At 38.2% G+C, this 135,275-nt stretch overlaps 3 protein-coding genes across 4 annotated transcripts in view; 1 reads left to right on the forward strand and 2 right to left on the reverse strand.

The window, feature by feature from the left end:
- Positions 1-28,421, reverse strand: part of Serinc (serine incorporator TMS1) — a 50,897-nt gene extending 22,476 nt beyond the window's left edge. For both annotated transcript variants that reach the window (XM_083130078.1, XM_083130077.1), the window contains exons 1-6: positions 28,166-28,421; positions 24,696-24,860; positions 19,677-19,861; positions 12,275-12,484; positions 9,826-9,910; positions 8,528-8,711 (exon numbers count right to left, since the gene is read on the reverse strand). In XM_083130078.1, the coding sequence (XP_082986204.1) occupies positions 8,528-8,711; positions 9,826-9,910; positions 12,275-12,484; positions 19,677-19,861; positions 24,696-24,860; positions 28,166-28,201 (865 nt within the window). In that variant the 5' untranslated portion in view covers positions 28,202-28,421. The remainder of the gene's footprint in view (positions 1-8,527; positions 8,712-9,825; positions 9,911-12,274; positions 12,485-19,676; positions 19,862-24,695; positions 24,861-28,165) is intronic.
- Positions 28,422-64,131: 35,710 nt separating this feature from the next.
- LOC145994411 (protein takeout-like) lies at positions 64,132-98,096 on the forward strand. Its single transcript, XM_083130537.1, has 6 exons — positions 64,132-64,320; positions 82,934-83,029; positions 86,434-86,581; positions 87,063-87,196; positions 90,651-90,800; positions 96,642-98,096. The coding sequence occupies exons 1-6, from the start codon at positions 64,191-64,193 to the stop codon at positions 96,809-96,811; spliced, it is 828 nt and encodes a 275-aa protein (XP_082986663.1). The 5' UTR covers positions 64,132-64,190; the 3' UTR covers positions 96,812-98,096.
- Positions 98,097-98,123: 27 nt separating this feature from the next.
- On the reverse strand, positions 98,124-121,310 carry LOC145994412 (gustatory receptor for sugar taste 64f-like). The gene is made up of 6 exons (XM_083130538.1): positions 121,224-121,310; positions 113,926-114,200; positions 108,584-108,738; positions 107,505-107,667; positions 102,452-102,541; positions 98,124-98,887 (listed from the first exon to the last, which is right to left on the reverse strand). The coding sequence occupies exons 1-6, from the start codon at positions 121,297-121,299 to the stop codon at positions 98,819-98,821; spliced, it is 828 nt and encodes a 275-aa protein (XP_082986664.1). The 5' UTR covers positions 121,300-121,310; the 3' UTR covers positions 98,124-98,818.
- Between the last annotated feature and the right edge of the window lie 13,965 nt (positions 121,311-135,275).

Raw genomic sequence — 135,275 nt, forward strand, 5'->3', positions numbered from 1 at the left:
TTTTCATTATCCTGCTGATTCATCGTATTCCAGTAGGGCACTTCTAAATCCTGGTTGTGCTGAACTCCCTGGAAGTGTTCTTTCCATCTATTCATTATTTCTGCTTGTTCAGTTAGGATTTGACCATCTTTGGATTTTAAGTTTCTAGTTCTTGGTTTATACTGTTGTGTTATAACTTTCTGGGTTCGATAGAATTTTCTATATTCTTTTTTGGTGTTTAGTTCTTGTAACATTTCTATTTGTGTTTTTACTGCTTGGCGTTTCTTTTCTCTACACATTTTCTTAGCACGCTTTTTCAGATTTTCATATTTTTCTCTATTTGATCTTGTAGTTCTATTAAGACAACTATTTCTAGCTTCATTTTTTGCTTTAACAGCCTTTTTACATTCTTCATCATACCAATCTTCATTTTTTTCATATGCTTTGGTTCCTAAAACCTGATTAGCAGTACTATCTATGATGTTTCTTAAATTATCCCACTCGACTTCTACATCATCATCTTCTCCTGCTTCATTGAGTTTTGTTTGTATTTCTTGTCTGTATGTATTTTGTATAGAAGATTTTTTTAATTTTTCTATGTTCCATTTCTTAGTTTTCTTGTATATTCCATCATTAACCATGCTAATTCTTTGTCTTATTTTAGTTCTAACAAGATAGTGATCCGTATCACAACTAGGTCCTATATATGTTTTGACATCAATTATTAATGTAGCTCTCCTCTTATTGATCAGTACATGATCAATTTGATTACATCGTTGTTCACCGGGTATTTTCCAAGTCCCTTAGTGGATTTTTTTATGCTTAAATCTGGTGCTACTGATATCAAGGTTTTGTAATTGCTTCAGGAAGTTGAAGAGGAAGGACGTGTTTTCTAGCCGCTCCGTTCTAAGCTCGTGGTAAACAATGGGGATTTCGACCGAGACCTGGCGTTGCCGGATTGGAATGTTCGTGGTGAAATCAGGCCTGAAATGTCAGGTGCCTGCGGAATGTAGCTCTGAATCGAAGCAATGTTATTGTGCATATGGTTTAGTGATTTTAGTGCTACTAGTGATAGGTGGTGTGGAACAAAATCCTGGGCCCAGTGAGGGAATGGGAGAGATCAAAGCAATGCTGCAAGAACTCAAGGCTTCGAACGACTCCTTAGTTTCCGAAGTTCGGCAATTCGGCACCTCACTCAAAACCCTCGTCACTAGAGTGGACGTTCTGCAGAGAGATGTTGGCTCCCTTACGAAACGTGTGGAGGAACTGTCTCAACAAAATAACTGGCTGGAACAAAGACTGGACGACCAAGAAGACAGAAGCCGACGCGATAACTTGGTGTTATACGGTGTTGAAGAAGGGGACTCGGGAGAAGACTGGAGCCAGACGGAGACGAAAGTGCGAACAATAATTAAGGACAAATTAAACATCGATCTGCAAGAGGATTCCATCCAGAGAGCGCATCGGATCAACACAAACAGTAACCGAGGTCCTCGTCCCATCGTCTGTCGCTTTTTGCGATACAAGGAAAAAGAAAAAGTTATTGGATGCCGCAACAAACTGAAGGGAACGAAGATATTTCTGGACCAAGACTTCTGTTATTCCACTCGCAAAGAACGCCAAGGATTACTCGAGCATATGCACCGAGCCCGGAACGCTGGTCACCGTGCGTACATTAGTTATCGCCATCTTGTGGTCGACAACATAAGATATTCCCTGCGCGATCTGCAAGCTGACCCTGGCAACCCTTCTGATGCCCAAAGTGTTGGTCCCCGCCTGGAGCAAAGTGAAAGCGGAGGTCAAGAACCCTCACCCCTCGTTCGTCCAGGAAATCTAGGAATGCAGGATGGAAGGGGGAGCAAGTGGGCAAGAGGTAGCGGTCTCCGAGCTCTTTGAGGACGTCAAGGTAGCCACGCCCAGCGCAACTTGTCAGGTAAGAAGTTTATTTCACCTGTTCGTGTCCCTGCTCTTGTGGAGACGTCAATCAATCTTGCTAGAACTGACCTTTCCAAAACTCTGTGCGACAATGAAAAAAACATAATTAGCATGAACATAATTTATCAGAATCTGAGAGGAGTTCGATCAAAAACCAAACAGTTCTTTTTAAGTGTATTGAGTAACAATTACGACGTGGTCTTGTGCACAGAAACGTGGCTAAATTCTTCAGTTTCAGATTCCGAACTACTCGACGATAGATATAGCGTGTTCAGGTCAGATCGCAACACGTTAGAAACTGGCAAAACACTAGGTGGCGGTGTCCTCATCGCCATAAAGAGAAAATTTAATCCTGTAATGGTCGATGCTCTTTTACACGAACAAAGCATTGGCAGTTTAATTACAAAGTTTAAAACAGAATCTGGTCGCGATTGTTACATGTGTGTAGTGTATATTCAACCTGCATCTCCCGTGGACGTATACGAGAACTTCTTTAGTCATATAACTGCACATTACCCTCTGGGTAGCCCGTTGGTCATTGCCGGTGATTTCAACATCCCTGAAATTAAAAATTCCAACACGGAGTTGCTCACGTTAGGCGCACAATGTCGCGAACTGAAATATTTCCTTGATTTCAACGACCTCAAAAGCAAAAATTCCATCCAGAACGCCAATAGTAGAACTCTCGACCTAGTCTTAACAAATATTGAAAATACTAAAATATTTCGCCAAGAGCCTCTGGTAAGCGAAGATAAACACCATCCGGCTCTAGGAATAACTTTAACACAAACCATGCCTAAACAAAGAGCTTTAAATCCAAACATCCAACGATATAATTTCAAGAAAGCAGATTTCATTAATTTGTATCGGAAACTCGAATTAGCTGACTGGGACCAAATAAAAGAATGCGAAGACGTAGATATTGCCGTTGATAAATTTTATGAAATAATCGAAAGCATTTTTAATGAATGTGTTCCACGCTCTTGCTCCTCTGTAAAAAAATCTTACCCATGTTGGTTCACGCGGGAAATTATTAAAAATCTGAAAGCAAAATCACGTCACCACAAAAAATGGAAACAAAGAATGGGAAATGTAACACATCACGAAATTAAGTATAAAACTTTAAGAACGAAATTAAAATGGGAGATCAGTAAAGCTTACCAAAACTATATTGAAACTTCAGAAATCAATCTTGCTCACGATACTAACCAGTTTTGGTCCTTCATTAAAAATCAAAGAAAAAATCCACCCGTGCAGCCAACTAAGTATAATGATAAAACCATTGACGATAATGAAAATATCCAAGATCTCTTTGCAAAGTATTTTGAATCCGTATATTCCAAAGAACCATCTATCTACAAAGATCCGCATCCTAATGTAAGCATGAACTCACTTCCTAGTATCTTAAATATCTCTGAAATATCACTAAATGAAATTGAGGAAGCCATTAAAAAACTGAAACCTAAAAAATCCGCCGGCCCTGATTCAATCCCCCCTTATGTAATTAAAGGATGTTCGGAAATTCTTAAGTACCCTCTTCACACCCTTTTCAATTTGGCTGTCAGAACTTCGAGATTTCCAGCAATATGGAAAACAACAGAAATCTGTCCGATTCCCAAAGCCGCTGATAAGGCTGACATATGTAACTATAGGCCTATTGCAAAATTGTCAGTACCAGCAAAACTCTTCAAGCAGATAATATACAAACATATATATTTTCATATTAAACCCATTCTTTCCCCCAAACAGCACGGATTTGTCCAAAAACGCTCAACCGTAACCAATCTTGTCGAACTGACAAGCTACATTGCACCCAGTATAGCTAATAAAGGGCAAGTTGACGTTTTATATACAGACTTTTCAAAGGCATTTGATACAGTTCACCACGATATATTAATACAGAAATTTGCCAACAATAGCCTTTCTCCTCCACTTATTACCCTTCTTTCTTCCTATCTGCAGAACCGCCGACAATATGTCGTGTATCAAGGCTGCAGATCAACCGAATACGTGGCCAGTTCGGGAGTCCCACAGGGGTCGAACCTAGGTCCCTTGTTATATTTAATTTTTATAAACGATTTGCCAGAACTACTCACAAAATGTGAGACATTAATCTTTGCTGATGATGTTAAAATATACAAAAATATCGAAAACGCTGATGACTGTACAATATTACATGAAGAGCTGAATAACTTGCTTCAGTGGTGTGAAATTAATAAAGTCAGCCTAAACCTAAAGAAATGTAAACTTGTATCATTCACCCACAACAGACACCCTATTCAACATTCATACACTATTTCTAATGTGTTAGTACAAAGTGAGAATATAGTTACCGACCTAGGGGTCACTTTTGACTAAAAGTTAACATTCCAATCACATATTGCCCGCATTTTAAGCGAAGCTCACAGAAATTTGGGATTTATAATGAGAATGGGTCATCAATTTAGAAAAAAGGAAACATTTCTCTTGCTATATTATACGCTCGTCAGATCTAAACTCGAATATGCTTCTCTTGTTTGGAACTCGCAATTCAAGAAAGATATCGAAAAATTAGAAAAGCTTCAAAATAAATTTCTCAGATATCTACTATTTAAACTTGATGGTACATATCCAAAACTCACTCCTAGCAACATATTACGCGAAATCTTTAATATTCCGTCACTCGACGAAAGGAGGCAAACAAGTCAAATAACTTTTCTCTCCAAGCTTATCAATGGTAAAATAGATTCTTTTAATCTGTTGTCGAATTTAAATTTTTATGTGCCAAACTGTATGTTAAGGCCCAGAACTGATCTCTTTCAAATCCCCCTTGGAAGAACCAAAATGACCGAAGCTGAACCCATGAGGAGAATGTGCAAGTTATTTAATTCAGTTTCTAAGAATAATCCAAGCGTAGACCTATTTAAATGTAATTGTAACATAAGATCTAATCGCTGAATTTCTGTATGTTTTGTTTTGTTTTGTTCATTTAATTTTGGTTTTCACTCAGCTTGTAAGGTTATATCCAACAGTTTAGCTTCATTTATTATTGTATTGTCTCTGTGTTCGCTTTGCTTCTATAATCTAATAATTAATTTCTTCTCACAATTGTTTTTAAATGTAAAATGTATATTGCGTCATTCATATTTCTTGTTAATTTTCTTAGTTATGTTCTTGTTTATGTAATGGTGTCATCCCATATTGAACACTGTAATTGGGCATGCGCCTGTTGTGTTTCAATTAAATAAATAAATAAATAAATAAATAAATTGTGCTAGTTGTATCTGCCTTTCTCCATTGTCACTTGTTTCTTTGTGTAGGGAAAATCTGCCTGATACTCCACTGCTGCTGGATTCATTACCTATTCTTGCATTAAAATCCCCCAGTAGAATTAATGCATCATGTTTTGGTACTCTGTCACATACATCTGACAGTTCACTATAGAAATGTTCAATATCTTCTTTGTTTGTGTCTTCAGTTGGTGCATATATACATATAAAGGTCATATTGTTGAATTTCCCTTTTATTCTTCATTTACATATTCGGTCATTTATTGGTTCAAATCCGAGTATACATTTCCTCGCATTTCCAGTAACTAAAAAACCTGTGCCATTCCTTCCTTTAATTGTTGGATGCCCACTATACATAAGAGAGAATTCTTTCTTTTTGATCCATCCATCCCCATTCCATCTTATCTCTTGTAATGCTGTTATTTGCATGTTATATTTTATTAATTCATCTGCAATTTCATTCATTTTGCCTGGTTGGAGCATGGTACAGACATTCCAGGTTGCCACATTAAAATCCACATTCCTTAGCCTTTTACATTGCGTGGGTCGTCTCTTATAGATCCGTCCGGCTTTGCTTGTCTGAGAGTTCGTAGCGGGAGGTTGTTTTACGGGGTAAGGGTGCTGGCCTTACGCCCAACCCCCAACCTGGAGGACCAGGGATTTGTATTCGAGGTTCCTACCCCTAGGAAGACTGGCTTCACCATGCCTAAGGGCTCTTCCTACCCCTTGGTTTTCTGTCAGGGTTTTCCTTCCCTTAGCCTTTAGAGATCCCTCTCTTACCTGCAAGGCAGCAGAGGCAGTGCTTATTTAATGGCGGCACTTACTCGCCATGTCTCAGTGTCATCGCTGGATTTTTGTGGTTTTTAAATGAGAGTTATCCTGCCAGAAATAACTCTCTCCACATCCTGTTGACACTGACGCTCTTTGTCCGCAACTGCTTATTTGTCGCAGCTAGCCTACATATCTGTAGGCCGTTCTCCTATCCGCAACCTGGGGATGCGCTCGGCAGCTTAGAGCTCTGCTCCTGGGAATGTTGCCCAGTACCGAGCATAAGTTAAACAATTGTAATTAATTTAATGAGGGAAATTCCCAATATTGTTTAACTACAGGAAAGTAAGTTAACAACTCCAAAATAGATGCATAAATTGAACTTAGAACTATAGTCTCCGAAAATATTAATAATAAATTAATAACAAAATAATTACATAATAATAATAATAATAATATATCCTAGTACAATTTAGTTGCATTTAACAAAATTAAAGAGTTTAATCAGCACTTCTTCTGACTGGGAGATTGACAATGTTGCATGTGAGTAAAGAATTTAGGGCTGCTTGAATGTAAAATCATAAGCTTCTATTTATAGAATATATCTACACCAAGATATACAAGTTATTTGTGATTCACTACACAACTCTTCCACCCCCAAAAAGAACATTACCTTACAGTATTCAGTATGCGCCTGATGAAACTACAGATAGGTGATGAAATTAATCACTATAATAATAATAAAAAAATACGCATTCACAATCAAAGAACCGAGCGGAAAAATGAATAATGAACTGATCTGAATAGATTACCTCTCTCCGCGTACCCACAAAATGAATGTCTTTAGATACAATGTATTAAATTAGAGTGCATACACAGAAACAAAATCATCTTACAAAAACTGACGATAAAAATTACAAATCAGGTCAATATACCTTGGCAAATCAATCACCTGGACAGACAGAAATTCCTCATATCTCTAGAAAAGCTGCCACAGCACCACCATCCATTTACGCTACGTATGTTCCTGCACAGAATTACAGAACAAAAATAGGCCAACCTGCAGGGTAAAAAAAAGTGCTCCCTGTGTTTTGCACCATGCCATTAAGGCATATAGAGAGTGTGCTCCACACTTTCTTGATCACGGCAGAAGGTGGGGGTGATGTGATCAGCACCATGCCCCTGGCTGCTTTTACCTCCCAGAGTTTCCTCCAGGTATCCACTTTATACGATTCTGGGTGGGTGCCGGAGCCACGTGAACATGTGGAAAAATCCTGGTTCTTCCCTGCTGTGGATCGAACCCAGGTCTCTCACATGGTAGCCAGATGCCTTAACAACTGAGCTACCATGGCTCAACTTCCAGGGAAGGAGGTGCATAATCTTTCCCCCATGTCCTTAAGAATCACCAGCAGGGTAATATGGTGTGGGACAACTCTAGACCCCAGCAAAAAGAATTCACTTCCTTTCCAGTTATATGGAATCAAAGGAGATCTCATAGCTGTAAATTTCCTATTTCTGTGGCATCTTTCACTGCATATTCTAAAAAGTGGTGAAATTCATGAGAAACACTAAATTTAAGTAATTTCATGAATTTCTATCCATTAAAAAAATGTGTTTGGCACATCAGTCAATCAATTTCTGGCCACAATCTGCATTTTTTGATATCATGAATGCAATATTTCCTCTCTCTACTCTAGCACAGCCTTATAAAATGATGTCCAACAGTTCTGTACATCTTATTAGTCTCAATGTGCAGGTAACCATTAAAAAAACTTCTATCACTGCACAGGTAAAGCACAAGTTTTAAGACATCTTTAGGGACAGTATATAAGTATTGTTTGTAGTTGAATACATAGAAACTCTTTTGTTATGCTCCCAAATCATCATTCATTCATATGTAAGAGCAGACTATGGAGTTTTATGGCAACCAGAAGTTGCTAATTCCATTGATGTTGAACTGATAGGGTAAAGGTAAAGTTCCCCATGCACTTTGCACCATGCCATGAGACATATGAGGGGTTCAGAACACAAGTAGCGTAACTCCATTGAAGACAGTTTTGAGAAAAAAGCACATTTAGAAAACTTAGTACTATGTTTAGATGTTGGAGCACAAACATAGTGGTGCTTCTATGAGCAAGAATTTGCAACTTAGAAGATACTTACTTCTAGCACTGAAATGTTGATACTTCACAGTTCTAAGTTATACATGTAACCTCATTTCAACGGAAAGTGAAGTTATGTCACTTGTGCTCTGAACCCCTTATATGTAGGGGGATGTGAGGCAGGGTCCAATCATTCTTAGATCTTGGGCGATTTGGAGATGATGTGATGAGCACCATGCTCTGACTACCTTTATAGCCCCTCCAACCCATTTATTTGAGGTTTGCTTTATGTGGGGACAAGGTGGGAATCGAACCCAGGCCTTCCACGTGACAGTCAGGCACCCTACTGATCAGACTACCATGGCTCCGGTTGAACTGATAGGCAAACAAAAAACACTCTGCAGAAAGAAATTAAAAATGAAATTCACAGGAACCTGTTTTTATTCAATATAAAAATATTATGTAAATACTTACTGGGAGAGTTGTTCAGAGCAGACCAGGTAAGGTAAATGGCATACAGACTGACAACAGCTGACTGAAGCAGACCAGAATTAGGCTGAGCCTCCTGCACTTGGGGCAGGATGGAGACTGCACTTATGATCACGCAAAGAATCAAGTTGAAGGATATGTAGAACTTATGTAGAGCACAGTCATCTGGCTGCAAGTGAGAGTACATACATTATGAATCCAGTGTTCTAATTATTTCTACGTGTAACATTTAACATACAACTTTGTCAACATAGAATTTTTATACAGCAAATATTATTTGTAACAGACAAGTGATAATTAGATCAGACACTGATTTTAACATTAAACTGCTGCATTCAATAACAGAGCAGGTCTATCAGACCCAGAATGGTAATACTCAATTTTTATTTTTGGAGATCAATTTAGGAACTTGAAGAATTTTTTATAATAATGTTTTTACATTTTTCATTACTGATTTTACCCAAATACACACTATAACGAACCACCAGTTTCGAACTAAAACACCCCAATTTTTAGCATTCAGGACAGTTGGTTTTGATCAAAATCACTTCCATGTGGCAGTAATTAACACATCATATCTTGAAAACTACACATGATACTCAGTTATGTCTTTTCGTTCATTAGTATGCCATTGAATGTATGGCATACTCGAAATACAAAACAATATATCCATTACTACTATTATAACAAGCACAGATTGAAAAAGTCCTTTGTTGCGCCTCATAATATTATGGCAATAATACCATTCTCCTAAACCACTGCTTTTCTTTTTGAAAACTTTAATTTATATGTGTTATAATGAATAAAACACAACACTTTAAGCAATGTGCAACATTAAGGGTCTGGGAGAGGGGAGGGGAGTGGGGGCAAAGGCCTAATTTTTTAAATTTGCCCCAACCTGTGGCAGCAAACAATGCACTATTTCTTGAAAACTACACACGATATTTTGGTTCTGTTTAATTTTATCATTAGCATACCTCTAAACCTAAAGGTATTACATAGTAAAAATAACAGAACAATATGTACATTGTTGCTATTGAAATACTGGAAATTGTTTCCAGGTGAGTTAAAGACCAAAAAGAATCCACAACTGTGCAAGGGGTAGAGGTAAAACTGAGGAAACTTCACAGTTATTTTAATTATGTTTTATCATCATGTTTGTCAAAGGCAAGTGAAAAAGGTGTGCAGGGTCAAATTAGGTTTTGTGAAACAGTAAAAACAGATAGATGCTACGAAGTGTAAGAGGAAAAATTCATATTAAAAGTTGCAGAGGCAAGACTTACCAAAGTGTAGTACACATACAGAAGTGCAACTCCAGTGATGGCTACTGCATACTGCGCAAATGTTGAAACTAAAAGAGCAACATACCTATAAAGAAGGGGAGGAAAAGTTAAAAAGCAGAAAAACACATAGTTATTGTAAAACTGCCTTGCTCACATTCTTTGCTGAACTTAGTAGCAACCCCATTAGTAATTGAAATTGTTCTCTCTCTCTCACCGACACACAAACACCTTACCTTACACATACATGGTTCCATCAAGTAATATTATTTTCCTGTAGTTTACGGTTATTACAAGCATAAGAAAACAGTTTTTCGTTGTGACGTTTCAGGAGAACACACGCTCCCTTCATCAGACATTTATTTTCATTTTGACTAAAGATACAGTTATAACAATGGTTAGCAATTTTTTAAACAAAAATAATCCCTTATATAATGGATGTTGTCAATGTTACATTGTTGTAATAGCAACTTAACTGTGAAAAGAAGCAGTCTGCTTTATTTTTATTTCAGATAAAAAAAATGATCACATTATTTTTTATTTAAAATTATGAATCCCAAATATCATCAGGTAATTCAAAGTCATCATTGTTTTCACAAAGTCTCTTGATGTTTTCTGTTATATTAAATTTTAAAGTTGATTGGCTGATTGGCTTACTCCAGTTGTGAAAAAGAAAACTCCACACTGGATCTATGTTACCATTTTCATTATTTAATTTATTCCAGTGTTCTTCTGCAATGAACGAAGCTTCCAAGACATTCAACTCTATGTTTCCCGTCAATCTTTTTAAAACCCTTCTCTTTTTATTCATTTTATTCAAATGCTTCTCTTCGATGATGTGAGCTGACAAACCTGTTCTTGGGTTTAGCTTTATAATGTAGAAATCATGTTCATGTCATCTTATTGCCATTTTCCTTGGTTTGTTCTACATAATCCTTTGAACATGAACAACTTATATTATATATTCCTGTGGTTTCCACATAGAGTTTTTCTCACTTTGAATTCATTAAATGTACATTGCAAACTTCTTGGTGACCTAAAAACAATTTTGAAATTAAATCTGCTAAAAATAAATGTCTGATTAAGGGAGCGTGTGTTCTGAAACGTCACAACGAAAAACTGTTTTCTTATGCTTGTAATAACCGTAAACTACAGGAAAATAATTTATCTACAGTTTAACTTCTAATAACATTTTTTTCTCAATGAACTCAGAAATGACCAAAATGTCACCACCTTTTACACCCGAGTTCTTCATTTAACTAACTCCCGAGCTCTTCATTTAACTAACTAACTAACTGCCTAGTCTTCTCAAACCCAAAGTTTTATGGCTGCAGCAATACAAGTCTTTCACCTGTTCCTTTCCTGGGCAAGATCAATCCAATATTTTCCATCCTTACCGATTTCCTTTATGTCCATCTCAACGTTATCCCTCAATCTTCATCTTGGCCATCCTACAGGTGTCCCCACAAGAATTCTGTAAACTCTTCTTTCCTCTCCCATTTGTACAACATGGCCTGCCCACCTAAGTCTTCATGATTTAATCATTCTAATAACATCTGGAGATGAATACAAATGAAGTAGTTCTAAATAAAATTATGCAACCTTCTCTACTCACCTGTCTCCTCATCCCTTTTAGATCGGTGTTATTTATTAATTTTCACTTTTCTTTTGTACACTTACTGCCAAATACACCTACAAATTATACCTTCATTGTGCTTTTAAACTAGTATTTTAATTTGTAAATCACATGGCCTATGCCTGTTTGGGAAATAATTTTTGATGACAATATTTCCCATTTCTTGAACCACAAATACTGACGTTAAGCCCCTGTGAGACGGTATATACACACTCTATTTCCACCAAAACCATATCAGTTTGCTTGGTAATGCAAAAGGTTCCTCATGCAAAGAATACAGATGTCATTGCTATGGTGTGATGATAGGTGCACACTCGAGCTCTACTAAAGCCCTGCTGCTTTGTTTGATGATGCAAAAAAATCAGATATAAGGTGAAAAAACATTGGAAACATCATCTACATGTAGTTTCATGTAGCTGTCAAAATTATTCCATGGTAACATGCACCTGTTTTTTTTCTTTTCTTGCTTGTAAAAAAATTGGAAAACTTGCACACACTATGTAAATATGGTACATTTTTTTTGAAGCCTAAAACACATGAAATGTTGAATTTTCACAGTATTTTCTGTTTTTTTTTAATAAATAAAATGTGAAGAAGTTCACAAAATAGACCACAATTTCAAGCTAAATTAGCATTATTTCGTAATTTAGAATGCATGAAAAATGCATTTAGATCATATCACTGCCCATATTTAAATACCTCTACTTTTTTTCTGTGATATGGCATTCACAAAATATAATGGCCCCTAGTCATAACACCACCACAATCAAATATCATGAAGCTTTCAATTCACAAGAAAAAAAAATAGGTACTCACCATCCTTTAGAACCAGATTCCTCATAGTTGCCAACCCAGCTCTCTGCCCAGCCATGGGCAAAATCAACTATCAGTATCAGCTGAACAATGATGAAGAGAAACCCTCCTATCATACCGAAATACATCCATGTTGGACCGAAGGATCCTTCTGGTATGAAGAAAGATCCGATTATACCTCCAATAATCACTAAGAACTTGATGCCCCAGAATCTGTAAAAAAAACAATACCATAGACAGTAACAGAATTAAAATTAATTATTCAACTACAAGGGACATTTTCATAATTGGGAAAAGAGAGACGTGGTAGGATATAAATACAGAGAAACTAGTACTCACTTTTTATTATTTTACTGTACAACAGAACAGCAAGTTCCAACGAGGATGGTGGCAGTGGCCACTGAAATTAATCGAAAAAGAAAAAAAACAGCTTTGTGGATAAAAGTGAGTACTAGTTTCACCATATTTACGAGGGACAGTTGTAAAAAAAAGTTTCTCATATTTGTATTTCCAGAAAGCGTGGATATTTTGGATTGGTAATATGTTGTGGTTATACAGGAATCATCCTTCATTTGTTGTCTGACACACGACCCTTTCCTCATAGAGGACACCAGCATACTGCTCTGTTGAAGACAGGAAGAGTTGATGTTGTTGTTGTTCATTTGGTGTTTAAAGTCCACTTTATGCACAGTAATGATAATCGGGACTGGATGTTGTGTTTCGGGTTCTTTCAGTTCTTCAATTACACAAGAAATGGAGTCAGGAATAAAACAGTATTAGCAACACGAACGTAAATGTATAATTTAGGAACACAGTAACATAATCAGCACAATAACTTACATTGTGATATGAAGATACAAAGTTGCGTCGCACAGGACGGCTATATCGTATTGGACATGTTAGACAGGAAGGACGCACAGACTAAACACCAACAACATTTAATAATCAGGTCTGGCGTTCGAGTTCAATCAGCATACGACACTCTCCCCCCCTTAGGTTGAAGAGACTCCCGTTTCATGTAGTTTGCCCATATCGGTCAGGCGGTCGTCTTGGTCTTTGTGATCTCCTAACCGGTTGATTGTCGCAGGCCGCATTCGCAGGTACCACTGGATCCTGATAAGCAGGCACTGGGAGATAATCTTCCTCTCCAACAAGCACTGGGTTTTTTCGGACAAGGATGTCTTTTCCGACCTTGTCGGGATACTTCTTGATCTTCGAGAGATGAACAACAATCGTGTCATTGTCCACAATCACCTTCGCCATCTTCCGGCCCATCAATTTAACAATTTCTCCGATTTTGTATTTGGATCCATGGCTGAATTGTTTCTTGCGTTGTTCAACAAGCACCTTTTCCCCCGGCATAAACGGAACGGGACTAATAGGCTGATTGTCGAAACCATTTGGTGCGTCAAAAGCGGAAATGTCCGTTCTTGGCCGAAACTTGAGCAAACGTTCTGCTGGACTACATCCGTGCACTGGAGTATTCCTTAATCTGCCTAAAAGCTCAAGAACGAACTTGTCCATCTCTCTCAACGTGATGTATGAACGATTCGAAAAGTTCTTTTGTAGTAAGTTCTTCACCACCCCAACATTCCTTTCAGCTAGACCATTTGATTGAGGGGTGTACGGAGCTGAGTGAAGAAGCTTGATGTTCTTCTTTGAGCAATAAGAATTGAAGTCTGAAGATGCAAATGGTTGGCCATTATCTGTAACATATGTTTTCGGATATCCAAAGCATGAGGAAAATTCCTCTAAGTAACCAATCATGGTGTCAAATCGCATATTATTCACTCTCCACACAGATATCCAATGAGAGTAAGCGTCAACTAGCAACAAGAAATCCATGTCTGAGAAATGGAAGAAATCAAGATGAACACGCTCAAAAGGCTGCGATGCAATAGGCCACGTTTCGAATGCGGTACCTGATACATTGGGCCTGTTATTGTATCGCAAACATGTGTCACACGAAGATGTAACCCTTTCAATATCTTCATTCATCGTGTTCCAGAAGAACGATGAACGAGCTATTTCCTTCATTTTGCATGTTCCCTGGTGGAATTTGTGTAACAGAGACAGGACACTTTGTATACAAGATTCAGGTACAACTAGTCTTTCGCCCACGAAAATACATCCCTTCTGTATGTGGACATCATATCGCCTGTCGAATATTTTCCTGATAGGATGACTTTTTGTTCTCCCTATGGATTGTGGCCATCTCCTTTGAACATATTCGAAGACTTTAGAAAGCTCAGGATCACGTTGTGATTCAAGCGAAATGCGCGTCAACAGCGAAGATTCAATAAGATTAAGGACAACTGGCTCAGCTGTCAACTGACATGCGAAATCATCATGATAATCATGAACTGGATCATCTGCAACACAAATTCTAGATAGAGCATCAGCCAACTCAACATGCGGCGTGTAAACAGTTTTGAAGTCATATTCTTCCAATACTAACTTCCATCTGTTGATTCTGCTGATGGCTAAAGCAGGCAAGTTACTTCTAGGATCCAACAGGTGAGATAAAGGTTTCGAGTCGGTGAACGCGACAAAATGTCGTCCAATAAGATACTTGTGAAAGTATTTGACTCCACGGACTAATGCAAGTGATTCCCTTTCCAATTGAGTGTAGTTCCTTTCCGCAGCGGATAAAGTACCGGCCATACACATGATAGGCTTTAGGACTCCGTTTATCTTGTGCATTATGGCTGCTCCCGTAGCGGTAGGAGATGCATCCGACATGAGGTACAAGTCTTTATCAGGATCATATACTGTGCGTACTAAGTCCTTAGATAGCAGACCCTTGACATCCTGGAATTCCTTCTGATGAACATCTGTCCATGACCAGCGCACCCCATTCTTCAACAAATCATATAAACTGGCAACACAGTCAGCTAGGTTTGGCAAGTACGAAGCGTAATACGTGACCATACCGAGAAATGACTTCAATTCGCCAACATTAGTGGGTGGCTTACATTGAATTATTTTATCAATGTTTTCTTTCAGAGGACGAATTCCCTCCTGTGAAAGAGAATGTCCCAGATACTTCACATTTTGTACAAAGAACACAGACTTTTGTTCATTTATGCGGACGCCATAATCGGAGAAAAGATTTAGCACCTTTCGTGTGTTATCATAGCACTCCTCAAGAGTAACTCCTCCCACTAAAATGTCGTCTTGGAAAATGGAAACCTTGTCTACACCCATCAATATCTGCTCCATCGTGGCTTGGAAAATGGCACTGGCAGAGTTTACTCCGAAGGGAAGCTTCAACTGTCTGAATAACCCGAATTCCGTGTTGAAGACAAGGACCTTCTGAGCCTGAAGAGATAGGCGTAACTGAAGGTAAGCCCTTCGAAGGTCAAATGAAACGAACCAACAGCAACCAACCATCTTGTTGAAAAGATCCTCTATTCTAGGTAACGGATGTCCCATCTTCCTAAGTTGCGGATTTACAGTGTTCTTGTAGGACACACACAGCCTTAATTCACCGTTTTTCTTACGAACAACAACAAGAGGAGAAGCCCACGATGATGATTTGATCGATTCAATGACTCCGTCGCTAACCAACTTCTGTAATTCATCTTTGACTGGCTCCTTTAGCGAGTACGGGACGTCATAATATCTCTTGAATACTGGTGTAGCATCGTCCTTTAATGGCAAATCTATCTCAAAACGCTTGATCGACTTGGACATGTCACCATCAAAAGGTATAGGGAAATCTTTCTTTAGATTCGCAACCAGTTCCTTTATTGATGACGATTCAAGAGTATTTGAAACCGTCTGAAGAGTATGTGAAACAAAGATGTTTCGCCATTCAGGCATGAAAACATCAATCCAAGATAAACCCATAATCGAACGATTCAATTTTGTCTTAACAACAATCATATCTAAGTTATGTTTCATTCCTCGAAATATAACATCAACATTAACTTTTCCTAATACACCAAGATTGTTGCCATTTGCTGCTTTCAAGACGATAGGAAAATTGCATATAGTGCAACCTCGCAATGAAGACTCAAATTGTCTGCTATCAATTAAAGTATAAACAGAACCTGTATCCACTAGGAATGGAATCTTAGAATTGTTGATTTGTAAGTCGATAAACAACGATCCCTGTGTATGCTAAACAGATTCGCTTTCTTTAGTAACGAAAGTAGTGAAAATTTCTGGACACTGAGCGTTACATTGGATACCAGCGGCGCTGTAATCAACAAATTCGTTCTTAGATTTTTCTTCTCGAATATCTGCAAATTTGTAATCTATGGGAATGCACGGCATATTAAAATCTGAAAAATGTGATTGCTTGAAATTGCTGTGATTGTTTGGTACAATCGTAGGTTTTGAATAAGCTGGAACATTGGTAGATCTTTCATTGATACGTGTGTTAAGCACAATGTTTGTGTTAGAAACCAATTTGTTTTTGCTAGAATTGTTATATTCTCTCTTCTTGCAGGCTGTCAAGAAATGATTTTTCTTTTTACAATATCTGCAAGTAGCCCCGAAAGCTGGGCATTTCCCGTTAGGATGAAAAGAATTACAATTACCACACGGTTTACCAGAATCATTGTTTGATTTGTTATCAATATTCCTTGTATCAGCTCTATTTTGTCTGATGTTCATTCGGAATTTGTCCTTGTACCTGCTTTGTATTTGCGAAGTGACTTCAGTTGGAGTTTCAGAATATTCCACAGCATTCTTTGAGCGACTTTGATTAATAATTCCCTCATTTAATTCTAGCTCATCGAGATACATGGCCGTATCTATTGCTTTTTTCAAGGTCAAATCAGGATCTGATAACAGTCTGTTTCTAACGCGCACACTTCTCATACCAAGAATAAATACGTCGCGACACATTGAGTCGATGAGATCACCAAAATCACATTTTGAAGCTTGTTCTTTGATTTGCACAATGAAATCTGGAATGTTCTGATTTTCTTTCTGTTTAATAAGAAAGAACTTATGCCTTTCAAGCACGAGATTTTTCTTGGGCTCATAATGGCGGATCAACATTTGTTGAATTTGGGCAAGACTGAGTTCTGATATAGATTTTGGTTGTATGAGATTATATAAATCAGCATACGTTTTGTGCCCTATTGCTGCTAATAGAATATGCTTAGCCTTTTCATCTGGAATGTCTGAACCTTTGCAGAAATGCTCGAATCTATCGAAGTATTGTTTAATGCTTTCCTGCTCCCTGCAGAATTCAGAAAATTGAGACAGCTTTTGCATTGTGTACAGACAGCTTGAAGAACAATGAAAAGAAATATGTAGACTTACGAGAAATAGGTATCAAATAAAGTTTCCAAGATCCTCGTCGCCATTGTTGAGTTTCGGGTTCTTTCAGTTCTTCAATTACACAAGAAATGGAGTCAGGAATAAAACAGTATTAGCAACACGAACGTAAATGTATAATTTAGGAACACAGTAACATAATCAGCACAATAACTTACATTGTGATATGAAGATACAAAGTTGCGTCGCACAGGACGGCTATATCGTATTGGACATGTTAGACAGGAAGGACGCACAGACTAAACACCAACAACATTTAATAATCAGGTCTGGCGTTCGAGTTCAATCAGCATACGACACTGGACCTACAGTTTAAAGTTGGATCCGAACCACTATGTGCCTCCACCAGGTATCAAACCCGGGACCCCTTGATTACATTTAAAACCTTGCATTTTTTTTTTTGCCTGTCCGAATTAAGCAAGTCCAGCTTATCAAGGTTCAGGTTAATGAGGTTTTACTGTATATACACATACAGATATGTAAGAATTAGGGCTAGGTTGATGACCTAAAAATCTTAAAAATGACCTTCAATTTATTAATAAATGACCTAAAAAAAATTTCACTCTTAAAATGAAAGCTTGATTCTTTCATAAATTACAAAGGAGTAGTTGAATAATTAGAGAAAACCAGTTGTTTGCTAATTACTGAAGCCAAGGGGAAAAAAGGCTACTAAACGCTAATGTAGTTCTTTATTTTTACTACAAGGTTTTTCTGTGTTAAGTCATTCACCCCCTTTCAGAGTGGCCTTTACACGATACAGTAGTCGGTCAGCATCTGACAACACACTTGCGTACATCAGATTGTAATTATTTTTTGTTTTATGACCAAAACTGAAGATTAAAGCAATTACAGTGGCCAGCAAGGGAACCTCAAAGTAGGCTTCGCACAAAGTATTTTAAAAATGTACCACAATCCACTGCCAATTTTCAGTAAAAAAAGATTATTGTGCATTTCCATTGACCGTATGGAGAATTGCTAAAAAGAGCATGTCAGGAAATTAAAATACATAAATTATGCTATCAAATGCATTTAAAATTCAAAAATTCACGTAACAACAGTGGAGAAGAAAAATAAACCTAAAAAATGAAGACTGCAAAAAAATACTAAAAAATGCCCTAAAAGCCAAAAAGGGCGAAACATGCAAAATGAAAACAATATTTTCTGGTTACAACTTATGGGAAATTGACTGATATCATCAGGTTTAGTATTGTTTTCAAGGCTGAGAAAAATATAGTTTCTTATCAACTTCCAAGCCCTAATAATAATGCTTATTGGCTGGCTGTTTATAATTCTGCTGCTGCCCATTGTTCATCATTTGCAATAAAAACAAGTCACTGCAGTCACACAAAATACTTACACACAAGGGTAGGAATCCACAACCCTCCTCCCCACAGTGGCATTCATCCCTTTTGCAACAACAGCATGATAATAACGCAAGTTTTGAAAACGTCCACATTCTTTTCTTACCCCACAAGTTTGCAAGCAAGAATTGGTAATGAATGGTTTCTTATATTTTCACATAGTGTTGACCAACAGGTAGTTCCATGCCTTCAATGTCACGTTTGGGTGCAGCACTTCAGTCCTGCCTTTGACCTTGTCATCTGCTCCCCAGGAGGCTACAGAATTTCTCTGAAATCTACATGGAACTAACTGTGATGGACCCCCAAGTCACACAGAAGGGTAAATTAATGTTTCAAAAGGACAAATCTTCACAAATGAGTTGTTTCTCTTGGCCTCCTCTAGCCACTCAAGATTAACAATATTTATCAAAACCGATCGGCTCAGCTCTATATAAAATAAAACTGCTTCTGAAGAATCAGTTGGTTACCTCTGGAATTACTCTTTGTTCACCACCAAACTTTGTGAAGAACATTCACTGATCAAGTTCAGAAAACATATACATCATATACTATTTTACTCTGATGTTACATTTCATTTTTCCCGTGCAAAATTTTCTTCATGGTTGATTTAGTCACAAGTCTGGTGGCTTCGTACGGTTGTGCGGAAAAAATGAAAAGTAAGCTTATTAGTACATGACCTATCTCCATGTAATCGCCAAACAGATATCTTTAGATACAATTATATACTATGTTCTTTTTTGGGCACATACCCATTCTGAATGCCTCCTCTTGGATCCTTTGACGATTTCGCATTGAGCATAATAACACCCATCAAAACAAAGAAACAGGTAAGTATGAAACATATGCGATACACAGCCAAATATCCAACTGCCTCGCTACAATTAATGGTGACACTGTGAGGTAAAGGTACACTCCCATTCTGGCAAAACGGTACCTGTAAATAGAAAATGCAATCAATACACACACAAATATCAACCTCACTAACACATAGTACACCCTGTACTTTGCAGACTAACGAGGTTCCGACACCTGGACCTGAACCCATGTTGTGCAGTTCATATATATTGCCTCTTTATTCACCTCATCTTATCATCTTCTTCATCCAACGATGCCATGGGTCCCAGGTTAGAATCCCAGCCTGGGCATGTATTTTTGCGAGTGTCCATTAATCAATTTGATCATATCATCACTCAATCCCCATCTTTGCAAATTAGCCAAAAGCACAGAAATCAAAGTAAAATAAAGCAAAACAATCTTTTTAATCAACACGATTAGCCCAAAGAGTCAGGAAAGTGATGTAAAATAAACTAAATCAAGCAAGGAAATGCAGCATATCCACTATGAAATTAGTGCAATTAATTGGCAGTGCAAAATTGTAGCTAGTTTTAGATATGGTCATAGATAGGGTTACCAGACGTCCTGTTTTTCCTGAACATGTCCTACATTTTAGCCTTATGTCCGGCGTCCGGGAGGAATTTGAAAAATATCATAAATGTTCTATATTTTGAACATCACATAATATTAATTAGGAAAATACGTACATGTTTTGTTGAACAAAGGGAAATCATGTCACTTACAAGCCCAAAATGAAAATAAAAGTTTGTCCTGCTAGAGAACAAACAGAAAAACGGAAGCAACTAATGAACAAAGTTTTGGGTCCACATTCTGATGTCACTGTTCAGTGCCTGAACGGAATATTTTGCCTTGGGGTTTATACTGATAGAACAAGGTGTTTCCCATTCTTATTCAATATCTTTCATTGTAAAGCAGGGGTTATAGAGAACAGAGTTTATTCATGGTGTCTACCAGACAAGAAAGTCATGAAAGTCAATATAAACCAGGAAATTATACTTGTGGTCAAGAATTTTTGCTATCACAATTACTGATTGGTTGATTTAGTTTACTTTACTTCACCTGCCCCTTTGGCTAATTGCAAAGATGAGGATGAATGGTGGTAAGATAAGATGGATGAAGAAACAATCACATACACATAGGGATGACAACACAAGCCGTACATAAGATTATACTGGCTGTAAATCCAGATGCCAGAACCTCGCTAGTCTGCCAAATGCAGTCCAGAATTCATTAATAGATGAAGCAAGTCTAATTCTCTTGTTAAATACAGCTTTAGTTTTCATCTTAACTGCCCATTTGGTAGTTTTTTTTTATTAAATATCATAGATATGTATTTTCTTATTTGCTAATTTTTAACTTTACCTAAGTAGGGATCGAATAAATAAAGGTTATCAAAAACGAAAAAAGGGCCGTACCAGTTAAAACATGTAGTAGAAGTGCATTGTTTAGTATATTACAGTACATTGAAGAATTAATTTTCTTAAAACTCAAAAAGTGTCATTTTTAAATTACTTTTTAACGTGTTCTGTATTGCAAATGTTTTGTCTCCTACATTTTGGAACATGTCCTACATTTCCCTTATAGCGATCTGGTAACCCTAGTCATGGACAATTAGTAGAAAATATTTTCTACAAAATACAATTCACATGTTGATTTACGGAGAAATTAATTAATCAAGGTAATCTTACACAACTAGACACTCATATTTTTATGAAGCAAGGTTTGAATACATTAGCACACACGAATGCACAGGTTCACTCTACATGTAAAGATGCCAGGATGTTCACCTGATATTGTTTGTACATAGGGACACATGCTCCCATCGTTATTATGGCAAGGGGTTAGTATTCAAAATTAGTTTCGCTTGTGCAATTGTAATAAGTAAAGTCACACATGCATTTATTGATTACGAAAACATCCAAAACAATAACGTAAGTAACATAAGTATAGAATATTATTTTAGTTTTCAATTTTGTAAATTAAATTTAACATTTAACCCTCCGTTGTTCGCGTGGCATCTATGAGACGCCAGAGAGTCTATAAGTAACGATACCTTCTGAAACAAGTAGCTTGGGTATTCCCCAGCCCGGTACCTTTCTGGTATGAGCAAATGATTATTCAGAACGAGCTAAGACAGTTCAAGTTTGTGCGGTGAGAAGTTATTAGTGATATTGTCTGCACCGACTCTCTCAGACGCCATTAAAGCGAGTATTCGTGTTACAAAATCGTACATATAACATCTGTTATAAAACAAGAGTTCATTTGTGCCCAAAAGAAATAATATGTTTTATCCAAATAAAAATGTAAGTTTTTGTAGTGTATTGCTTGAGTTTTGTATTTTTATTAAATATGTAGGTTTTGCATTTTAGAACACTCAATCAATATTTGTTGCATTTGTGCCCACAACAAATAATATGTTTTATCCAACTAAAAATGTAGGTTTTGTATTTTTTTAATAAATATATTGGTTTGAAAAACAATTCTGTTCACGCTTCGGTTCATCTGAACCACAAGAATCCTAAAAAATATATGTTTTCAATGCAGGTCATCGCGTGAGTCTGTCAGACGCCACGCAAGCATCGGTGTTAAGAAAATTGGTGCGAGCAAGGGAGGGTTAAAGGATACGTTGTGACTTTTTTAAAAACTTTAGTTGAGTAATATAAGAATTGTCAATGTAAAAAAATAATAACTAAAATATTTTGTTCCACTTTACTTTTAGTCATACATTTAATATCTTCAATTTTGTTCTGGAACAATATTTTTTCTTAAAAAAATGTTTTCTAAAGTGAAAAAAGAATTACCAACATCACGAAAACACATGGTAGTATCAATATGATACATATATACATGTATATATATCTTGATTTGAAAATTAATGATGGTTCAAATTAAAAATAATTACATGCAACATTAAAATTAAAAGGTGTTAATAACATTCCTGGAAACTGATCTACGGTTTAAAAAAAAACAAAAAAAACTGAAAAATGCACAAACTTTTTCCTACTTCATTCATATCACTTGGCATAGGTATTTTTTCTTTAGATGAATTGTTTTCAATACATGTCCGCAAGTACATTCTGAAGTTACTACTTGTGCACAAGGGTTCCTCCATCCCTCTTGCAGGGTCACATGAGTAGGTTAGGTAAACCAGCTTTGGTGTTTTTGGCAGTGTAATGGCTCTCCTACATCCTGATAATATTATGATTTATGTTTTGAGTAGGTTAGAATTCTTACAAGCCCCTTCGTCCATTTCATCATTCGTCCTCAGTGCCGTGATTAACCAAACACATAAAAACACTACATAAAATAAACTAAATTGAAAAGTTATTATTAGGGCTCGGATTTTTAGGTAAATAAATATTTTTTTCTGCGAGTAGATATGACCTGGTAAGTGAGTTACAAATTCTGATCATGGTAACTGGAGCCTATATACTACATTTTATTTCGCATAAAAACACATTTCTTAATATTCGCACATAAATGCATGTTTTGTCTCAGAAATTCCACATAAAATTTCATATCTACTTAATTTTTTTTTTTCAAGATTTCCCAGAAAGATTTCAGTTTCCTATGTAATACGATCAAGAAACTAGAAGCAATGGATATTCCTTTGTCAGAAGCATATTAAAGAAGTTCGTGAGGTGGAGAACAAGCTCAATAAACTTAATGGACCAAAGGCGCAGAAAATTCCAGGATGTCATGGGAAAAAATTCTGGCTTTAAAATTTGTAACATTTCACATGTATTGGATGGTGAACAGGAAGAAAACATTGGACATTTAAGTGTGAGTGATATATCATGCCTTAAGTATGCAAGGCTGACTTCGTGTGACGTGGAACGAACATTTTCGCAGTATAAGGGACTGTTTGCGGGGCAATCGTCAGTCCTTTGTGATGAACAATTTAATGATGACAGTCGTGGTGTATTGTAATTCACTCACCATTATTCACCAAAACATGCTAATTTAATCTGGTGAGTAGAGATGTTTTAAGCAGAAATTGTCAACATTCTTAGCACATAAAAATGCATATTTTCCATGTCTAAGTACATAAAATGTACATTTTTAGCTCCTAAAAATCCGAGCCATGGTCATTTTGTTTCATTGCCTTAAAGTTTCTATACTTTCCTTCTTTACCAGCAAGTGTATACAATGCTTTCCGTGTGAAAATAAAAACATTTCACATATCAGTGAGTTACAAGCATGATCATTTGAACAATATATGTTTCATGGTAAAACTTGTTATAAATTAATACTTTACAAGACTTCATAAAAAATTGCAAATCAGTTTCTCCAAATTTACTTCCAGTATGCCTTCTCCTTCCCTTGCATGTTCAAATTGTAAAAATCAATACACAATCGGAACAGAGACCAAATTTGGGTATGACTTGAGATGACCGGACTCCTCTCCGATTTTCTACATATTTGATTAGTCACTAATTGAGGTCCCCTAATCACGAATCTCAAGTAACAATTTGTCGGAAACGTCTAGAAATTGCAAACTATTGACGCTAGCCTCATGAACCATTGGCACGTGGTTAGGTTAGGCAAACATAGTTAAAATTTGGTGTCGTGGTAGTATCAGGAACATATATATTTGCTTGTGAAACAAAAAATTTCACAAAAATCGACGGTTTCCATTCCGAAAACTAACGCCTTATTTTAGCTTATTTTGCAATTTCTAGATGTTTCCGACAAATTTTAACTTCAGATTCGTGATTAGGAGGCCTCAATTAGCGAGTATGCCAAATATGAAGAAAATCTGAGAGGGGTCCGGTCATCTCAAGTCGTTTCCAAATTTGTAGTAATAACACCACAGGATAGAAATAAACAAATTCTAAATCTTTATGACAAAAAGAAAAAGAAAAAATTCATGCATTAGACCCAGCTCAGTTACATTTTTACAAACAACATACCTTCTGTAATGCTTCTTTTAGACCAGGACTTAGCGTAATGCATGCTGCTACCGTTCCAAAGAGCAGCATCAATGCGTACATGAGACGTGTTGATGTTGAATTGCGACATGATGGACAGGAGGAACAACAGAGACTGCAGGCTGTACTACCACAGCAGCACGCAAGCTAGAGAGAAAATTAAATTGCATTATGTACACTTATAAATACAGGGATGATTATGATTGATAGAAAATATTCTAACTGGTGAGGAAAAAATCGCAACTTGTACCAAACTGCAAGTTTCAAGATTTATACACTAAATGACCTCAAATTATCATGTGGTGATTTACTTAGTAGATTTCAAATTTTGATTTTTTTAAATTTATACATTAATAATGTTTCAGCTTTCAACACAAAGTTCCTCAAAAAAAAATTTAAATTACCAACGATCATACCTTTCAATGCTTGCAGACAAAATGGAATATTAAAAGTAAAAAACTTCAAGCCTACTGTCGGATTAAAAATTATGGATACTAGAGTTCCATCAAAATTTAGCTTATTCAGTGCTTCATTATGCAGATAGCTGAGTGTTCAGTTTGCACATGTTCGTGAAGTGTTAAGGTGTTAACAAGTGTTTTGGATTGTCATGTTTTAGTTTATGCATTACTGGTGCTTTTCTGCAGTCTAATAACAACGAATTTTTATGTACGACTCTTATGTCATTACAAATTCTTGTAGGGAAGTTAGAATGTGTTTTGCAGCAGAATTCCCGGATGTTCCCGTTCCAAACAAGAGTATTCAGATACTTGTGAATAAATTTAGGAAAACATGGTCTGTTCCTGGTAAGAAACGACAAGTAAAATGGCATGTTCTTACTGAAGAGAAGTTAGATGACGACATTGTAGTACGATTGAAACATACTCTTCAAAAATTCCTCGGGCACCTTGCACAAGAAACAGACATTTCCAAGTTGTCTGCATGGCGAGCTACCAAGCTTTTAAACCTGAAGCCATACAAGGTCACTGTATTCTAGGAGTTGCTACCACGGGATTATGAGAGTAAAGTGAATTTCTGCAAATTGGATGTTGCAGAATGATACTGAAAATTTCCTAAAAAAGATGCTATAAATGTGTAGATACAGGACAACAACATTTCTAAAACTTCCTGTAACAAGGTAAATCCTCCTTTGAATTGTAACTGTCCACATAATTGTACCAGCTTATTTCATTACATAGCTAGCAGTCCCAGCTATGCGGATGTTGCATTACATTTGCAGGCAGATGCGTTCTTGTTGACCGACATGCTAGCTGCCGCTACATGGCCAAATTTTCCGTGAGACTCACTGTATTTAAAACCTTTCTACTTGCACCATATTTAAAATTCATCATGATACTTTATATTTATAGAATTTTAAAGAGAAGGGTCGTTTGGAAAACATAAAAACCCTCTTTTTTGTTCTCACAACAATAAAAAATTGAAGGGCTACTCACAAAAAATTGTTACCATAGAGTAATGCAGAATTGAATAAGAACTCAATTATCCATAATTTTTAATCCGATAGTAATTGCATTAACAAAAGGAAAGTACTCTTCAATTCAAGAGCATTATTGTATGTCATTAGCATTACATATTATATTTTCTTCGCCTTGATATCTGCATATAGGTAGTAAAATGTATATTATTAAAACCAAGAAATAAAATGGGTAACAGTTTGTTATATCGGAGACACATTAAAATCTGAGGTAAATGTTTACTATCCTTCGGACACCTATAACTTCTGAGTTTCGTCAATTTTTGACATTTGTACTTACCTATCTGCTTCGCGGATCATTTTTTAACGTGTATTCACATTTTTGATCAATTTTTTTTTAAAAAATGTGTTTTTGTAACTGAAGAACGTACGTTTCCGCAAATGGTTTGTGGGGCTATGTGTCAATGGTTCGTGAGGCTATGCGAGAATGGTGTGTGGGGCTACGCATATTTTTTTCGAAACCAATTTTTAACTATTGTAACCTATTGTGACCCTACCTAACCTAACCTTACCGGAAATGGTTCGTGGGGCTATGCGTCAATGGTTGAATTTCCGCTATGAAACATTCCCACATCACACAAAACACCTTCCAGATGTTAGACAATACTACAGGAACTTATTATGGTAAGTAGTTTCTTCTGTAGAAATGAAGAAATCTGTCCGAAGGATAGTAAACTAGTACCAAATCTGATATTTTGTGTTTCGCATGGTTCGTACTTACCAATTGTGTATTGCGGAACATAGTTCAAGGTGCCATTATGCTTTTTACACGAAAACAAACACAATTTTCAAATAGAGAGTAGTTTTTGTTATTCCTTTTTTCGCTTCGGTAACACACAATATGGCGGGCAGAGGTTGACTACCATTGACTGCAGTGTTTCCAACTTTATTCACCGAAAAATACCTACTTTCGTGTTCGTCACGTGTGCAAATTGTACATTATACACTGGTAGCTGACTGATAGCCTCACGAACCATTCACAGATAGCCCCACGAACCATTTACGATAAAGTAAGGTTAGGTTTGGTTAGGCAAGCATAGTTAAAAAAATGGATTGGAAACACTGACAGGGGGTTACGCCATCAAACATATGCAGCATCCGGTTCACGTAGCGAAAGCAATGGCACTTGTGCGTCGGTGAGATATTTCTCTTGAAAAATACATGATTTCCCGGTCAAATAGCTTCCACGATGAAAGAAAATACCTCGACGAAATTTGGAAAGCTTAGAGAAACTCATTTCCGTAAGTAGTAAAATGTTCGCCCAGATCTGAATGTGTACATGAGCAGGTTTTTAATTTTGATTTGTCTTTTTTAACCTTTACAATATATTAAACTGTTTCTTTACCACACACACACAAAACCTTCTGAAAACCATAAACAAGTTTCAATTCTCATGTTTTAACAAATATGAATGTGAAGTTTAGTTTAGTTCATTGCAAAAGAAGTATATCCAAGATATACATCACATAAAGGTATACTACTTTGCCTTCACATCCACATCTTACTTTACATAAGCATTTCAGCTGAAAATAAGTTGCGTAAATATTCATGTGGCTATTAAAACAACCTGACAGTTTTATTGCATTACTTTTATTGTTCGCATAACAACAGGTTGGCTACTAGTATCCATTTGTATAGATTAGCTTCAATTGAATGGTAAAAAAACATTTCATACAGATAGCCGTGAAGTTAGCAAAATAACCCAACGAAGCCAAGTTACATGCACATAATTCTGTTGATCTTATTTGATTCTTTGGTATTTGAAAGAAAAATACCAATGTAACTATGAACTTCCAACTTATTACGTCTCAGGATTACAAATGCTTGTCTCCAAAAACACAAGTGACACATAATAATTGGCCAATTTACACCTGTATGATTATTTCAAAATTCTGAATGCAGACAACAAAAGCTTTCTTCAATCAAATATCAATAAACATTACGAACATAAAATCCTTACCTGTGCAAGTGAACAAGCTCCTAAAACAGCTCCCATCTTGAAAGCCTACTTTCAATTCTTTGTCTCCAATATTATTTCTACTCTTGCACGGTAATCTTCGCAAATCTTAGTCCGTTGACATCAACTTATGCTTAATTACCAATTAAATTAGATTACAAATATTAGTTAATGTAATTGTGAAAATTTATATGACAAATCCTTTTCGGAGAATAATATTTGGTAATTCCAGATGTCCAATGACAACATATGACGTCATTACCAGATGATCAACCGACAGTGCTACCAGGTATGAAATACAAAACAGCGTGTTTGTGGTATTGGTTATTACTGCTAATACAAAGAACAGTTCTCAAATATATGCTGTAAAACAAGTTTCAAATATGATGTCGTGACGGAAAATAGAAATATACCGTCTTCCATTGAGACAAATTGAATGCAGACGCTTGCTAACATGTATTTTATTGATTTCACAACACAGATACTCGCAAATCCGGGAACTTTTCTAACGATGGAAGCGGCCCCGGCTCTCACCCAGCGTCGAATATCATGGGTACCTGGGGGAAACCCTGGGGGGTATGATGCTGATCACATCACCCCCACTCACGACCGGATCAAGAAAGTGTGGGACGTTACCCCCACACCCCCTATACGCCTTCATGGCGTGGTGCTATGCACAGGGGAGCACATTACTTTTTCTTTTTTTTTTTTAGTTACTCGCAAATTCTTCTCACTGCACGTGATTGCTGTGGGGTGTAAGGTCACCCAATCTCACTTCCACAGGCGTGTGTAGACCCCCTGATTATGGGAGGGGGGGCAAAGTTTATGAAAGTTCAGTCGGGGAAAGAAAGCCCTCCTTCCATTTCACTATTCTTTTTGTATTTAAAAAAAGTAACGTGGCCCCCTTGTGCTTTGCACTACGCAATGAAAGCGTATAGGGGTGTGGAGTTAGGGCCCCAATCTTTCTTGATCACGGTCGAAGGTTGGAGGGGCTGATGTGATCAGCACCACGCCTTTACCACCCAGAGTTTCCTCCAGGTACACCCAACGGGGAAAGATACAGTAGACGAATTGTCCACCACCATTTTCATTCGGTCTGTATTACACATTGTGATGAAAATGAATTGAAATGATGACCTCAATAAGCAGAGAACAATGCCTGCTTGGAACCAACATAGTTTCATTCCTTAAAACAACAAAGAATGTAGAATAAAAAAGTAATTAAGATAGCGGTGGACAATTTGCCTATCATTATCTTTGCCGTTGACTTACCCACTTTATACGACGCTGGGTGGGCACCAGAGTCGCTTGAACAGGTGGAAAAAATCCCAGTTCTCACCCGCCGGATCGAAGTCGAGTCTCTCGTATGGTAATTGGGCCTCCCCGATGGCGCAGTGGTAGCGTCCTCGTATTTTAATCAAGAGGTCCCGGGTTCGATACCCGGTGGAGGCACATACTGGTTCGGATCCCACTTTAAAACTGTAGGTCCAGTCCCGATTAGCCTTACTGTGCATAAAGTGGACTTAAAACATCAAATCAATCAATCAATCGCATGGTAGTCAGACGCCTTAACGACTGAGCGGGTAAGAAACAGGATGTGTACAGAGTGTCCGGACCCACCTAATTTTTCGTTAGTGTAATTCTGGGCGGGTGCAGTGGCGGCGATTAGGGTTCGTAAGGGCAGTTGCCCCCACAGTTTTTGCCCACGCACTATCAAAGAGTAAAGACTTTCTTTGTGCCACTATGGCATCTTAATGCTAAGCCTTGTCTACTATGAGAAAATAAACTGTCATTGCTCCGTTAGTTTTGGCACCAGTGCCGGATCTACGTACAAATTTTGGGCCCACCTGCAAATTATTGCCAACCTACCTACCTACCTTTACACAAAGAGAGAGGGCTGAGCCGATACCACAATTTGCCGATACCGATTCCGATACCTTAACCGATTCCAACCGATACCGATACTTGCATAATTTCAGTAAAATAACAAAGGCTAAGTCACAAAACTCATCACACCACATTAGTATTAATGATATCAAATACTCCTAAATTATTCTTGGATGAAACTGGCGAGGGAGGAAAAAGACGTAAAAATATACACAAATACAGATATATATATATATATATATATATATATATATATATATATATATATATATATATTTGTGTGTGTGTGTGTGTGTGTGTGTGTGTGTGTGTGTGTGTGTATGTATGTATGTATGTATGCATTCACATGTAAAATTCCGCAGAAGTACGAATGAGAGAGAGTGAGTGAGGAAGCGATGTAAACAGTTTGATGATTCCAATATTTTCTTTGTTGACACAATATATTCACATTTTTACCGTTCGTCAGTGTTATCATTTGATGCTTTTCAGGTATCTGGTATAATGCTATTAGTGTGTTATTATTGTTCGAGTCTACATATCTAAGGTAAACCAAAAAGTGTAACATTTCAAGGTATTTATCCCCGCCTCGGACTAGTACGACAATAAACGACCGTCTCAGTAACGAACTAAAAAAAACCTGGACCGTAAAGCCCGCATCACACGGAACTGGATTTCCAGTAGGTATGTCCTAGTTGGCGCTGAACTTGCTATCAATTTGCTAGTTTTCGCCTCACACGATACTTATCAGCGTACTTGTCGATAGACTTTTGTTCCCATACGAGGGAAGTTGTAATGGCGGCCGCGTGAGAAGTAAACAATGTATCACTTCACATTTTTAAAAGCCGATAATTATTCATCCGAGAGGAATAATGTTTCGTATAACACGTTATTAAGTACAAAACAATAGCGCTGCTTAAATACATACTTTACAACGCTTACTGTACACGCATGGAAGCATATTTTAGTTGTTTCAAGAGTAAACACCGTGCACTCGACATAGATGGTGTAACTCAACGCGCCTTTCATGCTCTATACGTTATACATTGCTGGAGTAACACTCGGAAACCACAGACAAAAATGCTCCTTTGCACACTCACAGATTATCTTCACATGGCGAAACTTTGCTCTGATTGGCTGTTGCACAGAATCCAGTCGAGGAAAGCAAGTAGCAATTAGAACATGTCCTATTCCTCCAAACCAGTCAAGCAGTCAGACAGGCGGCCATGATTGCTACCTAGAAAGTTAGTTCAGCGCCAACTAGGGCATTCCAACTAGAAATCCAGTTCCATGTGATAGGGGCTTAAGTAAAAGTCACGACCGGTTTCCCGTACCCATAATGACGTCTGGCCCCGTGCCGGGGTATGAATGAAACGTCATTTCGGGGGCCGGGAGTGGACTTATTACAGGGGGTGATCTGATATATGTATATATGACACTGTTTTCTCACACCTGGAAAATTATATATTCATGTATTTGTTGCAATCATGCAGTCGTAACTTTTACCTGATTAAAGATGGGTTGAAGAGACCTTCACCATTGCGAAATTCTAACCTGATTCGATTCTAATCTGACTGCTACGCGGGAAACACGGGGAGGGTGATCTAAGGTCGGAATTTTTCCGGCTTTGTCCACGCATAAAGCGGCTCCAGGGCCCACCCAGCCTGAAATTAAATGGTACCCGGGGGAGGGATGGGGGTAAAGGCGTCCGCAGCGTGGTGCTGATCACATCACCTACAAGATGGCCGACATCTAAAATATGTGGGGTTCACATACCCTGGATGTGCCTTAATGCACGGTGCTATATGCACAGGGAACTTTACCTTTACTTTTACGTGTATATATTGTATTCGTTTCTGTACCCCTGAGTAACTAAGTTTCTTTTTTACATATGCATATACGAACAAACGCTGAAGGCCCCCTAAAAGGCTTAATTGTCTCCGCCCCCCGCACTGAGGGGTTTTGCGGCTTGTAGATCCGGCACTGGCCGTTACTGTCTGTCTGTTTGTCTGTGTGTTGTGTGTTTTATCTCTAATGCAGAAATGGAACTCATATTCACGTATGTTTTGTGGAATGGCTTTAAAATGTTGTTCATTGCCGACAGCAAGTCAATCTGTGTGATGACTAAAGGCCGGACATTAGGCATTAAAAATCATAATAGGCAGGCAAAAAGGCACCGAAATTCTAGAAAATAGGCAGTAAAACTTGCTACGAAATGCAACACATCTTCCAACAATACTTTGTTTAATTAGGACGACATACCTCAGTACACACGTGGACTTATACTTCATATAACGGAACCGAATCCAAATAAAATAATACATGCTTCACGTTCTGGTTAGAGCACTATATATTACTGTCAACACATAATACACCTTGGCAGTCATTCAGAAATATTCTTCAAGCACCGAAAAGTGATTGGCAGCTTAATAGTAATACAGACAACGGAAGGAAAACAATAGTCTATCATGGAAATATTGCAACATAAGTTATTTTTGTACCCAATTGTGCGGAATTATATGGTGAACAATATATTAAAAATCCGCTTTCGAAATGTTTTGGTAAAATCCGCCATCTTGGAAAATGGTGTCAAAATCCTGGTTCTTGAGATATGAGAATTTTGTCAGAAGTTTATTTATTTATTTATTTATTTACATGCATATGTGTGTGTGTTTCTGTATAGCAGAGATCTCTAACTAACATGATTCAAATTGAAACTTTGAAACAATTTTTCTTTCTTCACATGCAATAGTAGTACAGTAAATATGCCTTTGAGATCAACCCTGATTTTTTGACCTCTAAGAAAATCGCACCAAAACCTCAAAAATTCACTTTCTCTCCACGTTCCGCGCCTCATTTATTGCGCTGACGATGTTTCACAGCGAAGAAAAGCAGTGATGAGTAAATGCACTTTCTCATCCTTGAAGGATGAATGCGCCTTATCGTAATTTTCTAAGTCCGGCCATGTTTATATATCGTGACCTTTGTAAACCTCAAAATGCTCGGAACGATGTGATCTTTCTGCCACACACACGCGTGCGCCTCTCATTATTTCTGTATTGTGACGTGTTTTTTTTTTCAAGCAAACAAACAAATAATAATTGTTATTTTTTTTAGGATTCCTGGCCCCTATAACCCCGCCAGGGTGCGTGGTGCCCAACCAAAAAAAAAAGTTCTAACGGCTGCGGTTAGATAACCACACCTCTGTAGAGTTTCACGTGTTTTTTATTCTCAAAGGTCCTATGGGACACCTCTGTTTGTCAAAAATTCGAGATATTTGCAATTTAACGCAGGACTTGGAAAATTTTTGGTTCCATGACGACCTATGTTTATTTTGGTAGGGGAGGACAGAGGACATCGAGACTCGACCGACAAACTAAACCCGACCTTTCTACGACTATTCGTTCAAAAGTTACGAGTGATCAAAGTTTTGGAGGGTGGGTTAACTTCTTACCCCTTGACCCCAGGACCACCAAAACTTGGTACACGTATTCTACACCTCCAAAATCGACAGGGGGTATCTAACGATACCGGATGGGGTTGTTTTTCGATATATTTTTTTCGATAACTCTTACCATTTTCGAGATATTTGTAATTTAAGATTTTTTTAACGCTGTGGACTTAGAAAATTTTCGATTGATGAAAAATTGGTTCCATGACGACATATGTTTATTTTGGTATGGGAGGACAGAGGACACCGAGACTCGACCGACACACTAAACCCGACCTCTCTACGCGTACTCTACGTCACCAAAAAAAAAATCGACAAGGGGAGATTTTTCGATAACTCTCACTGTTTCCAAGGTTTTTGATAGACGACAACGACGGAGTCATCACTATGAAATTGTTAGAAAATTCCCCTTAGCCAAGCAAATCACCAGTTACATGACCCCCCCTCTCTCTCTCTCTTCTCTCTATAAAAAAGAGAAGGTCATGACATATCCAAGCTAGTATTATTGACGTGACATTCTTAACAGGTCGACGTCACATATACACACACGCACGCACACTCGAGGAATGTTTGGAATGCAAAACTATTGATTTTGTCTGAGTAAAAACAACTAGGTTACATGACAATTCTTGCTAACATTTCTGTGTTGCAGAAGTTTCTTTGGAAAAATAATTGCAATTAAGAAATTATTAGCCCTGTCTAGTTCGATACACTTTTAGACATATTGTGGAGTGCAGGTGCATCCCAGCGCCAGGCAAGTGTAGTAGAACTGTGTTTTTTGAACTTCTGTAACTATAAAAGAATTCTTATACAATAAAATTGGAATTTGAACTCTTGCGTAAAACAAATTTTCAGTTTTTATACTTGTAAAATCAGCTAAAATCATGATTTTCAGTTAAATTACACTAAGAGAGCTCACTATGAAATTGTTAGATTTTGGGAGGGGTGTTTACTCATACCCCCTTCTCTGACTACTGAGGAGCACTGGAACAACACATCTGTACTCTTCAACTATTCTCACAATATTAACTGATCTGTAATGCAAGAACTCTTTAAATAGCCTAAGCGCAGATCGCATCTGAAACATTGAGCCAATCAGAAAACACCCATTACATCATAACCAACCAATCAGAAAACAACACACGTCTAATAATTTGTTGCATAATATTGAATAATAATTTGTTGCACAACATGATGCAATAGAAGTAGACCAGAAGTAGACGTGTATGTGTATGTGTGGGTAAATATATATAGGTGTAGGTGTGTGTGGGTGTGGCTCATATGAGCATCTTGGATTAGTTTTAAGTGATGCCAAAACAATATCGAAAAAACAACATATTTTTAACAAATTTATAAACAACAATTTGGCAAATTCAAGTTTAGCCACATCAATCTGAGGGGGGGTCATACTTTCTCGGAAGCTTTTTTTTACAAAAATCGTAGGTTATACACAGTAGCAATGACATTTTGTAGACATTTTGCCTAAGTTTTAAGTATTTCTATACAGTCAAAAATACCTCTTCATTTCTCAAAAACCTCTTCATTTCTCGCACCAGTAGTACCACCAATTACACTACCTAAATGACAATAGTTAAAGACATATTTTAGCGAATTACGCCGGCATAAGCTAAGTACGTGTTGCTAGAAGGCCTTCGTCGTTGCAAGACACCTAACCCATTCACTAAGAAATAAGAAAAAAAATATTGACGTACTAAAAAAAGTTGACTTGTTCACCAAGTTCACAGATGTTTACTCATTGATGACTCCGTCGTTGTCGTCTATCAAAAACCTTGGAAACAGTGAGAGTTATCGAAAAATCTCCCCTTGTCGATTTTTTTTTGTGACGTAGAGTACGCGTAGAGAGGTCGGGTTTAGTGTGTCGGTCGAGTCTCGGTGTCCTCTGTCCTCCCATACCAAAATAAACATATGTCGTCATGGAACCAATTTTTCATCAATCGAAAATTTTCTAAGTCCACAGCGTTAAAAAAATCTTAAATTACAAATATCTCGAAAATGGTAAGAGTTATCGAAAAAAATATATCGAAAAACACCCCTATCCGGTATCGTTAGATACCCCCTGTCGATTTTGGTGGTGTAGAATACGTGTACCAAGTTTTGGTGGTCCTGGGGTCAAGGGGTAAGAAGTTAACCCACCCTCCAAAACTTTGATCACTCGTAACTTTTGAACGAATAGTCGTAGAAAGGTCGGGTTTAGTGCGTTGGTCGAGTCTCGATGTCCTCTGTCCTCCCATACCAAAATAAACATAGGTCGTCATGGAACCAAAAATTTTCCGAAAATTTTCCAAGTCCTGCGTTAAATTGCAAATATCTCGAATTTTTGACAAACAGAGGTGTTCCATAGGATATTTGAGAAAAAAAAACACGTGAAACTCTACAGAGGTGTGGTTATCTAACCGCAGCCGTTAGAACTTTTTTTTTGGTTGGGCACCACGCACCCTGGCGGGGTTATAGGGGCCAGGAATCCTAAAAAAAATAACAATTATTATTTGTTTGTTTGCTTGAAAAAAAAACACGTCACAATACAGAAATAATGAGAGGCGCACGCGTGTGTGTGGCAGAAAGATCACATCGTTCCGAGCATTTTGAGGTTTACAAAGGTCACGATATATAAACATGGCCGGACTTAGAAAATTACGATAAGGCGCATTCATCCTTCAAGGATGAGAAAGTGCATTTACTCATCACTGCTTTTCTTCGCTGTGAAACATCGTCAGCGCAATAAATGAGGCGCGGAACGTAAAGAGAAAGTGAGTTTTTGAGGTTTTGGTGCGATTTTCTTAGAGGTCAAAAAATCAGGGTTGATCTCAAAGGCATATTTACTGTACTACTTGCAATGCTGAAATGACGTAAAGCAAAAGCATGAAACCGTGGCTCCAATGAGCATTGATCAGTTGGCAACCAGTGGGTGGCCTTTCGTTCGGGATTCGACTGCAATGAGAGAAAAATCTTTTCGCGTCAGTGGCGGTGATGAATCAAATATTCCAACCGTGAGTCTGGCTCCAAGTTTGAAGAATAAAGCAAAGTCCAGCTCTTGGGGCAGCACCAGTGATATTGCATGTAGTGTGAATCATCAGTTTAATTTTTACGTAGCGATTTATGGAGAAATGAATTTTTCGTCAATATTTAGCAAAAATCGCGTTTATTATTTTCGCTCCGTAGAGCGAATGTTGCAACGTCCCTCTAGTGCACTTCTTAAAATAAACTTATACCACGGCTACAGATATCTTAATCTCAGGGGATAGGTTCTTTATTCGAGAATTCCAAATAAGAAAGCGTTTTATAGCAAAGAGGATATAGTTATATGCGGATCTATATTCTGAAAACTGTACCCAATACAGAGAAAATATATAGCGAAGCTTGTATATACATTGAAATATATATATATGTGCTGATTCCAAATTTACGTCGGTTATATTATTCTTATAAATATGTATAATTGAAAGGAAATCTTCTTCTTCTTTTCTTGTCACAATTTTGGGGAAAAGGCTTCTTCTTTTCTATCTTTGACTAAACTGACAATAGCGCCACCTCCTATGTAACGACCAAAAGGGGAATAGCCCAGGATCGCTAACAGCAAGCGCTGCCTATGGCCCAGTGCGTCTAATAAAGAGCGCAACCGTAAGTGCTTCGGGGAGTCTAATTGAACACAGCGCCACCGAGGGACGGGCAAATACAAAAGCTGACGATGTTCTCCTCGCCAGAGGTAATAAATCAAATTTTGATCACTAGGATCTAAAAGGAGATATACATTTCTGAATTCATTTGCTCACTTATTAACTTTCCTGATTGTTTCATATACGAGCATATTCTTATTTACCTTAATTGGCTATTTACAACCTTTTATTCACTGCTCCTATAATTTTTATACTCTTCCTCTATGTATTTTGCATTTATTATAATATATATAATCGCTCTTTTCCGATCCTAGTTTCTATAATGAACTCTGCTCTTCTTTATATGGCGTGCTGCCATCTATCGTAGCTCTCGGGAAACATTTCTTCCTTGCATTTTTCATTGCGTCGTCGGAACTGGCACGTGACAATGTTTCAAATGCCACTACTCTTCTATGAGCGACTTCCGTGGCGCTGTGAAGAGCACAGCTCACAGAGCACAGATTAATGGATTTTACTTCGTGTTTGTGCCAGTTTTGGCTAATTGCGAAGATGAGGATGAGTGATGATATGATGAAATTGATGAATGTACACTAACAAACATCCATGCCGAGGCCAGGATTCGAACCCGGGACCCCTGGAGTTGTAGCGCGATGTGCTAACCACTTCGCAGGATGAAAAGTGATAAGATGAAATGAAGTAGTAGATGGGACAAACCCACATGGACAGCACCCGCCCCCCCCCCGTCCCCGCCAGCACAAGCCCCACAGACGATTATATTGGCAATGGATCCAGACGCCAGAGCCTCGTTAGTCTGCAAAATAAAGTCCACGAAGTACTAAGTTGAAGTGAGGTTGACATTTGGTTGGGTGTAGGAAGGTCACCCCTTACACCCCGGAAAAAATAATGTGTTCCTTAGTTTTAGCTACACATCAAATTTGGCGCTGCAGACGAAGTGCCATTTGGTGCTTCCCCGACGGCGTAATGGTAATCGTTTTGTAATCAAAGGGTCCCGGGTTCGACACACTGTGGAGGCACGTTGGACAGTGGTACGGATCCCAATTTAAACTGTAGGTCCAGTCCCGATTAGCCTATCTGTGCATAAAGTGGACTTAAAACAATAATTTAATCAATCAATCGAACTATCATTTGAAAGATTTTCGCTTCCAGTCCAAGGCTTCAAGACTGCACTGCCAGACCATTCTCGGAGGATGTTTGCAGTGATGTGCCGCAGACTATAAGTTTACGTCTACGTGCGTTGTCTACGCGTAATCTACACGAAGAATACATTGACTTATAGTTTACATAGTCTACCGTAGACAATGCAAACAACAGGGGAGAAAGAAATCCAAGTGGTCTTTGAAAGAGAAAGTATTTTTTTCTTCAAACATGCCGATAGTCTGGGCCAACTTAAGACCATCCGACGTAATCAATGTTATGGAATTTTCACTAACGACGGGAAAAGGGACTACCGGAAGAAAAACAAATGACAGCTATAGTGAAAACTGACATTATTTTTTACACGGACAAAAGGGAAGGCTATTTTTTTTTTGGTCTTATTACTGCATGTGTCTCTAAAGCAGATTTTTCCACGTGTGAAATGGTGGAAATAGAAGTAAAACAAATCTTGTCACTCTACGGACATCACATTTTTTTGGGTATGTCGCGACAAGCTCATTTTGCAGTTGAATTAATACCTAGTGAATTGGTTGAACATGCTTAAAACACTTATTTCTGGACAGTGGAATACTTGACGCTATGTCCACCTACTGATGCTGGTTGCTGCTTCCAGAACGATGCGCGTGCCTTGCACGGAGAACGCCGAGCGCCATGTTGTCTAGTTGATTACGTAGATTACATAGTTTACATAGTCTACATTGTCTACACGTAGAATGCAGACAATCGTTGTTTACGCGTAGACGCCCATCACTGGATGTTTGCTTCAAGTACGGTCTTGCCTTGCACCTTTCGGACACGGCCTTAGGCCAGCTTTACACGAAACATTTCGGTTAGATTTTTCGATTACAATGTATAATATATACAGCACGAAAGGTACGTCTATTTACACCATCTATGGTGAGTGCAACGGTGTTTACAATTGAAACAACTAAAATATTCTCCCATACATGTACAGTAAACGCTTTAAAGTATGTATTTAAGCAGCGCCATTGGTTTGTACCTAAAAACCATTTAATACGAAACGTTATTCTACTCGGTTGAATAGTTATCGTCTTTTAAAAATGTGAAGTGATACATTGTTTACATCTCACGCGGCCGCCATTACAACGGCACTCGTGACCTAGAGCTCGCCTCTGATTGGTTACGCTACGAAAAATGATACGGACCGAGCCTATCCTTGAGAAATGCCATGAAATATGCCATGGCATCTGAAATGCCATAAGATTTTTTACTTTACAGGGTGGCATTTTGGTCATGGCATAAATGTTAAGAAAAATGCTAAGGAAAATGCTAAAAGCTAAAAGCGGGCCTAGAACGGCTTAGAACAAGCAGAAACACAAATGATCCCAAAAAGCAGGCATATGCTCTTCAGTAAAATTCGAAGGGTGCGAGCAGGCGTTTCACTTTTGCTGCGTAGATGGTCACGTGATCGAAGGCTCCCCGCGGGCGAGAACGAAACTGAAAGCTGATCCAGAGATGAAGCGTGCAGGCTCCTTGCTCCACTTAATGCATTCCGGCATAAAATAAGCAGCTCTTCTTGTTTACAATACAGCCTTCAGTGCTGTCAAGAGAAATCCGACGCTGGAAAGAATATGCCATTCGTTCACCTTCATTTTTTCCCCCGTGTTGCCATCAACTTTCCTCTGAATCTGCGTAAATGAGACGAGGAATGTAATTTTCGGGAGACAATGAAAGTGAAGAAATGAACGGAAGAAGAGCTCTCAATATATAAAAAAGGAAAGAATTGATGTAGAGAATCTGCGAGAAAAAATGAAACGTTTTTTTCAGGGTCGAATAGTGAGTAGGTTCTGGTCTGCTGGAAATATACGAGGGCTGGGGTATAAGTTATGGCAACTACATTTTCATCTCAAAGTTAAACGATAAACGGTGGTACATACAACAATATAATAGTATGTCCCGGAGAACATGGCACTCGTAGTATGTGGACACGTCACTAGATGGCAGCATGATGAACGGTTATTGTGGTAACGGTTTATTGAGTCAACCACTGTTCAATGGTGTTTACAGCATTCGTGTATCAGAATAGCCGTTGTTGTATGAAAGAATGAGAGAATTATTGCCTGTTTGTTATTTTTTCTATTTAAGTATTTTCCAAGTTGTTCATTATTAAAGTAATTAAAAGTATTAAAAATTCACAAAAGCAATATTAACAAGAAAATAAGATACAATAACGTGATACGCGTTTCATATTTTTATATTCAAAAAATGCCTTTCACATAGTAATATGCCTCTTTTATGAAAATTATGAGTGTATCATCATCATTATCAATATTCTACCATGAAAGGCATTTTTTGTAGAAGTTAAATACTTTGATCCATATATTTAATGGAAATTCAATCCAACGCAATAGAAACATGGTCTCCATTTAGCATTTGACGAAATATATCGAATGCACTGTGAAAATTTTGGGACAACACTGCTCATAACTATCTTGAAAGAGTAGCAATGCACATAAACAATAAAAAAAAAAGTAACCTTTGAAATGTTTAACATAGCTACATCAAGAGAAAAAGTACAATGCTTAATATGTTATTATTTGACATATCTCGATGACAAGAATGTTGAACTCAACATAAAAAGTAGCCAAAAAATACAAGAAAGTGAGCGACCAATTAAATTCATGTATAGTTTAAGGTGACACCAAGTGCCTTATGGACCCACCTGAATGTATTCACCTTGTTAATTTTCAGCAATAAAAGAGACAGAGAGAAGGTTACATTTCTTAACCTTCGAACAGTGATGTGCCGTAGACTATAAGTTTACGTCTACATGCGTTATCTACACGTAATCTACGCTTACATTACATTGGGTTGTAGTTTACATAGACTACGTAGACAATCTAAAGTGCATTAAAATTAATTTTCAAGGATTTCATGAAAGGAAAGTGACATTTTCAACTATATTGGTTCCTAACGAAATGAAAATAATCTTATTTACAACAAAATTTCTCTTCTCTTCTATTATCAACTATGCAAGAAGTTAAATAGTATGCAAAAAACAACAACAGATGGCAGTCGTGAGGCAAGAGTGGTCTTTTCCCCATAAAACACTAGAATATCTCGTATATTAGGTTTCTTCCTACGTGAGAAATTGTTCGAATTTGGAAGAAAGAGAATGAAAAGTTCTCCTCACACAGCAGCAACTGATACGCAGTATAATTTTCTTTTAATTCCACGGCGCCCTTTGTTAAGCCATCACTTTTCGCCATGTTGTTTACATAGATTACGTAATCTATGTGTATAAAATAGTCTACGTGTAGAATGTAGACTATCGTTGTTTACGCGTAGACGCACATCACTGCCTTCGAAATGTTTTACAATCCTTGGCGTGTTACTATTTGTTATTTCTCGATAACAAGAATTGTGAACTCAAAACATAGCGAAAGATAGAAGAAAATGAGTGACCAATTAAATTCATGGAAAGTTTCTGGTGACACGAAGTGGCTGATGGACCTCACCTGAATGTATTCACCTTTAAATTTTCAGCAACAAAAAAAAAAAGAGAGGGAAAGAGAAAGTTCTTGACATGACCGTCAACTACAACCGTGTGATATTTGGGATTGCACGCAGCCCTTGATCATCTTACGAAGACTTATCTGCTTTAACGATTTTGCAAAGAAAGGGTGAAAAAACTGATTGTCGACGTAGGTATGCACGCACTTTCTATCCCATGCTTTCTCGATGAAGCTCTGAAGAAAGACGGAACGTTTGAAAAAAAGATTCTGTAGTGAAAAGAAATTACGAGCTGGAAGAAATTTGTTAGGGAAATCATTTCTCGCGGTTTGCAAAACCTTATGGGCTCTCTGTCGTAAAAAAGGAAAGAGAACAGAAGAAAGTGTGGATCTTTTGCATCTGTAGTGGAAGGATCGTAACAGTGTTGCCACTTGTAATACACATTATTGTAACGTCGTACCTGTGAGCACTGGCGTCTGCAGGGGGAGCTGATGGTGCTCTAGCCCTTCCCAAAATTTTGAGAAAAACAATAATTTCAAACGAGAGCATTAAAAAAAATATCTGGGAAAAACCAAATTGGTAAATGCAAATTCCTCTTAAAATTATTTCCGATTATCATCATTTTGTAACTTTAAGGTTAAAATAGTAATTGCCAAATATTTTATAATGCATCCCCTCATAGAACAATTCCAGCCCGCTCCGAAAAAAAAAAACTGTTCGCTAGTGTCTACGAGTCTATGACAATATTGTGTACTAAATTAAACTTTTTGAAGAAGGTAGTTAAAATAATTCTGAAGGGGGAAATGAACTTGTGCTACCAATTGTACTCATTGCGTGTAAACGATGAAACTGGGTTTACAAACGTTCACAAATAACATAATAATTACTATTGCCATCATCTTGTAGCAAGGATAATGTATACTATTAAGAATTTGTTAATATTTGTATAAATATTTACGCACGTTTCTATTATATTTCTTGTGAGTAGCTATTAAATCGTACATGCGTATTTGCTTCTATTTAACTGCCACTTCTCTTTTTGAAATCTCCAAGTACAAATGGCAGTTACTAGGACTTCAAAATGGCGAAAATCTGCACACTCCATGTGTGAATCTTATAAAAATCGGCTACCTGGATATTAGATATGCTTTTATGTTTCTCATACAGTAAGTACAGAAAGTATTCATATGCTGTGCCATTTTTCATGAAAACCGGCGGAAAAGGTGCTTTTGACATGTAGTGTTGCCCACGAGACGAGACGAGACGAGACTTTGGTCTGTCTCGTCTCGTCTCGTGGAAATGCTGTCTCGTCTCGTGTCTCGTCTCGAAAATATTCGTTTGTCCCGTCTCGTGTCTCGTCTCGTCCCGTCTCGTTTTGTCTCGTCTCGTCTTGTGAAAGTAATGCAGGATATTATGCCAACAAAAGTTATAACTGGGGGACATCACAAATATTATTCTCGAAAATGGGTTAAACCTGTAATCACTTTGCTCATTGTAGCTATAGTGAGAATAAATAAGATTCCTTAATCATAAGAACTTGAGTATATCAAATAAAGTTTGTTGATTATCAATAGCTAGATAATGTATAGAATCTGCCTTGCTTTTCTAGCTCCCATCCACTTTTTATCCATCGTACACGCAGGGAGCTTTCAGACGGAAGGAACACGCGAAAAGTCACACGGGGGTTTACACAGAAGTGACAAGCGACATCCTCTTCCGTTCCGTCTATGATAAAAGTATTCACCGCACGGGCAGTACCAACAGATCGAGGCGATTCTACGCTCGATATTAAGAAAACGACCTAATTTGAGCGACACGCAAGCGACAAGAGACACGTGGTGCTTGGGTTCGGAAGGTTACGTTTACTGAGGGTTCGTATCCAAGCGACACATGTTGCTTGTCGCTTTTCTCCTGTGGCTTGTTCAATGTGACAAGCGACACAGAAGTATCACACTGAAGCAACGAACGACAGGGACACTTCAGTTTATAAGCAAGCATACATCGCGCATAACAATCCTCACGACTATACACGGTATCCAGAAAACGGCCTACGCAGAACAACAAGCAAGCGACAAGCGAGACGTGCAGCTTCGGTTCGAAGAGTTTCCTGTGAGGAAGATTTCTTCACACCAAAGTTCCAGGCGACAAGCGACACGAGTCGCTTGGAAGCGAACTTTCAGTAGTCAATGCAACCTTTCGAACAGAAGACACACGAAAATCTGCATGTGTCTCTTGTCGCTTCGGTCCGTTGTTCACGGATGCGGGGTGAATGCTTTCCTTCAGACTGAAGGGAATTGTGGCGCTTGTCGCTTGGGTTTGAATTATACGTGTCGCTTGTCGCTTCGGTGCGAAATTTCCACAAGATAGCTTTCAGGTTGAAGCGACAGGCGGCAAGCGACACAGGGTTTTCGCACCAAAGCAACAAGCGACACGCTCCTTTAGTGAGATTTCAGACTGGAGCGACAAGCGACACATGTTGCTTTTGAACAAGCCAATCAACAGCAACGTTTCACAGCGTAGGATGGCAGGCCGCACAAACCTGCGTTCGATTGGTGAAATCCTGAAGCGACACGTGTTACGGGTCGCGTGTTGCTTCGATGTGAAATCTCCCTTAGTCTATAAGCAAGCTTTCACTGTGAATTCACTACCAACAGACAGAGGCGACACAATGCACGCTATTAATAAATGGCCCAGTCCGAACGAGACGCAAGCGACAAAGCAACACGTGCCGCTTGCCGGTCTAGTCGCTGCCGTTCATTTCCAAGTGACACAATTGTTGCTGTCGCATATCGCTTATTACTCCTATGACTTCAGGCAATTTTATGTTCGTTACGTCAAAGCAGAGTATCTAATTGCACTAGCTTTTTACTAGGTTTTTAGAGCCGCGGTGGTGTAGTCGTTAGGGCGTCCGATTGCCAGGCGGGCGGGAGACCCGGGTTCGAATCCCGGAGTGGGTGAATAAAGGTCGGAATTATTCCGCATTGTCCCCGCATAAAGCAGCTCCGGGGCTCAACAGTCTCATATCAATGGGTGCATGGGGCAACCTGGAGAGCAAAAGCGGCCGGAGTGTGATGCTGAACACTTCGCCTCCAAAATAACCCACATCCCCCACATCCCGTAAATATGCCTTCATGGCACTGTGTTATATGCACTTGGAACTTTACCTTTACCTAGGTTTTTAGTGCAAAATCTTTGGAGTTTGCAACCAGCACTCGAGGCTGATGTGGATTTTGAGAAGAGGGTTGCAAATGAAAGAAGGGTCTGTTTGGGCGAGAAATGTTATGACGATTGTCGCCAGTATGGCTGGAACAGGGCCGTAGTAAACAATGGCAGTGACTACCTACGGATCGTTTTGCGTAAGGATGAATGGAAGAGAGCTCTTGGGGTAGCAGATAGTTTCCAGATTTAAGGTATTCTGAGGAAATGTCAATAGAAAGATACAGGGAATTTGCAAGTTAAGATAACTGGGACACGAGGCTAAAGTCTCGGCAAATTCGTTACGGACAACGTGTGACGAATTAGGATTTTTCGAGGGGGAATCTTAGAGATCTTTATTCATGTAATAGAAGCTGTTTTGGGTTTCCAAAGAAAATGCTTTATTCCAAATAAATAAATAATTGCAATAATTTAGTTATTTTGTTTATATTTTTTCGATACTTTCGAGACTAGACGAGACTTTTCAGGAGCCGTCTCGTCCCGTCTCGTGTTTCGTCTCGAAAACGAGACGAGACAGGTGGTCAGTCTCGTCCCGTCTCGAATTTTAAAAAGCCTGTCCCGTCTCGTGTCTCATCTCGTTTTCGAAACGAGACACGAGACGAGACGGGACATGTCTCGTCTCGTGGGCAACACTATTGACATGTAAAGATCACCAAACTTCGAGAAGACAATAGAATGCACATCGATTTATCTATCCCGTCGCAAAACGGATCTTAACATTAATACATACGCAAACCATAAGCATAAAATACACGCAAACCGCAAGCGACACGTACAAAAAGGATTCGTACACCGAGGAACTCGCGAAGGAAAAGCTTACTGTAGTGCGGATAGGAGGAAGACTTCTGTGCACACATCACACCAGAGCTGCTAATAGCCAATTGCTGTAGCCAAATGCAACGGGAGAGTGCCAGCGTGCGACACACAGTCAAAATAGGCCACAAAGCGAAAGAGACAACTGAAAGTGAGCGAAAGGTGATTATTAAATTGCATAATGAGTGTAAAAGTATACGGGAAAATCGCACGACTTGTAAACAGACTCCGGTCAACCATTCAGACGATAATTCACCGCTTTGGAAGGGAGTAAAACGGTGAAGAACAAACGCAGAAGTGGGTGACCACAGGTGCTCAGTGAACGACAAGCGTTTCATAGTGCGTAGAATTAAACAAAACCACATAACGACTGCTCTGACAAGAGTTACAGAACTTGGAAACCGAGACGTGAATGTATCTGCAAGCACAGTGAGGACTGTATGCAAAACCGAAGGGTATCATGGTCGAGTATCTCGTAAGAAATTTTAAGCCAATCGAGCTAACAGGAAGAAACACCTGCACTTCGCTGCAAACCATCAAAATAAATCACAATAGTTTTGGAAACTTGGCAGCTCTGGTGTGATGTGGGCACAGAAGTCTTGCTCCTATCCGCACTACAGTAAGCTTTTTCTTCCCGAGTTCCTGGGTGTACGAATCCTTTTCGTACGTGTCGCTTGCGGTTTGCGTATATTTTATGCTTATGGTTTGCGTATGTATTAATGTTAAGATCCGTTTTTCGACGGGATAGATAAATCGATGTGCATTCTATTGTCTTTTCGAAGTTTGGTGATCTTTACATGTCAAAAGCACCTTTTCCGCCGGTTTTCATGAAAAATGGCACAGTATACGAATACTTTCTGTACTCACTGTATATCTTCATTCGACGTCATTTCTTTGTAGCTAATGGTCGCTTAGTACAATTTATTGACTTACCTGTATTATTCCATCCTGAGCAGCAAAGTTTGTGAGGAACTTTCGTGACTTTTGTGCCTCAGGAAATGGCAACACTGGAGAGCCACTGAATTAGGACAATTACTGATTGCACGAGGAGAGATAGGAATAGGCAAGAGGTAGTTTTGTTCCATAGCCCTTTTTCCTCTCCGATTTGCTGACGCCGACTTTCATTTCTTGCCTGTGCTGTGAGTCAGCTCGTAAACCTTACTCTCTGCGAAGTCAAATTGCGTCAAAACAACCACACTGTGTTGCCTTCTGAACTTGAGAGGAGAAAGTGATGAAGCATGACGTTATGTGTCGTCTTTCATTGAATAATTATCTCGACGGAGTTTCGTCACTCTTAGTCTTTCATTGTGAAAAATAATTCATTAACTTCTGCTTCGATTATGTGGATTTTATTATTTTCATATGTAGAGCAGAATGTTGTGCTATATCAATTTCATCCACGAGTTTTGCCAACTTCGTATAATAAAAGGGCTGTAGTTTTTTTTCTTTAATTATATTTTTCGTCAATTTTGCATGTAAAGTTTTCGTAAATGCGAAGCTGAGATTATTTCTGTGTTAGCTATATAATTATAGCGACTTCATTTTATACAATATCTATCTATTAACAGTGACGGCGATTGGGTTCTAAAACGGGGGAGGGAGTGGTCAACGTACGAAAACTAGATGGGGAAAGGACAATTTACTTTCTTTGGTAGTTAAGGTTTAGCATATGGCGGGGCCAAAAGTGGCAACAAGAAGGCTACAGCCCTCCCCCCACGCACCCTAATCGCCGCCACTGTTTATAAATACAAATAAGTAAGTTGTCAATTTCCCTTAATACACATATTGTATATGACATCACAAATGATATACAGGGTGTCCATAAATTATCTTTACAACTTTAGACTGTAATAACTTGAAAACTATACTACATAATGACAAACGGTTTTCAACATTTGACAAGAGAACTCATAAAGTTTTTTTATTTTCCAGGTGACGCAGATTTGACGAAAAATATGGACGCCACAGGAAAAAAGCTGAGTGTGTAGCCTGGTTTATAGAGACGAAGTCCGATACCCAAGTGCCTGAAGCAGCTGCACCTTGTAAGCATACAGACGTAATCTCTTATGCAACACTTTGTGCACTGTTGCTCGTGGTATTGCCAACTCTCTGGCCGCACTGAATTTGTCGGACTCCTTGCAAACGCCTGCCGCACCCTGTCCACGTTGGCGTCTGACACAGATGGCCGACCCGCCCCCTGTTTATGGAGAACACTACCCGTTTCCATGAATAACGTGTGCCAAGCCCGAATGGTGGGTCGGGACCCTTCCATACTGTGTCCGAACGTTTCGTTGCACTTGGGTATCGGACTTCGTCTCTATAAATCAGGCTACACACTCAACTTTTTCCTGTGGCGTCCACATTTTTCGTCAAATCTGCGTCACCTGGAAAAAAAAAAGCTTTATGATTCTTGTCACATGTTGAAAACCGTTTGTCATCATCTAGTATAGTTTTCAAGTTATTACAGTCTAAAGTTGTAAAGATAATTTATGGACACCCTGTATGATAAAAATAGACGCAATATATTACGTATAGAAAATATACCCTGTGGATTATATTTTTAAATACCTATTTATTTTATAATGGAATTTCGATATCTTCCACTTGAAATTTCTTCCCTCTCTGACCATCACTAGCGTTACGGGGGCTGGAATTGAAAAGGTGGATATTGCATAGCTGCTGCGTTCTAGGGGTTGGCAGGATGCACTATAAAATATTTCGTAATTCCCAGTTTTAACCATCGTTTTGTAAATTGTTGAAGAACAGAGCCTAAATGGTAACAGGAGGTCATTTTAAAGGGAGGGTTGTATTCACCATTATGGCTTTTCCAGAGTTTCTTTCTGCTTTCATTTGAAAATTTTGATTTTTCTAAAAATTTCGGGAGGAGCTGAAGCCCCCATCAGCTCCCCCCTGCTTACGCCAATGCTCACTATAGCTTAACTTTCAGGCCGTTATCAAGATTTCTGGTGCCTGAATATTTCAAGAGATTTAGATCCCACATGAAACAGCATGTCCAATCGTGAAATTCAAATACTATTTCTGTACTTTCCTTTTCGACTTTTTGTTCGCAACAAATAAATAAACCAAAGGAACATTTTTAGAGCTAATATCTGAGAGATTCTATTTTTTATTTGAAACTTTTGATCGGAGAGATTTGTTCTTTTCTCATGTTTCCCGAGTTCACGGTTTTATAATTTCTCTTTAGGTCAAGTTTCCTAAAATTGATTTGGGTTTCACTTTTTCTACCACTTTTGGCTAATCGCGAAGATGAGGATGAGTGATGATATTATTAAACTGATGACGCTCACAGAAAACACCTATGCCCAGGTCGGGATTCGAACCCGGGACTCCTGGCGCCGTGGCGCGCTCGCTGTGTACTAACCTCTCACCACGAAGGTCGGCTATTAAAATAAAATAGCATGGAATTGAAGAAAGTATAACAATGACCATAGGCGAATTCAGATTTGTTTCTTGCGAGTGTAAGGGGTGCTTTTTCCATGTAGTGCACCCAATCGTCAACCTCACTTCCACGTAGTACACCCTGGACTGCAGACTAACGAGTCTCTGGCGACTGGCCCCATGGCCAGTATAATTTTGTTTGCGTTGTCCTGTGTTTTGTCCGTATTCGTGCTGAGTGCTCCTTTACAGCCTCAGCTTTTAACGAAAGTCAGAAGATTTTAAAATTTTATTATTTTAGTTATGCAACGTTAGAGTTGTTATGTGTAACGATAAGGGGCTGGACCCCATATAAAGTGACGGGTGCAAAATAGCCTTAGTGCTGTCGCACCCAAAATTTTAAATTCAAATTCAAATTCGAAAGATTTGTTTCTTGGGCGGGAGTGGGGAGGGGCACAGCATTCATATACGTATATACAAACAGAACGTGTGGGGGCTAGAGAGCGCGCCATCACACATCACACGCGAGAATAGGGAGGAGGTGTGTGTACAGGATGTCGCTGTACGTCATCGATAAACTTTCACAGAACTAAGCGAACATGAGGAACAACTTATCTTAATGGCTCACTTCGTGCCTTTCCAATGATAATGATATCACCTTTTTATCAGGGTGGTTCCGGATTCGAATCCCATTTTAAACTGTATGTCTAGTCCCGATTAGCATATCTGAGCATAAAGTGGAATAAAAAACAAACTTTTCGTTCTGTTCATTTCGATTCCACGTATCCTCGAAAAGCGGCAATTTATGTATACAACCACGTGACGAAGTCATAGTTGCCATTGGCATGTATTATTTATTTGTGTTGGAAATCGACAAAATGTGTATTACGATATGGGATAGACTAGGCATCCTGTAAAGTTTTAATATCCATTTCACGTCTTACGAATTCTTTCTTTTATGCAAATACATCAAATATGATCAGCAGCATTGTGGTATCAAATGCACCAGACATAAGCGTATAATGCAGGGGAGGTGGGCTCGTCAAGGGGTTCCCCTTATTTGAACTAGATCCAGTAACGATTACATGCTAATCTTTTGCATTGTATTCTTTGGCAATTTGCAAAAGGACATTATTGAGAAATTTTAAGTTTTGCGAGCTTTTGTTATTCGTTGGAATGTAACGAAATCATAACTTACCATTATACTTTGTTACCGCCTATGAGGGGCACGCGCCCCTGTGTCCCTCTCCCCGCTAAATCCGCCAACAATGACTACTTCCACCCCTTTTCTATAGCCCCCTTCCGATATACCTGAACACGTCACTGATATACAACTTGTCATGTGCTAAGTTTACGTAGAATGAATTCACTGGAATTCTACACATCGTTGCCAGTTCATGTTACGTTCATATCGACAGTGGCGCTATACTGCGGATGATATGAGTAACAGCTACAGCATTCTGTTCTGCTTCCTTATCCACATCTGAGCATTCGTCACAAGTTCAGGTTTCAAGGAAATGTGAATACATGCAGAAGTGCACAGATTAGCTTTGGATGACGAATTCAACTAGATATGCCACCACTTACGTTGCACACGAGTATGGCTCATTCTCAAATCAACGATAAAATACTTAGTCGTTTGTCGTGCAAATACATATATGTCTTTTGCAGTACGTTCAAAAAATTATGAAAGTAAACAACTTGTTAAATGAATTACATGTTTATGCACTACATCATTATCACAAAGCCATCTCAGATGTACGTAGAGGGCAGCCGAGAAGTACAAATATACGCAATTGAAAAATTGACCTTTAACCTTTTTATATATATATATATATATATATATATATATATATATATATATAGTAAAGGTAAAGGTTGGTATTATCGTGATAGTTTTGTATTGACGTATCCTGGTGAACACGTGTGTTTCCGCCTGGCGCCATTTTGCTCACTTACTGGCAGGACCTTTACGAACGGGTTGAACGGTTGAACGGGTCCGTCGACAACCCCTGGAAATTTGCAAAGTTTATCTTACCACCGAAGATCCCGGGTCGTATCCCGGCCTGGACCATGTCCATTATTACAAGGCGACGACGTTACCACTACGCCATCGGGAGGTCGTAAATAATTGGAAATGGATTTATTACTTAATTGTAGTAAATTTTTGTTCCCTCGAGCAAACTTGCAGCAACCATTATTGCTTTAATTTGTGGTTCTAAAGTAAAATTAGTCAAAAAAAAAAGAAAAGAAAAAAAAGGTATAATCTGATGCACGCGAAACAGCTGTATTTTCGGATGCTGACCGACAACTGTAACGTGCAAGGTCAACTCTGAAAGGGTGTGAATGACTCTGCCAGCTGGTCGGCTTAGAACATAGGCACAACATCACAAGATACTTCAGCAGATATACCGGGTGTCCCAAAAGTCGCTTGACTGAGAAATAAATATTTGTATTTTTTGTAATACACCTAATGTTGTTTAAAAAATGTAATATCTGTTATGTTCGTAACACTACTTCTATTGTTTACTTTTTCCAGGTGATTGAGTACTACATTGTTGGGTAATTACGTATTGTTGATCTGTCAATTAATCATGAACCGTAAACTAACAAGTGAAGAACGCGTTTTTCTCTTATAATAAATTCTAATATGTATGAAATAAAAAAAAAATGTATTGTTGACTTAATAACACAAGTATTGTTTTCAAATACAAATATTTATTTCTCGGTCAAGTGACTTTTGGGACACCCGGTAAATAATAAATTGATATAAAGTATGTAAGACGAAAATCGAAATCGGTTCTCAACCTTCTTTGATTTTTTATACATATCGTAAGTATACTTGTCACTTTCTTTCGCATTTTTCTCCTTTCTTATAATTCATTGTTGCACATTCGACTTGATTCAATTACTCATTGTAATTATATAACTTTTAATCTTTGTTTTAATCATCCTTTTCATCTTTCTACTTTGTTAAAATTAGTTTTATCCTTTTTCACCGGTGCTGCCATCTGTTATTGTCTAAGTTAAATATTTTCCTTTAATCGCTCCTATGGACACGTAACAACTCATACAGAAAAACCTTGCTGTGTATATTGTGTAACCTTGATGTAAAATAGAGAAATTCATTAACACTTAATTCGTTTTCCCCCCTTTGCTCCGATATTTTAAATCACGAGACAACTGGTTTTATCGAATTATTCACCAACTCTCTTGTAATATATGAAATAAATCAAGCTTTCGTTTTAAGAGCGTTTCTAAAAATAATTTCAAAGTCATTCTGTAGGTATGCTATTTCAGATATTTTAGGTCATCAACTTCCGATCGCTAGTAATTACGCAATAACAAAATGAGCTACGGGAGTAAGTTCTAAAGTTTATACAGAATGTCGACATTTTTAGAAATCGAATCACGATTCTAGCTTCCTCGAAATACTGCTTCGGTGAGATCATTGCTTACGTGCTAGGAGAGTGCATGTGAAATTTGGAGGGTGTGTGTTCGTGCGTTGGGGGAGGGGGAGAAAGAGGTGGCAACGCTGCGGTGGAGAAAATCCGAAGGGGCGTGACTCCAAGTTGAGTGGAGAAGAGACCTCTTGCGACCAACAGAATCACATTGCAGTGAAATCTTCTGGGAGACCAAGAAGTTGTGGCGCCAAGCTCCCCTCGGACAGTTGATCTGGTGTCTTCCAACCATGTCTCGATCGGCCATCAGGAAGAGCTTCTGTTTGCTGCTCTGGATAGCTCCGATCATCAGCGTCGTCGACTCATCACTGTTCGGTAAGCGTTTGACCCAAGGTTCTTACATACAAGGTGGGTCAATTAGGTGTTTCGTGCTCTGAGAAACTTTGCACGAATAGATGTGTTATCTTGACAAGTATTGAGCGCTGTATTAACACAACATGGACATTCTCGTAAATTTCACGAATAAGAAGCTCTAAGGGACATATCGGGATTGCAAACATTTACCAAGTATAATTTAACGCATAAATATTACCAAGCGAAATTTTATCTGCATTTTTGTTACTTTATGTCGCTTTTCTGCCAATTTTGGCTAGTCGCGACAAGCTGATGAAAGGACACTCACAAAGAAGACTCATGCACAGGCCGGGACTTGAACCCTAGAACTTCTGCGACGAGACGGAAAGTCAATCACTTATTGCGCTCGGCCACGGAGCCGTCAGGCGAATTGTCCATCAGCATGATAATTTACTTTGATTTAAGCATTTGAGGTTAGATAATTCAAACAAAACACAAACGAAGTAATTACGAAACTCTGCACCAGTATCTGTACAGTGGAATCCATAAGTATTACCAAGCAGTGTCCATCATCATGTTTATCCTCTTTGTTTCACGACGCAATGAAACCTTCAAGAATTGAAACAAAAACCCAAATAGGGCTTCTGACAACTTCTGTACAGTGGGATGCATGAGTATTATCTTGCAAATTGTCCATCACCATGTTTGTGCACTTTATTTGATCCAATAAGAGTTTCAAGAATTAAAAAATAAACTCAAAACAAGCTTCTGATAACTTCTGCATCAGCATACATAAAATCCATCGCTTAAAATCTCATTGGATGTAAAAGAAAAATCAATGAAAATAGTCACGGACAATTTGGCGAGCCATATTTGCGCCTCCAGCGCTTCCCTAAAAACGTATAAGCTGTGAGAAAAGTTAATTACAAGAGCAATTTACTTTCTGTTGTGCTGATCAGGTGCTTGATATAAAAGTGATGAAGTGGTAGTAATAACAATAGTATATCAGCAGTAAAAGGGTTATATTTAAAGTTATTACATCCCCGATAAGATTATTCTGTAAGATACATATAGCCTATCTGAAGGAACCGGTTTTCTTTACTTTTCATATTAAAACGATTTTTATTGAGCGATCAAACTAGAGTGCGAAGCAATTTTTATTAAAGTGGAAATATTCTGATTAATTGGAATTCTTTCGAATCCGAAATACGAATACTCTCTATGATTATTCCATAATTAATTTATGAATATTAAATTTGAAGGTACATATTAATTAAGGTATAAAGTTTAAAAAATAGAAAGCTATTTACGAGTCAAATTTGTGGGATCGTGGCATGGGTTTTTAAGAAACTAATTTACCGGATCGTGGACTCACGAAGGTTGAGAACCACTGCTCTGGGCTGGTAAGAGACCCGCTTCGAGATTAGTGCAGGGGAAACCATAGACGGGTGTCTGCAAAATGCCCTAGAATCTCATCGTGTTCGGTGACCTCACGCATGGTGGAATGGTAACGTCGCCTTGTACTCAAGAGGTCCCCGGTTCGATGTACGTTGAGACACACACTGGTTCGGATCTCCCAATTTAAACTTCAGTTTCAGTCCCGATTAGCTAGTAAAGAGGACTTAAACACTCGAACCGATCTTGTTCGAAACTTCCATGAATCAAACTGTAAAGGGTATGAACATTTCGCGTAAATCCAAATTGCTTTGCAAAGCTACGTGCAGGGTGGGAATTTATTCAATTGCCAGAGTTAGGAATACAAGGTTGTCTGAAGAAATCAGTACTTGCAGGTTAAACAGTGTTGGGCCGAGCTTCGTGGCGGAATGGTTAGCACGCCGACGCCAGGAATCCCGGGTTCAAATCTCGGCGTTTGTGAGTGACCCGTCATCGATTTCATCCTTATCTTCGTGATTAGCCAAAGGTGGCACAAATGCGAAGTAAAATAAACCAAATAAATATTTTGTGTTTCATCCTTCATCACTTTAATCATCATTGGTGATGCACTAAAGCCTCGATGAGATTAGAAAAAATATGATAAATTACATTAAGAATACATATAACGCTATTCGCTGCTTAAGTACTGCTCTATTTATTCAATTACATTTAAAAAGGCTAATTCCCAATGTTCCTGTAGGAATAATTTTGAAGCTTGCCCACAGGACAGGGTCATAAAGTTCTAAGTTGATGGGAAGAAGGTTTTACATTTATAAGTGTTGCATTTTAAAATTAAAGTTTTAATATTATAAGAATGGAATTTTAATGAGATCTAGCATCTTGTAGCATTATGCATTACTACATGTATTTAGCTTTTTGTGGTGAAATTTCTTTTTCAAATAGAGAAAATAGTAAATAATAGTACTAGTAAAAATCAGCGGACCAATATGTGGATCTTCTAGTTTTAATTCTTGAAAATAACTAAAGAAACATGTAAAGTTACAGTGACATTGTGAGCATTAACGCATATTTAGTGACTTCAACACAGTCTGCAAGTTCAATACAAATTATTTTAAGTTTCTCTTATACCCTATCAGCGCCCTAGTTTCTAAACATCAGTATTCAAAGCATGTGTGCACTCAATACTATATTTGAATACACTCACTAGTGAATATTTCTTATACGCGAAAAAGTATCGTAGAAATGTAATTTCACTCTAATTTGCCGAGACACATACATTCCTAATTTTATCGCTGATTTAAGCTCGTTAATACAGCTAAAAGTCTGATTTTCAAACTTTAACCTTGTTTATTCAAACGAATTATATGAAACGTTTGATTTTGCTTTACAGAAATTAGTATTGACAAGAATTAAACTTTTTTTTTTAGATTTAAGCTGTGATTATTCCCTTTATATATATACTTGTAAAAATTATATGTTACGAACGTAACTCGGAAAACATAACAAAACACACCTTCAATTAATAATTGTCATATTTCTGTGAGATGAACAGCCAAGCAACACGCACAGGTTCCGATATACTGATCTACATTAATATCTGAACCTCTTACTGCAGTTATTTGGATACTTTATAGTTTCGCTCGAAAACATAGGTTCACAATCTAAACAGCCATGACCCTCACGATAATTTTAATCCAAAAGACCTTGCAAAGTCGTTATATCTTAAGAACAGAATGGACTACAGAACTTAATAAGTCAATAGTGTTTATTCATCAACAGTTTGGAACACATAGCTATAATAGTACCTGAACTCAGCAACTTTGGCTAGAAACTGCAAAAATACGCGGTGTGAGCCAAAAATAATAAAGAAGAAAAATAGGAACAGCCAAGCAAGAAAACTTCAGATTGCTATGCAAACATTGATAAAGAATGATGTAAGCAGGACGGTAAAAATAATCAATTGTTCTTATTTCCTAATTACAAGGTCATTAAAATGATACGGACGTGACATTTTTAAGTCATGGACTAGAGTTGCATGGGACTAATTACGCTTGAACGAACCACGCTCGGAGTGGTAGGTGTTATCGCCACGCGAGAGCTCGTAGCAGCACTGTCAACCTAAAACTCATACATGGAAGGAAACCACTCTATGCAATTACAATTCTAAAGTCCGTTTATTAGATGTAAGAACGAAATACGATATATATATGAGAGTATGCAATATCTAGATCGAAACGTAAAATGGAAGCCCTGGACAGATGCTGACAGATGGGCCAAAGCAATTCAAATTAGGTCGGTTTTGCTGCTACAACTATTTCTCGTCGTCATCTTCTTCTAAGAGAACAACCAAACCCAACAAGCCTAACCTAACCACCGTTGGTGTTTAAGTTGTGTCCGGTAAGATAGGATAGAAACCCACAAAGCTCCCAGCCAATGGCAAAGCTTAAAACAGTTCTAGCGCAGCAATCACTACCTTCAAAATATCGTATCAAAGTGCAACAAATACCTGACGTTGTTCACTACGGAAAAGGATAATCGCAAGGTAACAATATATAAGGTAGCGCCATCCGAAGATTGCCGATCATGCACGAGTGCGTGACGTCGTAGTGGAGGCTCGGGGCCCCTTCGGCTATGCTCGGAGCTTGGCCGAAGCAAACGGCCGCTATCATTCCTATGCGAGGTTCAGAGAGGGAAAGTGTTTTATTACTTTGAGGGGGAAATATTAATTATCATACTTCGGGATAATCGTACTCTGTAAAATTATAAGATCCTACAATCGAACATCATTTATTTTAACGTGGCAATAATCATAGAATCATATATAAAATATGCACCTTGGTAGTTTCAGCCCATAATAATCCATTTAATTTTCATATATCACTGTGTATTGGTATGATAGACTAATGATGGAGATGATGTTCACTTAAGTTTCAATTTCACTGCATTTTTCTCTTCACGATCCATACTTGAGTGCCCGCTACCACAGACAAATTACGGTTATACGTGTACTACTGGGCTTCGAGCGAACACCGCTCGTTTGGCCTGTTCGAGCATTATTCGCTCGAACGAAGAAGTTTTCAATTCCGTACGCTATCTGGCGTCGTCCCTGCGAACATTTGGCGCTCGAGCGAAATCGTCTCTCTGCAACACACTCTAGTTTGGACGTAACTTCCTGCTGACATAATCACAACAGTAAGAACACGTTGCACAAATGCATATCAGATAATGCCATACAAACATTATTTAATCAGTCACAAGCCATTAATTCGGTAGAGGCACGTAGTGGTTCGGATCCCACTTTGAACTGTAGGTCCAGTCTAAATTAGCCTATCAGTACATAGAAGTGGACTTAAAGAATAACAAAAAAAACTCAAGCAAGTCATTAAATCAGTCACCTGACTTAAAATATCTTAGAATTTGAAATTTTGGTTTCACTTTTCATGCACTGTAGTTGAGTTACTTTTCAAATTAGAAACTGTAACTATATAACTCGGTTACGTTTCTAGGAAATAACTCACATTGTGAAAACTGGCATTTTTCGACAAGATTTTGGGCATGTAGACTCTAACTGATCTTGTATTATTGTTCAGGACGTAATACTTGAACCCCTCCCCTCCAACTGTTCGAGTTCTGTTATTTTCCGTTGCTCTACCGAAGGAAAAGTGTTACCAGAACCTGTTTCATGTACGTCACTGCTACCAGGCCGAAAGTTAACGTTGCTTCTTCTTCCGGCAACCTTCCGATGCAACCTTGAACGTCCTCGCTTCCCCTCGAGGCAAAGTGAAAGCCTTTCACTGCTGCACTAGACTACCAGGTAGATTCGTTAAGGTATCAGTGGCGGATTTATTTTGCATCCTGAGGGCGCTGGTTGGAAATTTTAACGCTCTACCTTCCTGTGCTTCATGATTTGGATTCCTATTATTGTTATTTCGCGTCTCCTTTCTGCCTCTGTAGATTAATCGCGACGATGAGGATGCAACATTGGAGGATGATTCCACATGAGCGTAAGGGCAGAGGCCCTCACCCTGGGTGTCATCATAAATGTTTGTATGGGATTGTGGGTTATTGATACAACCTGAATACAGTAAAATTACAAACTAATAAAAATATACAAATTTTATTACCAATTTATTAGAAGTATATTCTTGGGACGACTTTTCCATTCAATTCACCCGATGTGCATGTGTAATTTTTTTACAGAAAGTACTTTACCCTCAAATTTGTCGAATAAATGCATTTTTTTGTTTTGTTATTCTGTTCGAATAATAACTAACTGATGTTTAATTCCGTTATCAACAATAAATATAACAAGCTTTCTGATTCTTTAAACTTGAAACGAACAACGTCAATCTCCAGAGGAAGGTTGAAAGACAGAGATAAACATGTAGAATTGAAATAGAGAGATAAAGAGAAATAGAGAGAGGCAAAGAACAGATAAGGATATAGGGGAACGGAAGAAAGGAAATATATAGAGAAGCAAAGTAAGAAGGGAAGAGACAGAAAACAGGATGAAAGAAAGACAACGAAAAGCAGAGAGATATATGAAGAAAGAGACAGAAGGAAAGAGCAAAGGGAGATAGAGAGAAAGAAACAGAAAAAGAGAGACCCGACACAGAGACACAGAGAGAGACAGAGAGAGAGAGAGAGAGAGAGAGCAATCGAATGAAAGAGGGATGAAGAGACAAACAGAGGAAGGTAAAGAAAGAAAGAAGGAATGAGGAAAACAAGGATGAAAGAACACTCAAAATGCTGACCAAGGCAGAATTTATTGTAAAATTACACACAATAAACATAACCAGTGACAACGCCAAAAAGGGGGCAGGGGCGGGCGGGCGCCTCCCAGGCAGACACTTCGCTCCTTCCCCTTCCGCCCCCAACTGACGTTAATGAAATATCGAATATTAAGAGAGTTAATTTCTTTGACGATTTTTACCTTTTCTAAGTGGTGCTTTCTGCATGATATTACTTTTCCTGCTAATAATGCCAACTAGACTAACAAAAATAATTTTGTTTTAGTATGTCTGACTGTTGTCCAAGACTCCAGCACCGACTTGGCCATATGTGATTTCTCATTTACTTATGTCCTGTACTCGTCGCGATTAACATAAGTTTAAACCAGTTTTAATCATTTTTAAAAATTGGATAGAAGCGTTAAATGTGGATGGTTCTAAAACATCACGAACATTCTGAGGATCAAAAAACATCATCTGTACTGCGGGCAAATTATTGTTAGTGACAACGCTAATTAGTGAAAGACATTCAAAGGTGATTCAAGAAAACCGACACTACATGTCAGTTGTTGGATGCATCGCGGTTTATAACTATTCAGGGACGTGCTTTTCGAGGTGATGTGAGTCTGAGGTAAGCCTTAACAGAGGGTATTTCTTGGAACTCTGGAAGTTAATTTCAAAATGAGGCGATACTATTCGGAATTGTAGGGAACTGTAACATTAAACAGGACTGATATTTGTGTCGTGAATAGGTAGAAGAACGCTTTTTAGGATTTGCCGCCGTTCAATCATTAAATGCAGATTCGCTCCTGCACACATCAAAATCAAAGACCTTATTTTCAAGAACTTCATGGGTGCCTGTAATTGTGTAGCACAAACATACTTTGGAGTGGTAGAGTGAGACGTGCACCAGGGTCAGAATATTCCTTGAATTATGAGATAACTGTAACCTTCTTCAGATTTTTATTCCTGTGATATGATATCCCTGAAAAGTGAAATGCAGATTTTGCCTTAAACTCTTCGGCGTTACGAAGATGGAACGAAAGCAATCCTACTTCTTCGATATCCTAAGAAAATATAAATTGGCATTTCACAAGGTTCACACTCTAGTTGCATTCTCTGTAACAATCCTAGTTTCAAATGCAGCTTGTGAAATAACCTCTTCTTGTTTGGAACCTTTGAAAAGCCTTGCTTGAAACAGGATGCTCATTTTGGCTGTCCTTGCAATTGAGAAGATGTCAAGTCTTGAACGTACCGAAGTTGGGCAATATAGCAGAATTCTCCTGTAGGAGAATTGCATTTCACTAATTGACTTTCCTTGTTTCTAATACTTAAGAAAGTTCATTTCTTCCAACGTCATGTTTATTTTGCAAGAAAATCAAACTGAATTTTTTTTTCGTCATTTATATTAATATCTTATAACTTGAGCATTTATGTCACTCAAGAAAGACGATGAATTATAAAATTATAAATGGGGAAACTATTTTAGACCATTTTCTACCTGTCTTTCAAAACCGAAATAGGCCACTTGAAACAACGCAACTTACGGCAGTTTCCACGAATAAAAAAGGAATTAATGCCTTTATTAAAACTAATCATATGGAGATAAACTCGTAAACAAGAACTAAATTTAGGCAGCAAACGTCCACTTTGAATAAAGGACAAGCACAAAATACCACACATGAATATAATAATAATAATAATAATAATAACAACAACAACAATAAGTATATATATATATGGGTGTGTGTGTGTGTGTGTGTGTGTGTGTGTGTGTGTGTGTGTGTGTGTGTGTGTGTGTGTGTGTAGTGTTTTCGGGCGTTTTAATGTGACTGCCCCCCTACAAAATTTTCTCGCTCCCCCAGTCACTTTCCCTGGCGCCGTCACTAGTTTCCACCCTCTAACACGGTCCTCTTCAGACAAATTTCACATTATTTTTTTTCTTTTTAAGTGAATCTTTGTTAGAGGGTGGAAACGTTACGTTAATTGTGTGTAATTTTACAATGAATTCTGCCTTGGTCAGCATTTGAGTGTTTTATTAAACATGGAAACAAGGCTTAATAGAAATAGTAATAGTGGAAAGTTAAACAGGAGAAATGGAAACAAGGAAGTGATTGAAGACGTAGGTGTAAAGAGAAAGAGAGAGAAGAGACAAAGGAAAACAGAAAGAGAAGGAGAGAGGAATGAGCCTGGAAAAAGAAATGGAGAAACAGAAAAACGAGTCTGACATTGTCGTATACAAAAATGACGGTGGGTATTAACTTACAGCAGTCCAAGAGTCGTACCAAGTTAATGGTTGTCGTTATTTATTAATTATTAAACACTTTTAAATTATCGTGTATCCTCAATGGCGCAGTGGTAGCGTCACCGCCTTGTAATCAAGGGGTCCCGGGTTCGATTCCCGGTAGAGGCACATGTCACAGTGGTTCAGATCCCACTTTAAACTGTAGGTCCTATCCAGATTAGCCTTTCTGTGCATAAAGTGGACTTAATACACCAAATCAATCAACTTTTAAATTATTAATAAAAATGTTTTCACGAAATAATTTGTAGGTAAATATGGACTTAATGTACATAAATTAGGGGAAGGATCCCTAGCCCCGGACGGCACTCAGCCGCGGACACCACGTATTTCTACCTATTCGCGACAGTTGGCAGAAGCTGTCTGTTATCGGCAGTAGCGACTAACAGCGTACACGCCATAGTAAGAAGCATGTGGCTTTCACTCCGAGTGGAGCGTTGCAATAAGTAGGAGTGTGCTTTTTTGCCGAAAGTGGAAAATTTGTTGTGGCGGGAAACGAATTGTCATTGTTCGTAGTGAACTTACTGGTAAGTAATTTACGTTATCATTATGGTAAATAGTAAGGTAGGGATGTGTTGTGTGTTGATGTATGCTGCAAAGGTGAAATTTATTCCTATGGAAACAGTTAGTAGCATTGTTTGTGGGTACATACGTCGCCCCTAGCCCCGGACACACGTTTGGCACCTAGCCCCGGACAGCACTGAATGTTCTTAGAATGGCATTATAGTGTCCTATGTAGGCCTAATTGTTATTGTTTATATAAAACCAAATGAGCATACGAACAAATCGTAAAATAGTTTTAAATTATTTGCTGGTACGATGTCACGAACTACAAACAGAGGTGCCTTGGGCGAGAAGGCTATGAAGAAAGCGCTAACCCCAAAGCTTCCACCTCTCGTGGTCAGACTACCTCCCAAGCTTCCACCTCTGGTGTTCAGACTACCTCCCAAGCTTCCACCTCTGGTGTTCAGCCTGCAGCAGGACGGGATGTGAGGCAAGGCGAATCAACTAAGAATGTTTCGTCTATTCTTCAGAAACTTTCACCACTTCCAGATGCATCGATGCGAAGACTTGTTTCGAGAAATCGTAAATCCCAGAGAAGTGAAGTACTTACTTCCACTCCATATAAAAATCAACTTTTGGACAAACAAAACACGCGCAGGAATTTAGGAAACAAAATACTGCGCTAAATTATAAGGGACGACGTTTAGATTACGAGGAGTGCACAAGTATGGAACAGGCAACTTCAGGCTGTAGGACAACGTGTTTAATCTGTGGAGAGGAATTCGAAGAAGATTGGATTCAGTGTGCCACCTGCAAGGGCTGGGCTCATGAGGCATGTGCAGAAATTCATCCCAGCAACCCCTACTACTATTTTGACGTATGTATTCAGACATGAGGATAGCAACAAACAAACAAATAAACTGTCCGGGGCTACCTCCCCAGTTTCGTATTCGAGACATTACCGAACATCCAATTTCATGTGTGCTGTACCTCTCTGTTCATAGTTTCTGGGTGCACAAGGTAGTATAACTGTGTGGTATACTATTGTCCTTCACTATGTTGTTTATCATCTATTAAAATGTAATGGTTTTCCAGACCAGCTGTTTTTTTCATTAGTGTCCGGGGCTTGGGACCCTTCCCCTATATTATCCATAATAATTTTACTTGTATGTTAACTTCGTTAGAGTTGGGCTTTTATTTTTAAAACACATATTTGTCTGTGTGGGATTTTAATGTACCTTTCAAGACCTTTTCAACTAATGTAGTATTGTGAATAATTTTAACGTTTCTTTTATTATGCAAAAAATGTTTACTAAACCGTTTAAACCCGCCCCTTGCACAGCCAAGGAAAGAAAGGAAGATGTTGAGGAAAGACAGATTAAAAGATGGGAAGAAGGAAAGACAGAATATGAGAGAATGCCACGACCATTTAAAAGTAGAGCCGATCTGAAAATATTTGGTCGACTTTCGATTGATTTGGTTAATTTAACTTCGCTTTTCTACCACTTTTGGCTAATCGCAAAGATGGGGATCAGTGATGATATGATGAAATTGATGGACACTCACAAACACCCATGTCCAGACCGGGATTCGAAACCGGGACCCTTGGCCTCGCAGCGCGATGCGATAACCAGGGTTCTCATAGGTCCAGGAATTTTAAATAAATTCAATTCCCGTCCGGGAGAGAAAATCAGCAAGCGTAAATGGGTTCTGGACCGTAAAGAACCTTTTCATCTGTAAAGTATTTCAATTCGGTCCAGGAACCTTTTTTTCGGATCAATTTAAATACGGTGCAGAAACTTTTTTCCGGATCAATTAAAATCCGGTCCAAGTTTCGTAATGAAATGAAACAATACGCAACTTGGACCGAATTTATATTGTTCGAGAAAAAAGGTTCCGGTCCTGTTGGGGAACCCTATAGAACCCATTGGGTTTTTGGACCTTCAACAACCAGTCCGCCACGTGGCCGACGATCCACTTTCGAGCCCACCCCGAAAAAAAATTAACCACAACGCCACTGGACTTTTGGTCAACACTTCTTCCGCATGTTTCACTACATCTCACAAGGGTGCAACGCTGCATAAATATTCCGATCTGCCACACATAAACAACGCAAAGCTGTGTCATCGTCTTCCGAATTGTCAGCATTCCACCGACTGTTCTGCTCAGCAGTTGTTTTCCTGCGCAACCTCCCCCACGAACGGCATTGTCAGCACATGCACACGGTGCAAGGGGAAGAAAACAGTTCGCGGATTCAGCCAGTGCGTTCTGTTTGCTGTTCTCCGTTTCGTCCAGGTATGATACGTGCTGGAATCTTCCTCGCCTTCTTGGCGATCGAAGCGCTGTGCTTGGCAAGAGCCGAGAACCTCCCGAAGAAGTTGCTGGACGGGAAATATTCGACAAGGAAGGAAGAGTTCCTCGTCTACGGTAAGAAACATGGCTTCTTTACAACCAAGAACCAGTATTGTTGTCACCATGGCTCGGAAGTTGAAGGAAAAATCATCACTTTTTTCTGAGCCTTGAAAACAATGCTAAACCTCACATTAGTACGTATCCCTTCAGTTAGAACCAGAAAACACTGTCCTTATTTTCCATTTTTGGCCTTTTTTTGCTTTTAGGTCATTTTCAAGTATTTTTTGTCGTCTTTATTGCATTTTTATTCATTTTTGAGGTTTATTTTTCCTTCCCCCTCTGTTGTTTCGTAAATTTTAAATGCATTTACTAGCATAACTTTACTATTATTTTAGTCATTCTTTTAACCATTTAGGTCATATTAAATAATTTTAAGATAATTTTATAGATCATTGAGAATTTTTAGATCATCCGAGCTCTTGTAATCAGAAAACGCTACAAATGTACTAAAAATATGAAGTGACGAAAATAAAAAAACTCCGTGTTTGATTCTGAAGTGGGCATGTTGAACAGTGGCTCGGGTTCTACATTAAACTGTACGTCCAGTCACCGCCAGCCTATCTGAGTGAAAAGAGGACTAAAACAAACTTGCATGAACAACATTAACCGTAATGATAGTAATCAAAGTTACTCAGTAAATGAAAATATATATTTAGCGCTAAAATCAATGTTATTTTGTATTATCTTTGCGAATTGTGACATGTAAGCTCTTTATTTGCCATATTTTTAGGCACATTAGCTTTTAGCACATATTTCTATTACTTGTACAATTAATTTCCATATTTTCAAACATTTCCCGGCATATATTCTATATTCACGCTTTTAGCAAATTTTTTTTTCATCTGTATTCTGTGCCTTTTGTACTCTGTTTATTTGAAACCATGGCAACAGACAATGCATCTGTTATTCTAACAGTCTAATCAACAATAGAGAAGAAAATCTTCTTCTTCTTTTACATGACCCTATCAACAATATCCTGTGGACTTTGGTCAGCGTTTCTTTTATTGTTTTCATGTTTTTCTTCTGAAGTTGGTATATAGTCATTCAAGTTTACCAGTATCACAAACATAAACGATTATATGAATAAATCACTTTTTTCCTTGCGTTGTTACTTTATAAAATTACTTTATATTTCAAGCCTACATTTTCGTGTACAGAAACCATATTAGTGGAGGAGATAATTGTGATAAAAGGGAGGGGAAGAGAGTGATATGGGGAATGAAATTTTCGAACGTTGTATACCATTATAGAGTGTGATTCGTTGATGTGACAAAATTGGAAACTCTAATAATAAATGAATAATAATAATAGAGAAGAAAATTCAAGCTTCCACGATTAAATCCATTGCATATTTGAAATATGATCCCACTATTTCTTGCGATATTGAACGCTGTTTCAGTGCATACAAATCTATCTTTAGGGACAACACGAGGATCTTCACGTTTGAGCACTTAAAAGAAAGTTTGCTAATCCATTGTTTTGGTATCAAGAAACAAAGCACACTTTGTGTTTGAATCTTGCATTAAAATTAACATTATATAAGCCTAATGAATTTTATTTAGATAGGTTGCTTGATGAAAAATTACCATTTTTCACAATTATAAGTCCATATTTAATAACTTTGATTAAAATAACTAAACATATAATATTTACATATCTAACACTTTTATTGATTAATTGAAAATTTTTGGGGGTGTCGACACGCATGGCCATTTTGCACCCTTCAGCGTATGCAGGGAAGATCCCCTTATCCACAATTCTTCCGTTCTCTACTCATAATTTACATAGCAAATGCTTTGATTTATTGGGTGTTTTAAGTCCACTTTATGCACAGTAAGGCTAATCGGGACTGGACCTACAGTTTAAAGTGGGATCTGAACCACTATGTGCCTCCACCAGGTATCGAACCCGGGACCCCTTGATTACAAGGCGATGACGCTACCACTGCGCCATCGAGGAGGTCCTACAGCGCAAATGTAAATTGCAATAGGCCTGTACTACACTCAGCATGTATATGGTAGATCGCCTGTGTGTTTTAAAAGAATTATATATTTTTTCTTTACTCAGATTCTTATTAAGATAAGGTAAAGTTCCCTGTGCATATAGCACCATGCCGTGAAGGCACATTTAGGGGATGTGGGGGAAGGGCCCACACATTCTCGATCTCGGCTATTTTGGAGGTGATGTGATCACAACAATGTTCCGGCCACCTTTACCTGCCAAGTACCCATTGATTTGAGACTGGGTGAGCCCCGGAGCGTCTTTATGCGGGGACAAGATCGGTAAAAATTCCGACCTTTGATCATCCAGCCCGGGAATCGAACCTACAGACTAGACTACCACACTCACATTCTTATTAAATCATTATAGTTTATAATCATGTATTCTTTTTTACTCATGGTTAGGGATCGTATCGAGGGTGCGCACGTATCTCTTGCTCTCCAAATGACTTGTTTTTTATACTCGGATGGTATAAGCGGTACTGGACCTACAGTTTAAAGTTGAGTCTGTACTAGACGCCGTTGCCGAGCGCGTTAATTGGTTTACTTTCGATCCCGCCACCGGAGCTGCCGTGCTGTGGACATGAGTGTTCTTTGTGAATGTCACTTCATCAATTTAACCTAATCATCACTCACCTCATTGTTGCGATTGTGGCAGAGATGTGAATTAAAATAATAAAAATACGAACCACGGTGCATCACCTCATCAATCGAGCAAAAGCCACTACACTATCGACGAAACAGACTGTTCTCGGGTGCGTCTCGAATTCCAAATTTCTATCTCGTTTCATTATCCAAACTTCCGCTCTCGGTTTTGAAGCGAAAGAACAAAGGTTCATACGGTTCTGTTGGTAGATTTTTTTACCAGGCGAAATACGATATCGTAAAGCCAGTTTCACACGACAGTTAGGTACGTTCTCACTTCGCCATCGACTTCTAGCTTCCTTACTTAACGATCGTGTGAGAGCTTTCTCTTATTCAGTTCCCGACAGAATTAGAAAGAGTCTCTAAATCCATCGTTAATACCATAGAACTACCAATCAGGACTGAGGAACACATTTGCAGCTGAAGTAGGAAGTAGAAGAAGAAAGGCAATAGGCTGTAGCATTTTTCGTAGCATAACCAATCAGAAGCGACCTCTAGGTCACGAGTGCAGTTGTAATGGCGGCCGCGTGAGATGTAAACAATGTATCACTTCACATTTTTAAAAGCCGATAACTATTGAACCGAGAGGAATAACGTTTCGTGTAAAACGTTATTAGGTACAAAACAATGGCACTGCTTAAATACATACTTTACAACGTTTACTGTACACGTATGAAAGAATACTTTAGTTGTTTCAAATGTAAACACCGTGCATTCACCATAGCTGGTGTAACCCGACGTGCCTTTCATGCTGTATATGTTATACATTGCAATCGCAAAAGCTAGCCGAAATGCTAGTGTGTCCGTAAAGTGGTATATCAACATAAGTTATACACTCACATTCACTGCCACGGGTTACAAGTGCCTACTTTTTTCAACAGTGCCAATGATATTATCTTATTCCTTTAAGAGAAAACATTATTTTCCCAAATCTTCTTCAGTTATTAGCGTCTAAACTTGCGATGTGGTATACCGTGTTTGTACGTACAGTCGCCATTTTTAAAGATGAGATTTTAAGGATCGTGTGAGACCCCTTTTGCTGCCTTCGCGAACTGAAGACGTAAAAAATCTCATGGTAGTTTCGAGTCGGAGGTGGGTAGGGAAGTGGGGACCAACTTAACCACCGTGTGAGACTGGCTTAAGGAAAACGAAGATAGTCGCAATGACGTCAGAATTGATACCGGAAGAACTTCCGTATGCACGTCACACACACACACACACACACACACACACACACACACTAACGATGCGGAGAAAGTATTTTCTCCGTCGTTTCGGAATTCCAATGCATTAAAATTCCACGTTCATCAAATCGCTTGAAAGTGACGTAGCATTACTGCACGTTCCCTTGCAAGCCGTAACACGAATCGTGTTTGTGTGATTTATCGCCAGAGGATGTTCGTGTGTCAGATTGCATACGTATTTCTTTATTTAGAGAGCCTTTCCCTTATCTTTGCATGTACTGAAGATTTGCACTTAAGTCAGGTCATATTCACTGGAAGCATCCGTCATATGTGACATGTTTGACTGAAATGTTACAAAGGACACAAGTGTCGCCAGAGAATGTTATTTGGGAGGACTCAGTGGCAGCGTTGCCAACCGTACTGTCCTGACCATACATATACGATTATTTCATGTCCTACACGGAGAAATTTTAGATAAATGGGGGACCTACATTGATATGTAATATGAAAGTTGAAATTTGAAATTCTGCAACATTGCAATTGCATCCTATAGAAATTATCTGTAGCTCCAAAATATGTCAACAATGAAGATCTTACAAAAATCACACTAACGCCTGGATTAAGAAGAGGTAATCCTGCAAAATATTTTGAAACTTGGTTGCTTCTATAGTGTAAACATGAACTTCAACAATCGGCATAGAACAAAAGCATAAATCAAGTATACAAACCTGGAGACAAAAATACGGCCCATGTCCACACGGTCTTGTGCTCAGAGGTTGGCAACACTACGTGTGATCATGTGTTCTAAGGGTCTGTCTTATCTGTCTCTAATTTCTCTGGTCCCTTGTTCGATACCCGGTGGAGGCACATAGTGGTTCGGATTCCACTTTAAACTGTAGGTCCAGTCACGATTAACCTTACTGTGCACAATGAGGACTTAAAACACCAACGCAAACGAAATCAACTCTTTAATTTTTCTCTATTCCTCTTTGTTTCGCTTTCTTTATGTTTCTCTGTCTCCTCCTTTTCTCTTATTTTGTTCCTCTCTCTTCGCTTCTCTCTTTTTTTTGTTTCTCTATCTCTTTCTATCGTTTCCCTCCTTCGTCTATTTTTAAACTCTTTTTCATATTCTTTCATTTTCTCTCTATCTTCCTGTCTCTTATTCCTCTCTTTGCTGTCTCCTTCCTATTCCTCTCTTCCTATTTCTCTTCAATCCTGTTTCTCTCTCCTTCACTTTCTTTTTACCCTGTTCCTATCTCTTCATTTCTTTTCTTCTTCCTCTCTTTATCTCTTTCTTCCCTTGTTACCTTCTCTACCTCCCTTTCTTTTTCTTACACTTTCTCTATCTCTGTTTGTTTCTGTCTATCTTCCTTTAGTCTTTCTTTATCTCTCTCCTCATTCAGAACAAAAATGTCCAGGACACATCTACAGATCCACCAAGTCATTTGAAACCATGGCATGGAAGCGGTGGCGCTAGTGTCGCTAGATAAAGTCACCGGGAAGCCTGTAGTTCGCATATTTTCCGAGGTTTCAAAATTGTTGTTGCTATTATAAAGAATGCATTTTGAATATTTGTGCTGAACTTCTGGTTATACACGAGAATTATTAAGTATACAAAGGTGCTTAGTGCTTGTTGCTGTTAATCAATTCTTTGAAATCATGGATTATGCATTCAAAATGAATTGTGAACATGACAAACTCATTACCAATTCTTTCCAACAAAACAAAGCAATCATTTTGTGCATTAGTGCGCATAATGACCGAACCAGATTTTTTAAAAGTTCACTGAATTTAGATTTGTGTTTACTTTTTCAAGTTAACTATTCTTCAAGCAAGTACTAATATAGTGTAATAAAAGCTGTCTGTCTTATTGGACGCGAACCATCAGTTCCCATTCATGTAGTCTGGATACAAATTAATCAGTGCATTTTATTGTATGCCTTGTAATCAAACTTGAAGCACTCCCCCTCCAAAAAGATTACAGAATTTATCCACGTGATCACATTTTGAGGATTTTCTCAGTGGTGCCAATTTGTGATTTTATGTTTAAAAAAAAAAAAGGTAAAGTGTTCCCCTGTGCATAGCATCACGCCATGAAGGCGTATAGGGGGTGTGAGGGTAACGCCCCACACTTTCTTGATCCGGTCGTGAGTGGGGTGATGTGATCAGCATCACGCCCCTGACCGCCTTTACCCCCCAGGGTTTCCCCCAGGTACCCATGTTATTCGACGCTGGGTAGGCGCCGGGGCCGCTTCCACCGTTAGAAAAGTTCCCGGATTTGAACCGGCCGGGGATCGAACCCGGGACCTTGAGCATGGTAGTCAGACGCGTTACCGATGTTTACGACGTTTAATTGGTCTTTAAATGGCTTGCGACCCAACAGCGCCCTCTCTTGGTCTAGTGCTTATGTGCAAGATCTTTGGATGTAAGCGAATTTCAACGAGTATAGAATACTGGGTATAGAAATGCGGAAAGTTGGAATCCGACCGTCATTTGTTTGGACAAATTGAAGAGGAAGTCGTTCATACCTATTTGTGCTAATGCAACTGCAAGTACCCCTTCCACTCGAGTATTACTGGAATTCTATTGGTCGCCGTAATGTCGTCATCGGGATGGGAAAACGAAGTAATGTTTGTAATCTTATTTGTAAAAATTAAATAAATAAGAGCCAAAATTTGATTCAAGTCCATTTTATGTACAAATAAGCTAATCGGGATTGGACATATAGTTTAAACTGAGGATCCAACCCGGGACCCATTGATTACTAGGCGACAGCCTTACCATTGTGCCATCGGGGAGGTCCTTTGAAATCCAATTTAAATATGACTAAACATTATACATACACTTTGAACGCACAGCCGATCTCCACAATTACATTATTTTGTTTGTTATTGGCAGGTATTTTCCACAGCAATTTAGGGAGCTTTCAGATCGCAGCGACAAGCGAGAGAAAACAAGCGATAAGTGACAGACAAGTGACATGCGACACGGCCCCCTTCAGTCAAAAGCAAAACTTTCACCGCACATGTGCGAACAACAGACCGAGGCGAAATGCATGCCCATTGGGAAAACTGCCCAGTCCGAGCAACAACCAAGCGACAAGTGCAGCTTGTCGTGTCACTTCGGTTCAGTTATTAATGAGAGTTCGTTTCCAAGCGAAACGTTTTCCTTGTGGCCTGTACTTTCGGAAGCTTTCAGATCCTAAGCTACACGCAACACATGTCACCTGGGAACGAGCCTATCAACAGCAACGTTTCACACTAGCGGCATGACAAGCCGCCCTTCTACAGATGAAATACTCAAGCAACACGTGTCGCCTGTCGGTTCGTTGTGAAATATTCCTAACAAGCGCTCTCTTTTGCGAGCTTTTTTCTGCTAATAAAGATGAGGATGAGTGCTGATATGATGAAATTGATGAAGAACACCCATGCCCAGGCCAGGAATTCGAACCCGGGGCCCCCGGCGTCGTAGTGCGCTGTGTTAATCACTCTGTCATGGAGGTCGGCTCATGCCTTCCTTGAAAATTAGTAAATTAAAAATCTATTCACCATTTTGATTTATTCTCAAATTTACAACGGTTTCTACATGATATTTTTATGGTTGTACACTAGATGGCATTGAGGTCAAGATAAGAATAAAACATTACAGATCAACCGATGAACTAATTTCTTTAAAGCAATCTACAAATATGATTTACAATTAAACGTTTCCAAATTTCTAATCGGAATGATATAGCAAAAATAGTTCAATCTTCTTTGTTATGTTTATTTTATTCTCGCCGCGCTTAGCTTAGTTGCTAAAGAAATTTTAATAGATAATATTAGGAATACTTACTGAAAAAACGGTATAGTTTAACAGCTTTTTCTGGCGATAAATATTTTTTTCTTTCAACTATATTTTTGATTGTAGAAACGAGTAGCTATGTATTTCTCACAGTGACGTAACCTGTCGCACAACAATCTCGCATTGGGTTCGAAGGGCCCGTCATGACTCAATATTACACTGTCGACCCAGCATCGCGAGGACAGATACGTGATATTGGACTTATACAGCTTAAAGTGGGATCCGAACCACTGTGAAATGTGCCTCCACCACTGGGTATCGAACCCGGGAACCTTGATTACAAGACGACAAAGTTACCACAACACCACTGTAGAGGTACAGTAGGGAAACAATTTGGAAATGTGATACATTTTCATAAATAAACTGTAAATTCTCTACATGTTACAGTAATAATAACGCACGGCCAGTCTACAAAACTTCGATATTTTGTTTGTTATTGCAATGATTTCATCAGCAATTTAAACGCAATTTTATGGAGCTTTGGACCTTTTGCCTACTTATTTTTACTGGGAGGGAGCTTCAGTCGCTTCACACGGGAAGCTGTATCGCCACTCTAATGATTTTTTTAATCTTTGGTCAGCGAAATGGACAGGAAGTTGACAATTACAGAAGAATACAAGGAGGTGAAAGAAGAAAATGCTAGATCGTTCAGATAAACCTCGCAGCCACGTGGGGATCGAGCTTTTGCTCCTCATCTGTCAGGGAGAGTGTTCTCTTTCTTCATTTTCTCCGACTTTCACTCTTTCACTCTCGCTCGCTCTCCCTCGCTCTGGCGCCAAAACGGCGGCGCTTGGGTCTCCCGCCTGGAGAGCGTTTACGATGATGTTGTGGGCGTAATAGAAGGCCAGTGTGAATGGCTAAGGTGCTTACCGCACTTGCGAGAGAGGAGAAAATAGATGTTTGACGCTCGGTCGTAAATGCTATGGCCAAACAACTACGCCTGCTTGACTTCTTACTGGTACTGGTTCCAGTGGCGGATCCATGGTACTTGGGAGGGGCTAATTCCATTCTAATCAATATTTATATAGTTTTTATATAAACAATATATGCCACTACTTCCTGGTCTATATGGATTAACGTTCACAGGGTGAAATAGGGATGTTTAAAGAAAGGATGTTTATTATTTCCTTCTATTTAGAGGCGTCTCGTGAACGCATGCGTCAATAGTGGGAAAAAGGACAGCTTGCTCTGTGACGACATTCATGAGCATTTCTACATTCTAATTTCTTAATATTACATTTCTTGGATCTGAAGTGAAAGAAAGTAATAATTATTTTCCCACAATTGATGCATGCGTCACTTCAGATCCAAGAAATGTAATATAAGCTTAGTTCAGCGCTCTCGTGTAAAGTAAATACTTCTTATGTATGAAGAAATTAGAATGTAAAAATGCTCATGAATGTCGTCGCAGAGCAAGCTGTCCTTTTCCCCACAATTGATTCATGCGCAGCATGCACCGCATGCATTCACGAGACGCCTCTGCTGCTATCATTATTATTATCTTTCCGTCGTTGTGATAAACCTAACGATATAAAGATACGACCAATAGTGGGGAAACGAAGAAACAAGGACCTTTTCTCTAGAATCATTGCCCCTGCTGAAGCAGGAAATGTAAAAATATACAGCATTAGGTCGTATTTTTATTTTTTATTTGAAATGCATAGTATTAAAAGACGTGAATACAGAATTATAAACAAATGACAACAGCAATAGGAATAATAATGAATATTCGGTATTACAATATTTACAAAATATCGATAGAGTCTGGTAACCATCCATAATGTTTTAAACACTAAAGGAATGAAATAGAGGATAGCTTACACGTACGATACTGATACTAATAAAATATAGCCTAGATTAAATATAATGTATGATAAAACCAAGTGTAGGCATTTGGGAGGGGTGATCGCGCCTCGCCCTCACCGTAAATCCACGCCTGACTGGTTCTGTAAATTAAACGTCTTATGTCAAGTTTATTTGTTTTATTATATTATTATTTTACTTAGCTCTTCTGGCTCTTTGGGCTATTCGCAAAGTTAGATGAGTGATGATGTGATGAAATTGATGAATGGACACTCACAAAGAACACCCATGCCCAGGCCGGGATTCGAACCCGGTAACTTCTGTGCCGAGATCGAAAGTCGACCACTTAACGCGCTGAGACATCGAGCTAGCACAAATTAGGGAAAAAATCAAAACAGAAAAAATAATAATAGGCATTTCTTCTAGTCGATAACACAAATAAAGTTCAGTTAATTGGTATTCTAGAGCCTTCCCGATGGCATAGTGGTAACGCTTTGTAATCAAGTGGTCTCTGGTTCTACACCGGGTGCGGTTCGGATCCTTTATTAAACTGTAGGTTTAAAATTACATTACTATTTCTACATAAAGTTGACTTAAGAACAAAAGTCATCAGCCAAATTGTCCATTGTCATGTTTATTCTTCTTGTTTTACCCAATGAGAGCTTCAAGAATTGAAAGAAAATAAACAAGCTACTGACAACCGTTGCACTAGCCTACGTAAAAAATCTATTCCATAAAAGCATGCACAATGCAAGAAAAAATGATGAAATTAGTCATGGACAATTTACCGAGCAGTACTTGTGCTTTCCACTGTACCTACACTCAATAAGAGTCTGACTCAACAATCATTTGAAGTAATCAATTGAGGATTTCATTCCCGTTGGAAGCCCATTCTCAAATTTGTGTTCCAAGTACGGTGAATAGAAGCGCTGGGAAGTGAACTTTTTGTCAGTTCTTTCCACGATGAAAGTCAAAGTCCTGCGTAGCTTTATGATATTTTGTGTTCTCTATGGTTAAAGTCGACATAAAAAAGTTATTTCACTTTTCAGTCAGAATGACCTCTTGACAGAAAGAAAAAAACATGGTCGTCAGTGCTTTGAGAAAGCGAAGCGAGATTTGCTGATGTACGCGTTCGTGGAATTGATTTCTTTCTCCTTCGGTCGTGCTTGACGTCAGAACGCAACCTTCACTTTGCTAATCTGTATAGGAGTGCTTCCACAGAGCATACAATACAGATAGATCGACTTCAAGTTTCTATTGAAGCTTACAAGAAAACACTGCCAGCGCCATCTTTCCGAGGAACTGAAAGACAACTAATGAACGTCACGTTAAAATAGCATTTGCTGGGTCTTCAACTTTAGAACTTGTTATTTTCTAGTTTCCGAGATATCGTAGATCGATTATCGATGATTATATCTATGTTCTCTCCCCTCCCCAAAAAGGGGTACACAGCGCGGGGGGGGGGGCTGGCCCAAAATTCAGAAAATCAAAATTTGCAAATGAAAGCAGTTAAGAACTCAGAAAAATGAAAGTGGTAACTGGTAACCACGCTTAAAATGATCCCAGACACCATTTTTTTCCCTTTGAACAACTTTTAAAACCAGGATTAAAAATGACAATTACGAAATATTATATTATGTATCCTGACTCCCTCCTCCACTCCCCCTGGAACGAAGCTATGTAATATGCACCTTTTCAATTCTAGCTCCCTCCGGTGGGCGGGGGGGGGGACCTGCGCACGCTAGTGCCCAAAGTCATCCCAAGTGGACACCACTGCCGTCATGAACAAAGCCAAATACAGACACCTTACGAATAAACAAAATTGTACGATATTATCTCACTTGGAAATTCCACAGACTTATTTCTGCATTCGCACGCACAATGCATGTTTGCATTGTTATGTGTTTGGCTTCATTTATGACTCAACAATCGCAACAAAGCCTGACGCATACTTTATCACTCACTGAAAGCGAGAGGAAGTAGAAACGCGTTGCTTGACAACGTGAACGATTCAATTGTAGTTCAGGAATCCTTGTCTGAAATTTTAGTGTTTGGAAGTAACTGGTTACTTGTAACACAGTAACTGTTACTTTTCTAACTGTAAGTAACTCCTTTCAAAAGTAAGAAGCTGTAACTGTAATAGAGTTACTTCTTACAATAGAAGTAATGATACCAACAGTTACTTTATGACACTGAAATTGTTAACCTGAAAAATTGTAACGTGGGGAAGAGCTAAGTGTGGCGACACTGTTTAGGGTTAAAAAAAAAAAAGAGGACATTTTGAGATGCATCACTTCAAATACAAGTTATGTGCTTACTAGTGTTTTGGTGAGCTTGTAGATCACACACCCCTGTAAAATAAGTTTACACAGTTTCAGTATAATAATAGGCCTCATTACAGGGAAATATCTGAATATTCTAATATTTAGTTACTATGCCGGTAGTATTATAAGTTTGTGAAACTTGGTCTCTAAATTTAAAGGAAGAACATAAATTGAGAGTTTTTGAAAATAATGAACTCAGGACATTATTTGGACCTAAAGAAGATGAAGAAACACGGGAATGGAGAATATTACATAACAATGAACTGCACAAACTATATTCATTCTTTGTTGGAAGAAGGGTTTGTTGTCTTTAAGCTTACAACTGAGTGTGTTATATTCCCTTATTTTGGAATTGAACACGGAAACCATATTAACAATGATTTACAATACAAACTTTTGTTACGGATCTTGAAGTTGAAGCAGTTATCTATACCCACAAAAGAGGACATTTCCCCCATTTTCCCTAAAAACCCACCCGGACCACTTTTAGAACCCGAGAAGAGGACATGTTCGGGTGAAAGAGGACGTCTGGTAACCCAACAGTGTTGCCAACTACTGGGTGTTCCATTTACAACGCAACCCAGAGTTGGGGATAGACAACTTTTGAACCGGAAGTGGTATACATATAATCCTTATACCAAATTGAAGCCTTGTTCATGCATATATGTTTAAACCAGGGAACAATGATTGGATTTCATTAGTGTCCACGCAGTGTTGCCAGATGTAACGGGAAGTGTAAATGATTTTTTTTTTACAAACCATGAAAAATGACACATAACACACATGTACGGACATGCTGTCGGCAATTTTCAGTTTGGTTAGGTGGATTAGCTCGGCATCTATGGCAGTGAAGAAAGAAATGTTCGTTTCTACCGAAAGCCAATCGGATGAGGCGTCTTTTAGGGGGAACTAGGAAAATCGTTGTTTTTAGAAATTAAGACTGTGCATTGGCAACACTGCTGGTATTTCAGTGCCACGAAAGATGTGTTTCGAAACTGTATACATCATGCAATTACTGAAAACAATACAAAAAAAACTTGGAAATTTTCATGAAAATAGTGTTACTCACATGCACCCGGCAACCATGCGATGAGATTACATTTTCCTCCGCTTCGAAAGAAACAGAGGAAAGGCCAGTCGTTTTCCATTCCTGCCAATGCACAGTCTTAATTTCTAAAAACAAAGATTTTCCTAGTTCCTCCTTAAAGACCCCTCATCCGTTTGGCTATCGGTAGAAGTGAACATTTCTTTTTTCACTGTCCTAGATGCCGAGCTAACCCACCTAACCAAACTGAAAATTGCAGACGACATGTCCGTACCATGTGTGTTATGTGCCATTTTTCATGCTTTGTAAAAAAAATCATTTACACCTCCCGTTACATCTGGCAACACTGCGTGGACACTAATGAAATCCAATCATTGTTCCCTGGTTTAAAAGTATATGCATGGACAAGGCTTAATTTTGTTATAAGGATTATATGTGTACCACTTCCGGTTCAAAAGTTGTACTATCCCCAACTCTGGGTTGCGTTGTAAAAGGAACACCCTGTATATGTCTTATCTGGGTGTTAAGGTGAAAGGATTTTCGTGGAATCGCCTAAGGCAACAAAGCTGCATGTTAAATTTAGAACATCTGCACTTTATAGTAATTCGTCATGTAAATATTCAAATCCAATTTATTGAAAACCCATGAGTTAACTTGCAATACGGGCAACAGGTGATTTGCATTAGGTTTTTCACTTCGAAAGTGTACATAGGAATTTCATTATGTACATTTTTATTCTCAGAACGCAAAATAACCCAATTAGAAACATATTGAAAGTTACGATGGGCAAAGTAAAGGTTCTGTGGTGAAAAGAATATTTGAAGTAGCATAGCCGTACCGAATTCCGTGAGATTCTGGTTAGCATATGCATATCTGAAGATAGGGAGTTTAGTTTTAAAGCGTGAGTGAACCATTACTTTAGGATGTATCACTATTCCTTTTCGTTGAACGCTATTCAGCTTCGCAAAAATTACTTGCACCTGCAAACAAAAACACTGGCAACCAAAGCAAAGAATGTTATCTAGGTCAGTTAACCTTGGTAATGGAAAGATGTGGTGCAGTGAAAGGATGGAGGAGAAGCACGATGAATATTCACTCTTCATTGGCTGCTTGCAGGAAATGCCGGAAGCCGCAGTGGTGCCAGATCTTCCCACATTCTTTCGGTTTCGCCGGCGGAGCTCAGCTGATTTGCCTTCCGGTTGAAAACCCTGAACTGCGTGTGCCACTTCCGAAGTGTTTTGTCAGAGGAATCCACTTTTACTATTAGTGATGGTGTTTGGTGTCAATGGCTTTGCTGGATGCCACAGAGAGAGTAAAGAGTTAATTATGTTGCTTGTTGTGTGGACTTGGGAAAAGTTTACGTCAAGTTACAAATTCCCCCTCAAGGTGTTTTGGAAACGACCACATTTCTCCCCAACAATTTTAATCTTCACAGCAGCTGAAGATTCTCACGTATGTCAATCTTATTAGTTTACCGCGTCCGTTCGGCCTGAAGGGTTGATGTTTATTTTTATTGTCCTCGGACGTTCTAAGCAAATGTGTTGATAAATATGTGGCAACTATTCTTTTAAAACAGTAATTTCTAAATGTTAGCTTGTAGGTTAGGATCACAACCAGCAGCGTTGTCAGAAAATTTGTTTTGGTTGGGTTCAAGGTTTAAATATATATTTCCAGACGTAGCCATTGGATTCTCCTGCCCTTTCTTTTGTCTTTCCCACATTACTTCGCTATTTCTTTTCTTCTCTTTCTACTCTCATTCCATTCTCCCCCTTTATATTTTTCTTCTTCTTTCTCATTCCTTGTTTCATTTTCTTCGATTTATTTTTTTCTCTCATAGTATTTTATCTTATATCCTTTCCCCTTTCCCACTGTACTATCACTCTCTAGCCTTCTTAAACTTGAAGCTCCATGGCTGCAGCAACACAAGCCTTCCATCTGGCCCCATCCTGGGCAAGATCAATCCAATCTTTTCCATCCTTAGCGATTTCCTGTAGGCCCATCTCAACGTTATTCCTCCATATCTTAGTCTTGGCATTCCTACACGTCTCTTACCATCAGGTTTCCTAACAAGAATCCTGTAAATTCTTCTATCCTCTCCCATTCGTGCCACATGGCCTGCCCACCTAAGTCTTCTTGATTTAATTATTTTAATAATATCTGGACATGAATGCATATTAACTCTCCCTCTTTATTATCACTCATTCTTATTCATTTACTTTGTTTTGATATCTCTCTCTCTCTGTGTGAATCTAGATCTACTGTAAACCACCGCTCCTTACATTACGTGTAAAACTTTCTCATGTAAATTATTTAGGGCAGGAAAATGGGAAGTTTATTTTGCTTTTGACTAGAGACCACTCTCAACTCCCTACCCCCGGTGACAACGCATATGATCACAAATTGAAATGAAGATCCACTCCATTTGGGCTCCATGTATAATAATGAAGTTTAAATAACAAATTAAATATCGAGACTTACCAGAACTTCGAACACCAATCTTCCTGTTTCCTGCGAAACTGGATTTTTTCACTCTCAATTTCATTGACATGGTTGTTCAATCAACTCAAAATATTTACGGTACAGAACTAAAAAGCCCTGCTTGGCTGTTTTCAACACTAACGCATCTTCAAATTTGTGATCTTTGGCACTTTGCTCCACATATTTGAACTCAAGTATTGCACGGTTCTATATGTTGAAGGTAAATACCATATCGGTAAATTTCTCGTAAGGGACAAACGGATTTCATCAAATTTACAGGAGAAATTACTTACCGAATGCAGTTTCTTTATACTTCTGGAAGTTCGGGGAAGTGTTTTCTCGCATCGTTCATTGAATTTTGACGGTAAATCATCTATTTTTCGATATAAATGTGTGACCGATGCACGGAAGTTCTTGCATCCATTTACTTCCAGGTGGATGTAGCCTGTGTGTGATGACGTAATCCTGGTCAGTGTTTCCAAACACGTGTTTTTGTAACTGAAGAAGATACGTTTCTAAAAATGCTTTGTGGGGCTATGTGTCAATGGTTCGTGGGGCTATGCGTCAATGGTTCGTGGGGCTATGCGTCAATGCTTCGTGGGGCTATGCGAGAATGGTGTGTGGGGCTACGCATATTTTTTTCGAAACCAATTTTTCACTATTGAAACCTATAGTGACCCTACCTAACCTAACCTTACCGGAAATGGTTCGTGGGGCTATGTATGAATGGTTCGTGGGGCTATGCATCAATGGTTTGTGGGGCTACGTAGGTATTTTTGGGTGCAGTGGGGTGGAAACACTGCATGCCGAGTACAGTAGTGAAACTGTGACCGCCATTTTGCGTCTTACCGAAGGCAAAAAGAAACGAAGAAAACTTACTCGATATGTCACAAATAGAGCTTATTTCCGTGAAATAAGCGAAATGCCACCTTCAGCAATGTTTCTCAATGCAGAATACGTAAGTACGAATATTCAAATTAAATGAAGTAGCAAATTTCAGCTGTTTGTCCGATACGAGAAATTTACCCATCAATTACTGCAACTCTTTGTCTTTAAACCAACGCAATTTCATGAGTATTGTTAACTATCTAGAACCAATGCAGGTTAACACTCAATAAAATGTGCAAGAGGATTCTTGTTCATTATACACAAATATTTTGATTTTAAATACACGAGAGAATTAGTACTTACAGACATTATTTAGAGAAAAATAACACATACCATTCCAAATTATAGTTTTAAATTCTCTAAAGTCAATAAAAATTTTCTGAGACATGCCATTTATAGTTCGATCTTACATATCAGTTCAAGCAAGTTTTTTTTGCAGATTAAACTTCTTATTTTCTTGGCTCACTCTGCCTTTAAGCAATTTCTAGCCAAAGGTACTGAATACTGATTTTTATTATCTTTGTATGTACAGTGGGATCCATGAGTATTACCGTGCAAATTGTCCTTCACCATGTTCATGCACTTTATTTGACCCAATAAGAGCTTCAAGTATTAAAAGAAAACTCAAAACAAGCTGTTGACAACTTCTGCACCAGCATACATAAAAATCCATGGCTTAAAAACACATAAGATGTATAAGAAAAATTAATGAAAATAGTCATGGACAATTTGCACGGTAATACTCATGGATCCCACTGTACGTCTAATTAGTACGATAACAAGGAATACATGAATGAAAATAAAGGCAAAAAAATACAGTACTATTGGTTAGAAAGTATGACGTTTCAGAATAGAGATGAGAGAATCCTCGACATTTTGGCAGCTATAATTTATGTTCAATGCAGACTAAGCACAGAAGTCAACAATCTTTTGTGAACAGGTTCGCGGGTATTATCTTCATCTTGACAGGCTTTTCGTTTCCTCGGAATGCAACATTGCAGTTCTCACATTGTGTTTATTTAGGTCATTGAAGATGCTATCTTTCCTCCGGAAAATTCACCTTGCACAAACCTTGGCTGCAGCTATAAAGAAATTGCACAAGGGCAAGCTGACAGAAGTGAAGAAATAGTGTGTTAACCTCTTTTCGCTGTCTCTCCCCCAAAACTGCAAATTCCTTAGCAGAGAATACGAGTTCTTTCTTGTTCGAACACCAAGAAAACTTTCATCTTTGGCTTGGCAACTCGACCTGTGCACATTTCGCTCCCGGCAAATGAGAAAATTGCAATCAGCGAACGCATGCATTTCACTTTGGAGAGGAATTTCTTTTCCAACGACAAGAAACGTAAGCATCTTCACAAAAAATATAAATCATTTTTGGTTTCCCACTACTGCTGTCATGCTTTCACCCACTGGCAAGGCAATACAAGTTATGGCTATCGAGTAGGTAACGAATGGTTAAAATAAATGCATAAGTTCATAATAAGAGCTACATTTATTTAACTCAATGGATTCAAAGGGATTATAGAGGGCGTGTAACCTTTCTTTCAGAAACTTGATCGATCCCGTTTCAACTAACAGTGTAGTTATTTTATTTTTATTTTTTATCGAAGTTTGTATTAAGTCCACTTTATACTCAGACAACAGAGAAATTTCACTTGAATGTTCTACAGCTTAATTTTTAAGATTTGGAATATCATAGCGATTTTTCGACAGGAGAGGACACAACGAAAGCGATTTCGGTACCGCAAACCAAATCTCCAGTGTTAGGGAGGTATCAAGTCGTAATTAGGAAGATATAATGGTAAATTCAGCGCCAAAATTACTATGAAAATAGATTTATAAAAAATGGGGGGGGGGGGGTTTGGCTGTTAGGGGAATTTGGATTAATCACTGTACACTACAAATCATTTTAGCCTTTTGTACACTTTCCGCAATGGTATTACAATCCGAAGGGTCCTGAATTCGAATCCCAACCGGAGTATGGGTGTTCTTTGTGAGTTTCCCTTCATTAATTTCATCATAACACTCATCCTCATCAACGGGATTAGCCAAAGTGGCAGAAAAGCGTCGCTGAATATAAATAAATAAATAAAACTACAATGGTATTATAGAAGCCCAGACAATATACTGTCGTATGAGAACCATCTTCTAATCCTTTGCAGTAAGGTGGAGACACTAATTTACTGATTCTTTTAAGAGTCAGGCGTGTTCCTAAAAATGCATCATTTCCTCTGTCCTGCATATTTGAAAAATTGTTGGTACGTCCCTCTGGTTCTCACACGACGATATAATTGGCACCGTTTCCGACTTATTCTTGTTTGTAGTAGTTTTAGCCCAATAGTCAGCACTGCTTTTCTCGATATATTCTAGTAATGATGATTACCTATTAATAAAACGTATTATTTTATTCTATTACAGCTGACTTCGTTCGACAATGTGACGTGAAGGACAAGCAAACACTAGACTCCTGTCTATTCCAGCTTATAGAGAAACTTAAGCCACATCTGCCAGCGGGTAAGTAACTAGATAACAAACCTGGCACTAGGTTACAACAGTAAGCAGTGTTATTCACAAATACAGGCCCGGTTTTACATATTGGAGGCTAGCACTAATATCGTTAGGTGCCCAGATACGAACTTTTTTTCGAAACGTTGTTACGTTTTCAAAGTATTTTAACACATTTCAAATATCTTATTTTTAAGAACATTATGGCTCTTTCAAAAGTACCTCTCTTTCCAAGAACCCATTATAGATGGAGATTTTTATATAATTTTATAGCACCAGAGTGCAAAATCATAAAAGATTTGGTGGGGGGTGGATGATCTTAATCTATACATAAATTATATGTAAATTATTATGTTACATTTATAACATATAAACAGCTATTAAATATTATATATACAAGTAAATTACTAAATATTCAAAAATACATTATTGTTAAATACATATACATATAAAAGTAACAAATGTATTTCTTTATAAACGATATTTATAAAGTAAAAAAAATTAAAATTTTTATTAGCTGGTTAAAGATGTCAACAAATTACAAAAGAGTTGACATTGTTTTTTATGTATAAGTTTTTGTTTAGTTTTTGCTTTCCATTAATATAAATCAATTAGATTTCATAGTTATATTTGTCTTGCATTCTTGTTTTACTTTCATTATGCGTATATTAAATTTAGTGTAGATCTGTTAATGATCTCTTGAAAAAAATGAAAAAGAGAGGAAAAGCATGCAACACTCACAACCACAGTACTTTTTTCGATATTATCCTTAGTAAAGTACATATTGAAGTTAAAACTAATCGCTTATATTGTTTCTATGATAAAAACTTTGAGGCGAAGATTGTGGGTAGGGGGAAATTCTCCCTGTCCCCCCAGGATCACGAACCCCGTATAGTACTCCTCCGAACGACTAAAAATTTGCAACCAGAGAGGGAGTACAGAAACCAAGGGGGGGGGGGATTCTCCATCATCCTCCATCATTTTTTAAGTTCTATTTCTTTGCAAACTAACCATAATATTTATTTAATACTCTCAAGGGGCCTTAACTATTTTCCCCTTTTTTTTATTTATTACTTTCTGGGACCTGTGTGCCTTGGCATTCGGGGCGAACTCCCCCTCGACTCCAGTAGGTTTGTCTCTGTTCCAGGGCCGGTGCTAGTCATTTTGCCGCCCTAGGCGATGGCGGCAGATGCCGCTCTCTTTTGAACGCCCCCCCCCCCCCCACGTCTTACGCAGCAATGGGAAATTGAAAATCAATATTCCTAAGTAAAACATCAAAGTATATAACACCATTGAGCCTTGTTTCCATGATTATGAAAAAACTAAATATGCTGACCAAGGCAGTAATTTATTTTATTAAAAACATAAACTAAACGTAACGTTTCAACCTTCTAGCAAGGTCTTCATCAGACTTTTGTACTTGATAAATTACTGCCTTGGTCAGCATATTTAGTTTTTTCATAATCAAACTATAAAATAATAATGAGACTTGTTACGCTATTTCAATAATATTAAGCACAAAATGATGTCTAGCTCGACCACAGTTAAACTTTAAAAAATGCGACACTAATTTTATATTATTATTATATTTTATGAAAACTCTCTCTCTCTCTCTCTCTCTCTTAAACGTACTTTAAATGTAACAAGTATTAGGAAAGAAATGAAGGCTTGACTTCATATGTTTACCATTGTATGTCTGTGATATATGGTTGGATTTTTAAAATGTGGCTGATCTAAGGTCTGAATTCTCTCCTGCGTTGTTCCTGCATAAAGCGGCTCTGGGTTTCACCCAGCTTCAAATTAATGGGTACCTGGGGCAACCCTGGGAGGTAAAGGCGGCCGGAGAGTGGTGCTGACCACATCAAACAAAATGGCCGAGATCGAGAATATGTGTGACCCTACCCCCCCCCCCCACATCCCCTAAATGTGCCTTCATGACATGGTGCTATATGCAGAGAATTTACCTTTACCTTTGCATGTAATATTCTTTTTCTAATGCTATCTTGCATAAAATGGAAACAAGCGTGTTTCAGACATGATTGACCGAAGATAGTATTTTTATTAGCCTTAATTTGCAAAAAAAAAACTTTGTTCGCCACTTGCCATCGTTACCGACAAAGTTGATAAACTCGACGTTCTAAACTCACATTAGGTGCAAAATCATGACCCTTTATCAGTTTAAGGTCTCCTTTGGAGAAATTGTTTTATTATAGCCGAAACCAATCTAATTCATCTTTTAATTTAGTAGCCTTCATGTGTTAACATTTCGGCAAGTTTTCTACACTTTTCAGACAAAAGATCAGATGGCATGTCTTTAGGCTTACTAATATCATAAAGGAAATGGAAAAATTCACTATGATGTTTAAGCTGCTCAAATCTTTCTCTTAAGAGCTAAAATAATCATCTAGAACCTGGTAGTAAATATCAACTTAGTACCATTTTTGTGAATATTCAACAGTTTCATCATACTGAAACTGATTCTTCTTTCGATTTCGGCCAGTATTGCCTATCTTTGAAAATTCAATGCCTATTCTCTATCATCAACCAGGGACTCACAGGTCGCCGCTCCCCGAGTGGAGGGAAGGAGGCTCTGCCAGGCTGTCAGGCGGGGTGTAAAATCTTTGACATTTTTTACCACTCTTGCTTTTTTTCAAAACGCTGATATATTTGCAAGAAATCTAACAGGATATAACACATCGTGGATTAATGTTTTGAAGACATTTGCTCATTACATTACGTGGAGTAAAAAGTCATACCAGATAACTATTGAGCAAAGGAATGTAAAGCCACACAACTGGTTTGCAATACACTGAACCTCATGTGCGACCATTTGGACAGTTTTATTGTCGCCAATTATTTGAAGGAGCGCATCATAGACCTCTCCCACTTGATATCTCAACGGAGTTAAGGCATCGAATCTGCTTTCCCACCTTCTGGCACGCAGTGGTTTTTAAGTAAGACTACTGATATGTTCCTTCAAAACGGTGGGTTCGCATATATTTACTTCCAAGTTATATAATATAAAATAATATTATAACTTTCAAGTTTTCAATAGGCTTATTTGTTTTTTTCTCTTCAAATTTTGCCGCCCTAAAAATTTGCCGCTCTGGCCAGTGGTACGGTTGACCCCCCCCCCCCCCTTCCGCCGGCCCTGCTCTGTTCGTACATCATGATAAAATTGTGAAGGTCACGAACACATTTCTTTCGTACTGACTAAATTATACTTGACGACTTCTTTCAAGAGAAAGAGGAAGGAGTTATTTCTAATCTCGTGATTTAATTCAACAACCTTGCCGATAGCAATCGAATGATACAATTTACTATTCAATAGTAAATCTATTTTGCATGCTGAACAGATAGGCAATAAGATTCCAAAATATGTTTGTAACAGCTATTGTCCTATCTCTTCACAGGAATAGAAGAATGGAACATCCCCATAATGGAACCAATGAAAATCAACGCAATTTCATTCAGTCAAGGTGGAGGGGTGGTAAGGATTCGAGCGTCTTTCAAAAACCTTGAAGTTCATGGTTTGACGAATTACACGACGACATATGCACGGTGAGTTTTTGTTTGCTACCAAATATCTTTAAAAATGTAAAAGAAGGGGGAAAACTATTCATTTGCACGGCTGCTCATTTTTCTGTTCAGGAAAGTGTTAGATTCAGTAGCGTTTGGCTGTGAACTTACTAATTTTGTATTTTAGAAAGATTGATATATCGTGCGTTTCTTATGAATTCTTGTTTCTAAATAACGATACGAAGTTGACATCTTGTGGCTAAATGCTAATTGCATTAACTACAGTATATTCATATATTGCAGAGTACGCAATCTATGATTGTTAAGGAATTCAAAATATAACTTACCAATATCTTAAGAAGAACGTTGCGTTCAAGTTATTTTCTCAAATTCAAAGTAATATCCTTCCAAAAGACTTCTTATGTTCTACGTTCAAAGTCAATTTTTAAATTTGAACACAGCAATTAAATATTTGTTTCTTGCAATGAGTTCTGGCAATTAAGGAATGTTTTTTTCATTTCAGATCTGATCCTGAGAAGTACAGATTCACCCTCGGTTTAACATTTCCTGAGCTAAGGGTCACAGGTTACTATGAAATCTCTGGACAACTGTTGCTCCTTCCCATCTCCGGCAGCGGCAGCTTTTGGGCGCTCTTAAGTAAGTATGCCGAACCTAGTAGTATTATTAAGGACCCTTGCGAGTTAAAAGTTCAGAATAATTTTCAATATCGCCGCAATGTCGCTAGTTTCGAAATGTAAGGTTTCTCAATGTAGGAATGAGCAATTACATTGAACTGCATAAAGACTTTAGCCCAAAATAAATATACTTCTAGAACAGTGGTTTCCAACTTCAAAAGGTCCGAGGGCTAAAATTATATCCAGCAGTCGATTGGCGGGCCGCATTTTTTTTTTGGGGGGGGGGATTAAAAATAACAAAGATTGTAAGTACTGAACAGAAAATTGAGGCCGATCTGCTTCTTTCATTAAAGTTTGAATGTCCACTTCAATTTCTGTATTTGAAAGTCTCAGAAGGTGAAGCAGTGAAGAATCTGCCAGTCGGCTTCTGTAGCGGTTCTTCATTAAAAAAAAAGAAAAAAACACTTTCACACGTGTATGTACTGCCGAACATCGATGTCATTATTTGCCCAAAACTACGAAGGTTTGGAAAGCGTTCCTTTGAAAGGTATTCGAAAAACTCGAGCCCCTTTTCTTGCCTAGTTTGAAGCAAATCGCTTTGCAAATCACACAATTCAAGTAGGAGAGAAAAGCTTCTTGTTCTTTGATGTTAACGCCAAGAGGATTGCTAAATAGTTGGATGCTGCTTTTAAGTTCTTCAAAATCTTCAACTCTGGAGTCAAACTCGTCCATTATTTCTTTAATATTTGCACTGAATTCAGAAAAGTCCAGTGTTTATTCATCTTCTGCTGCGCCAACAGCTTGGAAAATGGACCAGGTTATTCCTCTCCAAAGTAACGTTGAAAATCATCAGTTTATTACGATTCCCTGCAATTCCGCATAGCGAAGGGGTGGGAAGCGGGCAAGTTCATTCCGCATAGCGAAGGGGTTGAATGCATGGTGTGAAGAGAACGTTACGTCACTTTAGATTCTTCTGATGATCATTATTGACTGCAAAATCAATTCTACTTGTGATATTGTCTTTCTTCACAGAGCTTCCGTTCATTTAACAGCAAAAATAGAATGTATTTTAATAAAATTACATGAAATTAATATATTTTGCAAACAGGCTTCGCGGGCCGCAAAAAAAGGCATCGCGGGCCGCATGCGGCCCGCGGGCCGCCAGTTGGAAACCCCTGTTCTAGAACATTTGAATTCAAACATAAGCATATTGTCTTTTTCAAAACGGGGGATTGTCAGGGATGAGCCCTCTAAATATATAATTAGGATTAGTAAATATTATGGTTATCATCACTTGAAAATTCTTGTTTTGTAAAGAACTACCCCAAAAGGAATTAAAAACCTTCCTCAAGGAAATAAAATCGTAAATACGTCATTACATAATTGTAGCAGAGAATTCAAGGGGGGAAAAGGTATATCTAATTCACCTAAATTCAAATTTTAAGTCTTCGTGAATTCTAAAGTTGAATAATGACTGTTATAATTTCAAACTATAATCGTGTAATGTTTCTAGAGGGTATTCATTTTATGAGTGTCATTAGAATTATTATTTATTTACAATACAGATAACATCTTATCTATTTTTCTCAAATTGAAGGAACAAGTTTGTCCATACCGAGGAGTCATCAATATAGAAGTGAAATGTACTGCGAATGCATTGGTGAAAATCAGAATAACACACTCATAAACCATATTAACATTAATCCCGTATATGTTAATTTGCACTTTTACCTTTACTATCTAACTAATGGCTTAATGATCGGCTTTCCAGATCTGTGACTACAACATTCAGAACAAGTATAATCGTGATCTTCCTTTCCTGCCAGAGTTATTCAGTTCTAACTGTAAGGTGACCAGATTTTCAAAACAACAAAACGGGGTATTTTTCATATTTTCCTGAAATAAAAAACAACTTATTAAACAGGATGGCAAAATGTAGGGGAAGGAAGGGTAAAGTGGCCAGTGCGGGCAAAGTAGCCATGTGAGTTTTCTTCGCTGTATAGTGCTTCCGCCACGCGGGAGCTGGGCGAAACAGTCGCCACGGATGCTGTCAGTGTTGTATGTGACTTTGAAGCGGGAGGCTGCACTTTTCTAGATGTGAACTCATTGTATTGTTTTTCCGCAAGTCTGATTTTAGCTAAGTGGTACAAATTGTTGATTATAGCTAAATAATAGTAAGTGTTATAATTATATGCTCTTGTGCTGTTTGATCAGCGTGAAATAACCTTTTAAATGACGCTAAGTCGTGTAGGTTAGACGTTAGACCACAGTTTTTGTAATGGCGTCATTCCGGGCAAAGTGGCCACAAGACAGACAGACTCGAAAGGCAATGAAGGATGGATTCGATGTTTAAAATGTAAGAAGTGGGTACATGAAGAGTGCGCCGGTTCTGATGAAGAAGATGATGAGTTTGAGTGCGAATTTTGGAAATAGGCCTACGTCTAATCCTTTATTGATAGACTATTGATTACGAATTACTATTTACTTTATCTTGTAAAGATTTCAAACTTAAGATAATACTTATTCTTAATGTGTATTACTTCAGCTTGTGTTGATTAAATACACACTCTGAATCAATGTGATTTATTCATTTACCTATGGAGGTAAAATGGGAAGGTGCTGGCCACTTTACCCAACCTAGGCGGGCAAAGTGGCCACTTCGTACTTTTTTTTTTTAAAAAAAACAACACGAATTAAAAAAATAAAATAGAATTTGGAAGTAAAGTTATTATACTTACTATTGGTCTATGTTTCTATAACTTTGCTGATTAAAAAGGTATGATAAGAATTCATCAAACCTTAGAGTGGCCACTTTACCCATCCTTCCCCTACACATTTTAATATAAAAAACTGTTTCGTCATAAACATTTATGGTTGAAAACTAATTAAATAAATAAATATTATGCAATTAAATTAAATAATATGGTGATATGCATTGCACTTCAAACGAGCAGTTCTTTAGAATTTGAAGTCGTTCATTGGTATTTCGCAGATGAATGTATCTTATTCAGTACATCCTTCTTTTCAAATAACGTTTAGTAGAATTTTTCACACATGTGATTGTAGTTCACTTTATTAATCAACATAGCTTTCAAAGTTTGTTCTTAAAGAGCGTTCTTGTCACTTGTTCACAAACCATTCATGTACGAAAACACTCGTCCAGTGGGGGTATTAGTTCCAGGTAAACAGAAAAGAGACTTCAATATTTTAAGAATATTTGAATATGGCACATTGTTGATATGTTGAAATGTGAAATAATTACTACTTAACAATACTTAACATAGTAATAGTAGAGAAGGTGTATTGTTGCAGCAATTCCATGCCAATAGGACAGTGTCACAAAAAGGGACATTTCGACGTCCCGTTTTACGCTCAAAATTAATCGGGACAGAGACCCAACATAAGTGAGTGTCCAGGCTGATGTGGGACGTCTGGTCACCTTACCTAAGTGATCCTTATTTTTCTTTCTTCAACAGACGGAGTAACTGCCGACTCGTTCAATTGGTTGGATGTAACCTCTGGTGAAAACGGGCCCCAGCTGAGGCTTACCAACACAAGAACAGATTTCGACATCGGACGCGTTCGAGTTCGTTTGAATAACTTGTTTAATGGTGACAAATTTCTGGGTAAGTACCAACACGAGGTAAGACGATGCTACGAATATAAATATAAGAATGTTTGAAGTACTAAACTTACCACAGTAGAACAGCATTCCCAGTTACAAACAGAATGTTGTGATAACAGTCAAATCAATGTAATTGGGGAGAGAATGCTGATAGTGGAGCTTTGAGAGATAAAAATGCACATTTCAAACTTCTCATTTTCTAGGCAAAGCGTAACTTACACCACATGCCATCATTTCACTAAGCAGCAGAAGTTAAAAATGTCCAGTTTTGGCATGTACTAACTTATTTTACTCAAAGCTTTCGCCACATCATGTGACTTCTTCAGTAGTTAAGAATCAATGTGGCTGCCTGGCTGACAAGGAGTAATGATCAGGAATTAAGACAGAAATTAATGCGGCCCCCTGGCTGACAAGGAGTAAAGATCAGGAGTTAAGACAGGAATCAATGTGGCTGCCTGACTGACAAGAAGTTATGATCAGGATTTAAGGCAGGAATCAATGTGGCTGCCTGGCTGACAAGAAGTAAAGATCAGGAGTTAAGACAGGAATCAATGTGGCTGCCTGGCTGACAAGGAGTAAAGATCAGAAGTTAAGACAAGAATCAATGTGGCTGCCTGACTGACAAGGAGTAAAGATCAGGATTTAAGGTAGGAATCAATGTGGCCGCGGTGGCTCAGTCGGTAACGCGTTGGAAGCGGCCCCGGCGCCCACCCAGCGTCGAATGACATGGGTACCTTGGGGAAACCCTGGGGGGTAAAGGCGGTCAGGGGCGTGATGCTGATCACATCACACCCACTCATGACCGGATCAAGAAAGTGTGGGGCGTTACCCCCACACCCCCTATACGCCTTCATGGCGTGGTGCTAAGCACAGGAGCACTTTACCTTTTTTTATCAATGTGGCTGCCTGGCTGACAAGAAGTAAAGATCAGGAGTTAAGACAAGACAAGAATCAATGTGGCTGCCTGGCTGACAAGGAGTAAAGATCAGAAGTTACGACAAGAATCAATGTGGCTGCCTGGCTGACAAGGAGTAAAGATCAGGAGTTAATACAAGAATCAATGTGGCTGCCTGGCTGACAAGGAGTAAAGATCAGGAGTTAATACAAGAATCAATGTGACTGCCTGGCTGACAAGGAGTAAAGATCAGGAGTTAATACAAGAATCAACGTGGCTGTCTGGCTGACAAGGGGTAAATATCTTTTAGGTTAGGAGCAGTGGCGAAGCGTCATAAAAGGCCCGGAGGCTGGGCCTACCCTAATATAATTGGCTATTACGGATTATTTTATTACTTATAATTTCATTAAACGACACCTTATTACAAGAAAACTGAAATTCTAGGCCTTACGATAATTTCCACAAATTTCCATTCCTGCCAGAGACTATATCGTCGCATGTGGAGCCACTTCTCCGAGGGCCTCAGCTGGTCCCATAACATTCTATGTGATTCATGCGGGAAAGAATAATTTCAGGGGTGCGTTCGACCGAAATGGACACAGTTAGCCCGGCCTCACGCAGTGATGCCAACCCTAGCATAATTGTGCTAAACGTAGTACAATTTGAACTTCATTGGCACCTAGCACCCTGTGTTTGGAATAATGGTAAAATATAGTACCATCTATAAACATGCGTCCCTGGGAGACAGATACATTGAATTCAGAGGAATATATTTTGAAAAAATAAATTTAAATAAAATCGCAAATCTTATTTGTTTCAAACAAAAGGTAGCAAGCCGATCCAGCTCCATCTGGTCCACCATATTCTTTTCATCTTTATCTTTCCTTACTTAGCTCACGAGGACCATTCTATTGAAGGAAATTGCTAGAAAGTTGGGATCACAGATAAAACAAGCCGCCGCCTTTTGTAGTCGTCGAATTTTCTCAAACTTTTTTCAAGCGTTATATTGAATCAATTATATTGGTTAAACCATTGTAACTAATTTAATGGAGGAAATTACCAATATTGTTTAACTAATTAAGAACGCATGTTCACATCACAACTGCCCCCAAAATAGATGCATAAAATGAACTTAAGATCTAAGTCATCCGAGCACAATTTGGTTGCATTTAGCAAAATTTAAGAGATTAATCAGCACACTTTTCCTTATTGGGAGGTTGGCAACGCTGGACACACGGTACAAACTGGGTTTCACATCTGTTTCTTGTCGAGTGCGGGGTGTCCAACGAGGGGAAAGGGAAGGTGAGGGTAGAAAGGCAAAGACAACTTGTACCGAGGGCGAAAAAATGTTTCTGTCCCAGGGTTCTGCGTTTTCGTTAGTTTCTCGATTTACGCCTGTTGCGTTGTTGTTGTTTTTTTGTTATATTTTATCTTGTTTTATCTTTTCGTTCATTTATTTTTTATTGTTCTTTGATTGATTTTTTTTACTTCGCTTTTTGTGCCACTTTTGGCTAATTTGCGAAGATGGGGAAGAGTGTTCATATGATGAAATTGACCAGAAATACCCATGCGCAGGCCGAGATTCGAACCCAGGACCCCTGGCGCCGTAGCGCGATGTGCTAACCATTCCGCCACGGGGGTTGGCTTTCATTGTTGTGAGCGTGAAGTTAGCAAGGGGAATAATGACTTGTATTACTCTGGAATTCTACAAAAACAAGCACGAAAACCTATTACCGGTTATAGGAAGAAAGAAGGGGCATTGAGGACTGCCACTCGAATGACATCTAAAGCATCAATTTACAATAAAATGAAGAAATACGATTTATGAGTTGGCACACATCAAGAGTTACTATTCAGGTACGTTGATAGATGCAATAATATGTTGTTACAATTTCAAAAATAACTTTAAAGGTTGTGTTTTTTTATATTTTAAAAAAGTCGCACCCATAACCATACGAACTCGCACGCCTGTGCCTAATCTTCCAGCGACACCACGCTTCGCCACTGGTTAGGAGTAAAGGTCTTGACTCCTTGTCAGCCAGGCAGCCACATTGATTCCTGTCTTAACTCCTGATCATAACTTCTTGTCAGCCAGGCAGCCACATTGATTCCTGTCTTAACTCCTGATCATTACTCCTTGTTCAGTCAGGCAGCCACATTGATTCCTGTCTTAACTCCTGAAGAAGCCATATGATGTGCCGAAAGCTTTGAGTAAAATATGTTAGTACATGCCGAAACTGGACCTTATTAACTTCTGTTACTTAGTGTTGTTATTTCCTTCTGATTTTTGTTCAGTGTAGTGTTTGTTATAGGTTTGTAATAAAAGAGGCTATTCTTTCAATTACCAATGTATGCACATTTGTGAAGCTCGGAGCACACTTCAAACTTGAACCATGCTGGTAAATAATGCTCATAGAGGTTATTAACTCCCTTCACCTTTTAAAAGTATTTCTTTTACAAAAGACAGCTTTTACATAATAGAGTAAAATACACCCACTGACTTGTAAGAAAATTTGTACATTTTTCATTTTCAAATTCCTGGTTAGGTCTACGTTATGGTATTGATTAAGTATGTTAACATATTTATGAAACCCCTCTGGAAATTGGCATTGTTCATTTCAAGTTTCAAAGAAGCAGAAACATTGTTATTTTTGTTGTTAATAACAGACATAACGTTCAGTTAGTATTCTAACAGAACATCCAAAGCAAAACACCACGCTAGATCGAAAAAATGAGTGTAAAATAGTGGAACTAGGTAATATTTTTTTCATATTCTACTATTTAATCCAAAGAATAAATGGTTCCATAACTTTGAAAACTCCAAAACAAAAGAGTTCCATGTGAAAGATCAAACAACTCAAACTTTATGAACAAAGTTTTCCGATAAGCTTTTCCTTGACCGAGATGTATTAAAGATAACTAGCTGATTGCCCGGCGTTGCCCGGGTATTTATTTATTCCAATCTTCTATTAGACAGGAAAATAATGAATTCTAACTATAGTGTAAAATGAACTTCGAGTTGAACGGCATTGGGAGTGTCACTATTCATCTTAGCGACCCCGAAAACTATGGATTCCACACGAATACCGGTCGTTTTCGATTATTTTTACATGCCACCCCCTTCCCACCCCCACCCCTCCGGGTGCAGAGGTATCTTGGAGTTGAACAGGATTGGGAGTGTCACTATTCATATTAGCGACCCGGAAAACTATGCGAATTCCACACTAATATCGGTCGTATTAGATTATTTTTACATGTCACACCCCCTCCACCCGCCCCTAAGTGCGAGGGGTGTCTTGGAGTTGAACAGCATTGGGAGTGTGACTATTAATCTTAGCGATCCTGAAAACTATGGATTCCACACTAATATCGGACGTTTTACATGTCACTCCCTTCCCAACCCCACCCCTAGAGGCGAAGAGGTTTCTTGGAGTTGAACGGGATTGGGAGTGTCAATATTCATCTTAGCGACCCCGAAAACATTGGTTTCCACACAAATATCGGTCGTTTTCTATTATTTTTACATGTCACCCCCTTCCCACCCCCACCTCTAGGGGTACCAGATGTGTCTTGAATTGATTGATTGATTTAGTTTATTTTACTTCGCGTTTTGTGCCTCTTGGCTAATTTGCGAAGATGGTGATGAGTGATGAAATGATGAAATTGATAAATGGACATTCACAAATAACCAAGCCCGAGCGGGATTCGAACCCGGGATCCTTGGTGTCGCAGAGCGATGTGCTAACCACTCGGCCACAGGGTCCGGCTGAGAGGTGTCTTGAAGTTGAACGGCATTGGTAGTGTCACAATTCATCTTAACGACCCCGAAAACTATGGATTCCATAAAATCGGTCGTTTTCGATTATTTTTACATGTCACACCCTTCCCACCCCCAGCTCTAGGGGTGCCAGAGGTTCCTTGGAGTTGAACGGAATTGGGAGTGTCACTAATCATCTAAGCGACTCGGACTTTTTCGATTATTTTTACAAGTCATCCCCTTCCAACCCGCACCCCTAGGGATACCAGAGGTGTCTTGAAGTTGAACGTCATTGGTAGTGTCACTATGCATCTTAGCGACCCCGAAAACTATGGATTCCACACTAATATCGGTCGTTTTCGATTATTTTTACATGTCACCCCCTTCCCACCCCCAACCCTAGGGGTGCCATGGGTGTCTTCGAGTTGAACGGCATTGGGAGTGTCACTATTCATCTTAGAGACCCCGAAAACTATGGATTCCACATAACGGTCGATTTTCCATTATTTTTACATGTCACCCCCTCCCACCCCCACCCCCGGTAGTGCCAGGGGTGTCTTACCCCACAGTATTTATTTCCAGGTTGCAAGTCGTATGTGTTCCAAGTTTGGTTGAAACCGCTCCAGGCGTTCGAGAGTTATGAATAACTATACATTTCAGCCCTGCCCCCACATATCCTAAAGGTGCCTCCATGGCATGCACAGGGAACTTTAACTTTACCTGTGATATTGTATTCGTATCTGTACCTCTGAGTAACTACGTTTATTTTTTATATGCGCATATACGAATCTTCTACTATGTCAATGGATGCGGGCCCCCTAAAGGCTTACTTGTCTCCGCCCCCCCCCGCACTGCCGGGTTTTGCGGGTTGTAGATCCGGCACTGCTCCAAGGATATAATAATCATTATAAATTTTGAATAAAATTATTTTATTAGTTTATAATAATTATTAGCTACAATAACAATCATCTAAAAATTATTATTATTTCTACTATTGAAGTTTTATCAAAGGACTGACAACTACAAAAGTTTCTGGCGACGCCCATGAAAACAAGTTCTGAATTACATTTCTCCAACATTTTGCACTATTTTCGTACATGTAGTTAATTTTGAGCTATTTTAATTTAAAGCATTATCTTTAAGCGATAATTTAATTACTAAGTTCAAACTTTACGCTTTTTTATTTCCAGGTGACACAGTCAATTCCTTCCTCAATGAAAATTCTCAGGAAATAATCAGGGAAATCAAGCCGAGATTCGCAAGGGAAATCGACGCCATCATATTGAAAGTGTTCGGTGACGCGCTCGCAGCGCTACCGGTAGAGAAGTGGCTGGGAGTCACCAAGAAGCCAAGTTCCTAAAACGAACAGCTCGCTCTCAAAGACATGAACTTTCGAACGACAGCGTTGGATGTTGCACAGCTATGACCGCATCGACATGAAAATGTGATAAATGATTGTGATGCCACTGCAAACAAAGAATACTCGGATTGAATTTATGGTAACCACAAAGAAGAAAGAGAGGTTCAGAATGAAGAGTTCGTTTCAAAACTCAAGAACGCGAATTGGCCTGGCGATGCGATGCGATGCGATGGCCTATCACGCATCAAATATGGGGTTGAACAGCTTCTCAAAGATCGACGTTAAGGAATTCTTCTTTAAGTTACCGTTCAAAGTCACCGAGTCATTTGTGTATTTCAGTTAAAAGTTTTAGCTATGGATTGAATGATCTGTTTGCAATGAATTGAAAATGCTGTTATCATGCATTTAAAAGACTGCCAAAAAACCAACACTGTACAATATATAAACTTCATATTACCTATTACCTAGTTATGTTTTGTTAAAAGATAATTTATAAACTTACGGGTGTTTATATCACTTCTCAACTAAAAATGACACTCAAGATGGCACTTCTTTCGATATTATTATTGTTAATGTTAAAATGGAAATATTGTGAAGACTATGCCATTGGTGTTGTCAATCTCTAAATGGAGAAAAATGACAAGATTTTGGATTAGGCTACGACATAAAATTACTGATAGTTGATGTGAAGATGTGAAATAGAATTCTGAAATTTACTGTAAATAATTCGAAATTATTCATCCAAAAAAATTGCATTGCTTTCATTGATATATATATATATATGTGTGTGTGCGTGTCTGTGGTTTGTTAAGAGAAATAGTTTCTTCTAAAGTTTGTGTAGAATTTTAAACAATCGAAAGTAGTCTCTACGACTTTGCATCAAGCATTTAAACTTCTTTGTGAAATTTTCTAATTTAAATAGATATCATTGAAAGTGAACATTTTACAATAAATCTGGCCCCTATGATCTCTATCTGTGTGCGTCACATATATATGACGAGAACAATGCAATATATTTTTCGCTTTGGAAGTCGAACCAGGATGGTAACTTTTGAATTTAACATGAATGTTATTGTTTCTTGGCGATTATATTTCATATTATGTTAAAAAATATACACTACATCTCAATATCAGGACAAGCAAATATGCAATAAACAGATCGCTTTTATTTGCATAAATAATAACTAATTGCTTTAAATTCTTGTTTGTGATTATAAACAAATGTGTTGTTGATTTATTATTTGTTATTTTGTGATAGTAAATAAAGCTTCTGTTTTAATACTCAGTACTGTGGATTTATTAACTTGGAAAATATATTTATTTAATTTAGGTACAACTTAGCGATGGAACTTATCTATACCTGTTTATGATTTAATCCACTTCAACTTCTTACGTTTGACTTCTCTGTGACAAATCCACCAACCATTTTAACCTTTCTTACAGACACTGCTGGCTAGAAAGTTTGTGCAGGTGTGTCTTCGTTCTTCGTACCAGATCTGGCTACACTGGGCGAAATTATTTTTGTCAGGACATATGCAGCAGTGAATTTGATTTGTCGTTCTTCTCGCAAGCGATTCTAATATTCTTTTTCATATCTATTGGAGTTGTGTGCTAATTCATTATTTTATTAATGCTACAGATTCAGCAGAGAAGTTTTTTTTAACATTTCTTGGAGCTTTCTTGTTTTCGAATAACTCGAAACAATGTAAGTAATGTAATGTAATGTACAACTTGTAGAAAGATGTAGTTCTTGATTTCGTGAATAGTTTAGGGTTTATTTTTCTCCCACACATAGATTGATAGACTGATTGATTTAGTTTATTTTACTTCGCATTTCTGCCACTTTTGGCTAATCGCGAAGACGAGGAGTAGATGATATGATGAAATTGATGAAGGGACACAAGGAACTCCAATGCTCAGGTCGGGATTCGAACCCTGGACTTCTAGTGTCATAGTGCGGTGTGCTAATCACTCCGCCACAGAGGCCCTCATATAGATGTATGCTCTTTATTCTGTCCCTTGGCCCTTATTGAATTGCAGCAAAACCACTTCATATGTAACTATGGTTCCCGCCACCTGAAACATTACACAGAATGAAAATAAGTGACAAAATGTTCATAATTTAGAATAAAATCTTAACTCTAGTTTACTTCTCGTACATTTTCAAATAAATTTTGAAATACGTTACTCAGAAGCTTTCACATCGAAGTGCACAAGTCACGGAGCTCGGGGCATTTCGAGCTTTGCCCCATCGAGTTTCGTAAATACAGATTGCACCACCTGATGGTACATATTGAAAATTAACTTGGGAATGAGAGCCGCATACAATAACGAGAAAATGTGATTAAACTGTTGTGTTATGCTTATAACTTAATTTACATCCTACATTTCAGATCTATATATATGTAGTAAACGTTTCGGCTATGTGTCTTTGTTGTTCATACCAACATGATGTATGTACATTTTAGTTATTATTATCAGCTCTCGCAGTAGGATCGAAATAAGATAAATACTTGACACAATACAAAAGTATATATTACAATATGTATATACGTATATATATATATATATATATATATATATATATATATTGTATTGTATAAATTGTATTGATATGATTTAGTAATTCTCAACATATTTAGGGTGTCTACCAGTCAAGAAATCAACAGGTAGGTCAAGAAAGTCCAGAAATTATGCTGTGGTCAAGAATTTTTGAATTTTTTACAATATACTGAATTTACATTGTTATATAGTACATGTACTGGAATTTTATAAATTGAATATTTGGAAATCTAAAATTCTATTGAGTTGTGGTTATGATTTGATTACTTTGTTTCTTAAGAATTACATTCTTGTATGCGTGAAATTTTGTAAAAATATTAAATAATGCGGCAATTCTCCATCCAGGACAAAGTCCTTTTCAAGTACAGCTTCAGTTAACCTGCCTTGTGGAAGGGGTTTTCATTGAATAAAATATATATTTTCTAATTTCCAACTATACCTAAGTATGGGGCGATTAAATAAATCTTAAGAAAATGAAAAATGTCAAGAAGAAAGAAAGAAAGGTCAAGAGGAAGTCATGAAAAAGGTCAAGATTTTTGGATTTGTTATTTTGGTAGACAGCCTAATTTGATATTGTTAATTGTCTAAGCGTAATAGATAAAAAAAAAGAATTAAGACCAACAGATTCTGCACTCCATTGTTTTTTATTCATCTATTATCGAAAGTGGATGGGTGTGAAAACTCGAACATTGAGCTTAATACAAAGTGGAATACATAAGGAGGCACCAACGATAATTACTGAATGCATTTTTTTTTCCAAATTGAGACTTTAAAAGGATGTCCAAATTCAAAGTATACGTCAACAGGAATGTGGCGAAATTACTACTGTTATTAGAAAAATCAAGCGACTCCAAGTGAGTTACATAATATTGCTCTTTAAATATCCCAAGCGAGCCACCTTGCCGTACACATAAGTTGAACAGATAACACAAGAGTATAAAATGCTTTAATAGACCAATATATCTATCAATTTCACAAATTTCCTCAAGAAAATTAAAATATTCTACACATGCCGAAAGACATTTACCCAGTAATGACAATAAAGTTGAATGTTTTTCAGTTCCAAAAGTAAATTATAAAATTCAACATGTCGCGTATCAAGTATAGGATTTGAAGCATTCACATGTAACAGTTGGGCTGAAAAGTTCGTAGGCTAACATAGTAAAAAATATTTTTTTGACAAAATTCGATTTTATTATTCAATATAGTTGCCTTCGAGGGCGATACAACGATTATAGCGGCCATACAATTTTTCGATGCCATTTTTATAGTACGATTTCTCTTTAGCCTCAAAATAGGCCTGAGTTTCGGCGATTACCTCTTCATCAGTGCTAAATTTCTTTCCAGCGAGCATTCTTTTAAGGTCTGCAAACAGGAAAAAGTCACTGGGGGTCAGATCTGGAGAATATGGTGGATGGGGAAGCAATTCGTAGTCTAATTCATATAATTTTGCCATCGTTTTCATTGTTTTGTGACACGGTGCATTGTCCTGATGAAACAGCACTTTTTTCTTCTTCAAATGGGGCCGTTTTTTCGTGATTTCATCCTTTATACGCTCCAACAACGCTATGTAATAATCGCTGTTGATGGTCTGGCCCTTTTTGAGGTAATCGATGAATATAATACCATGCGCATCCCAGAGTACTGATGCCATAACCTTGCCAGCCGACTGTTGCGTCTTTCCACGCTTTGGATTCGGTTCATCACGTGCAGTCCACTCGGCTGACTGTCGATTGGACTCTGGAGTGTAGTTATGGAGCCATGTTTCATCCATTGTAATATATCGACGGAAAAATTCGTGTTTATTACGGTTGAATATCGCTAAACATTGCTCCGAATCATCAAAACGTTGTTGCTTTTGATCGATTGTGAGCAAGCGCGGCACCCATTTTGCACACAGCTTTCGCATGTTCAAATATTCATGCACAATATGTCCAACACGTTCCTTTGATATTTTTAAAGTCTCAGCTATCTCGATCAACTTCACTTTACGATCATTTAAAATTATTTTGTGGACTTTTTTCATGTTTTCGTCGGTAACAGCCTCTTTGGGGCGTCCACTGCGTGCATCGTCTTCGATGCTCATTTCGCCTCGTTTAAATTTAGCAAACCACTTCTCAACGGTTGATTTTCCTGGTGCAGAGTCCGAATAATGTTTATCAAGCCAAGCCTTGGCTTCAACAGTATTTTTTTCGCCAAAAAGCAATGCTTTATTAACACACGAAATTCTTTTTTATCCATTTTTTCACAATAACAAAAGCTGCTTCACTCACAATGCTATATCTCACGAACTAATTATCCGGCAGCTGTGAAATTTATACACATATCTTTTGAAGGTTAGTACTAAGTAAAAATCACATGGATTTAATTCTAGTAACGCCATCTATGAGTCAGCCTACGAACTTTTCAGCCCACCCGATACAATTGAACACTCACAAAAGTAATGCAATGCACAATTCCTACCATAAATACCACAAGAATAATCTGTAACCTTATTCTTTGATTTTTCTTTTTGTGAAATGAAAATAATTATAAAATACAGAACGTCCCAAAATGATTATCGTGGTTTCAAGTATTTGGTATATTGCAACAGACGAAGGTGAATGTTTATATCGTATATGTACGATAAGAACGGCTGTGGAAGTTTGCTACCCTATCATTTGTTTCCCATCAGTCACAGCGGCGTAGGTATTTTCCAAGATGGCGACTCCCGTGCAGAAGTCCTTTTGTGTCATGGAATTTGCAAGGTGTGGTTCTGCTATTTCAGTTCAGCGATTTGGAAGTGATCCTCCGTCCGATAACAACATTCGTCGATGGTTTAATAAGTTTCAAACAACTAAAAAGGGAAGAGTTCTGAATGTCCAAGTCTGTAGAACGAAAGCGTCGAGAAGTATTGGACTACCGGATGGACGTGTGCCGTGTCACGAAATGTGTTCACATTCAACATTCATAAGGAACACTATGCAAACATGTTGAGTTGTTGTTTACTCCCATAAAAGCTTTTGAAACCCCGATACTGATTTTGGGACACGCTGTACATATATTAAGAAGAAAAGTAAATTATAATATTAAATTTACCGTTAGTAATAGTTTTCTTGTTACTGGGAAGAAGTTCATGCCTGTTAAAGCCACTTCATCAGACAGAACTTGTTCCAGGAATCTCTGAACCTGAGGAAATACAAGATATTAAACATTTTTTTACTACCTGGTAATATCACATTCGAAAGTTTGGCAATATCAGGTTGATATCCAGGTTAAGATGAAACATTCCCAGCAAACTAACGCTATTTTCATCCATTAGATCATACAGGGTGTTTCACTTGCTCTCGGCCACTGATTTTCGCTTGTACGATTCAAACTATTGGTCACAATGTAATGAAATTTGCCACAGACATACCTTGGTTTATGAGAAGCATTGGAGATGGCGCCACAGTCTATCTAGTCCTAGCGTGAACATGCGCGTGCGTCTGGGCAATTCTGCCGTTAAATGCCAATCGTACGGACGTGTGCTTTCAGTCTGAGTTCTTGGCCCTGCTGTTGTGACGCTGACGCACCTAATAGTGGTTATTGTTTATTCGGGTTCGGTTGAATCACAGAAGATCGTGTCATTTCCAAAGGACTTTGGCCTGATCTTACCCCACTGGATGTCTTGCTGAAAGAAAAGGTCTATCACAACAAGTTACGAACTATCATGGTACTGCAAAGACAGCGTTCGGCGGGAAATTGACGCTGTGACTCCTGATGTGTTTATGGCTACCTTCTGTAACATGGAGAGGCGTGTGTAGGCATACCACTTCCAACACTCTCTGTGACGTCACCATGCTTCTCATACAGCAAGGAAGGTCCGTAGCAAATTTCATTATATCGTGACCAATAGTTTGATTTCTATAAGCGAAAATCAGGGGCCGAGAGCGAGTGAAACACCCTGTATGATATTTTTATCTCAAACACATTTTTTTTCTAATTTTGAACTTGCAAGGATATAAACACAAGTCTAGTTAGAGATAAAGCAATTTAGGTACCATGACATTAAGGGCATATAGGGGGTATGGATTTCGGGTTTGACGTATTCTCTAGTTCAGCAAATGGTGCAAGTGAATCGAACCACTGTCTCCCACTTGGCAGACAAACGCTATACGAACTGGGCCACTGCGCTTTATTCGATGTATTTTTAGTCACCGCCAATGAAAATGTGACACGTAGATCCTGAAATACACGCTTGCCTGCAAAGCATTCTGTGTGTTGCCTAACTCGACGGCGGTGGTGGAAGTTGCCATTGGAAATTTGTTATTAACATCACTTATCGCAGTAGAGGTAGGCAACACACATAACGTCTTGCAAGGAAGCGAGTATTTCAGGATCTACGTGTCACATTTTCATTGGCGGTGACTGTACGTACGAGTGTGTATAATATATAGGGGAGAGTTGCCGATATTGGACCGTTGCCTAAGTTGGACCGCCTTTGTTTTTGCCTATAGATGAGTATTTGAAACAGGTGAGTTGGCACAACTGGTTGGCGCCAGTGTCATGTACAAATGACTGAATGGTCAGTCAACTAGAGACGTTCGACGAAGTAGGAGTGCTGTTATTGTGTTTCCATTGTTCGTGTTGCAATTATTGTGCTTCGGATCTTAAGCTCTTGTGTAGAGTAGGGGTAAGTAATCAAATGTCCTGTAGTATATTACAAAAGTGCCATTCATTAACCACTAACTACATATGGTAAAACTATGGTTTAGTTACGTATGTTCGTGTAGCGTCATATTTTTATTAACGGGGTATAATTGCCTACGTTGGACCACCACGTGTTTCCCAAATTGGACCGGGAAAGTATGGGCTGTGGACAGAGATGGAATTGCAAATGGCTATAGCAGCATACAATAATGGGGACTATGGCTTGAACGACTGTAGTAGAAGGTATGGTTTGTTTGGTTTTACAGCTGACCGAATATTCAACGTGGATGAGTCAGGTTTAACCGCCCAGAAACGTGCACAAAAAATTGTAGCAAAGAACGTTAAATCACAGGTAGGTGCTGTTAGAAGCGGCGAACGTGGAGTAAATACCACAATGGTGTGTGCAGTGAGTGCTGCAGGTGTCTAGATACCGTAGACATACACACGTACATGCCTTTTGCGAGCGGTCCAACCTAAGCAACCTGTGGTCCAAGTTAGGAAACTAGTTGCCTATAATGGACCGATGTCACTACTCTCGTTTATGTACCCTATAATATTGGTTCCTGCATTTTTTGCTGAAATACATATATGAAGTGAAAGCTAATAGTTTGTGCTTCTCATATTTACAATTTCGTTCTTTTTTTGTGTCATGTTTTTGATGCAGAAGCAAAATGGTACCAACTGGTCCAATTTCGGCAACTCTCCCCTATCACTGTTTTGAATCGACGAGTTATTTTTAACGCAATTACAAGCTTCAACAGTAATAACAACACCATTATGACTAAAAAAATAATAAAATCTTCATGTATATTGCTACTTGCTTCGTTACGATTATGACCTAACTTTGTCAAGTATAGGCTAATTCGCATCTTGTAATCTTGTTACATCTGTGCTTCCATATTTCCTTTAAATTAAGGAAATATAATGTTTTGAGTTGGTGTTTTAAGTCCACTCTATGCACAGTAAGGCTAATCGGGACCGTACCTACAGTTTGAAGTGGGATACGAACCACTGTGCCCTCCAGTATCGAACCCGGGATTCCTCGATTACAAGGCGACGACGAGAAATATAATGTTAATTGTAGATGGCCACTTTAGTATTAAAGGACATCCTGCTTGCAATTTATGTGTGCAGCACAGTCTATAAGTTACATCTTATTTAGAATAATGAGATGTTGATTGATTTAAATCAGGTGATGAAGCTCATATGAAAGGAAACACACTTAAATTTTCTTGATTTAAAATGCAATAATATTTATAGGTAAAAATAGGAGATATTTTGTGCAGAATAAAATACTAATCATGTTAAACCGTAAATAGTGTCATTATCATTGAACTGTAAATAAACATGGCAGCTGATATTTTGAAAACTATCATTAAAAAATTGCCAAAATTCAGCTACAAGGACTTTAATAAATATTTTAAGTTACAATTATATAGTACATCCAGAATATTTTATTTTCGCTGGAAGAAAATCTAGTGAAATTATGTATTATAGTTTCATTAACACACCCAAGAAACATTTTCATAGTACGTTGACATATATAATATCAGAAACAGAAAAATGAACATTTACATATATTTTTATTTGCTTTAATCAAACTGTTCATATATTTTACAGGGCCGTTTACTAGAAAAAGCATTTATTTAAAAAAGAACATATATATATATGTATGGTATCTAACAATATTGCACACACACACACAGGAAAAAATTGGTTATTGTGCCGCTAGTACTGGACCGTAGAGCGGCTGGAAACACGACATATTGGACATGCCTAACCCCTAAACTCAAGCGCACAGATTTATTTTGATACAAATATTTTACAATTAGAAATGAAGTAATCATGTACTTTTGTCACAGATGTTGGAAATGTCGTATTCCCACATGTTTTCCACATCTTTTGAGAAAATTTGCATTCAAAGGAACACTACTTTTCTTCTACACAACTTTGGTTTCACACACGAATTAAGCTAAAGTGTATGTACGTTGCGGTACGGCATTGCAACACCAGGGACGGCTTAAGGACAAGGCGACCAGGGCGTCGCCTTCAAGGGGACATAAAACCGGGGTTGGGTGTTCTTCTTGAGTAGCGTTAAAATTTAATTTTAATTATACAAAGCGTCGCTATTTGTTTCAGATAATTGTTGCAAAGCAGATTTTTGAATAACACGAGATTAAGAGAAAAAGCAGTAGATGGCAGCACAAGACAAAGAAATATAAATAATTTTTAGAGGATAAGTATCGATTCAGTAAAAGTGAAAATACAATAGAAATATGTGGAAAGATAAAAGCCAGGTATTGTATGTAGATAGTAGATGTGAAGGAAAATATAAGTGGTTTATGTTACTTAACAAGTTCATGCGTGTAATCAATTGTTCGTCACGCATAGGGAAGTATTCAACGAAACAAAAGAAGACGGATTTTTAGTGATTGATAACTTACACTCACCGTCTTAACAATCTATACAGAAGTATGCAAGCAAATGCTGAAACGTCATGTATCTGTTCTCGGTAACAATGTTGATCAGAGTTGGCTCTACTGCATGTTTTGCAGTGTGCTTAGCGAAGAGAAACTTCAGTTTGGAAAGCCAGCAGATGACCTATGCGTTTGAGTTGAGTGCATACGTACAGTGGGATGCACAAGTATAGCTCGGCAAAATGTCCATGACTATTTCCATTGATTTTTCTCTTGCATATGACACGTTTTAGGGACTGAATTTTTACGTATGCTGATACAGAAATTGTCAACCGATTGTTTGATGTTTTCTTTCAATTTCCTAACCTGTAATTGCACAAAACACAGAGAATATACATGGTGGTGGACAATTTGCTTGATAATACCACGGTATATCCTATTTCGCCGGCAAGCGAGATACTTCCTGACGGTAGACAGGCCGCGTTCAAGTGGTATAATAACCAAATTTTAACCAAACTGTGTGTGTGTGTGTGTGTGTGTGTGTGTGTGTGTGTGTGTGTGTGTGTGTGTGTGTGTGTGTGTGTGTGTGTGTGTGTGTTGAGAGAGTTTTACAAGCAGCCGTGAACTTCTGCCCACTATACTTGTCGCATTTCCAGATGGCGGCTGGGAAATAGCGAATCAGCGATCAGTTGAATTTATTCGACTAAGATCGGGTATTTTCGAGTCGGAAGGTACCGAACGCTGTGGGCGGAACAAGACAAATGAGCGTCGGATACAGAACGTGTTGCCAAAGGTACTGTAAAGCGAGAGAGTTCTGTGCCAACTGTATCGTCAGCACCAAATCTACAGGTCGGTGAGCAACTGGTAGTAACAGAAGTACACAACGTTTCTTCAGGAGAGCGATGTTATCCCTACAGCTTTTGTTGCAACCATCAAGGAAAGAGCCAGAAATAGCCATGAAGGTCAGACGCCAGATGGAGAAATGCGACCAATATAGAAAATGTTCAAATAGTACAATTAATATAAAGTACAACATGCAGTACCTCGACATTGTAGCTTTCCGATGGACAAGAATACAGTATTTTGGCGGGCTTCTTGCTTTCGTGGTAGATTCTGGAGCCGCAAACGAGGACAGTGGTACTGCGCAGGAGCAGGCAGGCGAAGGACCCGAAGTAATACACAGCGTTCACTATTCCTTCTCTGGGCCTGGAAGAAGGAAGCAACGAGAATTATTTTACTCTGACTGACGTCACAATGCACACATTCATTCTCTGGGTGGTTTTCGCTCAAGCCACTCCAAGTGAGTGACGGGATAAAATTAGGGATGGCCCCAACATGCGGATAACGGATAGCCGGATTCCGAATTATAAGTAAGAACAATTAGTAAAGAAAATAGTAAAATAGAAAAATCTCTCCTACAGCGCACCCACAAGATTTTTAGTTTGATAAAAACAAAATAAAGTAAATATTTCTCACTTGCCATTATCAAAAGAATAATAAGCAATTGAAACATTGAGATGGAAGTTAAAATTTCTAACCTCTAAAACATAATTGTTTCAAATGTGTTTGTGCAAGGCAACCAAGCAACACATTCCCCCCTTCCTTGCCTGTCTCTGGCAAAGTCAAAGGCAGTCCCCACAATAACAATGGAAGTATATTGACATTACCAAAATTGCAAACAAATTCATAAGTGCAAATGACGTAAGAAGGAATGTGTTTTATATTGAAAGTTAACATGTCATGATTATCATTATTATTATTTGGTACATAAAGATAGTCATTTTGTAGTTTCTGTTCACAACAAAATCCTTGCATAGTTCTTTCTGCAATAAAATTAAAAGGATTTGCATTTATGAAGATTTTTTCATTTTAATTTGTATGAATGTGGTATTTTCTTTTAGTAACGTGTTGATAATATCACTGCCTCTTGCAATCATTGTGCATGTAAGTTGTTTAAAGTATACAATACTTGATAATTACAGATCTAACCGCCATTGATATGCACCCACAGAAATTTTGGAAAGTCGGCGCCCTTGCCTAGTAGCATGCACCCCAACGTCTAAAACTGCAAATAGAGAATGCAGCGAACATAGAGGTTAAGAATTAAGAACAGGAACCTTACGTGAGAGACTGCAACAGCTGAACGCAGATGAAGTACATGTCGTTGGCGAAAGAGAGCAGCACTATCTTGGAAACGTATTCGTCCACTTTCTTCGTGAGTAGGGATAAGGTGTTGTAATTGGTCCTTAGTTCTTGCCACATGTCGCCAGGAAGTATCTAGAAGCAGATTGACATTTGTAATACTAATGCATAAATGGAACACAACATAGAACGAACTAATGTAAATGTCTCACGTTTTGAAATGTAAGAACAATGTAGACAAGGCCGGACATTTATTTTCAGTGTAAGAATGTTAGCTAAAATCGTAATCTATATTATCAATATTTTATATATAAATAATAGTGGTGAGCCGTACCGATGCTTGAAAATTCCTATATTATTCAAAATATTGATTAATGTTGGTGAGTAAGTAACTATTTTCAATTATAAGCCTAAATTTATCAGGGTTTTGCTTCAAAGTATTCAAGAATTACAAGAAATTAGGGCTGAGCCGATGCCGAAGTATCGGTATCGGCCAATACCAGTGGTATGGGAAAGTATCGGAGTTTAATTATGCACCAACACAAGCACTAACCTATGTTATGAGAGTTGTTCAAAGTGATGTCCACCTACATTCACACATTCCTGGCATTGTTTCTGTGTGCAAAATATAGTTTTTCTTTATTTATCTAACATTCTATTGTAACTTCAGAAAACTGTGCTTACGTAAACATAAAATATGTAATATTTATATAACATAAAACTGTTGTTATAAGTAATTTTAGTGGCAATTGAAAATTTCTTCTGTCCTAATCACATTTCTAGACGATAGTATGTAGTTTTTATTCCATATAGATTTGTCATTTTCAACTCGCTTTCCCTGACACTTATAAGTTAACCTCGTGGTTTAAAATTTCAATTGAAGGGAAAATATAATTTCTTTCTGGATGAACTAAATTTTATGAAAATGATTCTATATTAATTTCACTTATTGCTTACATAGTTTTCAATTGCATTTCTTATTCAATCGTATAGGTAAAATATTTCTCTTACATACTTCACTTGTAACATGTTTGTAATTTTATTGCATTTTACATTATATATTTTTCTTATATGGTTGAAAATTATTGTACTTTTCTCTTTATTTACTTCAAGGCAAACTTGTACTCACAGCAAACATAAATGCGTTTTTCAGTAGAATATTCAGAACACTTATTTCTTTTGCAGTTTCAGAGTCTTTTTGTGTGTTTGTTTTCTTGCTCCTTTCGATGGACCAAGACCATCTTGAGGTTCAGGCCATAGCGCTCAGTCAAGACGTCATCATCTGGAGGCGATCGTCTCAACGCTGTAAAACCCCTTGTCGTAATTTTACCGTAGATAATTAAGGTATATTTATTTCTTTTATGAAGTTAAATTTTGACATGTACCCTCCCCAAGAATATAGAAGAAAAATGTATAATATTGAATACTTACACCAAAATCTTCATTCAAGCCACCACAAAAATTCCTACCATAGCACAAAGAAAGAGTTGAAAACCGTTAGAAACTTCCTGGAGGAAAAATTTGAACATTGTATATCTTTGAAAATATTATCGCGAATATTTGTCAGCTGCAGTAAAACTCGTAACCGCTTTTGTACGAACTTTTGTATGTAAAATCAATTGATTAAATAAATAAAAAAAAAAAAAACATGTTTGGTTGACCGTAAACTTTACAAGTTAGCTAATCAATTAAATTGTCTTTACCTTTACCCAAAATTAATCAACCAGATAATGCAGATATTCTGGTTTGCTATACAATCTCAATACAAAAGCTTAATTTCTATAGCCTTGCAGCAAATGCGAAACAAATTGGTACAAGGGCAATGTTACATTTCTGTGAATAAAGACTAAACCTAAATCATTTGTCATATTGTAATTTCGATCCTATTGACTTTATTGAACGAAAGATAATAAACAAATTGAATCTTTTCATTGTCGTTAGTAAGATCTGTGACAATAACTTAAGAGTTTCATTGAAAAAAAGCGGACTAATATTTCGATCTTAGCGTTCACTTGGGATATGAACATTTGGAATATTTCCTTACACTGTTTTTACATTTTGTTAATAACATCGTGAAGAATGTTAATAAATTATGATATAAATCACTGATTTAATAATCAAAGTTACGAACATTGAAGCTTCACAAAGACAAAAATTAAAAGCAGTTCATATGAAACGGTTTTATAAAATTTAACACATTTGTAGTTTATATTAAAATAGCTAGGTAATAAAATGCTTTCTGTGTGAAAACATTTGTATTTGAAACGTAAGTAATATAATCTTGGATAGTATTACACACGAATATTTCATCGAAGTTCGTGTTACACATCGCACCCTTGTATTTGAATGTACAACATATCTTCCGATTAGCATAAAGCGGGATAAAATAAGAATGTAAATGTACACATGTATCAACTGTGCCCCGTTCTATAGCTTTCTTTCATTAAGAACATTTTGAAACTGAAAATTTGTGTAGGCTAAATAATATGAAAATTGTATCGAATGCTTGCATAAAATTTACACCAACAAATTACTTTAGTAGACACGAACGTAATATTTTAAACGTTGGCTAAATCTTGAAACAAATTAATTTGTAATCATAAACAATAATCTTAACGTTAACCAACGTTTGTAATAATTCAGAGTAAATTATTTGATATTTCTAAAAAAAAATGTTGACAAGAGATAAAACATATTTAAGAGTATATTAGATGCCTATTCTGTACACATGAAATGTTTACATCATGAACTATTACTCTTATTTATTTATGAGTATAAAACCTTTGTTACTTAACTTGTATCTTTTCGTAGGGACCGAATCATATGGAATTGCCCTAAACATTTCTCATTTTCAGCAACATGTTGAAGAAATATGAACCTTACTCTCACCTTTTTCATCATAATTTCCTCTGCAATTGAGCACTTACACCATACCTCTTGCACATTTAAGCATATTTACACGTCATGTAAACTCAATTACAGTTCCTAAATTTACATTACAATTCCATATTCACTAAAAAGGTCCAACATTGATTCCGAAGAAGCAAATCGAACATGGCGGCTATCTCGCCTCCAGTTGATGACGCTTAGTCACGTGACCGGAGCAAGCCATGAGGCTTTCATATTGAGAAGGTAATGGATGGACACAGGAAACATCTATTTGATTAGTTCATGCTTATTTGAAGAATTTCTGCCTGTCTTTACTTCAAATTTGCACAAGAACCTTACTTGGACCATTTGGATATTATTTGAAATTCCAACCTGCACTCCTAGGCTGGAGATGTGGAAGCATCAAACTGTTTGGGTGAGTTTTCCCAATTCGAGTTGAAAGTACCCTTGCAGACCCTTAGTTTGTATGCTGATCAATTTTCTGAAGCATGTCATTACCTAAATGCAGTTGCAAGCATCCCATTGTCTATCAACTACTTTCAACGAAGGTAATACAACTTTTTTAACTTTTGATTTTATAATGTTGAAACTATTTTCTTCTAGTATAGGGGGACATGTTTTTTATTTTATTCTTCATCTGTACTTAGATAAACAGTGCTGCTTGAAAACTGTGTTTTGTTGTTCACCAATCTCATAGTCACTCTGCTCCAAGGAAGACACTCTCTCATGATCAACTTCACTCTCACTGGAAAAAGGTTTTTGTCTTCAGCACTGATTTCCTCTAAATCACTATCAACATCACTAACATGGTCTAATAATTGCCTAGTATAAGCTGAATGTGTTCCAAAGACATTCTGCTACTTGTCATTGTGCACAAAGAAACACAACAACATTGTCAACAATCACATCTAGAAGCAGTGCGATATGTAATGGAACTCAAGTGACTGAAAAACAAGTGCGAAACGATTACCGTAGTTGCTGATGTAAAGTGTTTATTGCCAAAATGAAAAGAATACCACTGCTGCCAACTCTAAAGACTGCCTTGTTCTGTTCCAGAGCGCTATTCGGATTGGAAGTGCTGTTTTTATCATGGTGGTCCAATGGATCCACTTTGGATTTTAAAGTCACTCTATTCTTCTTACTACTATCACTAACAAATGATTATAAGTACACTGTTGAGACTCACAGTGAAGAAGGTCAATAACATGAACATTGTTGGCACAAAACACCAAAGAACTAAATAAACTTTTGTAAACTTTTCGAAAATATCAGAGATAGGCCGTTGGACCCACCTTGGGCTTTTAAGGGTTAAGGTTGTATATCACCTTTGAAAATCTCCAAGATACCGGCTGTGCATTCGAAGCGCCGTAACTTCCAGACGTAATAGTGTCTAAAAATAACCGCTCCCGACCTCCGAGTGTACGTTCATTAAGCCTTAAGGAAACCAGAACTAATTCAACGAAGATAACTCTTCAATCCGCGCGATTCAAGGAAGACACATCAGCATTAAGTAGCCAGTCAGTAACTTTCCATGAGTGCAGTGTAGTCAGTGACTTTCCATGGGTTCAGTATAACCAGTGACTTTCCATGAGTGCAGTGTAGCCAGTGACTTTCCATGGGTTCAACGTAGCCAGTGACTTTCCATGAATGCAGTGTGCCAAGTGACTTTCCATGGGTTCAGAGTAGCGAGTGACTTTCCATGAGTTTAGCCTGGTGAAACCAGTTATTGTAAACCACGCTTAAGATATATACCATAGGTGTATGTATACGCATAAATACGTACTTTTCAATCCGCGCGATTCAAGGAAGACAATCGGCATTAAGTAGCCAGTGACTTTCCATGAGTTCAGCGTAGCCATTGACTTTCCACGAGTTCTGTGTAGTCAGTGACTTTCCATGAGTGCAGTGTACTCAGTGACTTTTCATGGGTTCAGCGTAGTCAGTGACTTTCTATGAAAGCAGTGTGCCCGGTGACTTTCCACGAGTTCTGTGTAGCCAGTGACTTTCCATGAGTGCAGTGTAGTCAGTGACGATCCAAAGTGCAGTGCACCAAGTGACTTCCCTTGAATGCAGCGTAGCCCGTAACTTTCCAGGGGTCGTGGCAAGACAAATAGAAACATGGCCGAGCGTAGCTGCTACAGTTGAGATATCTCACATTCTGAGCTGTAGAGTTTCGACAAATATATTCATGACCAACACCGGAACTAACACACGGAAAGGAACTATTTCTCAAAGTCGCGTCATTGTGTTTACATTAACGTCGTTCTTATAATGAATAGAGAATAGTGTAGATAGGAAAAAAAATGAAGGTTCAATATTCAATAGTGGACTGTCGAATCGGAACAGCTAAAGTGTAAACGCCAATTTCTCGATTTCCGTGAGACTCGAAGGAAAAAGTTCGTTTATGGAATAAGAACTGAAAATTTCACTCACCTTGCACTGGAATTTGTTCAGCCGTTTGTTCAGAAGCACAAAATTCTCCGCAATAGCGATGCTGATGAGAATTATAAATAGATCCATGAAGTTCCACGTGAATGTGAAGATGACGTTGGATCCTGTTGCGATGATGCCTTTCCACCGTGCGTACCCTGTGTTGATGAACCAGTAATGGTTCGAGACCCAGAGGAAAGTGTCCAGTGCGCCCATCTCCCTATTGTTGCTTCTCATGGAGTCATCCACAGTCCGCCATATGCTAAGGACATGTTCAACTGCGTAAGGAAAGACAACGTTGTAAATATCAGTTATGAAGTAACAATTTCTTTTCGATTGGTTGTCTTAAGTCCATTTTATGCACAGAAAGACTAATCGGGACTGGACCCACAGTTTAAAGTGAGATACGAACCACCGTGCTATGAGCACGAACCCGGGACCCCTTGTTTACAAAACGATGACGTTAGCACTGCGTCATCGGGGAGAGACAATTTCATTTCGACTAGTGGTAACTGTCAGTGGGAGGGGGGGGGTTATAAAATTTGCCCCCCTTAAGCTATACTTTCTTTTGGGCACTAATACATAATAATAATAGTATTGTTATATTGTATTATTGTTAAGTTATTATTATTATTATTATATTTCGAGTACTGTTACGTGGCTTCCTTTGCAGTTTGCCACCCAGACTTGCACTTTGGTTCAGGGTTGTTAATGGTTCAGGAACCCATAAATTCTAAAGGGTTCTATTGGGTCCCGCTGTAGGACCGGAACCTCTTTTCTCGCACAATTTAAATTCGGTCCAAGTTGCGTATTGTTTCATTGAAAAAAGGTCCCTGGACCGTATTTAGATTCATCCGGAAAATAGGTTCGTGGACCGAATTGAAATACCTTACAGATAAAAAGATTCTTTACGGCCCAGAACCTATTTACGCTTGCTTATTTTCCCTCCTGGACCGGAATTGAATTTATTTAAACGTCCTGGACCTTTAACTACTCTGCTGTGGTTAAAATACAGCAATGAAAATAGGGTTATAACGTAAAAAAAAATAAACGCTAGAATCTCCTTCTTTCATGAGATAAGGAAGTAAAGGAACTTGACATGTTTATTTTGGTATTATCACAATATTAAGCAATTTTGATAGTCGATGGTGTTTTTTTTTCACTTGTACCCCCGTCGGCGCCGCATTTCTGTGCGGGCCCCCTGCTCTTGCAGCCACTATACCTTAGGATAGACTAGTGGCAAATCCCCCCATTGGTAAGTGTAACTAACGTAGGCATGCGCACGCGGGTGCTAGGGGTGCCTGGGCACACCCCTGGGCGTCTAAATTTAAAAACAAATGTAGAAACTACCATTAGAATAATGAAAATACTCTAATATTCAGATTTCGATTCATTTGAGATGACCTGCTAGCTCAATTTCTTCCTCTCCACCCCCAACCCCGCCAAATGTGATATTGTTCACTACAATAATCAGTAATCATGTAGTAAACAATATATTTTTCACTCTCTAAATAGCACAGAGAATTAGATTTGCCCCGTCCAGTTCGCTGCACCTTCTGCCTCTGTCTGCAGTCGCGCGTCTAGTTGGTTACATGGTGCAACACCCACTCGTCTAATTTGTTGGTTTGGTGTCAAGTAGTGTATTTGGTGTCTGCACCGCTTGCACAAGTTCTGGAGCGGTGTAATGTGTGGTGTATGGTCACGTGGTGCGTGCTAACTAATCAAATGAACGTTTAAAGCAGCAGACAGGCATTTGTTGAAGCTTCTGAACTTGAACACGCTGTTCGTGTACTTGGTTCCTTGCACTAGCCTGACACCAGGATGCACCTGCACTGCACCGAGTGGCAAAATGGGGCAATTTAGGAAGAAAGGTGTAGAAAACGTACAAAAAAGTGAACCTCGTGTAATATATATGTACTCAACAGTGCCTTCAGATAGAAGGAACTGGCACCACTGTTAACGGCAACATGGCAGACAGTGATCGTTGCTTGTAACTTCTTGAGTTCTTGTTATACTTCGTGTTGTACACTAAAGTATGTTGTTAAGTTAACGTTAGTCTTTATGATAATAATAAGACGACGAGACACCCACAGATTTTATTGAGAGGGATTCGACTGATATTATCTAGAGATTTTATTACAGTTGTTTGAGTTAGTTATTCTGTGCCAAAATATCGATTTTCATTTGTTCACTTTCATTATTTAAATAATATAATATCGTCAACATGATAGTAAAACCTGTGCTAAAGAAATAACCAATACTCCGAGACAATAATGTTAAAATTTCATCTTCATATGCCTAATAGTTTATGTGGAATATAAACGAATTTACGACAATTAGGCTAACATTGCGCAGATAGGAAATTGAAACTCCCCTTAAAGCACCCCAAAATAAATTATCCTACTGTGACAATTACTTTTGTCACCAGTCTTTTTTGTAGTTTATGTGAGTGTATTTTAGAATTTCGTAAATACTCTTAACAACTTTCTGTAGCCAGTTGTGCTTTTTGGCTTTTCTTGGATTTTCGGTTCTAGGCGGCGAGGGTAGGAAAACAATACAGAGTTGTGGAATTTTTGACACTAAGGGTGACTTTTACTTGTCCAGCAATAGGAAGAACGTCCTAGTTGCCGACCGAGGGGGAGTTCTTTCGCAACACGTGTGAGGACTGCTCTGTTTTTTTTCTTCGCCCCAACCCCCCAAGTGGGCAACGAGGCTGGACGAAGGACCACCGTCCAGCATTTTTTCTAAGCTAACGAACTGCGAGGCGGTTGATTTTTGAAGTTTCAAGTTTTCCTTAAATACCCCTGGACTCCAGAGGACCGACACAGTTTAGCGCCATATTCAGACCGAACACCATCTCCGCGTCACTTTGCGCGAGATACGGAACTTTGCTTTGTTTTAACTTTTCAACCGCGTCGTGTTAATTGTCGTGAGTGGTGATCACAGTGACAGTGCCAGGAATTGAGGCCGTGTTAATTACGTGTTTCACGTGCTCCAGTTGTGTTTTCCCTTTTTTGTAAGGAGGGACATTGAATAAAAATGGGCGGCTGAAAACTAAGAGGGACGGGACCTTCGGGTTTCCGATTATTGCTGCCATGAAGCCAAGAGAAGAAGCCACGACCCTTGCTTAACTATACGACGCCTTAAGTCAAGAGAACCGCACCACAACGCTTGCATAACGGCGTCTGAGATGAAAGCCACGCCGCAGCGACAACTCGCATTGCCAACCCAGGTGAGAGACAATACGACAACGATGAGACGGATGTTACGCCGAGAAAAGGAGAAGAGATGAAACGACGTCAGCCCTTAGACGACCCGACGCCCTGCGTATCGCCGAACGGCCATTGGAGCCACGATAGGATGCAACGCCCCGAGCAGACAGATGGAAGCGAGGTGCTTTTTCCGCCCATCTTCGTCGCCGCGATGGAAAAGGGGAAGAAAAATGAATGTTACGTCGAAGTCGAAGAGACAGTTTTCGCCCGCCAGGAGGACAGACTGGCATAGCCACGAGTGTCGTCGGGACGCCGCAACAAGGACCGTTGACATCAGCGAGGTCCACGCCGCCAATGACTCGGTATAGTATCCTCCAGTTTTCTCTTTATGTGTGAGAGTGAACATTTGTCCACCTACGTCGCCACTGGTTCGTCACAAGACAAAGCGAGATGAAATCGAACAATGTTGCCTGCAATTACTAATTATTTTGACCAATCAAATCAAAAGTATTATAAATCTTCAAAAATTAAGAACCTATTTCGCTCACCCTTCGAAATTCTATAAACGTAAAGACCTACGATTTGTTATTGTTTTTCCTATTCTCGCGCCGAGTATTTATATGATTAATTATAGGTGTGTTTTAACTTTTTACTGTGCTCTTTGATATATATAGGTATTAGAAAACTATGTACTAAATAGTAGCCGACTTAATCATTTTTAATATATCCTAGTTTATATTACAGTCGTTTGTATTATCAGCACTCGTGTACTTGTAATCAAGTTAATTTCCTCTTGTCATTCATTTAGTGTATGCTTATTCTTTTTGCATAGTAGTGCCTCAACAAGTGTAATGTCAATTATTATTTACTTTTGGTAACTATGACGCCTAGCTAATCGCGTCTCATACGTGACAGAGTGCTGGCCGCGCGTATTTACATTGAAAGCAAGCCTAAGGGGCTAATAGAAATCCCAAATGTTCGAAGGTACACGGGAGATAAACCAAAGAGGCGATTAGATATTTTATCATGTAATTGTATCTTGTGTTCACCCCTGCAGCGTGTGTGTGTGAGTGCATGATTGAACGAGAGTGAGAGGATATGTAAAGGGTTATATTATCATTGTTGTGTTTATTTTTACCGAATACACGTATATATTCGTTATCCAACAGGTGTACTTGATTCATTTATATATATATGTATAGATGTATATCCTCGTATGGTCGATATTTTTGGTTTTAGTCCTGAGTTTGAAGCTGTATAGCTTGTCACCATTGACCAGAAGGGTTATAGTTTTCTATTATTACAACAATTATTATTATTATTATTATTGCTATAAATGAATACCAGCACCATTTTATGCACGACGTGGCTTACCGCCGGAGGTGTAAATAACCGACCCGGTGACACGAACCTGGAATTAAACCGTTAGCTGGTGGTAGGAATCGTGTTTCCTTAACCGGAGACGCGAACCAAGGACCGACGACCGTCCAATCGGGCGGCCGCGGAACCCTGAACCTACGGACCCGCGGTAGAGTAGTTTGGCACCTCGAACTGGGGACTTCGGTCTCCCGGACGTATTGTCAAACCCTTTACACTACGCACGCCTATGGTAACTAGGTCATTTTTGAAAAGAAAACCTGTAACCAGTCACATTGTTTTTAAACGAATAAAGTTAAGTTTTGAAACGAAAATAGCCGTAACCAGTTTTTACGCCCTTGTGCAATTTCATAATCTCAATTAATAAAAAAATGTATAAAATATAAATTTGGGAATTTTCGTAGAAACCCGATTCTGACTTCAATTGTTTTAATGTACCAACCTTTATGACACTGACAAATAGCGGCATATTTAAATATGTTATAAGAATTGCTTATCTCTAAAAGGTATCTAAATTCTGATTTAATAAATCGACAAATTCAACTATTGTACATACAAATATTTTTATTATTGAGAAGATTATGTCATAACCGACTAAAGATGGGGGTACGAGACTACAGAGGAGGCTCCTCCTATCTACTTAGGAATAAATACCCCAGGAAATTTATATTCATTTCAGTAATACATAATGCGTCGTCTTGGATACTCGGCACAACGACAAGCCTTTGTACAAAAGAAACTCATCGATACTCATCAATTAAGAATTCTATTTGTATTGCCTCATATTTCAATTTATGAGTACAATTGGTTTTACAATTTCGTTCATGAAAGTCAAAACTATTTCCAATGAAGCCTCCAAAATGCTACGACAAAAAAATTATATAAATGTTTCGCCACTTTTTAAAGTTACTTCAATTTCCATGAGAAAATACAGATCAATTTCTGAAATGGGGAAAAATATCAAAAATCAACTAGTAGATTCTGAGATTTTCATCCTGTTCATACAGGCATACATAAAGAAACTTATTCCATTTCCTTTCCACCTGTCTTACCAGCTAGAAATTTACTTATTAAATAACAGAAGAAATATCATATTACAGTATTAATATATATTCCTCAATAATGTATAGATAACTTGAACTTACTTCAATTGACTCAACATCTTAGTTCTAATTGCTCGATTCCCCCAAAATGCAACTTTAATATGAAGGTCAGCATTGTCAGGGTTTCCTTTTCGCAATGAGCACAGTGTAGCCACCCATCACGAAAACTATGTTTAGTTCTTGATCAGTCGTAAACAAGTGTCCTGGTGTTTGTGAGAAGTCACACAACATAAGGAACTGAAGAAAACCACAGAGAAAATGATCATAGGCCATGACAGCTTGCCCAAAATACAACTTTAGGGCCTCCAAAATATAAACAAGAGGATGATCACACGCAGAATTGATTATTATTAAATCAATGAACATTATATCCAAAAGAAAGAATCTCAGTAGGAAAGCAAACAAAGAAAGGCTTTGAAAACAGGAACTGGAAAACTGATTTTATGAGATATGTTTCAAAATCTGACTTTTGGTATTTATGTTTGGTTATGCTCATTAAGAAAGTCTTGGTTGGATATCAACCATTCTTTGCAAAGGAAAGTTCCCTATTTTCTATTTGTTTTTTCTCATAGTTGTTTTAGGTTGCTTAATTTCTTGAGTTAATCGCGATACCTGTGACGATGAAAGATGAACTGATGAAATTAGTGCTGCGCCAAACACAATAGGTCATGCTTTACCCACGGTTTGAACCTAGGACCTTTGGCTTTGTAGTGCATTTTGTTCATCACTCCGCAATGGAAGCCAGCCCATGTTCACACATTATCTAAGAAAACTCGTCTTCAAAATTCACAAAAAATAGCTGACGTCAAGATTAAATTGGCTAAATTAATTGCAATAATGATTGAAAATGTAATAAACCATGAGGTCGTCAATCCCCCCTCCCCACCCTCACCTTATCACTTACAAGACGTAGACACCCTATTCCTTCAGATAGTCGTTAGTGCGTTCACTGTCCCCCGCCCTTGTCCCAATGAACCAACTTGTTTTCACCATGAAATTGCTTCCACGAGGGACCTATGGCTTATCCCTACTCACTAATTCCATAGCTAGTTGCGCACATGACCCCTCACCCAACGTCTACACTCGACTATCATTATAAGGGGTGGATGAATCGTTTTACATTGTGTGGTTGTTCGTTCCAAAAGAAAGACCTCCACTAGGCCTACCAACCAGTGCTTCCGCCTCTGAGAAAAAATACTGACGGACCTCTTTAATAACTATTAATACAATCGCGTGTCACAAGACTTAAAATATTTAACCCTCTCCACTCTCCAAAACTACTACCAGAGCTCCACAATGAACACCTAGTCTCCTTGAACAAGATCGTACTACCACTATAGTTTGCTTATTCTTTTCTGCAACACTGCAACATTAGTTCAAACTTGCTACATATAGTACTCTGTCCCGGGAATCTCTGGAGCGAGTATGACTCAAGAGGTGCTCGACCAATGAACGCGTGAGAGCGAACGGGATTGCGTGGTGGGGGGAAAGTGACTGCAGGTACCAACTGTTTGCAGCAGCTTGTAGCGTTTCGCTCCGCCCACTCGCCTTCTCCACCGTTATGCGCGCACGACCTTGCTCCAGAGATTCCAGGGTAGACAGTACTTACTTATGGCCAGAAGCATAACGAGAAATGCCGTTATCTTAAACTTCCTCCTCAGGGGTGGAGCGCCGTACATCCTCATTTGGTCCTCAACTTTCGCCCATTCCAATGACACGTACTGCCATCTGGTGGCCAAGCAGAGAAATAGCACGTTTGCGCACATCGTGCTAAACATGAAGACTAAATTACCTGAAATTGAGCAAACATATTATTTCGGGAACCTTATTGCATGGTTGGCAAAATTTTTGTGTTCTTTAAAAGAAGAAACATGTAAAACGTTTTTTAAAAAGTGTTTTAACCAAGAAAATACAAGTTTTACTACATAAAAACATATGTCATTAATACTTATTTCTTATAAAGAATGGCTGATATGGAATCTCTTATTATCCGAGGAAGGTCTTTGTTAAAATGCAAATGCTGCACTAACTTCTTAAAATAACTATTTATGTTACTTGTAAATCTCGCACGTATTCGAGAAGGTTCAACTAATCCACGGTTGGCAGGTCGCACTCTACCGCTCAGGTATCGTGAATGCAAAAGAGTACAATGGGATCAAGGAGTATTACAGTGCAAATTGTCCATTACTATTTTCATTAATTTTTCTCTTGAATGTGTTTTTAAGCGATGGATTTTTATGTATGATGGTGCAGAAGTTGTCCCCTGCTTGTTTTGAGTTTTCTATTAATTCTTGAAGCTTTTATTGGGCCAAATAAAGTGCACGAACATGGTGATGGACAATTAGCATGGTGATACTCATGGATCCAACTGTACATTGACATTAACAAGAATGTGCGTTAAGCATTAAACCAAACTCATCCATATATACTATTCAATTATAGAAAAACACTTGTAAAAACATAAAAACATGTTATAAACATTTAAAATGTGATGTTTTGAATACCTATATTTTAAATATGCAAATTCTGCCCTATTTCATGTCTTTAAGCACTACATGTTAAACGATTGTTTCAAGTCTTAAATCTTAAACATTTTTAAAAGTTTTGTTTTTATGTACATGAGAACAGTGGTGCATGTATGATTTCATTTCAATGCTGTACAAGATAAGTTTTGTATCATCGACACATTGCGAAACTGTTAAACTCCATTCTTACTTGTTTTTTAAAGAAGCTACGTCAGTGTGATAAGCTAATGTTGCAAACTAAATCAAAGCTGCTTGTGTAACCGTAAGCTGGAGCTCTTTAGACTGTGATCAAAATATTATATACTTACTCGTGTCTCCTAACTCTATCTTCTGTTTCTTCGCAAGGCTCATTACTGATAAAAGTAGACACACCAGCGAAGACAGAAGAATAAAGGACGTGTACAGGACTCGAAAACTCCACCATTTGAATCGCAAACTCTTGTGGTTTCTGGCCCATACACCTTGCACGGGCATGATTCCAAATAACTGCGCCACGACCAGCACAGGTCGGAAAGATTCATGCAGTGTCTCGTTATCTTCACTTCGAAGAGACACCATCAATGAAGAATCGCCTGCGCGTATACAGTTGCACATCATGCTTTTGCGTTTGCATTGGTCACCAGATTTAGGCACTGAAATCAAGGTGAGAGAATATCATTTTTAAAATGCAGAAATAATCTGCTACAATTTCAAGGTCGTTTGGACACATTTTTATCTGACAAGAAAGAATCGAGTAGATGCTCACTGTAACTAGAACATTCTCTGACATTCGCTACGAGACTCGGCGGCAAGCGGCCCGGCGTCAGCGCATGTCTTTCCCGGTGAACGGGGTCCGCGACAGTCGCACGCTAGAGTCTTATTTTTTCTTTTCGCTCTCCCTGCCTTCGCTCTCTTTCCCTTTCTGTTGACGTTGCAGACTGACGCCAGTATAATCCTCCCTCGGAAGTTGTGTTGTATCGTGTCCGTGTGTTGAAGATTGTGGCTTAATATGTCACCACAAAAGTTTACATTACAACAAAGGATTTATCTTGTCGAGTGTTACTTCGGAAAGAGGAATTGTGGGGAAGTGCGACGACATTTTGCAACGAAATTTTCTGGTGTTCCAGTTCCACATAGGACCACTATATTAAACCTCGTAAAAAAGTTTAGAGTAACAGGGTCAGTTCTGAATATAAGTGGAAATAAAACCCACGTGTACTTACTGAGGAAAAACTCGATGAGATAGGACAAAGGAAATGTATCCGCCACCTCTCACAAGGAACGGGTGTTTAAAAAAACACAGCATTTAGAGCCGCTAAAATTCTTAAATCTAAAAATAAAAATAAATCTAAAAAATAAAGTATGCAAAGACAATCAACACACCATCCGTGAGTTAAGAGAGAGTATTGTACGAGAAATCGGGAGAATTACAGTAGACGAACTTGCACGTGTAAATGCCAATTTCCTTCGGAGATGCCAGGAATGTGTTGCAGCAGAGGGACATCATTTTCAACACCTTCTATAGTCAAGGTTAGTACACAATTTGAAAACTGTTATTTTAATAGCCGACTCTAGCGACTGTCGCGGACCCCGTTCACCGGGAAACACAAGCCCTGACGCCGGGCCGCTTGCCGCCGAGTCTCATAGCGAATGTCGGGGAATACTCTTAGTTGCGTTTTGAAATGAGTGACTAACTTATTAGTGTTTCAGATAACGAATAACTTAAATAATAGTTAGATTTACAGTTATTTTTTGTACGATTTAATAGTAATATACAAAATTACGATTTGCCAAATATTTATAAATAAACTTTTAGCCTCTACATTTGTTACGATAAGATATTTTTCGTCAAGTAATATTTCCATGTATAAGGTTTGGGAATTTTCTATGTTAATGTTTACAAACTTTACAATGCATGTTTTTCATTTAAAATCGGAAGAACAACAATTTTAATGTTTGACCCAAAATTGGCATTCTCATGAGGAGTATAAATCATTGAAGAGGTAGTGAAAGTTTTGCCATTACAAAATAGTTTGGGCAACTAATTTTACAGAGAGGTGAAAATGTCCCCATTCACAACCATGAACACATTATTTTTTGTTATTATCAGTTTGTGTGTGTGTATGTTTATGTTGTGTGATGTAATCTCCAACAAGTGTACAGGTTGCTTCCTTTTCTTGAATTAATCTCAAAGAAGTGTATTTTTTTCCATTTACATAATATGCTCTAGTGAAACATGTTCGTTTAATTTCTGCCATTTTAAAAGCATCAGCAAATTATACTCATCCCTGTATTTTCTTGTTGCTGTTAACCTGACTAAATTCAAATTCAAATTTTATTAAAAGGCGAGGTACAGCCAGTGGCTGCTCTCCCACCTAACCTAGTTTATACATTTAAATAGTTAATTAAATTACTCTAATAAAATAAGCAGATAAAGAATGTTGAAAGAAATGCCCTTACTTTGTGTTTCAACGTCGTCTATCGCATTGTGAAAGCACTTCATGCCAGGAAGAAACGATCCACAAAGTCTTGAAGATTCCCGGTTGACGTTCATCGTCTCAAAAGAGTAACCATCTAATTTGAAACCATAAATAAACTCTCTCGTCCTGTGGAAAACATATGAATTAGTAATAATTTGCATGCGAAATGTTTCCCAAAAGTCGCAGCTGCGAAAATAGCGTTGTTTGGATCCCTCCGCAATGGCGCTGCGATCGACCCAAAGAATCAAAATAGCATCCCATCTGTTTCGAGTGATCCTTGATTGACAACGTGAAGGGAAAATGTCAATGACGTTTCAAGAGTATCTTGTGTTTGAACAACTTGACTGTAAACGCTTTCACCTGAACTGTTGGGAACATGTACTTTCTGATGCAGCGCAAATAGAAATGCTTATAAATTAATTGAAGCTTTGTAGATAAGCATTCCGTGCTTATTCTTGTCATGTGCAGAAAGCAAGGAATGGTTATTTGAAACGGCATTTCGATAGAAATACATTACTTACACAAAAGAGTTTGGATTGTGCATAAACAAGTCGATAAGTATCACGCTGATCACGAACTGTTAAGGGTGACTGATAGGTGGAAATAGCGATCAATGGTATTTGTGTACATAAGAAGTTGATGGCAATATTATTTTCTTCCCAGCTTGTTCTTGAGGAAGTGTGTTGTCACACCGAACACGCGAATGAGATATAAGAAAGGGGAAAAATATAAATATTCTCAACTGCTGACTATACAGGGTGAGTCAAATGTCCCTAACCACCCCTTATAAAATGAAAGGGAGTGTAGATTGCAGCAATTGGTCATGGTAGTAATATATTAGGCCTAGGGGGAAACTTTTTGGTGCATGTCATGACAACGTCCGCCATATTGGTGACCGCCATCTTGGATCCAACTTCATTTCTTTAAATGGTTTTGGGCTAGAATTTCACCAGGAATTCAGTGGTGAAGTTAGATTTATGAAAGTGTAGCTCTTAAGCCCACTTTAACTTGAGATATAAGATTGTCATAGAGCACAATCATATTGTTCCAGGGGTGCCCACAGAGGGGTTCATGACGCGCGTGCGTCATGGGAGTTTTTTTGGGGGACAAAATTTTATACCAATTCACAAAAAATGGGGATCGTATCGTTTGATTGACTTATTATTGATTTTTAATTTTGATTATTATGTACAGTTTCTCTACCTACCTGTGGGTGATCGCGGAGATAGGGTTGAAATGAAACACCACCTTTTATGTCTTTAGAATTGGTTTGGATGGAGGGGGGCGTGATATTTGCATTAATACAAGGTTAGTCGAGCACGCAAACTGTGCAGAATAAGGTTGACTAACAATGGCAATGAGCCTAAAGTATCTAAAGTAAACATATATTGCTTAAATATGTCTGTATTATAAAGTGACGCAACCACAGGGGGGTCATTGCCTCCCCCAACCTTCGGCGGAAGTCAATTCTAGGGAAGCAAGGGGGGACAAACATTGACGGCCAAGGGCACCTGCAAGCGGGGGGGGAGGGGCATTGAGGAGCAATTACCCCTTCGATTTCAAATTTTATGCAAATATAAATTCATTTTGCAAAATTTTCTTGCTTGCTTCGCTCGCATTATCTGCTTTTCTCGTTTTCGTCAAGTTCAGAGCTGTAGCTAGGGGCGGCGGGAGTCGGCCATGGGCGCCGAATGATCTAAAAAAAAGTTGTAAAATAGAGAATGCCATTGCGTCCAGTGAAATTATTTGCGCTATATTAAATCAATATTGTTTTCAATTGCAAAAATTGGATCTAGAAATTTTCTTGCTCGCTTGGCTCGCATTCTACTTCTTTTCTGTAATGTAATGTATTTAAATAATATGTGTTGTACTGTATATTTGTATTGGATAAGCTTTGAATACATACCCAATTTAGTGTTATCTTGTTGCATATGTATTTTCTAATTTATGTCGCTCCATGTTGCATATGTGTAAAACATATGTTGTACATGAAAGTTACACATGTATCTTCGGAATACATTTAACATTCATTTTCTGCCATTCAATAATACAGGTTGTGTGCTTGATTTCCATTATTAGCTAATGTGAAATTGACGGTAAATGAAAAAATATTTCAAATCGTTTGTTCTAAACAAATGCTTTAGCATAGACTTCTTCCTAATTTACGAGGATATTAACGTCTTTGATACTACTACTAGTACTGGTAGTAGTAGTTGTTGTAGTAATAATAATAATAATAAAGCCATTATTAATGTTATTATTATTATTATTGGTATGTTTATCCTGGTACTTGCCCCCCCCCCAGACAATAATTTTTGGTTGCACCTCTGGTAATATATTTTTCCGCAAATTTTGTGTGACAGTGGCAGGCGGAAGTAGATAAGTAATCAATGAGACATTCATCAGTAGAATTTGAGTAGACTGATGACATACTTTCAGCGTTTTAAACATCAATAACATTAGGAAGTTATATTTTATGCAAAAACAAGTACAATGGTAGCTTAATGAAAATAATGATACGTTCACCGGTACATCAGCCAATGCCTGTGAAGTTGAGTAAAAGAAAGTACGTTCTTGTGCTAAGTCTCGAAATGAACTACCGTTTTTACTGAATGCTGCACAGTTAAGCATGTAATCAGGAACACACAAAATTGATTTTTTGCAGTAAACAGAAAAGCATTACTACAATAAAGGGCTTGTTTCCAAGTAAGGAAGGCTTTATAGTTCTGTAGTGAACAAAATATTGTAGAAAAACACGATTGATATCTAAGAATATTATCGAAAATAAAAAATAGTCCTACTTGATAAATTTAGACATTTTTGCGAAAAATATAGAATTAATGCTCGGTGGAAAGATTGAAATAAGCAAGTTAGATGGGATCCTTAGATACAAGTAAAACATCCATGTATGGATGATTGTCAAACGTTGTACAAATCTTTATTAAACGTAACTGATATCTCCTTGTAATCGATGGGTCCTAAGTTCGATTTGATGCGAATACATTTCAGAACTTGGGATCTGAGGCTTGATAAGCGTTCTTGCTCACAAAGTGGGTCTAAAACAAACTTTTTTGACCAGGAAAACTGTAATTAATACGGCTCGGAAGTTGATGACCTGAAAAATCTAAAAAATGACCTCAAAATCTTAAAAAAATACCTAAAGATAATTTACGCTCTTAAAATGTAAGCATGATTTTTCCTAATTTACAAGAGACTAGTTGAATAATTTGAAAAAAAAAACAATTATGTGCTAATGTAGTTTTCTATATTTTACGTCAAAATACTCCGCAAGGTTTTTCTGTGCAAGTCATTCTCCTCCTGTCACAGGAGGCCTTGCACGACACAGTAGTCAGTTGAAATCTGAAAATACAGTTTTTTTTCGGTTGCATCAGATTATACAGGGTGTCCCAAAAGGTACTTTACAACTTCAATGTCATATAACGAGACTTGTAATTCACTTAGAGAAACAAAGTAAGTTTTATGTGATGCACCAACCGAGAACGTTTTGTTCTGTTAGGTAATGAATAACTTCCTTGTCTTTCCAGGTGGCAGGAGCAACATTATTGTGAGAATTAGAGTCTGCACAGGAAAAGGCGCAGTATGTGGCCGAAGAAACAGTTAATGCTGCAAATTACCTTGACATGCTCGAACTGTACCTGATACCACAATTGAATGACCTGTAACCAAGTGTTTTCTTTCAGCAAGACGGTGCGCCACCGCATTGGGTCTTAGAGTCAGATATCTCCTCGACAGGACTTTCCCACAGCGTTGGATTGGGAATGATGGTCCAATTCCCTGGCCTCCTAGATCCCCTGACATTACACCCCTGGACTTCTCTTCATGGCGTTATGTCAAGGACATAGTGTACAGAACGCCCGTGATCGATGTTGCTGATTTGAGGGCCAGAATATCCGATGCTGTTGCCACAGTTGACGGTGACATGCTACAACGGGTTTGGACATAGTTGGAATATTGATTAGAAACTGTACGTGCCACCAGAGGTACGCATGTGGAAGTTGAATGAACTAACAGAACAAAACCTTTTGAGTTGGTGCATCACATAAAACTTATTTTGTTTCTCTAAGTGAATTAAAAGTCTTGTTATATGACATTGAAGTTGTAAAGTACCTTTTGGGACACCCTGTATTTTATTTAATGTTGTGACTAATTTTACTTTAAAATCACAGATTTAACATTAATAGTGGTTAACAAGGGAAACTCAAAGTAGGCTTCACCCAAAGTGTTTTAAGTTTGCTGGAATAGAAGTAAATTTACTACAATTGATATCTAATCCATTGCTAAAGATCTGTTAAGGCGAGGAGGGACAATTACGTACCAGTTGTGCATTTATTTCAATATCGTCGGATTTGGCACTGCTATTTAAAAAAGGGTTTAGTATGCGAGAGAGTATGAATTTCTCTCCATGTTGCAAGTGGAAACTGTTTTTCAAGTTGATTAGTAAGCTAGACACGATGTTTGAAAAATATGATTAATAAGTATTTACAGAATCCCATGTATTCCTTATGGGAAATCGACTTCAACTTCAAGTTACGGCTAATCAAATGGGAGTTTCGACTTTTCCTTCTACTATGACATAGTTCATGTGTCCTTTTCCGTCCATGTACTTTCCTACGATATTGGATGTTTGATATTCCCGAGAGAATGAATAAAATAATGGTCCCATAAACCTAATGCATTTCTCCTTGCCTCATACGGCCATCCTGGCAGTGTTGCCAAACCTGATGTGCATAAAAGAGTTACATTTCACCATTAATAGAGCTAAAGATGACTTTCAAGGAGCTAGATTAACTAAGGCTGCATAAAGTGCCTCCTAGGGTAATTTTAGACGTGAGAGGGTGCTCTGCTATTACCATTAGCTTTAAAGTGATGGCAATTTACTCTTAATTTTCACGGCCTAGATTTGGCGGCATCACCCACCTCAATACCACTGATGTTCATATGAAATCGAAAATAAAGTATTCCCGGATAACAATATTGTCATCTTCACCTCAGCCACGGCTCTATATAAAAGTAGCTGGGGAGGTAAGAGGGGGGTGGGTGACGCAGCCATTATAACAATATCACGTCACGTGCAAAATGTACACTCATGGCAAAAGTTGGTCTTTGTGGGCCGGAGCCAGTGGTGGCATCATAATGGGGCAGATCACAGCCAAACGAGTGCACGAAAAAGACAGATCTGGCTCCAAAAGAGCGAAGTTGGCAACAGTGGTCGGCAGCTGCCGCAGCGAGAAAGACCTAGGGGAAATTATCCCCCTTAAATTAATACTGTGCTTTGCAATGACCATATTTACGATTAATGGCGTACTTGCTAAAAAGACATGTCATGTAATTTGTAATTTAAATATGTAGAGTAGAGAAGGGTAAAACTGCGCGCCGGGTAAGACTGCGAACAGTTTTTTTTAGGTGAAAATCATACACGCTTGACCCAACTGTTTCACCGTCACTTCGCCAAGATGGAAGATAGCGGTGAATGTTAGTGAAGACACGTTGGTAGTTCGTTGTGCTGACAGAGGAAAGTGAGAAGAATTTTAAGTTGTTTACTAAGTTTGCTTAGAATTTCTTCACTGTAAATGTAGAGAATATTACAATGTTGATTCGTAGAAGCAGCTGTGTTAATGCCGAGTCCGCCTGTGTATTCATTTTCATTGCACTGTGAAATGGCTCGATAGCATCACGTGCTTTGTTCCCGATTGCAGCGCGGGGCAAGACTGCGCAATAAATTCCAGGTGAAGATATTTTACAAATCTGCAGTAATTATTGGATAGATATAAATTTCAACCACGGCGTGTATTTAATATAGATGAATCTGGTGTCAGCACAGTTCGTTCCAAACCTCCGAAGGTGATGAGTGTGAAGGCAAAGGATTGGTTAAGAAAGTTGTTAGTGGACAAACCATCACTGCTGTATGTCGTATGAGTGCATCAGGAAGTTTCATTCCTCCTGCATTCATCTTTCCACGGGAGAGAATGAAAGCAGAACTACTTCATGGGATACTGCCATCTGCTGTTGGTATGATGATGAAAACGAACATCCTTGCTGAAGAAGACGTATCAAGCTGGCAACGTCAAAATAAAGAGTACAGTTGCCCTGGTTGTGATGAGAAGTACAGCGAACTCCCAATCGAGGATTGGATTCAGTGTGCCACATGCGATGAGTAGTGGCACGAAACCTGCACTTCGTATGAAACAGGAACCTTCATTTGTGATTTGTGCTAGCGATCCCCCAGCCGAGGACTTGATTCACTGTGCCACATGTTTGGAGGCCACGACAAATGCTTCTCATATGAAAGACGAATTTTCTTTAGTGAATTATGTTCCTTTTTATCGAACCTTCATACGAATGTTACTCTGTTTAGAAGGTGTTAGTACGATGCGCATTCTTACCCGAACGTTATCGCAGCTGCGGGTAACACTACGTGTTTGCATGGTCATGCCTTTCGTTTGTTTCCTGCTGAAATATTGTTTACTGAACTTTCGGAAATTTACTGTATGTTGGTAAAGGATAGTGCATTCTGTGTTACTTTTTCCGTATGTTGCTATAGATTCATAACTTCAATAAAACATAAAGAACAAAAACTGCGCAGTCTTGCCCCATCTTACTCTGAGATGGTAACAAATGCATTTAAAATTCACGAAACAAAAGGTGGAGAAAAATAAACCTCAACAATGGAGAAAAATGGAACAAAATCGGCAAAAAAATACGAAACAATGACCTAAATGCCAAAAAAGGACTGAAGATGTAACAAAAAAATGCAAAAAATACAAACAATGTTTCCTGGTACTAATCGAAGGGAAACAGACTACTATCAGTTTTCGCAATGTTCTCAAAGCCCCGAAGAGAAAGGTAATTTGTTATGAACTTCGTAGCCCTAATCATTAATTATACCCACTGCTCATAACTTCCCCTCCCTCTTTTGTCATTCAAATTTAAAAGAATAACATTTCTCTTTTGCTTACAAACGAAATATTTCTATGGTAATTATCGTGAAGCATTAATACGATTGCTTCTCCTTATCACACAATGGCTTCCCTAAATAGCTCTTGCCTTCCATTGTTGTCTGTAAATATAATTGCTCGCACGTGTTGACCCTGTCCTTTTATCATACGTTTAGATTAATCACCGATCAAGGGGGTAAGACAGGTTAGTTGCATAGAATATTTTCCTCTGCTGTTTTTGTCTACGGATGTATTTTCATTGCACTATTCAAACAATGTCTAATCCTTTATCATAAGATATGAATCTATAAGTGCTTCTTAGGCAGAGAAATTGAAATCTATCGGCATAAGAAATAAGGAATTGTTATGGTTTCGGTCTTATCTAACGAACAGGCAACAATGTGTAAAATTAGTACATGAGAATAAATCGTGCATGTCTAAATGGCTTGATATCAAACAAGGAGTACCACAAGGAAGTATTCTAGGACCTATCCTATTTTCGCTATACATCAAAGACTTTAATGATTCACTAAAACACTGCAAATACCACCAGTATGCGGATGACACACAAATATATATACAAACACCATTAAGAAACAGTGCAATGGCCCTAGAAGCATTGCAACAGGACCTAAATTCAATATCTAAATGGTCTGAATGTAATGCACTCAAATTGAATTCATCCAAGTCTTACATTTTAACTTTAGGCACAACGAGTAACCTCAAAAGTTAGAACAATTACAACTCCCCCTCCCTACACTGAATAATTCCAAAATACAGAAAGTAGAAACAGCACGCATAATATTGGACGAGAATCTACAATGGGATTCTCATGTCACACATATAATTAAAAACTCAATAGCCAAAGTGAAATAACTTTTTCCATTAAAACATATGCTAAGCAAAGAAACGAAAACTCACCTAGTCAACACACTTGTAATGCCAAAAATTGATTATGCTTCCCCCGTATTTATAAACATCCACAGTGCTCTAAATTACAAGATACAAAAACTTCAAAACAGTTGCATAAGATTTATACTGAATGTCAAAAGAAGAGAACACATATCCCCGAACTTACAGGAACTTAATTGGTTAAACGTTAAGAATAGGAGAACATTTTTGGCATTGTCTTTATTGTACAGGATCCTGAACAATAAGGAACCAAGATATTTATATGATCAAATTGCTCCGTACAGGAAGAAAGGAAAACAAATTAACCTTCGTCAAAAAACACACTTCACGATTCCTGTACACAGAACAACATTCTATGGGAATTCTTTCATAGTCACCGCAATAAAAGAATGGAATGACCTCCCCCCACCACTGACCTCAGGGGAGCTCCACCCTGCAACATACAAAATAAATCTAAAGAAGCATCTACTGTCCAAACAATAGTGCCTGGCTTTGTCTTTTCTGTAATGAATGGGAATGAGGTATTGGTTGTAGTTTTAGCTGTAATAATTGTATTCTAATTGTGGTATTTAACTCTGTACCTTCAGTACATTAATTGTTTACATTATAAATAGGAATGTTTTTTTTAAATTTCTTTCTTATTTATTATTATTATTTTTTGTATTTTTATTATTTTTATTCTTTCTACTGCAACAAAGATTTTCAAGAAGTGGAAAGTGTCAATTGTAATATGTTTTGTAGTTTTGTTTTGTTTTGTAATATGCTGTTCTATAGCATTGCAAAGTATTGCTGCCAATGAACATCTGTAACTTTAAGTTTGTTTATTCTCAAATAAATAATGTGCACAGTATGACCTTTCTTTTCTTAAGGGGTCTCACTTGCCTCACTCTCCCCTACTCTGTGTTAGAACAAAAACCAGTCATTTATTCAATAAGAATTAAAAAAATCTCCGGAAAAAGTTAAACTGGTTATTTATTTAACATGAATAAAATTTTTTCACATAAAGTTAAGCTGGTTATTTATTTTGGGAAAAAATTAAAGTACTGTATAACGAGAAATTTCATACATGTTTGTCAATGTACGTATATTCTGCAATTTTATACCAGTCTTCCCTTATAAAAGGAGTTATTTACATCTTTATAAATGTAGGACTTTTGGCGATACTAGGAAATGAGTCTTATAAAAATATTATAAATATTTTGTTTTTCCCTTCACTGCCATCTGTTGACAATTTCCTGCATTAAGAGAGTAAACGAAACGTGGCTAGCGACAGCTACAGCAACTAGGAGATATACTGTCACAGTGACTTATGACGTCACGTGCTTCCTGTGTAACCTATGCTAATAGCAGCACTGAACCTAATCTGCCTAACCTATCCACATGTTTATTTCTGCTATTAGATGCATACGTAAGCAGTGGTGCCAACTTTTATGGATCCATGGGGTCCGAGCCCACTCAATAATTTGTTGTGTTGTTATCAGCGGCGGCGCCAGGATCAATCATCTAGGGATGCGGAAAGAAATTTAGGGGGTGCGATGCTGGAAATATGAAAAACCTGAAACACGCATGCAACCTTTCAAAACTGGGGGGAGCAAAGTGCCAAAACGGGGGGGGGGGGTCAAGGACATTTTACTTTCCCTTGGTAGATAAGATTTAGCATAGTGAGGGGGCAAAATAGCAAAAAACGGGGAGCAACCGCACCCCTAATCGCCGCCACTGATTAACATAAATTACTGTCTGAAATGAAATTATATGTGTGAAATGTAATAACTTTAGATTGACATTCATTTTCCACGGAGGCTGTGCCCCCCGACCCTCCCCATGGTCGTCCATGATGATATACTGGGTGAGTCTTTTATAAGAGGCCCCGTGGAAAATGTGCTCCTTGCTTGTAGGCAACCCTGGTACACCGAAGAGAAGAGCGGGGCAGAGAACAGTCCAGGATATGTCATGTCATGTCATGTTGTCGAATATGCTTGGCACCGATATCCTGGACTGTTCTCTAACCCGCTCTTCTCTTCGGTGTACCAATGTTGCATACATGCAAGGAACGCATTTTCCACAGGGCCTCTTTTAAAAGACTCACCCAGTATGTACTCCAAGAAAGTGGTCGTACAGTGTAAACATTCAGATACACATTGCAGTCTTATTGAACTATGTAGTGAAATACAAAATGAAATTATCCTTGTCTTTATAAACACAATTTTTGAACCTTTTCAATGTAACCAATGGAGATACAAAATACATAGTACATTATACCTTCCGTCGGCCACTTCAGGACAAAACGCGAAGTGCACAGCAACTTCGTCTTCGTTAAAATCCTCAACAACGAACTGTAAAATTTCTTCGTGAACATTGGGCCTCTTTCTAACGGGTTTTGAAAAAGCCTGAAATGGTACGTTTACTAGACATGTTACGTGGAACAAATACACAGAACGTATTAACAGCAAAACTACCCTTCACGTCACAACTCGCATTAAATAATTTCCCGAGCAGGGCTTGGTGATACCTTGAAAGCAGCTGAAATTTTTCCTCCAGTGTGAGGAAGAACAAGCAGGCGGAAAATAAACCGTTTATCAACAATGAAAAAAAAAAACAACTCACATTAAGCTGTAGTCAATTATCGAAAACCACAAACAGTCCACTTGAAGAAACAAAAGGAGAAAAAATTCGTAACAACAATGCTGACGAAAGAAAAAGAAACGACCGGTGATCTTTATAGAGATTGCCGCCAGTACAGGAAACTATGTACGGTCAAGGTACATAGAGATATGGGGTGGGGATAACAGCGAGCGAGTTGTTTTCGTCC

Source organism: Lepisma saccharinum, chromosome 10, assembly GCF_977018435.1.
Source record: "Lepisma saccharinum chromosome 10, izLepSacc3.1, whole genome shotgun sequence".
Taxonomy (NCBI): Eukaryota; Metazoa; Arthropoda; class Insecta; order Zygentoma; family Lepismatidae; genus Lepisma; species Lepisma saccharinum.

Coding starts and splice junctions, on each gene's coding strand:
- LOC145994412 (XM_083130538.1), bottom strand. CDS start 121,299: ATGAGGATGTACGGCGCTCCACCCCTGAGGAGGAAGTTTAAGATAACG. Junction 114,201..121,223: donor CGTTATGCTTCTGGCCATAA/GTAAGTACTGTC, acceptor TTCCTTACGCAG/TTGAACATGTCCTTAGCATA. Junction 108,739..113,925: donor TGAACAAATTCCAGTGCAAG/GTGAGTGAAATT, acceptor ATCTGCTTCTAG/ATACTTCCTGGCGACATGTG.
- LOC145994411 (XM_083130537.1), top strand. CDS start 64,191: ATGATACGTGCTGGAATCTTCCTCGCCTTCTTGGCGATCGAAGCGCTG. Junction 87,197..90,650: donor CAGCTTTTGGGCGCTCTTAA/GTAAGTATGCCG, acceptor TTTCTTCAACAG/ACGGAGTAACTGCCGACTCG. Junction 90,801..96,641: donor TAATGGTGACAAATTTCTGG/GTAAGTACCAAC, acceptor TTTTATTTCCAG/GTGACACAGTCAATTCCTTC.